General features: G+C 50.2%; 1 protein-coding gene and 1 long non-coding RNA gene across 4 annotated transcripts; one reads left to right on the forward strand and one right to left on the reverse strand.

Moving 5' to 3' along the window:
• Positions 1-26,396: 26,396 nt before the first annotated feature.
• On the reverse strand, positions 26,397-45,145 carry PTBP1 (polypyrimidine tract binding protein 1). Of its 3 annotated transcripts, XM_086946728.1 has the most exons (15): positions 45,031-45,145; positions 43,223-43,253; positions 41,215-41,272; positions 40,509-40,681; positions 40,278-40,424; positions 38,980-39,156; positions 38,783-38,893; positions 38,516-38,687; positions 36,478-36,555; positions 35,931-36,076; positions 33,564-33,597; positions 33,139-33,231; positions 31,534-31,750; positions 31,118-31,195; positions 26,397-28,873 (listed from the first exon to the last, which is right to left on the reverse strand). In XM_086946728.1, the coding sequence occupies exons 1-15, from the start codon at positions 45,036-45,038 to the stop codon at positions 28,741-28,743; spliced, it is 1,656 nt and encodes a 551-aa protein (XP_086802854.1). In that variant the 5' UTR covers positions 45,039-45,145; the 3' UTR covers positions 26,397-28,740. The 3 variants fall into 3 exon arrangements, with proteins under 3 accessions (XP_086802854.1, XP_086802855.1, XP_086802853.1); XM_086946729.1 differs by lacking the exon at positions 43,223-43,253 and having other exon boundaries at positions 45,031-45,079; XM_086946727.1 differs by lacking the exons at positions 43,223-43,253; positions 45,031-45,145 and adding an exon at positions 42,238-42,297.
• Positions 45,146-45,371: 226 nt separating this feature from the next.
• Positions 45,372-104,811, forward strand: LOC147673049 (uncharacterized). The gene is made up of 3 exons (XR_015302594.1): positions 45,372-45,492; positions 49,302-49,404; positions 104,678-104,811. It is a non-coding gene; the product is annotated as an uncharacterized LOC147673049 (long non-coding RNA).
• The last annotated feature ends 38,364 nt before the right edge of the window (positions 104,812-143,175 follow it).

Here is a 143,175-nt window from a genome sequence, read left to right on the forward strand (position 1 = left end):
AACGCCGTCCCCGATCCTACCCTAGATTCGGTTCCGGCGCGGAGCGGCGGCGCTGCTACCCACGTTGTTTGGAGATTTTTACTTCCACGAACCGGCCCCATCCTTTGAACCTGGATACCAAAAAATGGGTGACGAGGGGGATTGGGAGGGGTCTGAGGAACCTCTGGCACGGGAGTGTCAGTCTCAGCAGGACTGGACAGGGGAGCTTAGGACCGCCAGTTGGCTGGACACCTCGCCAGACACTGGTTTTGTCTCCCCTCCCACCGTGGCTTCGGAGGAGGGGCTGCCTACAGTGTGGTGCTGATGCGGGCAGCCAAGGCCTTGGGCCTGGAGCTTTCCATCACGGCCGTGAGGACTAACCTCCTCACTGAGGTCCTTAAACCGTAGTCAAGCTCAGCTGAGCCTCTGCTGCCGGTTAATGAGGCCTTGTCAGACGTTCTTTTGGGCACTTAGTCCAAGCCCACTACAGGTCAGCCTGTAGCTAGGAATATGGCCAGACGTCACCGCCCGGCTCCGGGCGACCCTTGCTTCCTGTCCACCCACCCCACCCCCGAGAGCCTGGTCATCCAGGCCTCCAACTCCCAGACCGCATTCCCGACGGCCCCGCCCGATCGGGAATCCAAGAGGTACGAGCAATACGGTAAGTAAGTATTCTCCTCCCTGAGTTGGCGACTGCGGTCAGTCAACACTGCATGCCTCTTCAGCCGCTACACACACTCTGAAACAATTCTGAAACAATTCTTGTAATTGCGCGAACTTAGCCCAGTGGGCGTCAAGGCGCCTAAGTCAAATGCAGAAGCTAGCACCCTACAAATTCCTATTTTCTCATAGGTAGGCCCTCTTAAAGAAGTAGGTTTTGAGAGCCTTTTTAAAAGACTCGATGGACGGGAGAGTTTTTATTTCAGTGGGAATGGAGTTCCACAGCTGCGGAGCAACCACGGAAAAAGCTCTGGTGCCCCATCTGGCAAGTTTGAAACGTGGAAATACCAGTTGACAGAGTCCCGCAGAGCAGAGGTTTCTTGTGGGGACGTAACGCATAAGAAGAGATCCGATGGCACTAGCAGGGCCATCCTTCAATGCTCTGTGGGTCAGACAGAGAATTTTAAAGGACATTCTGTGCTGCACCGGGAGCCAGTGAAGCTCCTTCCTGGCTGAGGTGGCAGAAGATGCTTTCGGGAGATCCAGAACAAAGCGTGCTGCAGCGTTCTGGAGAATCTGCAGACGATGTATCAGGCCTTTATTGGCTTCCATGTACAGGGAGTTGCAGTAATCCAGCCTTGAACCAACCAGGGTGACTGCAACCTGTTTGCGCGCCTGGGGGGATAGGTACCCACGGATTTTATTGAGTGTCCTGATCACACCCCAGCAGGTGGCCACGGTCCTGTTTACTTGCAGGGACATAGAGAGCGAGGTGTCAAATAGTACTCCAAGATTTCTGGCGGATGGGGAGGGAGTGGGGCAGATGCCAAGAGAAGAAGGCCACCACTCACTCGACCACAGATTTTGGTCCTTCCCAAAGATCAACACCTCCGTTTTTTCGCCGTTTAGTTTGAGGGAGTTTATAGTCATCCAGTCTGCCACATACTGCATGCATACCCTGAAACTAGCGGCAGGTGTACTAACAGAGGTGTGAGCTAGTGATACCATGATCTGGGTATCATCTGCGTAGGATACCACCTCCATCCCCTGAGATTTAACCAGTCTTGCAAGGGGGGCCACATAGATGTTGAACAGGGTCGGACTCAAGGCCGACCCTTGTGGCACCCCACACTGCAATGACTTGGCAGGGGAGAGGTGGTTCCCAAGCATAACTCTCTGTTCCCTTTCGGTCAAAAAGGAGTTTAAGAGGCACTGGGCCGGTCCCGTGACACCAGCTTCCCTCAGCCGGGATGTAAGAATGGCGGGGGACAGGGTGTCAAACGCGGCCGTGAGGTCTAACAGAACCAGAACAGTAGTTTGGCCAGAGTCCACCTTGCGTCGGATGTTGTCGACCACACAGGTAAGGGCGGACTCTGTGCTGTGGTGTTTTCTAAAACCGTGTTGTGTGTTATCCAGGTATTCAGAGGAGTCAAGGAAGGAGGACAGGTGGAAGTTCAAATGTGCCTCAAGCATCTTTGCGGGCGCTGGAAGGAGGGAGATTGGCCTGAAATTTTTCAGCAAGGCCGGATCTAGGGACGGTTTCTTGAGAAGAGGTTTAACAATTGCTTTCTTCCATATAGGGGGGAAAGATCCTTGAGAAATGGCCTTGTTCAGAACCTGAAGCATGGGAGGAAGGAGGCACTCTCTGCATTCTTTCAGTTTTTTAAGCGGTATCGGATCAAGGGGAGAGGCCGATTTGGTCCTGTCCAATAGTAGGTTCAATGATTCAAGGGATAATGATGGAAATGTCGTGAGTAGGCAAGAAGGATCTTTGCCTAGAGAATCAAGACTGGATATGTCAGGTGGAATTTTTTGATCAAGAGCACAACAGTGGGCTTCAAGAGAGACATGTATGTCATGGATTTTGCTATGAAAGAAATCAGAAATATCATTGCAAAGTTGTTGAGAGCTAACTACGGGGTCTGGGAGTTGCAGGGAGCATAGCGAGTCGGCGATTTTAAAAAGCTCCCTAGAAGAGGAAAGAGAGCTGGTCAGATTGGAAAAATATTCCTGTTTCTCAATTATCACTTGCTGTTTGTAGGCCCGCAGAGAAGATTTATGAACCTCTCTGTCATTTAGGTCCCAAGATTTCCTCCATTTTCTCTCGCTGCTCCTACAACCTTGTCTCAGAAGCCTCAGCAGATTGGAAAACCAGGGTGCCGTAGGCTTACGGCGCGCTACATAGCGCAAGGATGAGGGAGCAAGTTGTTCCACTGCGTTGAAAATGGAGTCAGTCAGGTTTTGGGCTGCCTCTGCTGCGTCATTTAGGGCTAAAGAATCAGGAGTGGAGACCAAAGGGGCAAGGGCCTCATCAGAGATATTTCTTAGATTTCTCCTAAGGGTGAAAGGAGAGGTTGCCCGATTAGTAAGACAGGGGACAGGGATGCAGAGTTCGAATGGTACGGCAAACTGATCAGACCAGGCCACCTGTAGCGGAGAGCCGGTGGAAAGCCTGTCATCGTTAGAAAAGAGTCCGTCAAGAATATGTCCTGCCTTGTGAGTAGAACTTTTTACAAGCTGGACGAGGTCACAGGCTTCTAGCGTTTCAACAAGGGCAATTGTATCCTTTGAGTTAGTCTCATCAAGGTGAAAATTAAAATCACCCAAGATGGTAAAGGCAGTTTTTCCAATATAAGGTTCAAGGATGGTCATTAGATCAGAGGGGAAGCTGGCCCTAGTACCGGGGGGTCTATAGATCAGGATCCCAGAAAAGGAGACTGTAGGAGATAGGGAGATGCAGAAATAGAATGATTCTAAGCGAGATGAGGGAATCAATATTGGTTTGGTCGTACAGAGAAAGGAGGATTTCACAAGAATGGCAATGCCACCTCCTCTGCGCAAAGGTCTGTCCTGCCTATATAGAGAGTAGCCGCCAGGAATAGCCATGAGCAGATCATGTCCAGAGGTGTCGGAGGCCCAGGTCTCCGTAATGAACACCCAGTCTGGTTGTCGGCTGTCAACGAAATCGTGGAAGGCGACGTTGTGCTTAATAAGAGAGCGGGCATTAATTAAGAAGCCGAATCTCCGTTGTGGGACAGGCTGTGAGGGCGGAGGGAGGACACTAGGGGCGACAACCCTAGGAAATAAGAAGGAGGCCGAACAGGCCCAACACCTGTGAGAATGCAGGATCCCTTCAGGGGAGAAACGGTGGAAGCAGGGCAGGGATGCGGGTCGGAGAGCAAGGAGGTCAGAATTGGAATATAATCCAGGAGTCTCACCGGGAGAGGAAGGAATAGGAATTGGGTCCAGCCCGTCCAGCAGCCCGTCCTCAGCGCGGACAGGCGCAGACGGGCTGGACTCTGGCGTGACTCCGGCGGGCATCCGGCGCGTCCGCAGCTGCGTCCGCTACGCGGAGAGCCCTGTACCTTTTTTAAGGCAGCTAGAGCGCGAGAGTGCGACCTCACACCCAAGATGGCCGCTATGACACCCTCGCCTCCTCGGGACCCGCTCTCAGCGTCAACACTCAGCTGAGAGCGGCCCAGGTGGTAGAGGCAGGTAGGAGAAGTCGTCAAAGTGCAAATACGCTTTTTAAAATCAAGCGCCGATTAAAAGCAAAGGTCACTCGGGACCCGTTCTAAAATGCTAGTTTCCCTCACTCTCTGTGGGACACGGTTGCCGACGTGCTTCCAGAATGTCTGGCGGAGGTCAGGACTAAACTCACCCAAGCCCTTGCGGAGGGTCGAGATGCAGCACGGTTTTCTATCCGGTGTGGGCAGGATACCACCGACTCACTGGGCAGAGCGATGGCAAAGACGGTGGCGTTTCCTCGCCACGCCTGATTGAGGTCCGCCAACTTTTCGACCGATGTCCAGAACACTCTTATGGACATGTCGTTCGATGGCCGTCACCTTTTTGGCGACAAGGCAGACCATGCGCTTGAGCGCTTTAAGGACTCCAGGGCTACGGCCAAGTCCTTGGGCCTCTCGGCCCGCGCCAGCAAACGGGTGCCTTTCGCTCCTTTCGTGGCCAAGGAAGGGGCGCCCCCACACGTGCTGCCAGCCACGCACGCAGACTAACATCCAACGCGCTGGCAGCCGTTGAAACCGCCGTGGCGACAGTCGTGGACAACGGCAAGGCCAGTCCACACCTTTCCCCACAGCATCCGCCTCTAAAGCCTCATAGTCCATGCTTTCAGGCCCATGTGACGCCTGTGGGGGGGCAGGGTTCGCCATCACCACTTCCACTGGCGCACTGCCACTTCGGACAGGTGGGTGTTGCAAATCCATCGCAATACCACCACGTGTCGCGGGACCACTTGCAACTTCTGTAAGAGGAAGTTATGGCCCTCTTGGTCAAGGGAGCCATGGAGCGTGTTCCTGGGCCAGAAGTAGGGTGTGGTTGTTACTCCCACTACTCTCTGGTACCCAAGAAGGGCAAAGGGGGCCTACGCCCTAGCTTGGACCTACGGAACGTCAACGGCTTCCTCCGGAAAGAGAAGTTCAAGATGCTGACACTGGCTCAGGTGTTAGGTGCCCTGGACCCAGGAGACTGGATGGTAGCGTTGGACTTGCAGGACGCTTATTTCCACATTCCCGTCCTGCCGGCCCACTGGCACTACCTGCGGTTCACAGTAGGCCACGAGCACTTTCAGTTTACAGTTTTCCCCTTCGGCCTTACCAGTGCGCCATGGGTGTTCACGAAGGTGATGGCGGTGGTCGCAGCTCATCTGCGCAGGTTAGGGGTTTCAGTCTTCCCATACCTTGACGACTGGTTGTGGAAGGCGGGCTCGCTCCAGACAACGGCAAACCTCCTGCACCAGCTGGGGTTTTCCATCAATGTGCCGAAGTCCCACCTGTGCCCCTCTCAGAAGCTCCTCTTCATCAGCGCAGTTTCGGGTTTATCCTCCCGAACAGCGGGTTCGGGATATTCAGGCTCTGATTACAACCTTTCAGCCTTTATCCCGGGTCTCGGTCAGGTTGATGCTGCGGCTTCTGGGGCTGATGGCCTCCTGCATCCTTCTGGTGCATCACGTCCGGTGGCGGATGCGGGCTCTGCAGTGGGACCTGAAGTTTCAGTGGGCCCAGCATCAGGGCAACGTGTCTGACCATGTCCTGATCTCGGAGAGCACTGCGAGACAGCTGCAGTGGTGGCTCACAGACCGCGATTGGGTCAGCGGCAGGTCCCTCTCCTTACCCCAACCGAAGCACGTAGTTGTGACGGACGCATCCCTCCTAGGTTGGGGAGGCCACATGGGAGAGGCGGAGATCAGAGGCCTCTGGTCTCCGGCGGAGTCCCGGATCCATATCAACCTTCTGGAGCTGAGGGAGATTCGTCTAGCACTGAAGGCATTCCTCCCATCTGTCCGGGGGAGTGTAGTGCAGGTGTTCACGGACAACACCACCGCCATGTGGTACTGCAACAAACAGGGCGGGTGGGGTCGTGGACCCTCTGCCAGGAGGCTCTGTGGCTCTGGCAGTGGCTGGAACATCAGGGGGTGACCCTGGTGGTTCAACACCTGGCAGGTTCTCTGAACGCCAGGGCGGACGAACTCAGCCGACTGTGCATGATGGATCACGAATGGCGTCTGAACTCGGATGTGGCGCAAGGCCTCTTTCTGCAGTGGGGAGAGCCTTGGTTAGATCTATTCGCCACAGAAGAGAACGCGCAATGTCATCAGTTCTGCGCGTTGGAATTTCCAAGGCGGCACTGGAGTTGCGGTCTGTTGTACGCCTTTCCGCCTATACCACTTCTGCCCAGAGTGCTGAAGAAGATCAAGCGTGACCAGGCCTACGTTATCGCAGCAGTAGGGGACTGTCCTCCACCCGAACCTGTCCAGTCTCCACCGACATGCTTGGAGATTGAGCAGCGGCCCTTGAGGCCATTTGACTTGCCTCCTGAAGTCTGTACAGTGATTCTGGCAGCCAGGCGTCCCTCCACGAAGCCGGTATACGCCTGCAGGTGGAACAGATTTGTGGCATGGTGCACAGCAAAGGCTATCTGCTCCTCTTTGAGGTTCTCCTCTTCCTTCTTTCTCTTGCCCAGCAGGGCTCTGCTCTGGGCACTTTCAAGGGCTACCTTTCTACCCTTTCAGCCTATATAAGGCTGCCTGATCAGCCATCTTTATTCAAGTCCCCAATTGTAAATAGGTTTTTGAAGGGCATCACACACATGTTTCCCCCTGTTCCATTTGTGATGCCTCAGTGGGACTTGAACCTTGTTCTTACCCATCTGATGTGCGCTCCCTTTGAGCCACTTCATAACTGTCCTCTTCGCCTTCTTACTCTGAAGACTGCTTTCCTGGTTGCCATCACCTCTGCCAGGAGAGTGATTGAGCTTCAGGCACTTTCTTCCAAACCTACTTTCCTTTCTGTGCATCCGGACAAAGTTGTGTTGGGGACAAGACCCTCTTTTCTGCCCAAGGTTGTCACAGCCTTCCACATTGGGCAGTCCATCACCTTGCCCACCTTCTTTCCGCCTCCGCATCCCTCAAAGGAGGAAGAGCGGCTCCACCGTCTGGACCCAAAACATGCGCTCTCGTTTTATCTGGATCGCACACGCCAGTTCCGGGTGGATGACCAACTCTTTGTTGGTTACGTGGGTGCTAAGAAGGGACAGGCGGTACACAAGCGGACCATCTCTCGGTGGGTCGTGTTGTGTATCAAGGCATGCTTACTCCTTGGCTTAGTAAGGAACCTCCTGTTGGGCTGAGGGCCCATTCCACTCAGGCCACGGCGGCTACTACTGCCCTGGGTCGAGGAGTCCCCTTGCAGGACATTTGCCAGGCAGCTACGTGGGCCTCGCTGCACACGTTTGCAGGAAACTACTGCCTGGACAGCCAAGTCCAGAGGGATGGCTTCTTCGGCCGTTCCGTCCTCCAGGACTTGCTGGTGTGATTATTGGTTCGCAGACCCACCACCGCGGTTGGTATTGCTGGGGTATCTATTCTAAGGTAAGGAATCTAATACTAACCTGTTTTTCAGATGAACAAGTTACTTACCTTCGGTAACGATATATCTGGAAGAAACAGTAGTTAGTATTAGATTCCTTACCGACCCACCCATCCTCCCCGTTCTGCAAACCGATAGCTAGGGTTAAGGTCATCCCCTTTCAGGGCCCTAGTTTCATGGCACCATTGTTGGTTTTTATCATGGCTCTGTGTTTCTGGCGCAGAAAAGCTGTGTATAAGAACTGAAGTCAGCGCGCGAGGGCGGCGTCCAAGTACTCCGGCGACGTCATCCCGGCGCAAACGACGCAGACGAAAGACACGCAAGGGTACTGCTACGCAAATGTTTCCGGATCCAGTCTGACGCCTGGGGATATTCTAAGGTAAGGAATCTAATACTAACTACTGTTTCTTCCAGATATATCGTTACCGAAGGTAAGTAACTTGTTTGTTCAGGTTACAGTCGAGGATTATGCCCAATGGTGGCAAAGGTCTTGACTGATAGCTTTTTACCCCTTGCTGGGTGGGGGCTACATAGAGGTTCTCGTACATCACCACTTCGACCATGTATAACTCACTCTTGATCCTCTTCATTTGGCTCTGGTATGGACAGGGCCTCAAAGCTCAACTGATCCTCTTGGACCTCTGTGGTGGGTCTTGTCAAGATGTGCAATTTCATTCAAGAGTGGTCAAACCCCTTCCTTTGAAGCAGGGCTACCATTTGGACCCCGAGCATTTGCTTTTTCCACACTACCTTGGGCAATCTTTATGCCTATACACAGAGATCCCCTACTACAGAACAATCTAGTGAATAGTCCCGCTCATGAACGTGGACCCCGGATGAATCTAAAATAATCTCTTAAGTTGTCAAAAAATGCAGACCTGCACAGACACTTAAGAGAGAATTTAAAGACAGATAATGCATCCTATATCCACAGGCTACACTGTCCAGTACTTCAACTAGAAATTCCACCAAAAACCACAAACGGCACAGCCTGTCCAGTTTTTCCTCACAGAGAAAACTTCCCCCCTCTCACAAAAACCTCAGGAATGATAGAGAAGAAGGGGTGGACAGACAAGCCCCATAGGCTGCCATTATGTGGCTCAGACAGGGATACTGTGCCTTTAAGAAAACTTTCCAGAACTCTCTCAGTATCCCAGAATGCACAGCAGGTCCCTTTTACTTTCAGTTCTTTTTTCCGGCTCCTGCTAGCAGGACCCTGGAGCATTGAGCTCTCCCCTTTTTGGGTTTATTGTTGCACTTTTGAGTGTTTAAGAGTTTTCACACTACTTGTTTTGGTGCCCTCTTCTTTTTTCTATCATCTGAGCACTCTATTTTTATCAAATATGCCTGCATTATTTGATAAATGCCCGGAGTGCTCCAGGAAGAAGGCCAAGTCGGATTCACATGAACTGTGTATCCTGTGTCTCCCTTCTTCTCATTAACCTGAGAAGTGTGAGAAGTGTGAGATCTGCCAGTCTTTCTCCTCCAGGACCCTGAGAGACAGAAGGAAGATCAGGCTCCAAGGACTGGAAGAAAGAAGGCTTCAGGGTCAAGGAGGGTCTGCAAAGGCTGGATCTGCCTCCTCTGCACGTGCTAAGTCCTCTGGGGGGCTCCCCAGCGTCAAGAAGGCCAGAAAGCGTCGCCGTTCTCAGTCGATAGCATTGACGACGGCGTCAAGAGGCATGACGGCGGTCTGTTCCCCTTCTCCCCAGGGCTCTGGGTCGAGAAGACGTCGACGCTCGACGTCGCGGGGACTGACAAGACCACCGTCGAGGTCGCCTCCGAAGACATTATCATCTTAGTCGTCGTCATCTTCGACAAGATTCCAGCGGCATCTGCGCTCGCCGTCGAGGCGACACCGCCGTTCGCGTCAACTCGAAGATCAGCGTCGAGAAGGAGATCACCAACGTCGAATCGGAGAAGCCGTTCGACGTCGACAAGACGGTCATCAGCGTTGAGACGGTAAAGCCCGCTGTCGAGGCGTAGGTCGTCGAGAAGATGTTCGTCGACGCCGAGGAGGCGATCAGCGCATAAGAGGAAGATATCTTCCTCCAGGAGGCGTTCTGGAGAAAGGAGTCCTTCCAGGTCATCTGGGGCAAGACGGCGACGTCGTTCACCAACAGGGGGCGCTGCCTCTCGATCGCTTATGCCCAGGAAGAAGAAGACGGAGTCACCGGGCTCGGTGTACTCGCCTCCTAAGCTGAGATTGCCTAGTCCTCCTCCTCCACTGCAGAAGGAACCACCGCCGCGCACTCCTTCCCCTCCTCTTCCTCCACGTGTACCACCACAGTTGCCGCCTCCGGTGCCTCCTCGTACAGCACCACCAAGGCCTCCGAGGTCACCTTCACTGCCACACATTCCAACGCCGCCTAAGGGGGCACCTCGGCCGAGGCCCACGGTCAGGCTGCCGCCGCAGGTTTCAACACCGGCTGCTCCTCAGGCGCCCACGGCCTAGAAGACGCAGATCTCGCTCCGGACAGAGCGGGAGGTCCAGGAGTCGCCGTCGATCATCGACGAGATCCAGACGATGCCATAGAAGGAGTCGGTCTCGGTACAGCACGGGATCGTCCAGTACGAGGGGATATTCTCCGACCTTATCTGAATCCCCGCAGATGAGGGTATCCCCGGTGGACGATGTGGTGTCCTTTCAGGAGGTTTTGCTGAGGGGTGCTGTTAGACCTGTCAGCCCTAGGGTGGTCTTTCCCTATTTTTTTCGCCCTTGCTTGATTTTCCCACCTTCTTCTTTTTGTTGGTCCATAGGTCTCCGGGCACCTTTCCATGGCCAATCCATGTTAAGGTGCAGGTGCTCTCTACTTCAAACATGGCTGCCACTGGCCCCTGCTACTGCAGCGTGGTCTTTTTCCTAGTAGCACCCTAGTTGCCAGGAGCTGGCTGGGACCCCAAACATTGTTGCAATGCCAGCCTGCCATCGCCTGCCCATAGATAGAGTGAGAAGCTCCTGGAACCTTCCAGAAGAAAGGCAGAGCCTATTTTTGCCGCCTTAGAGAGTGGTCACCTGACCTGGGCATATATAAGGAAGGGAGGGAAACTTTTTAGTCAGTTGGGGCATCACTGACCTGGGGGACCCATGCAGGAGATTTAGGCGGTAGGGCCTAGTCAGGGACCTATGCCACTGGGAGTAACAGGGCTGAGGTGCTGCCTCCCAAGTAGAGTGAGGAACCCTGAACTAGCCCACTGATCTGGCCCGGGGGGAGGGGAACCCAGGGACCATCTACAGTGACCTGAGAAACTTAACAAGCCTCCAACTCAACCCCCCCCTTTGTGAGAAACCACCTCCTAAGGGCGCCAGATTAACCAAGCACCGAGAAGACTACCCTCTTGTGTTACCAGGACTGCTGGGGATCGACCAGGTACTGTTCTGTGCCCCTTCTGCGCCCCTCTGTCTCCATCGGGGCTGGCACTGTCCTGCCTCGCCCCCTGGCCTGACTGCCTGCTAAGCGCGTGAACCTGCTAATCCCCCTCCTGGAGCAGCGCTGTATCTGCCTTAATTACCCCCAGCCAAGTGAACTACCCCCGAGGTGCCACACACTCCAAGCGCCATTGTGCCCCTGTGAAGCGCTGACTGAAACTGCCCCCGTAGCGCTGTGAGGACCGAGTGCGCTGCTGCACCCCCTGCCGTAGCCCAGGACGTCCGTGTGGCCGGAGCTGCCCTGTCCGTGTGGTGACTTTCCCCCGGCGGCCCTTGGTGCCAGAAGAGGGCTGCTGCCGTGGTGCTCTCGTGGCCCGATCGTGTGTGTGGTCCTTGCGGTGGCCCCCGGAGCCTTGGGGAGGCCGCCGCGATCGTCGGGGAACCCCGGCCCTGTTGTGTGTCTCGTTGCGGCGGCCCCCGGTGTCAGGAGAGGGCCACCGGGATTCCTGTCAGGCCGCGCTGGGCCTGACAGGCCTTGAAGCCTGCATCCGCCTCACATGACGGGGGCGTGTCAAGCCCCGCCCCCGCCATTGCAGAAATCCAATTGGGCCTCATCTCCACCTCCTCGCCGGCCGCGCTGTGATTGGCGGACGGCGCCCGACACCCCCAGAGCAGGCCTGCTATTGGCTCCCGGCCCGTGAGAGACGCCGAGAAGCCGGAGCTGCACCAGGGCTACCGGGAGGCCCCCAGGAAGAGCGTGGGGCTCCCCGGATGGCCCACATCTCCGCCGGAGGTCTCTAAGGAGAGAAGGAGCCCTCCCCATCTTCAGCAACCCTCGCAAGGGGCCGGTGTGGCCCCCGAAGAACCAAGGTAAAGCCCTGGGGGAGGGCGGAGGACCTGCATAGACATGGGGCTTCCCAGGAGTGAGCCGGAGGCCCCGAATCCGCCTCTCCCCTCGGGGAAAAACTGTTGTTGGGCCCTGTTCGCCCCCTAGACCCCCAAAATCAGGCCAGGGGCCCGCAAAGAGACATTCGGCCCCCTGAGTCCGAGGGAACAGCTACGGTGACCCAAAGCCATGGTTGCCTGGACCGGGTGAAAGGTACCTCATGGCCTAATGATCTAGTGAACTACATTGGTTATCCCTGCTTAATGTCATGACTCACCCGGCCTGATTATATGCTGATTTTTGAATTAAATGTTTCACACGTCATGACCTGTTATCTTCATGTAATGCACTGTTTAACCCTGCTTGAAGAAATGCCTTAGCCTTGCATACAAAGTTACATTCCTGCCTAGTGAGAGGTTGCCGGCTTCCTAATGAAAAGCTGGTACTGCCAGGTTTCCTAAATGCTCTACTAGGCTGCTACTTGATGAAATGTTTATGGAGAAATGCTCTATTGATTATCCAAGTACACCCCTCATTCCTGCGATGAAACGGTTATTGACATGTACTGATGAAATGTTTTACGCAGATGTGGATACCTTTATGGCCGAGATTACCTTGAATGAGATGTCCTAATGAGTTCTGGAAGCCTTGCAAAGTGATCACCTTGATTTTGGTCTTAGATAAAATTAATTGATTTGAATCAGACACTTACTGGTGTGGACTAAGTCATTGTGTGTGCATTTATTGTCTCAGTGGTTGTGTGTGCTGTATAGTCACTTAACACCTGAGCTTTCTGGAGCCTACCTGCTCGTGCTAGGCTACCCCCGGGGAACTGCTGACCCCCGTTCCTACAGGTGCTAACAAGCTGGGCATCACGTTGAAGGTGCCCACGACCTCTGTCATCTTTGAGACTCTTCACAAGAAGCACCTGTATCGGCCTCTATTGCCCTTGGTTCCAGGGTTAGTGGAACCCACATTGGAGCTCTCTCTCACTCCGGCAGTGACGAAGGCAGTCCCCTCGAGCCTGCAGAAGAAGTACAAGGCACCTGATATGGACCCGGCTTTCCTCCGGACGGATTCCATTCCGGATTCTGTAATAGTGACAGCGGCGAGAAAGCAACAAGCCACAACTGCATCGTCAAATGTGCCTCCGGACAAGGAGAGTCACTGGTTGGACTCAGCGGGCAGGAAGGTACGCGGGACGGCCGCTACCTCCATGAAGGCTGCCAGAGCATCAGCATGTTGGGGCGCTATGATCAGGCTCTGTGGGAGTCCCTCCAACAGTTCGCAGACCTCCTCCCTCGGGGGAAGGACTTTATGGAGATCCTGAATGAGGGGTTGCTGGTGTCGAATCAGCGCAGCTGCGGACTCGTCGCTCCTGGCAGCCCATGGTTACTAACAAGAAAAGTATAGACCGCTGCACGAAACACAAAATGAAAGTAAGACAAACAGAACATCGCAGCAACATTAGAAGACGCATTTACATGAACAGTCACAACATCAGCCAAATTAGTTTCCAGATCTTGGAGGTGGTGAGAGCACCCCGCGGTGTGGACCCCGAAAAATATTTGTTGCAACGTGAACTTTACTGGATGCAGACTGTTCTATTCACCAGACGGGTCTCAATGAGAGCCTAGAATACAGTAGTTTTCTTTGAACTGTCCATCTCATTCTACCTTGACTTGTCTTAACCTTTGTCTGTTATTTGTGCGCTCTCTCTCTTCATGACTACACTATTTTCCACACTTTTTTTTCCGCCTTCTTTCCTATGCCGGTCCTTCCTTAAATGTTATTAGTTTGCCTTTAAATTCCATTTTCATCTCACCCACTATCTGCTTCTGTTTTGTATTTCTTCAATCACACTCCAATTTTTATTTCCCCCTCCTTTTTTAGGTCGAGTTTACTCGAACCTAATGTTGTCAACCCAAAAAATTCCTTTCCTAGGATTTTGGACAGTGCACGAGAGTCACGTGACTCCTTGTGGACGAGCATGCCCAGTCCTCCCACTGTCAGCAGCCTTTCTCCAAGGCCGCCAGGCCACAACAAAGGCTTCCCCAGCACTGCCCCGCCCACCAATCACCCTCCCACTGCCAGCAGCATTTCTCCTCAGCCGCCAGGCCACATCAAAGGCTTCCCCAGCGTGCGCTCGGCCGGCCTCTGGTATTTCTCCTCCCCTAATTATTCACTTCATTTTGGCCACCAGGCCGTGACTTACTCGCATTTCTCCTCCCACCAGCCCATCGCAGCCTGCCCAGCCGTCTCTCCCTACCACTTAACCCTGCTTATCCAGTAGTTTTATATATTGCAAACTTGACTCCAAAGTATTGGAGCGCTTTACATGAGCACTACTTACTATACATAAGGACATTCATTTTTTGTAGGCACCTGAAGATCAAGTGATTTGCTCAGCATCACAGGATGTTGAGCACACACCGAGACTCGAACCTGGTTTCCTACCTGCAAAGTCGGCAGCTCTGGCCCTTACACAACATCCTCCGTTAATGTCTTAAATGAGATTACATCCTATAAAAGGACATTCATATTTGAGAGATTTGGCTATGCTTCCCTTTCTTCTTAGCAAGGGTGTAAAACATTGAAAAAGGGTGCACAAACTACAGCCAAGAACTCCGCTTATATATTTTCACTTCTGAACGGCAAAAAAAGTCTGACTATTCTCCCTGCTATAAAGTGAATAAACTTTTCTAGTAGATGGCGTGGACCGTAAAAGAAGCACGCGCCTATTCTAAAAAGTTCACGGTCTAGTGTTTGAAATCACCATTGCGCATGTGCTATTGTGAAGTGTCATTGCGTTCTAAATAGAAATGTGGCTGACGTCATCACGCACAGTAGAACGCATTTTACCCGGGTCCGTTCTACAAGTGAAATTTAATAACCGAGTAGTGATGGTATTTTGAAAACAACGTGAATTGGAGACATAACTCATCGTAATCATGGTATGTACGCTATCTCTGTGACGTTGCGTTTTAAAGCGCAGCGTTGTTTTAAAACCCGCTGAGGTCATGCTCATTTCCACGTGGTGTACGTGCAATGTACACAGAGCGTCGCCACACCTACTCTTGTTTCGCTGCAGTCATGCTTTTCTGAAGCTGTGCTGGTTGCTGCCTCCTAATTCTTCGGAAAAGCTCCAATTTGTATTGTTTGCACCTACTTGCAACTCTATAGTGGTATCGCACGCATTCCTTAAGATTGGGATGTCGTCTGCCGCAACTTCCGTACAACTTTGAGAAAGGATGTGGCACTACGGTCAGAGTTGCTGACTTTGGAAGTCAGGAGACACAGGTTCTAGACTCAGCGTCAGCTCAATGTTCCGTACTTTCGTAAAATCACTTAATCTCAACGTGCCCAAAAGAATTTTTAAAAAAATAACGTCCGTATACTTGGGTAATTTGACTGGTGCTCATGTAACGCGGTCCAATACTTTAGGGTCGAGTTCGCGCAACATAAAAAAAATGCTTTTAAAGCGTGGCATGATAAACCCATTGATGGTGGGCACGAACAGGACTGAAAGAGGGGCGAGTCCTGTAATTTAAAAGAAAAATTGACGACTTTCAGCTGGGTCCATATCAGGCAGGTGTCACATTTGCGAACGTTATAACTATTGTCATTGTAAATGACAAAGCTATTAATTTAGCTATTTTCAAAACCAACACAAATAAAATAATTGTCATTTACAAGACCAATAGCTCAAACTTTCATAATGCGAGACCTATTGCATTGCAAATGCTTGTTCCTGTATCTTTCCTCGTTACATTAATAGATACACGCGTATTCTCTCCTTGCTATATGTCTTTCTTTACCCTTACACTCTACCTTCTTTCCTTTACCAAAACCTGTATTTCTTATGGCAAGCCCACTACTCACTTCATTATTGGTTCAATGTTCCTGTTCACATTCCTTGGTTCACTCTTGATTTTGTGTTTCCGCATGTTAGTACACTTTATCTCATTTATATATATATATGTACCATAATGTTTTATACTGGTTTCATTTACGTCTTTGTTTTACACTGCTTCCCCATTTACGTGTTTATTTCATTTGCACCAGTTTTATTATACCCACTTCCTTTTTTACTTTATCCGACTATTGCTAACACTAATTACGTTGTTGTATACAACTTAGGTTGTATGGTATGTTTCAAATCCGTTCCTGTTTTTTTCTTTTTCTGTTCGTATCGTCTTTATTCACTGTGCACAGTCCTCTTTCCTTTTACATTCATTTAACGTGATACTTCACGCGCCCATGAACACCAATGTACTATTCGGAGGCTTTTTAATCTATAATCCCCCAGGTTGCACTCTAAATTTTAGCACACAATTACTTACACAAATCATGCCTGTCTGCTTGAAGAATAAGAATATCCTCCTTCTTGGAGATTTTAATATACATTTGGACAACAGTAGTAGCTCCCTGACGAATCTACTAGTGGAAGACATGGCTATCCTTCAATTATCTCAGAGAGTCCATCAACCAACTCATATTGCAGGGCATACATTAGATTTGATGTTCTCTAATATTGAATCTATAGACATTGACCCTCTAACACCACTGTTATGGACTGATCATTACTTGATTACCTTTTGTATTAATCTTCCTATCCCCCAGACCAAAAAGCACAATGTTTTTACAGTAAGCACGAGAAACTGGAAATCTTTCACAATTGATAAATTTAGAAATCATTTCTCCCACCCCTCGTGCACAAGCACCAATATCCATGAGGAGATAGATCTCCTTCACAAAAATATCAAAAATGCTCTTGAACATTGTTCGACCACTCAATCTCGTCATGCACCAGGCAACAAAAAATCAGAGAGATGGTACGGACCTGAACTTAAGCTTCTAAAAAGAAATTGTACTTCCTCTGAGCATAAATGGAGATTATCCAAAACCGATGAGACCAAAGATAACTTCAGGAAAGCTCAAACACTCTATCACAGGGCAATCAGAAAGGCGAAAAAGGAATACTTCACACGTAGAATATCTGAGAATAAAAATTCCTCAAAAGAACTTTTTAAAATCGTCAAAGAATTGTGCAACCCAACTAATCTTTCCCTACATCTTACCCCCTCACAGGAAAATTGTAATAAGCTCAATGACTTTTTCTGCGATAAAATTGATACCATCTACGCCTCCTTTCCAAATCACCTGACCGAAATCCATGAACAGGATGTACCAACCGTTGCACATACCAGTTGCCATGGTTTCGGCCCGTTCTCAGAAGAGGAGGTAGAAAAGGTTATGCTTGAGGTCAAGTCGGGTTCTCCACTTGACCCTTGTCCACATCACATTTTTTCCCAATTAACTCCTGTAATATGTCCAGCAGTTACCAGAGCACTCAATCTCTCCCTTAGTTCTGCTGAATTTCCAGATTCATGGAAACAGGCCCTAGTCACCCCTTTAGTAAAGAAGGCTGGAGCAGACGTAAACAATCCGGCCAATTACAGACCAATATCCCAGCTACCTTACTTATCAAAGGTTCTGGAAAAGTTAGTCAACAGAAGTCTGTCCACATTTCTTGAAGCAAATGGCCTGCTGGATGATTCACAGACAGGGTTCCGGACAAACAACAGCACCGAAACTACACTCTTAGCGGTGACAGACAGTATCAGAACCAGGGTAGATCAGGGTAGAACAGTCGCACTGATACTTCTTGATCTATCAGCGGCTTTTGATACTGTACCCCACAACCAACTGTTGAACATCCTGGCAGAGAAAGGAATACTGGGCAAAGCATTGGGATGGCTACAATCGTTCCTAGCGGATCGAACCCAATCAGTACGTTTGGGTGACTACACATCCCCTCCACGACTCATAAAATATGGAGTTCCCCAGGGGGCGTCATTGAGCCCAACTTTGTTTAACGTATTCGTCTCCTCGCTGGCAAACATTGGCAAAAAGTGGGGCGTAGAAATGTGCTCCTATGCTGATGACACTCAGCTGATGGTCACCATTGATGGAAATGATGACTCCAAAACTAGACTGACGAACTGTTTGACCGAATTAGCAACTTGGATGCAGGACCACTGTCTTAGACTAAACGCCGACAAATCCGAAATCTTACTGTTCGGCAGAGGCACACAGGCCTGGGATAACAGCTGGTGGCCAAGTGACTTGGGTTTACCTCCCAACCCCACTGCTAAAGCAAAAAACTTAGGTATAATACTGGATAGGGATTTATCCATGAAATCCCATGTTTCTACAACTTGTGGAAGGAGCTTTGGACTTCTGAAGTTGCTTAGACGTGTCTTCCCCTGGGTGCCAACGGATTGCAGGAAAACCTTAGTCCAGTCACTACTGATGAGTAGGCTGGACTACGGTAATTCTCTGTTTGTAGGTATGGCGGATTATCTCTTTTCTAAATTACAGCTGGTTCAGAATGCCGCTGCCAAAGCCATCTGCAACAAAAGAAAATTTGATTCAGCTAAAAGTTGCATGCGCGAACTTCATTGGCTCCCAATGCGGCAACGAGCCATCTTTAAGCTGTTGTGCATTTCTTATAAGGTACTCCACGGCACAGGCCCCACCATCCTACATGACAGGGTCAGATTTCATAAACCTTCTAGACACCTACGATCTATGACGTTAGGAAGAGCAGTCATCACCCGAGCTCGTACTGTCAGGATGGGAGAGCGGGCCTTCTCTCACATTGCGGCAACAAAGTGGAACGAGCTACCCCCTACAATTAGAACAAATGACTGCTTTGTCTCATTTAAGAAACAACTGAAAACATTCCTCTTCCCCAGGTCAGATCAATAATTTTCAAACAGAGCCGATGCCAAATCACTTGCAATGTTCTTCAGCGCCGTGATGTCCTCTCAGGATGAATGTTTGCGCTTTACAAATAAATAAATACAAATACAAATGCTCTCACTCAGATCTCATTTGTTCCTTGGCTTACTGGAACGCCTCATGTCACGCACACCGGCGTTTCTTCCATGGTAAACATTTCACAGTTTACCCGTATATCAATTTACTGTTCACTTGCTTGATCTTCACCAAATGCTTACGTGTGTATCTAGCACTTATTTACTTTACTCACCGGCACGCCAATCTTTTTAAACATTAATGCTCAAGCACATGGTTTACGTTATCAGCACCCCTTTACACCCACCGTAAGTTTTGAACTGCATGTGTTCACACTTCACCATTAACACACGCGGATCGCCGGTCACGTTCATAACTTGTATCACTGTTTAATTTATTTAAATTCAGTTTGTTTTCTAGACACTTCACGTCTTTTTTCGCTTAACTCAGCATGGCAACTTCGCATGATCTATTTAGCATGCTACCGTGCTTTTTTTTAGTTTCGTATCTGTCCCTCGTTCCTAAAAATAGTTTCCCGCATTTCTTTCTCAGATGGTTTTCCCCTGAAGAGCTCCGTCTCGAAATGAATCAGGATGATTTATTTTAACATCATGCCAATGTTATGTTATGTTAATATTTTTATAGCGCACAGCTGCCCCAGCCAAGTTGCGTCCTGGCGCTTAGACAGGTACTATAACATAACACACAAAGGAAAAAGAAAAGGGGCGGCTACTCGGAAGCGGGGAACAGGAAAGTTTTAATAGCACGCCTGAAGGTGGTCAAATCATTCAGAGCTCGGATGTGCACCGGGAGCGAGTTCCACAACCCTGCTGCAAGCACCCGGAAGGAGCGGCCACCCATTCTGCTAAGTTTAAAACGGGTTTACATGAAAGAAATGCCCCCCCACTACTTATTTAAACTAGCTTTTAGTTATAAGCAACACATCTACTTGAGTTAGAGGTGTTTGGTATATTTATTTGTACCTTAGATTCATCAATTAGTCAAAACGTTCAAAGATTTACATGTCAGACAAAAAACACTACAAATATAACATATACATATACCAGTTTGAACACAATATTACAAATGAAAACGATGAGACAAATCAACAAGTCAACATGTGCATATACTATACACAGCCAAGCATTCACGTCTGTATTCAGACAATTCCATAAAAAATTACAATAGCCAGTAATGAAAAAATGTTATTTGGACAATAATGGACAAAATCACACATGAAAGGAGATATCACGACAAATGAATTGTAATAATCATTACAGAACACTAGTTCCTGGTCGTGTTAATTGTTTTTTATGGATGATTATGATTTCTATCCCCTTTCTTGCCGACGCGTTTCAAACACGATTTGTCTCGTTTTCATTTGTAATATTGTGTTCAAACTGGTATATGTATGTTATATTTGTAGTGTTTTTTGTCTGACATGTAAATCTTTGAACGTTTTGACTAATTGATGAATCTAAGGTACAAATAAATATACCAAACACCTCTAACTCAAGTAGATGTGTTGCTTATAACTAAAAGCTAGTTTAAATAAGTAGTGGGGGGGCATTTCTTTCATGTAAAACTGTATTTCAGGTCCAGCCTTCCCCATTCTAAGGACCGAACTCCTTCATACTAAAAAGTTTAAAACGGGGGCAGACTGCCAGATGAAGAGCCTCTGATCTTAGTGATCTCGGAGGGATGTAGGGAATGAGCAGGTTGGCAAGTGCCGGCGGCGAAGAAAGTTTCATGATTTTAAAGGCCAGACAGAGCACCTTATCATCGTAAACACTGTATTGCACAACCAGTTTGGAATGGTCTACAATTTTTTTTTTCAGACAGAACATATGACATATGATTCTACTTACGGAAAAATTAAATATCTGATATCAGCCAGACTACTCTTGACTAATTGAACTTTCTAACCTCAGCAGCCTGAGTTTCTGCACATAGGAGTGCTCAAGTTTCTCCCCTTACACACGTAAGGCTCCTCAGATTAGCCCATGGTTACTGCCATGGTATCATCCAGAGGCGCCACACGTGGCTAAAATTTACATCTTTAAAGCCCGAAGCCCAGCAGAGGGTGGCCAATCTGCCCTTCTCAAGAGAGACCCTCTTCGGGAAGCACGCCGACGACGACGAGATGGCCCACATGAAGGCAGAGGCCGAGAATTTGACAGCCCTGGGCTTGGAGAAGCCCAGGGAGAAAAGAAAACCTACCCCCCGTTCCAAAGACTGTACGGGGCGCAAGGTAGAGGGCGAGGAGAGCAGTCTGTACAGCAACAGTTCTAGAGGAAGCCCTTCCAGAAACGTGAGCAGGGTAGGGGTGGTCAGCAGTCTGCCACTGCGTCCAAAGGCCCGGCCGGATCTCGGCCCAGAGCAGTTACTTCCGCGTCATCCGTTAACCACTCCGGTGGAGGGGGTGGGGGGGGGGGGGGGGGGGGTGAAGCGTTCAATATTTTCTGGCAGAGTGGAGAAAAATTACTCCGGACAAGTGGGTGCTGAATATTGTTTGCAATGGATAGTCTTCGGTTTACCAGCCCGCCTCCAGCAATTCCACCGGTTTGCTCGCAGTTTCAGCTGCGCAAGCTCCAGGCGGAGGCCAATACCCTGTTAAGGAAACTGTTAAGGAAAAGGGTTATATAAGACGTCCCTCTGTCTCATAGGGGAAGAGATCTGTACTCACAGTTCTTTCTGGTTCGAAGGACAAGAACGAGTTCAAGCCCATTCTGGATTTGCGACAAGCAATCAAGTGGATTCGCAGAGAAATTTTGCATGCTGTCATTGCATCAGATTTACCCTCCGCTGCAACAGGGAGACTGGCTATGTGCTATAGACCTACAGGATGTGTACTTCCATGTGCCCATTGCACAGATACACAGGAAGTTCCTGCGATTCCAAGTCGGCTCCAATCATTATCAATACACAGTACTGCCATTCAGACAGAAGTCTGCGCCCAGGACGTTTTCGAAGTGTATGGCAGTGGTAGCGGCAGACTTTAGGAAGAACAAGGAGTTTGTCTACCCGTACCTGGAAGATTGGTTGATCAAAGCATCCTTCTCGGAAGCTCAAGCGCACTCCCAGAGGACGTGCGTTCTTTTGAACAAACTGGGGTTGCACATCAACATGTCCAAGTCTGTCCCGACTCCAGTCCAGTGCATTCAGTACTTGGGAGCCTGCATCAACATGCTGTCGGCAAGCGTGTCCTTCGGAGGAAAGACGATTATCACTCCTTCGGAAGGCTCAAGCCCTTATGACCGTACCATCTACAACACTGAGAACGGTGTCTTCTCTACTGGGGTCAATGGCCTCCTGTATCTTCCTCACGCCACACGCACAGCTTCACATGAGACAGCTGCAGGAATGTCTGGAGGATCAATGGGACCAGAAAAGAGGCAACTGGGACAACAAGATGACTGTCTCTGCATGCTCTACAGTATCTGAAATGGTGGTGTTCAGCAGAGAATCTCCTCAAAGGGATTCCCTTCCACAAGGACATTCCCTCTCAGACTATCGTGACGGATGCTTCTCTCCACGGCTGGGGGGGCGCATTCCGGACTTACAAATACAAGGAACATGGTCCTAGACAGCGTTCAGGTGTCATATCAATTTCCTGGAACTCAGAGCTGTTCACTTGGCACTGAAGGCTTAACATCCTTCCTTTCAGAACTCTGCTTGTACAGACGACAACACAACCACGATTTATTACCTCACCAAGCAAGGGGGTTCGAGATAACGCACCCGGTCGCAGGCGATCTGGCACTGGCTGCTGGCCAGAGGACTTGCTACCGATCTGCCAGGTGTGCAGAAAGTTCAGGCAGATGCACTGAGCAGACCGATTCAGGAACACCACGAATGGGTCATAGACTAAGTACTAGAAGTCTTCGCAAGGTGGGGACTCCAGACGTAGATCTGTTTGCCACCGCCGAAAACAGCAAATGCCGAAACTTCGCATCCAGGTACTACCAGCAGGGGACACTGGGGAATGCGCTATGGATCAACTGGTCAAACAGCTATCTGTACGCTTTCCCACCCATTCACCGGATTCCGGCTGTGCTCATTAAGCTGTCCCAGTCCAGGGCACGGATGATCCTGATTACCCTGGAATGGCCCAGGCAGTGGTGGTTCACGGACCTGCTTCACCGGTCTCTCCTTCCTCGCATACGCTGCCGTGCCGGCCGGACCTTCTCACGAAGTTCGGGGGCAGATGGTGCACCCCAACCTCTCGTCTTTGAGTTTGGCTCCTGAGATAGTGCAATATGGCCATTTGAATCTTCCTGAAGATTGTATGGACATACTGAAGGAGGCTAAGCATCCTTCCACTAGGACTTCTTATGCTTACAAGTGGAAGAGATTCTGCATTTGGTGCAAGTCCAAGAACTATGATCCAACAACATGCAAGGAAGATGTCATCCGTCTATATTTATTACATTTGGCAGTCTGGCCTTCCGGCCTTCCATTAAGGTTCATCTCGCTGCGGACTGCCTACAGGAAATGCCCTTCACAGACCTCCTTCCAGATCCCTGTGATCAAGGATTTTTTGGAAGGCTTGAAAAAAAAGTGTTCCCTCCTGTCCGGCTTCCTTCGCCTTCATGGGAATTGAATGTGGTGCTGTCCAGATTGATGAAGGAGCCTTTTGAACCTATACATAAGGCTTCGTTGCAGCACCTGTCCTGGAAGGCGGCGTTCCTTGTGGCCATTACATCGGCACACAGGGTGATTGAAATTCAGGCGTTGCCAAGAACCTTATACTGTATTTCATGCTGCAAAGGTTGTTACGCGTACTCACCCTAAATTTCTCCCAAAGGTTCTGATTTCCATGTTAACCAGACCATAACTTTACCTACGTTCCCTGGATGTTAGGAGGGTGTTGACATTGTATCTGGGTAAAACCAAACATATTCGTAGGTCAGACCAATTGTTTATCAATTATGGATCAGTCAGGACCGGTCTTCCTACCTCTAAACAGACCATTTCAAGGTGGATCGTGTACTGTATACAATTGGGTTACCAGAAGGCTAATAAGACCTTAGGGGGTAAACCTAAGACTCATTCCACCAAGAGCAAAGCTGCCACAACAGCTTTGCTACGCAAGGTTCCCATTGCAGAAATCTTCATGGCGGCCACTTGAAGTCGGTCCATACCTTCGCTAAGCATTAATGTCTAGACACTGATGCCAGGACAGATGCTCAGGTTGGGCAGGCTTCGCAGCGAAATCTGTTCACACAATAGTGGTGTTATTTCTCTTATTCTCCACCGCCGCTTGTGTGGGGATGGGCTTGCCATGCTATTCACTAGATTATGACTATACACAGATCCCCTACTACAGAAGGAGTAGTTTGTCCTGTAACTCCAGTTCTGTAGTAGGGGTATCTAGGTTATAGTCATAAGTGCCCGCCCTCCTCCCCGGTGGAAAGATTCATGTAAGGAATGCTACAGGTCTAGCGTGTTACGCCTTCAAAAAGAACTGAAAGTAAAAGGGACCTGCTGTGCATTCTGGGATACTGAGAGTTCTGGAAAGTTCTTAAAGGCACAGTATCTGTCTGAGCCACATAATGGCAGCCTATGGGGCTTGTCTGTCCACCCCTTCTCTATCATTCCTGAGGTTTTTGTGAGGGGGGGGCGTTCTGTGAGGAAAAACTTGACAGGCTGTGCTGTTTTTGGTGGAATTTCTAGTTGAAGTACTGGACAGTGTAGCCTGTGGATATAGGCTGCATTATCGGTCTTTAAATTCTCTCAAGTGTCTGTGCAGGTCTGCAGTTTAACAACTTAGGAGATTTTTGATTGCTCCGGGGTCCACGCTCATGAGCGGGACTATTCACTAGATTATGACTAACAGATACCCCTACTACAGAACTGGAGTTACAGGACAGAAACTACTTTGTCAACTGGGTGGAGTGCTTTTTCTGTGTCAGTGGCTCTCCAGACAGACTAGTTGCTCTCTCGCCTTGACAACTCTGGGGCATGTTGTGGATAAGACCTTAGATGCAACAATCAGTGGCCTTTGGTCAGCACCAGTGTGGTGCTCTTGGATTGTGCTGAACTTCATAGTATGGTGTTCCAACAAAGGCTGCCAGCAGGTTACCTTTTGGCATTTCTTCTATGGATCCTTCAGCACTGTCCTAGACGTGTACCTTTCAGCATCGGTTGAGAAGTCAGATGTCAATCCTCACAAGTTTGGCCTTAATGTTCAGTCTCTGGATAGGCAGATTCCGGAGTCTTCTGTGTACTAGCCATGGCGTATTGTTAGTCTTTGTAGACTCTGTACCTGGGGTGCCTTAGATACAAATGTGGCACAGTCCTTGTAGTAGTTAAACAGAAAAAACTGCAGACTTCATGGGGGTCGCTTTTGGTCTATTTGTGGGTGACCGTTGGAACGACTTGAAAGGGGTATTTTCCATTACTGTCTTTGTTCTCTGGCCATGTGGATCTTTCAGTCAAGGTCTATAGTGTTCTTTCCCATTTTGACTGATCTCCATCATGCTTCCAGACTCGACAGAAAAAAAGAATCTGAAGATGGCATCAACGCACAGGAACTTCCTAGGCACTGTCCTACATCACACATAGAAAGAGTGAACACCAAATGGTGTTGGACAAGTTCCACAAAGAAAAAAGAATCCAGCCACAACCATCAGAAGGTGGAATGCACAGCATGCGATTCCAGAAAAGGATTTATGCTGCACAGGTTTCAACACTGAATTTACTACCTCTTTCAACTCCTTTTAAGACCACTCAGGCTCTTTTTGATGCTCCACTAACCTCTTTTTAAGATTGATTAGGCTCCTGATTGGATGCTCATTTTGAGGCCACTACGTAGACTCCCACCTGGGCTACAAAAAAAAAAACGACTACGATTCAGGATCGAAACACTAGACCGCGAAAAAATGCACAGCAGTGAATCCAGTAAGATTAACGCTGCAAAACCACGGATTTCTTGGATTAGTTTGGAGAATCTGTGCCTGCTTACAATAGAGGTGCAATTTGCTTATCTTCCAAACCAACAACGGAAGGCCAAGTCTCACTCCACAACTTTACTTTAAATCTACTCTAAAGGTTTTTCAAATGCAACTAGACCAATGGTAGGTTAAGCACCCTTCTAATCCTGTTTAATTTAAATCCAAATACAGATTGCCAGGCAATGCAACTAGTCTTGAAATCCCTTAAAAGGCACACAAAAAAAAAGACAACACGTTCCCATACAGCCAGATGTTTGACTACAAGATCAGTCGTAGTAGTCTTCAGCAATAGGATGTTGGACCTCAGTTTGAATCTGAAAGAAACCGGCCAGTAGTTGCACGGCTCCTGGAAACCACCAAAATAGAACGGTCTAATCTGAGGAGGATTTTACACTATTTCCCTAAATGAAAGAATAAGCAGTAAGCAATTTGAATATTCAGGCAAACCCTTCCAAGCTCATGGCAGGGGGTTATTGTATCTTCAGCACTTGTTCCAGCTTTTGTGAAAAGCAAATTGCACATTACTGACCTCATCGGAATGGAGGTCTAAAAACGCATAAGTTTCACTGAGTATACAAACATTTAAACTGCATAATTAGAGGCGAGCAACTGCAAGCAGAGGGAGAGGTTTAGGGTACAGTTCTTGTATTATTGGAATATAAGTCAGTTAAGAAAGCAAAAAAGGAAATGTTAAAGTAACAGCAGGAAAACAAGACCCACAAAGGATAGAAAAACGAAAGTGGAGAATAGAGTTTATTGGAAAGCCCAGAGCAGAGGGGCCAATTTGCCTTCTACAGCGAACAATGAACACTTAACTGCCACAGAAATGTAAAACATTTGTTATAAAATAATTTTTAATTTCAGTTCATTTTGCATTACAAACTTTCCTTGGTACAAACAGAATAGATTTTACTGCTTACACCTCGCGACTGCCCCGTGCTTTCAATTCACAATACTGAACCTGTAATTGCTGTTATCAAAATATACATCTGTTTTTTTTAATAAAAAAACTGGGTTTCGCTGCCCCATCTGACTTTAACAGGTATATAAAAAAAAGTTATAAATATTTACACTCCAATTCTCACATTCTTTTACACACTAACATGGAACCAAAGGAATAAGGCAACACTAGCAGAGATGCTGGTGAGGTGGCATCAGTTTGTCACAACTGCCAACATGATCAGGAGGTACCGGTTAAGTAAACCGATGTTTAACAGCCACCAATAAATAGAACCTGCCTAATGTCATGGGGAGCTTCTCCTTGACCATTCAAAAAACAATTCCATTTATTTGCAACTAAACAGGTATCCTCGGAGGCCAGAGCCAATAAAAATGATGTGCAAGACAAAAGGATTCAGATAGCTGTGGTTTAGATCCCAAACATGCTTAGCATACTGATTAAAGACTGCCTTTTATCAAGCTCAAATTGTTACATGGCTGCACAAGTTCACATGTTCCCAAATGAAGTTTAAAAGGCAGCCCATGCGGCTTACAGCTTGAACTCCCTACGATAAAGCAAGCTGCAACATATAGGTGGACCCAAGTACACCGCCCACTTAAACCAAGAAAAGCTCCACAGACTGGCCTGCAAAGGATTAACTATAAAGCGTTAAGACAAAATAACGAAAAACAGCTTTGGTCCAAAATTCAGAAAAAAATTCTGAATACACAAGTTTGCCATTTCTGCAGCCAACTAAAAATGGAACTCATATGGCAAAGTTACTATCACATACAGGCAAATGACGCAGAGAACACGGAATACGTGTGTACTGTTAACAACCCATTTTATGATGGGCGCCAGTCAAGCAGATATCAAAATAAAGTACAAATCATCACGCTTTAACTAGCGCTTTTTAAAAGCTAAAGCCAAGGCTAAGTGAATGGATGAGGAATGCATAAAGAGATCCTGGACTTCAGCTTAAGACAATAGCAGGTCAGCAAAAACTGCACATCACATCAACCAAGCCTGCACTCACTTTAAAGTTAAGTGCTCCCCCAACATCGGAGAATCAGCTCGGCTAACATTTGTTTTTAGGGACACTTTGCCCACACTGCTACCGTAACAAAGTTATACATATGACTAAGCAAAACGATTAGAACACAGGAACAAAACCTGCGCAAAAATGAAAATCAAGCAAGAGTATATACAAGGTAACAAGAAGATATAGTTCTACCACTTTATCTTACTATAAACGTTGCTTAAAAGAAACATCCTGCATATAAAGATATAGACTTGGTCAAAAGGTAAGACAGGTGACAGCAACTCAAGTATTGCAACCATGGTTAGAAACAGTATGCCACCAAGACAACGTATAATCAGGGAACCATCGGTCTATAAAAATAAAAAATAAACTTAAGTTCTATGCCCCAATTAGCAAGACAAGAGATTGTAGACCAATGAATAAAACACGAAATTTAGACTTCTGAAACAAGTCACAAACGTACTGCTGTGTAGTAGCTCATGTTCAAGGGAAACTTTTTAAACTGATTAACAAGCAATGTTTCCGAAGCTAGAAAAGCAAAGATAGCAACGAAAAAATATGGTACATGGAAAAAAAGTATAACATTTTAAAGAAATTGGGATCCAGCTCACAAACTGCAAAACAAGAAGGCCGATACGTAATTATTCGATATTTTCTTTAACCACTCAGATTATGCAAGTCACTGGTTTGTCTCAACTTTGGTCTGGGGAAACAGTTAAGGCACAGGCTGGAGTAAGGCTTCGAGGAAACACCTTCACCTGGAACCGCTTTCTTCTGGGAGATTGTGCGTTTGATGCAACACATTTGGGATGTTAGGGGGGGGCACAGTCTTGTGTCTTCAGAAGGCTGACATGGGTAAAGAAAGTATAGTAAGGCATCAGGGTGATTTCAGGGCTCAGAAGCCCAGGAATGGATCAAAGCAGTATATCCCACCTTACAGTAGAAACCAATATTTCAATGCACAATCTGGATCTTACTGCTGCAAGGTAGCAAAAGTCGAGATTTTAAAAAACAGATGAACAAATATCTTAAAAAAAATAAAATCTCTGGTCTTTAAGGTCACTTGAGCTGCATTTTAAAGTGGCTTTGTCTTGGTTTTCTGGAATGATGGAAGTTGTTCCCTTGGTTCGAGATCAGTCTGCGACCCGGCACCATGGGGGGGAGTTTTAAGTCCATTTCTTTTTTGGAACGAGTTCACTTAAATTGTAGACTTGGAGAAAGACACGCGCAGGTGATGGCTCTCGCCCAGGTCATGGTTGTGCAGCTCGATCAGCACTTGAATCGCCTCCTCCACGGACCCCATCTGGATCAGTGCCATCTTACGGTCCTTCCTGCAGACAAACCAAGCCACAAAGTGAACATGACAACTCGCCTACTGGAGAAGCAGACATCCGTTTTTGGAACACAGTATGAATGGAAAGGCAAATCTTACACCCTGTAACTCAACATGCAGTGCTTTAGATTTACATGTATTGCATTCCTGTAACCTAGTCTTGAGCAAGGACTGTTGAAAGTCTTTGGTTGTGAGAAAACAAGCCAGACCCCTTCAGCCAAGGTGGTCTACAAATGATTCTGGCATTTACCTGCGGGCCAGGAAATTGATGTGTTTGGACTGCTGACACGCCGCCTGCATGGTCTTGACCGGGATGGCCTGGTGGTTTACATTACTGTTAGGTGGTTCTGACTATCTGAGCCGCCCTGATTTGTCGCTTTTTGAACACCTGATCTGAGCTTTTACAGTGAGAGAGCCTCATAAGCTGGAACTCACCCACAGTGAACTCGGGATAAAAAGGACCATGTGGATTTCACCCGTGCCCGCCTTGTGAGAAGGCTGCAGCCAGGATAAGGGGCACCGGACTTGTTACATGTGTGCACACCTGTGTATGGGATACGCAGGGGAAGACTCATGAGCAGCCCAGGACTGGTACAGATGGAATGGTGCGGCCGTGGTTTTGCAGAGTTGGGTGGTGACATGGAATAGGCTTTATAATGTGGTAGACACATAAGGGAAAGTCTGTGTGCTTCACTGAAGGACCACTCCATTACTCTCCTATAGCAGGGCTCGAAAATTACCCAAAACGACACTAGTCCTGCAGGTCTGGTAGCTTGAAATCTCCTAGACCTAACTGCAACCTACTTGACCGCAGTCTCTGAACGCGGACCAAATATGACAAAATAAGATTTAAAGGCATCTTTATTGCTCATTAAATTTGTGAGCAATAAAAATGCCTTTACATCTCATCTTGTCACATTTGCTCCGTTTCAGAGAGAACAGTTAGTTTGCCTTCCTACTAGCCAGAAAGGGAGAGTAGGCCCTAAAACAGCTTGCCCTCATTAAATTTTGCTTGCATATGCGAGAGGTCGAGTATATTTGAGCCCTTAATAGAGACAAGCCTTTTTGCAGCAGACCAGGAGCAGTTTTTGGTAGGGAGATTTGGATCAGGAGTGATAACCCTCAGTGACTTATGTTGGATGAAGGTGGCCAGTCCAGATCAGACTGAGACTTAATCAGAATGTCAATAGAGTCAATCTTGTGCTGCTGAAGCTCTAGTCTTAGTCTTGCTGCTGACTAAAGATGTGCAGGACATAGTCCACTTGCCTGATCTGCAGCTGTTGTCATCAAGCACAGCTACATCTAACCTTTGACCAAAAAGATTTGCAGGCCTTAAGTGCACTCTTGACCGAGAGAAAGGCATAGGTTCCAAGAGGAGTGTGTATCGGTATGGGGGTACTTCGATTTACACTCCGGACCGGAACAGAGGTCGTACCATCAGCAGGTCATTCTGCAAATGACGTTGAAATGGAGAATAGAACCCTGGCCAGGCGTGGCCTTTAGTCTGCAGAAAAGAGTTGAGACCAGCTACATTAAGGGAGAGCTCTCCGAAGCAACAAACTATGCTCTCGGATGCAACAAGCTACACTATCAAGACAATACAGTTGAGTGGAGAGCTACTAGAGAACCGAAGGGAGCCACAGTGAGTCTGGAAGGGGAGCACAAGAGATTACATCAGAACCAGTCGGTGGAAAACCAACAATGACTATGGCATTGATGACCATGGGCAGTAGTCAAGGGAAGTCAACTTTGTACTCAGAAAACTTCTTGTAATCATCCAACCTTAACAGATGGCGCACTAATGCAAAGCATGTGTACCTACAGAACACGCCTTGAACATGGTCTTTATGCCTGGTCTACTTCACACTTGATGAGCAAATCAAAGTGGAGGTACTTTCGCATTGGAAACCAATTTTCTCCACAGGGTTTCAATCATTTTTGTGAACTCAAGCAGTTAAACCTAAAAATGTAACAACGGTGTCAATTACCCGCCAGGACTGCTACTTGCTGGAGTGGGGGTGGATATTTCCTCAATCTAACAGCAGTCGACAATCCTGAACAGCTGAATTTTTACAGCAAGTTTTAACAAGTTATCCCCCACACAAAAAAATGAATCCTAGTCACTGTCCAGACGAGCAACCTTATCTGGCAGGTTGTCTGGAGGGAGCCAGCCAGCAAGTTTAGCAGAGAAAGCTAACTGGCACATCAATATTTGGCATTATCACATGAAACAATCACTTACTGGAAGAATTTGAATCCTTTTACTACTCCGCCGGTGTTTGAAAAAAGCATCTTTATATCATCTTCTGATACTGCAGGCCTGCAAAGCAAAAGAACGTTTGATTAAAGAGAAGCAGTTAACAACGCATTCCTGAAACAAATCCATAGTCTGCATGAAGTTGAGCGTCTCACTCCTACAATCACAGTAAAGCACCACCTGGCTCACAGGCCATCCCCAGCCCATTCGAAGTCCTTTACACTCACGCTAATGCAGCAGCCGCTTCCATAAAGAGTTCCTGGGTCAGACAGGCTATCGCAACCTTGATTCAGCCTTGCATTCAGTGGCTGATGCACCCACCTCATTCACTTGAGCTTCGAGATTTACCACTAGAGACCTGAGAATCAACAGTAAAGCAGGAGCACAAATTCTTAACTTACGGGATGTTGGAAAGATGAAGGGTTGCAGATGGAGGGAAGATGTTCTGAAAGTTTTTGGAGCCAGGCTTTTTGAAGCGATGGAGAGGCGAGTTGGTGTAGTCCTTGGTCAGGCCTTGGTCCTCTGAGCCCTCACGAGGGAGTTGCACAGTCTGGTGTTTGGACAAGGTGATGCGAATCTGTTTCCCGTTCAGTTTTTGCCCGTTCAGGTGGCTCATGGCTGCAATGGTAAGAGTCACTGGTCAGTCGCCACAAAATCCAGACATTAATGGACAGGTCAAACAAGTTCAGGCCTGAGGGGCACTGCCCTAGCGTGCTTCCCCAGGAAGTGAGTTAGAGTGCTAATGTCACTGGCCTAAACTGTGAGGCCATGTGATAGTTGCTTGGCATACCTCATTGGGCAGCTGGGAGACTGGGGCAAATAGACCCCAACCGTGGTAGTGGTTTCTGCCCCTGGTGTCCAGGGGTCCCGGCTAAACAAAAAGTACTTACCCCGTGGCACAGTTATGCCCTTCAGTGACCAGCTTAAAATAGGTGGCGCATCCATCCTTACAGGATGGACACTCGCTGCAGTTAACTTCAGCGGCTGCTGTCTGGGGAAGCTTCTTTACATAGCAACACTAGTCTTCCAAAATGTGCGAACCCATTTGTAAGAGCTAGACCCCCACCCCTTTTATTTTATGCTACATACACTAGTACCAGTACACAGCCTGAATACCATGCATGCAGCACTTGCTGACTGTACACAGTCCACCGCGCTGGAGGTTAGCGCTAGTTGCTGGGTTTCACAAAACTGCAGAGGACTTGAGGGGTCAATAACTGCCTGCAAGAGGAAATGGGTCTGGCCATAGCACAATTTACACATACGCTAAGGCACTTTTGGTGCAACCCTCCAGGTCAAAGGACAGGTCCTTTTCAGAATCTGATTAGACCATAAATATGAGTCAGGAGTATCCATGGGCAGTGAACTCCGCTCACTGAGTTTTCTGCACTAAGTGTTACACGGAGATCGCAGTCCCCAAAAACTGCTTTGCGTTGCAGAGCTTTTTTCCTTGCTCGCGTTAATAGTCAGGTAGGCAAGCCAGGAAAATAAACCTACGGGCAAGATTTTCTTGTTCGCAACAGTCATGAAGTTGGAGAATGAGTGTGTGGAAAATTAAGATCCTGCTGAGATTTCTAAACGCGGGTGTGTCAGGTTTCTCATGGTGACTGGACGTGTATGCTCGCGACAGCTGGCGTTGAGAAACTGCCTGTTTACATTGAGAACCTGCTTCTAGTAAAAACCTACTCGAGAAGGAAAAGGAAAGCAAGGACTGCTTAGTGCCATCTGCAATGACTGAACAGTGCGGAGAAGTACCCCGCACTGAACAGTGACAGTGAACAGCAGTTTTCTAATTGCACTCCGCCGCTTGCGGAGCTCCGCGTAGTGCGGGTGAGTTTTTTGTTTGCACTTTGCGTAGTTCCGTGTAGTGCAACTCCACCCAGGGTTAGTCAGGATAGCAGGTCCGTTTGCTGTTGGGACACAAAGGAGTGTGGGACTGGGCGCACCACATGGGGCACTGTCCAAGCGTAACAGCAGGTAGTAATGCAGTGACATGAATAACTCACCCAGCTGGGCTTGGTTGCCATCAGCCATTTGAATCAGCGCATTTTCCTTCTTGTTGAAAAGAATCTTCACCCTCTGCACATCACCGTAGACTCCTTAAGACGTGAGGAAGAAGATATGTTGAAACAAGGAGCAGAGCGCTCTACACAGCAAGCCCAACGCTACAACAACTTCAGACTCCCACTCATGATCTCTACCCATCACATTTGGATCAAAGGCGTAGAGCACCAAGTCATACTTTCACAAATCAACTAAATTACATTTTAAACGTGAACTGAGCTACTCAAAACCGCATGCAAAGAAATGACCCATGCTAAAAGCAGGCAACTCCAACACTGAGCATGCAAATGTAAAGAGCAGCAAACGTTACATCCGAATAAAATAACATCACAGAAAACAAAGGTAAAAAGAGTGAATGATAACATACCGAACAGAATAAAGAGGCAGTGGGGTGTAACTCTCTAGAAACAGCAGAGCAAGGCAGCGAAGGGACAGGGAGAGTAAGAGGAGCCGGAGAGGAGAGCAGAGCTTGCAGAAATGGTCCACGAGGAAGGGCAGTCGCCGAGGAGTGACAAGATTGGTTGATGGATGATGATGTTGTCAAGATGGTTAATATTGAAGGACAGGTTGGTTTCCGAAGAGCAGAGGTTTAAAATTTTGGAAGGGGTAAGATTTTAATTGTTTCAAGCGACAACAGGAAGCGGAAGGGCCGTGCAGTCAGTTGGCAAAGAAATTCCGGATCAGGGAAGAAAATAGGGTGAGGGGAATGGGAAGAGAAGAAAAAAGTAGCAAAAACAGTCAGTAAATACAATAGGAAACATGAAGTGTTCTACATTCAATACTTGTACACAGAAGGTTAAAAGGCTGTACCAGCAAGACAAAGAAGCATTACAGGAGAGACAGCAGTGCTGGGGGCGACCATTTGAAGTACAGAGATAGGCACAGTTCAGCAAGACTCCTATTTGGGACCCTGACGAAAATAAACTGGAACTTGCGACAGGGCCATTGCTTAAGGACCGAAATCTGGTTAAAAGTGCCTGGGATTTAGCAGTTCCCACCTCCCCTGAAAGCACCATTTACCAGCAGGCCAGTCTTTATTGCGATTTCAGAGGACAAGCTTTCAGCTCCAACGGTCTACATCCCAGCCCCACGGGAGTCCCCGCCTCAACACCCCTGGGCACAGCCCCACACTGTGCAGCATGGCCAAGCAATGCAGGTCCGAACTGAATATGGGAGCAGAGGAAGCAACCGCCGTCCTTCGCCCCTGATAAATCCCAACTCAGCGGAGTCTGATTTTATGAAGTGCACAGAGTATCAGCCCTGCTAAGGCAGGCATGCCTTGACTTACTGGGGACTAACCACAACACAGTGAGGCTCTCAACTAACAGCTTGCATTTATTTTGTATTCTTACGTTCGTCCAGGTCACACATCTGCATGAAGCAGAAGCTGTTTGCTACATCCGTGTCTCCCAAGCAATGGGGGGGGGGGGCTTGTTCTATCAGAGCTGCTGCTTTTCTGACTGCAATATGGTGCTCAAAAGTAGTCAGACAATATTCAGATTTTATCCAGAGTACATTTTTACAGAGCAAGCAGCTGGGTTCTAGCAGACACAACTACCAGAGTAATCTATATTGCCCACCTCAAATGATCTACTGCCAGTAGATCATAAAATAAATATAAGACTTTGTGGATGAGAGGCAACAAAAAAAGACCCATCACATGTACATATTCAGACTGACTACATAGGTCGTGTCGTTATTCTTGTATTGTTAGGTGTATTTTTGGTATGCACAGGAATGAGATAAGCCAACACGTTTCGCCCAGAGAGGGCTTCTTCAGGGCTGTAATGGCATACAATTTCAAGCATACGTCAGCCACTAGCATTTTAGGAGTAACCACTATTGTTTCCTTTTTCTCTTGATTCTCTATCTACCAATGGAGCTCGTTGTTTCAATTCAATTGCCCATTTTTGTGTAATATCTGTGTTCTTCTGTCTGAAACATACTGACATGCTTAAAATTGTATGCCATTGCAGCCCTGAAGCTAGTCGAAACGCGCTGGTTGATCAAATTCCTGTGCATACCAAAAATACATCTGACAATAAAAGATTGACAAGACCTATATCGTCAGTCTGAATATGTACATGTGATTTGTCTTTTATGTTGCCTCTCATCCACAAAGTCTTTTATCCATGGAGTCTCAAGAAAAAGTAAACCGCCCAAGCACTGAAAGCGTGAACATAAGTTTAGACTGAAACAGCCTCAGTTTGAGAAAATGTGTTAAACTACACAACAATTCAAGGCTTATTGTCAACACGAGAGGAACACCTGGTCACACAATGGTAATTAATGTTGTTGGTTATTGCACTTGACAAATGTAACGCTGATGGTACCGTTGCAGGTATGTAGGAGACTTGCTTTCACCAGCCCCAAAACATCTGGCTGAAGCTACATTTGTTGAATTATGTAGCAGCTCAACCCTTAACAGTAGAGCTGCTGAGCCGAAATCCGGCTCACACAAGTCCGATGAAATAAGACATCGGTGAACAGGACCACAAGCTGCACAAATCCAGCTAGGCTTTGAGCCAAATACAAAATCAGACCACGTGCCGAACTTGGTGACCTGGAAATAAGAGCCCTGAGCCCACTCTGTTTCAGTTCAGCAACACGGGCACATGGAAGTGACAAAAGTTAAACAAATAAATGTTTGAGGCGAGAAGGATGGTAGCTCATACATACAAGGCTCAAAGGGGGAGGGGTGAATGTGGAGGTCAGGGGTGCCGCTGCTACTCACCTCGGCGTTAAGATTGCTGATCAGCAACACGGAGTTGCCAGGCATCCCCATTCCGTGCATGCCCATCCTGCTGGCAGCTGCGGCGGCCGCCGCGGCAGGGATGCCCAGATGAGCCAGCCCGCCGTGGACGCCCTGGACCGAGAGGCCTGCAACAGAAAGAGCAGCTTAGCAAAGCGACCCGAGCCCATCCGCTTCTGGCGCATACACATGTACATCGGGCATTAGATTCTTATGCGGACACCCTGGCCTGGAAGGGAGATGCCTGAGTTTCACCCCTGGCAGAGGCAGCGCAGGAGACTCTTTTCTCGCTGGGTTAGAACCACCTCATCCCCCAGTCAGCCCGAGTGCCCGCTCCCAGGCAAGGGTTAAAACAAACTGTCGAGAAAGGACATGCGGGTGCAGACACCATGCACGTCCGGGCTCTGCCAGATGCGACCGCTAAGGGGTGGGCACTACAAACGCAGCCAGAGTCCGTCCTTCAAGCGACCCACACTCATACTGACAACCTATGTCCAATCTGCGCTCTTAGAAGCAAGATAAACAGTACCTCCAGCTTGTTGAATGGCAAAGGCAGGAGAGAAGCCGGCTCCTGCATAGGGATTGGTAGAAATTAAACCGGGAGCACCTGAAAGAGCAAAGACAATGATGTGAGGCCAGACTCTGGACATACACAAACAATTCTGATCCCCTTTAATCCCCCTCAATCTCACCCTCACCCTTTAAATACCCCCTCACTTCCCACCCCAGTCCCTAAATCACATTTTGGAAAGATATGCCAACCATAACAGCTACCAACATGACGTGCTCAACTGAGATGCAATAGATGTAGCAAACACTAGCCTCTTTAACATCGCTGCTGTGGTTATTTTTCCCCTGTGCTGGAAATTGCCATTTTGCTGGTGTCATGACGAGCTGAGCTCGTCATCAGCACAGCTCAACTGTGCCTCATGACGAGCTGAGCTCGTCATGAGCATGGAAGGGGTTAACAAAGAACCTGGTAATCATTTAACCTCACAAAGTGAGACATGCGCTTGGCTGAAGTGAACCCATCAGAAAAGCTTCCAAACGAGCCCGAGTAGAGCTCCTTGCAGAGGCCTGTGTGCGCTCAAGACAAGGGAAGCGCTTAACATGTAGCCCAGGAAGAGGTCATTGTTCGGGAAAGGGATGGGTTGATGACTGGTTCCAGCCTGAAGGGGGTCGGAAGTTGCCTTCAGTTGTGGACTGTAGCAGGGCTTCTAAACTTGTCTGCACCCTGCAATCAAAGAGCCAGGTCTTGAGGTTCTTCCTGAAGGTGTGGAAGGTGGGGGCGCATCTGATGTGCACTGGGAGCTCATGACAGGCTTTGCCGGGGCGTAGGGGAAAGCTCTACCTCCTGCTTTGATTCTGCAGATGAGGGGGGGGTTCCTCTTTGGAACGTGTAAGGACTCTTTTTGAGGTATTTGGGTCCGATGTGGGGGGATTTGTAGGCGTCGGTGAACAGTTTGAAGGTAACACTTAAACAGGGAGCCAGTGGAGGTCAAATGTGTTGGGTCATGTTCGTGCCGTGGGGTTCAGAGGACTAGTCTGGCTGCGGCGTCCTGGATGGTCTGTAGTTTGTGTAGGAGGGTTCTGTTGATTCCAGCAGAGGGCATTGCCGTAATCCAGTCTGCTGGTTAAGCGTGCGTGACGACTTTCTGCATTCTGGGGTATCTATTTGAAGGGCTTGCGGAGGATCCAGAGGCAGTTGAAGCTGGTGGGTGTGAGGGAGTTTATTTGACAGGTCATAGTGAGGGAGGAGTAGAGTATGATGCGAAGGTTCCGTGTTTGGTCTATGGGGGTGGGCAGACTCCCAATGGCGGAGGGCTATCAGGTCTCGTCCCAGGTGAAGGGTCAGAGGATGAGGACCTCGGTCTCCTGTAAGTTGAGCTTTGGGCAGCTGCTTTTCATACATGTGGCCATGTCTCATTCCTTCCTGGAAACAGTCTGGTGTCTTGGAGAGGGAAATGATGGGCTGGGTGTGGTCAGCGTAAGATACTATGCTGAGCCTGTGTTGGCAGACTATGGAGGCCATGTAGATGCTCAAGAACGTTGAGCTGAGCAATGCCCTTGGGGAACTCCCGCAGTTCATCTGTGTGGGTTCGGAGAGAAAGGATTGGATTCTCGTATCCCAGCATTGTGGAGTCAGTGTGGGTGCAATGTGATTGCATTGAAAGCTTGCGGAGCGGTCTAGGAGGGTCCCTTGTCTAGTAACCGGCGGATGTCAGTGGCAGCGAGGAAGGCAGTCTCAGTGCTGTGGCTGCTACGGTATCCGGACTGGGAGGCTTCTAGGAGTTTTTTTCCGGTGAAGGTGGTCAGCTGGGTGTTTACAAGTCTCACTGTGACTTGTACAGCGAAAGGGAGGAGAGTGGAAGCGGACACTAAGACCCTCACGCTTCATTCAAGCATCGAGCCTATATCTATTTCCATCATCTCCAGGAGGCATGGCAGCATGAAGCAAAGCCTGCCATGCTCCCAGGGTACAGCTGCAGAGGTACAGGTAATCATGCCAACAGTGCCCCCCAGGATAATGCAGGACCCCAGCGCCTCAATGGTCTAGCGAGCCTCACCAAAAGCCGCCATGGTCTGGTCCAGCGAGGGTTGCCCGTCCCCGGAGGGTAGGTCGGGCCGCGTGTAGTCTCTGCTCTTGTCGTTGTTGTACCGGACGTTCAGGCTGGTGAGTTTGGAGAAGTCGATGCGTAGTGTGCAACAAGCGTTGTAGATATTCTGGCCATCCAAGGACTGCGGAGAGAAAAAAGGAGACATGAGCTCTGCTGGTGCGGACGAGCAGACCGGATACAGTGCGCAGCCAGGGCTGGACATGGGCACGCACTCACCAGCTTAGCGTGCTGCGCGCTCGTGGGGTCGGCGTACTGCAGCAGCGCCTGGAACTGATTGTTCTTGGTGAAAGTGATCACCTTCAGCACCGTGCCAAACTTGGAGAAAATCTAAGAGGAATAAAACAAGACTTAGTGGCGCACACAACCATGGGGGGCTCTTCACAAAAGGTTTCATGTCCCGCCCGAGCACGCACCTGATTAAGCACGTCTAGCGTGACCGGGTAGAAGAGGTTCTCCACAATGATCCTCAGCACCGGGCTCTGGCCCGCCATCGCCATCCCGGCGTCCACAGCCGCCGGCGACGCAGAGGCCGACAGAGCGATGTTCCCAGACTGCACAGAGTTCACGGCGTGGAGCGCGGCAAGAGCTCGCTGCAAGGGGAGAAGGGGCGAAAGAGCATTATTTACAGCAGCAGAGCCCCTGTCCACCCCGACACCACCCCTGGAGGACTAGGCACATGCACCCTCTAACCGAGGCTGTTCACCACAAGCAGTGAAATCTACAACTGCACCCCTGAGAGCCTCTTTGAACGCTGCAGCAAGACTCATCACTGGATCAAAAAAACTTGCATATTTCCCCTGAATTAAGATCCCTGAACTGGCTGCCTTTTGAAGCCAGAATACATCTGAAAATTGCCTGCATGACGCACAAAGCTGTACACCTCAACTCACCTGGCTACCTCACTCAGAAACTGACAATATCTGGGGGCTCAAGAACCACTAGAAGCACAAAGAATCTTCGCCTGAAACCTCAGATTCCAGAAGGAAAAAACAAATGCTTTCTCAGGAATGGCACCCAGGATCTGGAACTCACTCCCTCCTGAAACCAGACTTATCTCCTCTGCATTCTTTATAAAGTAGTAAGAGATGTCCCCATGACTAAATTCACCTGAACTTGTACTCTTGATCTATTTGAGGATATACACCTTTCTGCACTATTGTGTCTGATTGTCGATTTGTTTCATTCAATTATTTTGCTACCCCATGTACCCACCCTATTTTGCTTTTCATTTTTTACCTACAAGTATTCTATGCTCAAAAGTCTGATAATCTCTCCCATGTTTATTTTATTTATTTGAAAGTTTTATATAGCGAGGACATGATCCTTGCAGATATCAGAGCGCTTTACAAAGAGAAGTACCTGAGGGAGTAGTTACACAGATAAATCAATAGGTCAAATAGTACAGAATAGGTGGCTACAAAGCCAAACATGTGAATAATAAGACAGTTAATACAAATAATCACAACGGTCAGACAAGTAGTATAGATCAGTGCAGAGTACTAACAGTGTTCGAGATAGTAGTTCAGGTGTATTTACTTGTTTTCCCTACCTCCTGTATTTGTAAAGCGCTCTGATATCTGCAAAGATCTTGTTCGCGCTATATAAAACTTTCAAAATAAATAAAAATAAATAAAACCATGCGAGGCTTGGGCTAAAGAGTAGTCCTGGTGACCAGTTTACAAAGGAGATTGAAGGCCGAGGCACAGCTTACCGCTTGGTTGGGAGAGTTGTCCGTCTTCAGCTCCTTGTGGTTGGAGAACTGGATGAAGATGGGCTGGCTGCGGAGCACGGCGGTGACGGTGGAGTAATAGCTCACCAGGGCGTTGGCAGCCTCCTCGCTGTGCAGCTCCAGGAAAGCCTGCGAGAAAGGAGGACATTGAAGGAGGAGCGCAGACCCCAGCCCCCCCTGCCCGCACATCCCAGAGCCGAGGCGGACACTCACCTGGTTCTTGCCCTTCAGCATCAGCAGGTTGGTGACTTTCCCAAAAGGCAGCCCCAGGGCGATGACTTCGGCCTCCGAGACATCCATGGGGAGCTTGCGCACATGGATCACTCTGGAGGCCACCTGGACAGTCCTGCTGTCGCCTTTGAATTTCTTGCTGTCATTTCCATTAGCTGAAGAAAGAAACACATGTCAACCCTACATGATCACACCAGTGAGCGCTGATGCACAGGCCTTCACTGACCGTTTTCTACATTACGAGCCCTTCCATCCCCCCCCCAACCCAAGCGGTAAACCCCCAAAACAGGATAAATCTGCCAGGAAACTCGTCACCCTAACTTTCAAATTGCTTCTCGGAGGTTTCATAAATTCCTACCAGTTGAAAAGGCAAGTAATTTTGAACAAATACTTCCAATTTCTAAATAGGCTAAATCCCTAACCGTAAAGTCAGGGCGCGTGTACCGCCGATGGAGCACGTCCAAGTTAGCCTCCACGACCCCTTTACTATTTATGGCCAAACTCCACAGCCGTAGTGCTCAAACTACTCCAGAAAGGCGCTTCCCGTGGCCAAACGATCAACATCCCTGCAAACCTGAGGCGCCTCTTTGGGGCTTTACTGCTCTGCCCAAGTCTCATGAATGGTCACTCCTCTAAGCCTGTCCCCATCCTTCTCCAAGTCTCATGGACAAGTGGACGAAACATTTACCTGCACTCATGATAAAGGGTCCGTTGGTTACACAGGAGAAAAGCTCATCAGATCCACGCTGCAAAAGAAAAAGAAGAGATAAGAGCCCCGCATTGTCTCCATACAAGACGCACAACTGGCCAATCCAGTACAAAGTGAAAGTAAAGCACTGGGTCCGCACGCAGGGGTGGGCAGAATCCTGTATCAATTTTCAGAGTTACAAGAAAAACCTGACAGATCCCGGAGTTGCGTGGGCAGCAAATCGACGCTGCTGCTCTCCGCTAATGGTCAAGCCAGGCTGGGCGCCTCCCTGCCCCAGAAAATTGGACTAGGGGACGACAACTGTCACTCACCAACCAACCGTTGGCGAGCCACGCGAGAGAAACCACTGCCACAACAGCTGACAAAACTCCACATTACAAGCGTGAAGAGGAGTGGCACAACCTCCTCCGGCGGAGCATAATGTACTCTCCGCCCCCAAAGAGCAGCTCACAGCTATAACTGCCTTGGATATGTACCATTTGGGGTAAACCAGCAGCTCCCGTAGTTTGCAGCTACCAAGCCGTGCAGAGGCGACCAGCACTGGTCTACAAGAGCCATGCGAGAATAACGTGACAACACCAGAGCGGTTCAAGAATCCTGCTCCAGGTGCTTCAGCACGCAGGCTGCTGTACCTTACATTAAACCCAGTTAAGTTTTCTTGCTAGAGGGCAAAGTGGTTTACCCGAAACCCTGGACTGAGCGAAGCAAAGGACCCTACTTGTAATTTCGGCACTAGCTACTACCCTAGCCCAGAATGGTACCCAGTTGCTAGATAAAGGGACGGAGCCGGCAGTCCGCGCTCTAGGCATAGCTTCAGTTTCTTGTAAATCCAAGACTGGAGGCAGTTCTGATGTGCGGGAATCTCCTCCCAGAACCAAGACACGGTAGATCAGCCGGCGGCTTTGCAAGCGCACAATATCGGCAATCGTAGGTTTCTGGTCATGGTGTGAAGCGAGGGACCCGAGGACCCCGCAGCCAGAGAACATGTTCCAGGCATGTTACCTGAAAAGCTGTGGAATTCGAGGGCCTGGCCAAACGCCACTGCATGCACGGCAGGGAGGTCCCCACCTGTGGCATCCAACATGCGCAGACGAGCAGAGCTGCACAAAGTACACTTGAAAATATGTGACTACAAAGGTGAGAAGCAGGGCAGACCGGCTTTACATAAATAGGCCATATGGACAGGTGCCAAGCAGAAGAGGGTTTCTATGACAAAGAAACGCTTGTCAATGCTACACAAATAATGAGCGGGTACGACAGGCCGCAGGCTGGGTTGCCATGGAGCGGAGAGACTACCTGGACACACGACACGCTTAGATAAGGGGTACTGCCCACCCCCCCCCCCCTCTATGTGAGGGCTCGCCTTCCCAAGGCCGGGTAGGGCTCACTTCCAGTAAAGGGACGCCCCCTGAGCGAGGGCTGACTCGGCCACGGCCGGGGGTCCAAATTCCAAAGACATTGCGTGCGTCGGGGAGGGGTTACCAGGGAGACGGCTGGAGCCGACGAGCTGCATATTTGCCATTCTAAGCCTAACTGTTGCTACGCGCGCAGACTTCCAGTTTCTGTCTACAAACCTAGACCAGTGAAGCTCGCAAGGTTATAGTACAACAACTCGCCGCCATGACATACATGTGCGTTAATCGCGTGGGCCGACCAAAGTTACACCCCTGTCCCACCGAGACTCGCAGTACAAAATGGAGGGCAAGTGCCACATCACATGATCTTTACAATCTAGGCAGGATGGATGCTTAATGCGCTAAGGCCAGTAAACCAAGGTCATAAGCCGTGCAGGCCCAGAGATACCCCCACCCAGCCTTCCATCCTGTAGCCGAACACTGCCAGAGAAAGATAACCGGAGACCTCGTCCCAGATAACCACAAGGACAGCTAGACAGGGGCGTGAAAGTGACCCATGCATGCCATAGACGAGGACTGCAGGGCTGGGACCACCAACATTTACAGCGCGACATGGAGCCAGGGTCACTCACCTTTGATCCAACTGTTATATCCTGGACAATGCTGCAAACAATAGAAAGAAAGACGTTAGCAAGGGCACAGCAGGTACAAACACAGCCACAGCGCATGCAAACTTACCCCAGAACCCATGGCCCTGTATGCCACTTTCGTGAATAGGGGCACAAGCAATTGTGCTCCAAAAGCATCTACTGGATACATGAAACTAACTAGGTCTGGGCAGAGTCAGCGGCAGAATATGACCCCCAACGGGAAGGGGCTCGTCTGTCTAAGAATGAATCGGTCATAGCCTTAGTTCACCCCCGGTGCGAGCCCCCCAGAGAAGGGGCAGCCACGGACAGACAGGCAGAGGTGGGGCCGCAAAATACGGCTTGGTACAATAAACACGGACCCCAAAACGAACACCGAAAAAAGTAGTACCAAACTTCAGGGTAAGGAAGCGCCTCGTGCAAAGCCATCGCCATGACATACAAAACACTTTTTTTCCTCTTGCAACGTATCATTTGCTACCTTTTATCTTGTTTGCTCTTGCTACTTGCAAAATTGCCTCATGTAATGTAAAGTTTGCTCTAGTAATTAGCAATTTTCTCAGGTTCCACTGCTGGTCCTACTGTGTGAAGCGCCCCGACACCTTCCGGTAAAGTCTGCGCTATAGAAAACGCATAAAATAAGTAATCCCCGCTCCTCCGGGGCATCTTAGGTGGACATGCACAAGTGCCGGCTCCAAGTGCCCCCTCCCGGGGTAAAACCCTCAGTGCCCCCACCCGGGGTAAAACCCTCAGACCCGGCCCTCAGTGCCCCCACCCGGGGTAAAACCCTCAGACCCGGCCCTCAGTGCCCCCTCCCAGGGTAAAACCCTCAGACGCGGCCCTCAGTGCCCCCACCCGGGGTAAAACCCTCAGACCCGGCCCTCAGTGCCCCCTCCCAGGGTAAAACCCTCAGACCCGGCCCTCAGTGCCCCCTCCCGGGGTAAAACCCTCGGTGCCAACTCCCAGGGTAAAACCCTCAGACCCGGCCCTCAGTGCCCCCTCCCGGGGTAAAACCCTCGGTGCCAACTCCCAGGGTAAAACCCTCAGACCCGGCCCTCAGTGCCCCCTCCCGGGGTAAAACCCTCAGAACCGGCCCTCAGTGCCCCCTCCCGAGCGGGAGGCCAGGGCAGGAAGTGGCCCAGATGATTGCACAAGGCCGGGATGAGTCCAGGGGGGGGGGTCACAGCAGCACATCCGGAGGGAGTTTGACTTAGGAGGGGGGTGGCTGAGGCCAGCTGTGGGGGCGCCCGGCCCCAGGGATCCGCGTCCACCAGATGCAGAGAAGAGACCCCCGTTCCCATAGCAACCGCAAACTAGACCGGAAGTGACCCCCTCTTCTGGGAGAAGAGCTAAAGTTTACTATACATCCGCCGCGCCCCCCCCCCATTTCAGAAAAAACTGGAGCGAATCCAAACCCCAACAGTTCAAAAGTTAGTTTTTCTACGAGAACCGACCCACACACCACGGGACAAGCCTCTTCCCCCCCTCCCAGCAGGTACGGGGGGGGCATTACCAAAACTCCTCGACACTCCCCTCACGACCACAGAGAACCCCCTCCCGTTCAGACGGAAGCCCACCACCCGCAGCTCTCCGGTGGGGGCGATCTGAACCAAGGAGACAACCAACAGCCCCCCCCCCCCCCCCCCCGCCAACGGCCGGAGCGGAAGCTGGGCCCCGCTCCGTCACCTGAGGTACGGAGCCTGCGAGCACCCGGTCCCCGCCGCCCCCTCCTCGGAGGTGAGGCGCGCGGCACCCAAAGCCCCCTCCCCGCCCCCGCGGGGGCCCCCACTCACCCGTCCATTGCACATGGAGGTCCGCCGGGGCAGCTGAGCAGGCGCAGGAATAGCGGGAAGCGCCGGCGGCCGGGGCGTAATATAGACTCACAAAATGGCCGCCGCCGGGGCGGGGCCAACCGCCCACCCGGCTGCGGCGCTCATTGGACCATTCGGCGACCTACGCAGCGCGTATTGGCTGACGGACAACGGCGCCTCCTCCCATTGGACGACCCGTTCACGACGCTCCGCCTTCCCGCCGGACGGGACGGGGCGTGGCGTGCAACAAGTTTCCGCAGTAAGACAAAATGGCGCCCGCTCGGAATGGGAGGGGCGCGCGACGTGTCGTAGGTAAAAAAATGAAAAAAATTGAAACGAAAACAACACAGAATAAACGAAAAATGAACGATTCGGAAGAAAACCTGAGAGAAACATCAAATAAAACGCGAGAAGACGGGTCACTCTGGCCGTTGCTTGAAAGGGGTGAGGAAGAGGCTCCAAAGTTTAGTGACTTTCATAGACACAGAAGAAATACTACAGACCCTCCCCCTGCAGAGCAAGAACATTCATTATTCAAAATGCAGAGGTTCTGGCTTCATTTAAATACCTAGAAACACACAAGGTGCATAAAATTGTGTAAAACCAAGAGCATTCCTATGTATGTGAAGAGGCAGGGCCTCTGGAATTAGGAAATGACTATTGCAACATAGCAGCAATGGAAGCATACATCCAGCAGCACAATGACCTTCCCACAACTGTAGTTTATAATTAATGTAGGTAATGGTCAGGAAAGATATATAGAGTGTGCTACCTCAAGCATCACCCCTGCTGCAAAGAGCTGCAGCACAAGTTACTACTTGTGTAACAATATATCTGTAAGAGACATTAGTTAGTGATAGATTCCTTACCTCAGAATATCCCCAGGCGTCAGACTGGATCCGGAAAATTTTGCGTAGCAATACCCCTGCGCGCCGGCAGGCGTCGTCCGCGGCCCCGTGTCGGTCGTCGGCGTCGTTAGCACCAGAATGACGTCGTCGGAGTACTTAGACGCCGCCCATGCTCGCTGACGTCCGTTCTTTTTTCCGCGCCAGCTAGCGCAGATCCGGAGAAGCTCTACCCCTTAGTCTTTTTTGACTAAACTTTTTGATCATTTCTTTACTCGAGTCTTCGACTCCAACGGTGCCGGTAGGGATGCCCGGGTTAAAACCCTGTTCCAAGTGCGACCGACTGATGTCGGTTACCGACCCCCATCACCGGTGCCTCAAGTGTTTGGGCCTCGACCACGACGACCGCACCTGCTCCGACTGCCGGCTCCTGACGTCTAAAGCTAGGCGGGAGCGACTGGAACTTCGGCAGTCGGCCTTGCGCCGCTCCAGGTCACACAGGAGGTTGAGGGACCGGTCGCGGGGTCGGAGCCCTCGCAGCTCCGGGAGTTGACATCGGTCGTCAGGATTCCAGTCCTCAGGTAAGAGGCATGAGAGGTCGGAGAGACATCATCGTTCCTCCGACCCACCCGCGATGCGGCCGGGGTTTCGGGTGACACCACCCACCCAAGGTACACTGCAAGCAGAGACTTGCACAATACCCAGTGAGTGTCTGGAGCAGGAAACACGTTACAACAAATCCAATCAAAACCTAACATGATGGCTTGGAAGACTTATTTATTGACACCAATAACAGGGTTTTAAAACCTAGCAAACCTCATTTGAAATGTTTTAAAACTATGCAAATGTTGTCAATAAATCAGTCTTGCCACCAAATTAGCTTTTGATTGGATTTATGGTAACTTGGTTCATGCTCCAAACACTCATTGTCCACTGGAATTATGTGGCAAGAAAAGGCAAATGATAAGGCCGAACGTTGCACATTTTGTCACAGTATTAATAATTTTGTCATTTCTTTACTTTATCACTGGGCAAACGTTTCAGATCATTCGCACCAGTTTAACATCCAATTAGACTAATAACTGAGTGCCTTTCACTAGCCAACAACACAAGACGCTATGATTTAAGCAGCATATAATCAATTTCAGCTAAAAATCTGCAGATTATGTAGGAGTTGAAGCATTATGTGGCAAATGCGGCAAATCCATAATTAGGAGAAATATGCCACTGCCACAAAATTACATAATTCCAGTGGTCCTGTGAATAGGTGAGTGTTTAGAAAAAAAATGTGGAGATTTAATTTTAATCATATTAAGTTGCAGTGGATGATTTTGATGGTTAACTAGAACAATTTTAAACCAACCTGAAATAATCAATATACATACTTTTCAATGCACATTGCACAACACAATCTGTCTGAGAAAAAAATATCATTGCACGGAATAGTAAAAAAAAATGTGAGTTCCTCTGTTGTTTTTCACTATTCTGATGTAAAATGTTGACTTATACATAAAAGTGTCCAAACTCCTTCTGATGCTGCATCACTCCATACAAATATTGTGTAATATGTATATAAATTGTTCATGCCTTACAACACTGTTATTCCTGTTTGGAGACATTATGAAAGGTACAGTGGTGGTAAATAAGAAATGGAAAAATATACCACATGCGCGGGTTAGGACTCCAAGCGCATCAGGGCCATAACTATTTTGTTTTGCCTTATGGAGCTTTATATCTGAAAAATGCAAAAGCAGGTCAACCGGGCACAGTGCCATGATGGTCCACAGGCCATGACTCTTGTGCCAAAAGTGTGCCTAACAGCACATCCGGACCGCACTTTGCGGATGGATAAACATTTGAGAAGGTTGAAGAAGAAGATGCATTCTCAACACATTTTACAAACTGGTGGCTTAACTAAGGGCCTTTAGGTTCTGTGGAGATGGTGCAGCAATGATGAATCATTTCGATTAGGCCTTCTTCATAGCTGATCCCACGCCCTGGAGCGGTGGAGAAAGAGCCGCTGAATGCTTTTCCAAATGACTTTAAGACTGCCGGAGGTTGCACCTCACCGGTTGCAGTACTTTATGTTAAGAGGTGTTTGGTTAGTTCACCATATGCCAATAACTCAGGTTTTTAGTTCTGTTTGAGGCTTGCAGTTTTTCCATGGGGGGCGGGGCGGGGGGGTTAAGAAAAACTAAAGGTGCTAGTAAACGTGACTTTCTGCTGACTTGTACAAGGAAAAAGTCACAAAGTATGCATCAGTAGCTCAGACAAGGTTCAACAAGCCAGGTGCATCTCAGTTACATTGTGGAAACTTAAAAAGCCATGCATAATTTATGCTGGTATTGCATAACCTATGCAAAGTGGCATTTGAGGAAATGTGAAGCGAAGGGTGCCACACAATCTACTCATGAATGAAATATGAGTATGTGTGACGGAGTATGAATTCAGAGGTTGCAGCTATGAAAACAAACATTGGCAAAGTCAATGGGTCTGGCTTTAATTTGTGAAAGTATGTAAACAGTATTTGTACATGCCTGTGTTGACTATTAAAGTGGGGCATGTGGGATTTCTATTGCTTGTTTATCAGATATATGAAAAGTTAAAGCAAGCATCATGTGAGTCCTGACTAACACATTATCCTGCTGCAGTGACAAAAGAGAACAATAAAAGAATGCTTTCTGTATACAGTGAATACTTGGTCTAAATATTTTATTGGATGATGATTCAGTGTAAATTTGAGATGTAAATAGCCCCTCGTGCATTGCAGTGCAGGCTCTTCGATGGAGGTGGGATGACCCACCATACAGGTAGCAGCTTGAGGCGCAAAGTGAAATACTTCTCTGTGTGGAGCCAAGTCAAACACTGTGTGTTTTAGAGAAATGCCAACACTAGGGCATGCAGACAGCTGCGTCACCAAGCCAGAGTTTGGGGACTTAGAGCGTACATTTCGAGAAGGCAGAGAAAAAGGTTAGTGTCGTTTAGGTGCATTCACAAAACAAACAAAAAAATATCTATGCTTTTCATGTAAAATTAAACATGCCCATAAACTGATAATCCTACCTCCAAATATTGTAATTAATCATTCATCTATTGTTAGCAGAAGCATGCCTAATGGGGTGTGGGGGTGAGCATATGACATCATTAAACACAGGGCGTGGGGGGGCGTCCTATAACACTATTAAACATATTCCCTCATTTCTCTCGTAACAATGAGAAAACACTTCAATAATGCACTTCCCTGCTAATATGTTTCTATACTGTGTCAAACGCATTCTAACATCATCTCTTTGTATTGATTTTATCTAAAAGTAGTATGGCCCACCAATACCACCATTGTTTCACGCCACAAGCTGTGCCTGGTAGCTTGAAGGAAATGTTGATGTCTTTTTCTCTATTTCCCACCAGGAATTCTATCAGTGTGTGGATTAATCTCCTAACATATGTGTTTTGGCCACAATGACCTTCCTCAGGGATGTCGGACGCTACTAGGCAAAGGCTACATTGCACAGTATGTATCACTTCTTCATGACAATATGCACACATTTATAATCTCAATACAGTTTTCTTTGTATCCTGAAGTGAGGGGCACATGCAAGTAACCTGTGGAGGAAATTGGTGGTGTTGGGGATCCCCGCGCACTTGCTTAGGTTGATATTCACTTTGCACCCTTCGACTTGGTCCCCGAGTCTGATGGGAGGGAACCAGGGTCTCTTGAGTAAACTAGACACCAACGGTGGTCTGAAGCAGGGGTTCTTACTTGCACCTCTTCTTTTCTCCCTCTACATACATGATCTATCTTGAAGAGTCGGACAGTGTAAGGGGGATCCCCACAAATTTAGAGTAATGAGTAGTGGATGTTTATTCTATGCTGACCAGGTTATAGTGCTGGATTTAACTCCAATAGGGCTACAGAGGCGTTTCTCCAAGTTGTGTAATTATGCTAATGAGCATTAAAAAAAAATATCTTTAGGAGTAAAGTCATGGTTTTTAAGTCGAGGGGATGTAGAGTTAGGAAGGGTTTGCACTGGTTCCTGGGGAATGACAACTTGGAAGTGGTGAAGCTGTGTCCGTACCTGGGTAGAATGTTTTCTAGTAATTGCCTAAATAAGGATAACCTTGGTCCGTGTAGAAGTAAGTCTTTATCTCAAGCCTCTGCCATTAGTAGACTGTACAAGAGTTGTGGGCAAAGGCATTTTTGCCCATGTATTGGCGCTTTATAAGATTAAGATTTCGCCTTCATTGAGCTATGCCTGTGAGGGAATGTGTAATCTAAACTCATTGGCCGCTCCATCAGTTCTCCGGCTTTAATTTTGGCTGCCCTCCGCGAATGTGTTTGCTATGGCTTTTGTTTTAAGGCGGGGGAATAATCTAGTGAACGGTAAACCAGGGTCCATTAGAGCTGAATTAAAACATGAAATATTTTGTTGTCTGAAGGGAAAAGTGCCCTCATTTTAAATTATATGAAAGCTCTGGACATGTTTACAATTGGTCAGAGTGGGATGTCTCCCCCCCCCCCCCCGAAGCTCACCTAAAAAACCTCATTAAAAAATCAATCTATGAAGTAAGCCAGAAAAGGAACATCGCTTTGTGTGCTCAGTATGCTCGGAATTAAATAATATTGCATAGTAGCATTTCTAAAAAAAAACACAACCCTATGTACTATGGAGCTTTTCCCATGGTGGGTGTAGAACTGTTTTGTTACTAACGTTGAATCTGCTTCCATTCCGATTTATCACTGGATCTCGGGAAAAATTACCAAAGGAGGAGAGCCTTTGTGACCTCTTTTGGAACTAGGTTCAAGATTTAGATCATGTGCTTTTCGTATGTCTTTATCTTCATTTATTGCGCCTTCAATTGCTAAGACCAATGTTTTTAGAGCACAAAATAACCACAGTAGTGGAGGCCCGGAAATGTTTATTTGTACCACCATCAGAAATAGCTTGTGCAAATGTTTATACACCTACATTTTTTTGGCCTATTTTCTAGAATCATCTGAATTTTTTTAAACCTATAGTACTTGCATTCACACATGAATTTGTGGAATTTGGTATTTTAGGTTTCAAATATATTATCACAGCATTTATGGTATTAATTGTCTGTTTACAATGATGGATGTAATGAGCAAATGAGAAGTACTGTATCAGTGTTGCACTTCCATCACTGGACTGTTGTATTTATTAAGCCGGCCAAGTTCTATGCTCTTTAATTGATTTTTTGTGTATTTGTGCTTTTTTCCTGTTTGAGGGTTTTAGAGTATAGTTGTATGCTGATTGTTTTTTATCTTGCACTCCAGAGATTCATGTTGTGTATATCTTATGTATTCTTCTATTTTTTTAAACGTTTTATTGTTATTTATGTTGAACTCTTTGAGTTCCAAATCATAATAAATAAAATCTTGGAATCTTGGGCAACTTTTTATCCCGTGAAGCTGAGGCCAGGTTTCTTCAGTTACAAAGTGCTGCTGTATTATGCGTTCTCTCTAGCTCGGCACCACTTACCTCTTCGATGTAGATAACGCTGCTGTGTTGCTTGGATAGCACCGGCTCCCTTGCTACGGTGCGATGTGACTCGTCTCATGGAGCGGAAGGTGTCTTTTTACCTTTCCACATCCCAAGTTGATGGCTACTTTTTGGTTTTTTTAAGTAACACCCAGGAGCCTCTGAGTGATTACTTAGACTCAGGCCACTAGGCACATTAATATTGCATAGTTTTGCCATGCCATATAAAATAGTTAAATAAAAACAATGTGAACAATTATTTTAAAAAATGTAAAAATGGCAGAACTACAAATGAGTTTTGACTGTCTGTGTTTGGAGAAGAGGAAGGGCAGAGGCAACAACGTTTTTCCAACACCCTTGTGAATTGAGTCCCATGTACCTTCATCTCACCTCATGCTCCTTCGCGTTTAGCTATAGAGGTTGAAGCTGTGGGTGTATCACGTTAAGAAAACATTATATTTGTAAACAATTTAGTTCAAACTGAAAGATATTTTAAATGTATGTTGAATTCATATAGGGTAATAATGCTCCATGTACTGCAGAGGGGGGTGAACATATTGGCGCATGGCCCCCCCTTCCAACTTTACACTTCTGTTATTCCATCAGTACTAGGGAAAAGGCCACTCATGAGCAACCCAAACTGTGTTTTACTTCACCTCTTTCCTCTTCCACCAAAACCATTTTTTCAAGCTAAAGCTTACTGAGTTCCATTTGAGTTTTAGAAGAATCTAAAACCATTTTTTTCCAGAAAAGCACCTACTGTCCTTCAGCAGGAGCCCTCCCTCTCCTACAACAAATGCCTGTCTGACTTTCTGAAAGATCCATAAAGATTTGGCCTCTTTACGTGTAGTGGATATTACTACAGTCACCTAGCGGTGGGCACTGTTTCAGAAGACCTCTTTATGTTCCACATAGTATAGATTTGGACAGATTACTCTTCACGCCATCTTCCTCTCTGTGAGTTACTGCTTCCAGGTTGGGCCGGCCAACGATCCACCAGGTTGGGCTGGTCGATGATCCACCAGGTCGGGCCGGCTGATGATTCACCAGGTTGGGCTGGCCGACGATCCACCAGGTTGGTCCGGCCGACGATCCACCAGGTTGGTCCAGCCGACGATCCACCAGGTTGGGCCGGCCGACGATCCACCAGGTTGGGCCGGCCGACGATCCACCAGGTTGGGCCGGCCGACGATCCGATTGATGAATTGATATCACAACAAACACAAGTCATTTCAGGTAAGTAACACAAGGCAGCCACCCTCCCCCTCGGTCAAGCATCTTGGGCGGTGAGATAATTTCAGGACCCACCTTGGGGTCTTTGATTCCCCTCTCTGCACACTGCCACACAAGACCTGTTTGAAATCACTTCCATTTTGGAGTTTGGAGTTTCCAGGTCATGGCTGCTCTTGCCAGTGATTTCCTAGCGGTGGAGACTGCCGCTGGCCCAGTTGCCTTCTAAGAAGTTAGCGCACTTGTCTCGATTTCCACTCCCTTCGTCCAAAGATTGCACGCCACCAAAGGTGTGTGAGAAGTCTCCGTTGCTCAGCACGGCTCGTTTGCGATTACTGGTTCGACAGGTTTCGGCTTATTCTCACCAATGCTTCCTCCTGGGATGAATAGGTCAGCTCATGAAATCTCATGGTGTTTTTTTTCTGAAGCAGAGACTGTTTGGCCTCTAGGGAAATTAGGCGAGATGTCACTGTCTCCTCCGGTACCTACCTGAAGCCCTCACCTATCATGTCATTAACTCTTTCACAACCTTCCAGAAGCTCTGGCCTGTCAGGACCAGCATAGCTCTAGTTCTCTCTCTGATGTTAAGTGGCGTCTGCCCTACTCTCGCCCTTTCTTGATAAACAGCCAACAAACCCTCCTTTAAAGCTGTGGACGTGCTTCGATTGTACATTAATACAAGACCTCTGAGTTTCCAGCAAAACTCATTATTTTAAAGTCAGATTTCTAACCCATAACAGGAAAATCTCGCATTTTTATTGTTCTTCCTTTTAGCGTATGAAACTCACTGGCACGCAAATGCTCAGAATGTATTGTCAGCGGGAAATGACCTAATTATGTTTACTTTACGCCACATTACCTAAGGCATAAAGATGATTTTTTTTTACTACTTAGGCTTCATTTATTTTTTGAATTTGTAGAAATAAGGTACAAAGGACAGGCCAATCTATGCATCATCTTTATGAATAATAGTCCATGGTCTTTTCTTTGCTGCATATTGTCAGGCAGTTAAGGTGCCACTTAAATTATGCAACAACGAGAATTCTGGGATGGTCTCGGTTCATGCGCAGAGCGCCCATAATTTAAGGCATCAGTAATGCACGAGCAACCCTTTACGTTGTTTACGCAAAAATAACATTCCAACCAATCCTGAAAGGGACTTCACCAAAGTTTATTCCACGTAAAATATTTTCAACATAGGACTGGTAAAATAAGACATGTCTACCTGTAATAAATTATAGCACAACTCTCTAGGCATGTTGTGATGTTGTTCTCTTTGTCAGGGAAAAGAGCCAAGAAGCAAGAGAAGTCAATCTAGGGCCTCAGTAGCTTCAGCCAGTGTGCATAGTACTCAGAAATAAGTTGACATATTTACATGTCTATTTTATAAATAGTCAAATATAAAATTGTTGTTTCACAGCTTAAAATACATTTTTCTTTATACATCCAGAGTTAAAATGCTTTGTTAAGAGATTTTGGGTGTTGAGAAACACCTTGCAAAAAGTGGTCACAATTAGCACACATCTTGTGTCCTATTAGATTGCCCCAGTTGCAGGGGTTGCAGAACGAGCTGCACTGCCTGTGAGTTTTCCACCATGGTACAAGCTCTTAATACAGTGGACTATACTTCACCCCTTAGACTTAGAGTAAAGCATATCCATTGGAAGTGAGTCGCCCCCTTGGAACGCAAGTGCACGTCTCAGTGACACTAGGGCAAGTATTGCTTTTCAGAGTACAATGCTTGAAAACCGGATGTAAGTTTCATTTTGCACTGCGCCAGGACACTTTCGAGTATCTGTGAGCAATATAAATTAAATTAACTTAACAAAACATAACATTCTTTGGAGTTCAGAGTGGGATATTCTCAGTGAAATGCAGGCCTTTCAGCCAAGTGTCACTCATTGGGTGTGAGCCTCACTCTTTGTAAAACAGTGTCACACATTTGAGCGCAGTCTCACCCATGGCCTCCTCAAAGACCCTACTGAAATTAACCTATTGAACATTATGTATCTGTTAAAAGTCCAAGTTAAGGCCCAAGTCCCACAAATCCCACCCCTTGGGACCCTGACCCTTGATATTTCTGTATGAGTGGGTATATCGCAAGATCGCAGCATTTTTGTATTGTGCTCACTGACCCATGTTTTTGCTCCTCGCTGGCCTGCTTACACGTAAACGTCCTCTTCTAATTATGAAAACACAGCTCAGATAGTGCTTTAATTGGGCAGGCACAGCCAGGTATTGAATACCTGCACATCTTTGATTTAAAAGGCAGAGTACCTGCACTTCTCGGCAGAGCCACATTACTCTTAATGGGAGAGTACCGGCACTTCTATGTAGTACAGAGGGACTCTACTACAGTGAGTACTTTCAGTTTCCGCAGAAGCACAATACTTTTAGCTGGAGGGTACCTGCACTTCTCAGCTAAGGCACAGTGCTTTTAATGGGAGAGTACCGGCACTTCTGTGTGGTAGGCAGGGGCTCTGCTAGAGTGAGTACCAGCCCTTCTGTGTAGTAGGCAGGGGCCCTGCTAGAGTGAGTACCAGTCCTTCTGTGTAGTAGGCCGGGGCTCTGCTAGAGTGAGCACCAGCCCTTCGGTGTAGTAGGCAGGGACTCTGCTAGAGTGAGTACCTGCCCTTCGGTGTAGTAGGCCGGGGCTCTCCCCCCCGCTCACCCCCCAGGGAGCCCTCACTCCCTCCGTTCATGTGAGCCGTAACCCGAGCAGCGCCCTGCGTGGGGGTCTGGTGTCGCAGCGCTGCCCCGGGGTGCGGGTGGGGCCCCGAATGAGCCTCATCAATAAATGAGGTGCCGCTCCGGTTACTGTGATGGGACAATAGGTGGGCCGCGCCCTGCCCCCACCCACAGGGCTTCCAAGCACACCACCACCCACCTTTACCTAGAGCCCCGGGGTGCAGCCGGCCCCTCTGCTGTCCCTGTGCGCGCCTGTGAGGCCAGAACCGGCATGGAGGGGGGCTTACCCCCTTCTGTGTACATGCCTAGTGTGTTTCTACCTTCTGTGTACATGCCTAGTGCGCTTCTACCTTTTCTGTACATGCCTAGTGTGTTTCTACCTTTTCTGTACATGCCTAGTGTGGAGAAGTGTGGCCCAGGGGTTAGAGGCGGCAGACCCGGAAGCTGATATTGGCCCTGGACCAGGGTTCAATTCTCCGCCTCGGCGGGTCTTGGGCTCAAAAATTCCACGGACTCGATAATTCTCGCTCCGGTGCCTTCTCGACTCACGGGTTCACACTCTGCGACTCTGGGCAATAGCTTGCTTAATCTCCACAACGGCCCCTCGCGGCGGGAGGCCTGGCTTTCACCTTGTGGATACCCTGCCGGGGTTATCTCACAGGGGAATACCAGGACGGGTTCCCTAAGCAAGCGCTTAGATACCGACCTCGGTCAGTGTTTTGCGCTATATAAATACATTTACATCTAGTGCGTTTCTACCTTTTGTGTGCATGCCTAGTGAGTTTCTACCTTCTGTGTACATGCCTAGTGCGTTTCTCCCTTTTGTGTACATGCCTAGTGCGTTTCTACCTTCTGTGTACATGCCTAGTGCGTTTCTACCTTCTGTGTACATGCCTAGTGCGTTTCTATCGTTTCTGTACATGCCTAGTGTGTTTCTACCTTTTGTGTACATGCCTACGCGTTTCTACCTTTTGTGTACATGCCTAGTGCGTTTCTACCTTCTGTGTACATGCCTAGTATGTTTCTACCTTCTGTGTACATGCCTAGTGCGTTTCATGCCTAGTGCGTTTCTACCTTCTGTGTACATGCCTAGTGTGTTTCTACCTTTTCTGTACATGCCTAGTGCGTTTCTACCTTTTCTGTACATGCCTAGTGCGTTTCTACCTTTTCTGTACATGCCTAGTGCGTTTCTACCTTTTCTGTACATGCCTAGTGCGTTTCTACCTTTTCTGTACATGCCTAGTGCGTTTCTACCTTTTGTTTGCATGCCTTGTGCGTTTCTACCTTTTCTGTACATGCCTAGTGCGTTTCTACCTTTTGTTTGCATGCCTTGTGCGTTTCTACCTTTTCTGTACATGCCTAGTGCGTTTCTACCTTTTGTTTGCATGCCTTGTGCGTTTCTACCTTTTCTGTACATGCCTAGTGCGTTTCTACCTTTTGTTTGCATGCCTTGTGCGTTTCTACCTTTTCTGTACATGCCTAGTGCGTTTCTACCTTTTGTTTGCATGCCTTGTGCGTTTCTACCTTTTCTGTACATGCCTAGTGCGTTTCTACCTTTTGTGTGCATGCCTAGTGCGTTTCTACCTTTTCTGTACATGCCTAGTGCGTTTCTCCCTTTTGTGTACATGCCTAGTGCGTTTCTACCTTCTGTGTACATGCCTAGTGCGTTTCTACCTTCTGTGTACATGCCTAGTGCGTTTCTACCTTCTGTGTACATGCCTAGTGCGTTTCATGCCTAGTGCGTTTCTACCTTCTGTGTACATGCCTAGTGTGTTTCTACCTTTTCTGTACATGCCTAGTGCGTTTCTACCTTTTCTGTACATGCCTAGTGCGTTTCTACCTTTTCTGTACATGCCTAGTGCGTTTCTACCTTTTCTGTACATGCCTAGTGCGTTTCTACCTTTTCTGTACATGCCTAGTGCGTTTCTACCTTTTGTTTGCATGCCTAGTGCGTTTCTACCTTTTCTGTACATGCCTAGTGCGTTTCTACCTTTTGTTTGCATGCCTTGTGCGTTTCTACCTTTTCTGTACATGCCTAGTGCGTTTCTACCTTTTGTTTGCATGCCTTGTGCGTTTCTACCTTTTCTGTACATGCCTAGTGCGTTTCTACCTTTTGTGTGCATGCCTAGTGCGTTTCTACCTTTTCTGTACATGCCTAGTGCGTTTCTACCTTTTGTGTGCATGCCTAGTGCGTTTCTACCTTTTCTGTACATGCCTAGTGCGTTTCTACCTTTTGTATGCATGCCTAGTGCGTTTCTACCTTTTCTGTACATGCCTAGTGCGTTTCTACCTTTTGTTTGCATGCCTTGTGCGTTTCTACCTTTTCTGTACATGCCTAGTGCGTTTCTACCTTTTGTTTACATGCCTAGTGCATTTCTGTATCGAGTTACTGCTCGGGAGTTATCATAATGTCTCAGTTCTCTGCCCCTCCCCATGGCTCGTGATCCTGTAATGACGCCTGGTTTGGGCCAGTCTCCTCTCCATGTTATTCCTCGGTGTTGTATTCATGCCTTTCTTCTTCTCGGCCTCGGTGTTAGGATCCAGGCGGGGGGCGCCGCTCCCCTGAGGTGCCCCCACCTTGAAGGTGCATCTCCCGTCCGTCACCACCCCCCCCCCCTCCTAATCCCCCGGTGCCCTGCTCTGTGATGTCTGATCCCGCACGCAGACAGAAGCCCCTTTCACCCCCAGGCCTGCGGGGGCCTGCCGGGCGGGCGGGGATCCCCGCATACCTGAGCGCACTTCAAAAGCTGAAAGGCCTGTTCTGATCTGGCAGCCTTATTACAGTGTGGGGGCAGGGGAGGGGGGGGGGGCGGCTACCACCCCACCTCTCAGCAGACAGGGGGAGGGGCTGAATGCAGGTAGGCAAGATAACGTTTGCCCAACTCTAGACAAGCAGCTCCCTCCGCCCCCTGTCAGTCACCCCAACTCTAGGCAAGGACCTCCACCCCCTGTCAGTCACCCCAACTCTAGGCAAGGACCTCCGCCCCCTGTCAGTCACCACAACTCTAGGCAAGGACCTCCGCCCCCTGTCAGTCACCCCAACTCTAGGCAAGGACCTCCACCCCCTGTCAGTCACCCCAACTCTAGACAAGGACCTCCACCCCCTGTCAGTCACCCCAACTCTAGACAAGGACCTCCACCCCCTGTCAGTCACCCCAACTCTAGACAAGGACCTCCACCCCCTGTCAGTCACCCCAACTCCTCCGCCCCCTGTCAGTCACCCCAACTCTAGGCAAGGATCTCCACCCCCTGTCAGTCACCCCAACTCTAGGCAAGGACCTCCACCCCCTGTCAGTCACCCCAACTCTAGGCAAGGACCTCCACCCCCTGTCAGTCACCCCAACTCTAGGCAAGGACCTCCACCCCCTGTCAGTCACCTTAACTCTAGACAAGGACCTCCACCCCCTGTCAGTCACCCCAACTCTAGGCAAGGACCTCCACCCCCTGTCAGTCACCCCAACTCTAGGCAAGGACCTCCCCCCCCCTGTCAGTCACCCCAACTCTAGGCAAGGACCTCCACCCCCTGTCAGTCACCCCAACTCCTCCGCCCCCTGTCAGTCACCCCAACTCTAGGCAAGGACCTCCACCCCCTGTCAGTCACCCCAATTCTAGGCAAGGACCTCCACACCCTGTCAGTCACCCCAACTCTAGGCAAGGACCTCCGCCCCCTGTCAGTCACCCCAACTCTAGGCAAGGACCTCCTCCCCCTGTCAGTCACCCCAACTCCTCGGCCCCCTGTCAGTCACCCCAACTCTAGGCAAGGACCTCCACCCCCTGTCAGTCACCCCAACTCTAGGCAAGGACCTCCAACCCCTGTCAGTCACCCCAACTCTAGGCAAGGACCTCCACCCCCTGTCAGTCACCCCGCTCTAGGCAAGGACCTCCGCCCCCTGTCAGTCACCCCAACTCTAGGCAAGGACCTCCACCCCCTGTCAGTCACCCCGCTCTAGGCAAGGACCTCCGCCCCCTGTCAGTCACCCCAACTCTAGGCAAGGACCTCCACCCCCTGTCAGTCACCACAACTCTAGACAAGGACCTCCACCCCCTGTCAGTCACCCCAACTCTAGACAAGAACCTCCACCCCCTGTCAGTCACCCCGCTCTAGGCAAGGACCTCCGCCCCCTGTCAGTCACCCCAACTCTAGGCAAGGACCTCCACCCCCTGTTAGTCACCACAACTCTAGACAAGGACCTCCACCCCCTGTCAGTCACCCCAACTCTAGACAAGAACCTCCACCCCCTGTCAGTCACCCCAACTCCTCCGCCCCCTGTCAGTCACCCCAACTCTAGACAAGGTCCTCCACTCCCTGTCAGTCACACTACCGTCCCAGTTAAAAGTTAAAGGCCAGAAAAACAATTGCAAAACTAATGTAAAATTACACCACACTTACGAACGGACACCACACCGTGAATCTTTATCAAGTATGAACTTTATCAAGGTAAAAGTAGGGAGCAATACACAGCGATCGAGGGATCGCGAAAGTCTCGTAGCACGGGAACGGGGAAGCGGGAGAGTCTTAGAGGGCCAGCTGGCACGCCACGCACCCTGCGCACACTTCTCAATCCTCGAACTGGGGGGTATGGGGACTGGCGATGGAACTTGCTGTCCTGCTCACTTCTGGTTCAAGGTGGTTGTGAGGGTAGCGTCGATGGTCCAGCCGGACCAGAGAGTTCTTCAAGCCGCGACGAGGTCAGGGCTTGGTCAGGAGTACTTTGTCGTTCTCGTAGGCAGGTGGAGCCGCAACAGCGTCAGCAGGGCTCTGGATGGTAATAAGGGTCTCTCGTTTCCAAGAGTGGGCCGCGACAAGGTCAGCAGGGCTCCGATGGTTCAGGTCTTGTTCTTCGAGAGTAAGCCGCGTCAGCGTCAGCAGGGCTCCGATGGTTCTGTTCCGCAGGGCTCGGTGGTCAGAGTTTGTTCTTCTCAAGGTCAGCCGCGATCAGATCAGCAGGGCTTTCTTGTCCAAGATACAACTGCCGGCTAGATGGATGGCAGGCTGTTTTATAGTCCAGGAGCTCTTTGATGTCTGGACCCTCAGGTGCAGGAGGCCGGAGGACCGAGGGCCAGGCGCCTGATTGTCTGGGCGGCTGTGTCTTTGATGCTTTTGGACCATGCGTCCAGGGAATCCCAGACGCTCATCAAGGCCTGGAGCCAGCTCGCTAGGAGGCCCAAGGTGCAATCGAAACCAGCCCCCAGGGATAGTTCAGAGGTGCGAGGGGAACCAGTTCCTCGGAAGGGGGCCGGAGGTGTGATGGAAGTCTTGGTTTCGGGTACTTGGTGAGTCGTTCACCCCACGGGCTGGTGTGGGCGCGCCGGACGCGCACGCTTAGCTGTAGCCAGGAGCGGCCCGGGGCTGCCGAAAAGGAAGAAGGCGGCTGGCCGGCCGGGGTGGCCAAACATGGAGTCTGATGGTTACGTGCACAGGTGCAGGTACGCGGTCTGGAGATCGCCTCAGGTCCGGTGTAGGGGTGTCATATACAGTTCTGGGTGGACGGGAATCAGTCCCACCCGTAGTTCTGGGGTTGCGGAGATCAGCGAGAACCACGCCACGAGGCCGGGTCCAACATGCGTCCCCTCCAGCTGAAAGACGAGGAGAACTACCCATCCTCTTGGGGGTTCTCTTCGCTGAGGCGGAAGAAGCGGGACAGGCCATCGGCGTTGGCGTGGTCGGCACCAGGCCTGTGTTCCACAGTAAAATCCATCCCTTGGAGGGAGATGGACCAGCGTAGCAGTTTAGGGTTCTCTCCTCTCATCTGCATGAGCCACCGGAGAGGACGGTGGTCGGTCTGGACCAGGAAGTGGGTACCGAACAGGTAGGGTCTCAGCTTCTTCAAGGCCCAGACTACGACGAAGGCCTCTCGCTCGATGGTGCTCCATCTCTGCTCCCGGGGTAGTAGCCTCCGGCTGATAAATGCCACTGGATGATCAATCCCCTGGTCGTCCACCTGGGAGAGCACGGCGCCGATGCCATGTTAAGAGGCGTCGGTCTGGACCACAAACTCTCTGGAGCAGTCAGGGGCCTGTAGAACTGGAGCGGTGCACATGGCCTGTTTCAATTCCTCGAATGCCTTCTGACAGGCGGGGGTCCAACTAACCTTCTTGGGGTTGGCCTTGGCTGTCAACTCTGTGAGGGGGCCTACAATACTCCTGTACCCCTTGACGAATCTACGGTAGTACCCTGTGAGTCCTAGGAAGGCCCGCACCTCTGTCTGGGTCGTGGGGGTCTCCCAGGCAGTGATGGCGTCTATCTTGGGGTGGAGGGGGGCTACGAGGCCGCTTCCGACCTGGTGTCCAAGGTATACCACGGAGCTTTGTCCTATTTGGCACTTTCTAGCCTTAATGGTGAGCCCGGCTCGACGCAGGGCGTCCAACACCTCCCAGAGGTGGTGCAGGTGCTCGGGCCAGTGAGCACTGAACACTGCAATGTCATCGAGATACGCTGCGCTGAAACTTTCCAACCCGGCCAGGACCTGATTGACCAGTCGCTGGAAGGTGGCGGGGCGTCTTTCATGCCGAAGGGCATCACTCTGAAGTGGAAATGGCCATCCGGAGTGGAGAAAGCAGACCTTTCTTGGGCCCTCTCCGTGAGGCCGATCTGCTAGTAGCCACTGGTGAGATCGAAGGTACTGAGGTACTGAGCCGATCCTAGGCGGTCAATCAGTACGTCGGCTCGAGGGATGGAGTGTGCGTCGGTTCGGGTGACTGCGTTGAGTCCGCAGTAGTCTATGCAGAACCTCAGCTCAGGAACGGTGCCGGGGGCGGCCGCCTTCGGAACCAGGACCACGGGGCTAACCAATGGGCTGTCGGAGGCTTCCTCCACTCCTAGGTCCAACATCTTGTCGACCTCACCCTAGATGCAAGCTCGAACTCGGTCAGGGACTGGGTAGGCTCTGTGCCGTACCGGAGGGCTGTCCCCGGTGTCCACGTCGTGGACGCACCAACTGGTGACGCCGGGGGTGAGGGCGAAGAGGTCTGAGAATTGTCCCAGCAAGTGGCGACATTCTTCACGCTGCACGGGGGTGAGGGAGGGGGAGAGACTCACTCCCTCTACGGAGCCATCTTGATCCTTTGCACACAGGAGATCTGGTAGAGGGTCCGTTTCCTCTTCCTCTCCGTCGTCGGTGGCAAGGAGTAACCCCAACTCAGACCGCACAAAATGGGGTTTGAGCCGGTTCACGTGTAAGACTTTCAGGGCGTTCCTGGCTGATTTCGTATCAACGAGGTAGGTGACCTGGCTCTTGCGCTCTATCACCTTAAAGGGTCCAGTCCACTTGTCCTGCAAGGCACAAGGTTCCACTGGGGACATGACCCAAACCTGTTGGCCTGGTTGAAACTCGACCAGAGTGGCATTCTGGTCGTACCAGCATTTCCTCTCCTCTTGGCTGGCCTCCAGGTTGGCCTCGGCCAGCTCTCGAAATTTCTGCGTCTGGTTTCTGAGGGCCAGGACGTAGGAGAACACCTCGGGGGGTGTGCTCGGGGGGGCTGTCTCCCAGCCTTCCTTGACCAGGCTGAGGGGACCCCGGACGGGGTGCCCATAGAGCAGCTCGAAAGGGCTGAACCCCAAGGATTTCTGGGGAACCTCTCGGTAGGCGAACAGGAGGCAGGGCAGGAGGACGTCCCACTTGCGTCGCAAGGGCTCCTCATGACCCATGATCATCCCTTTCAGGGTGCGGTTGAACCGCTCAACCAGGCCGTTACCCTGGGGATGGTAGGGGGTGGTGAACCGGTACGACACCCCACACTGTTGCCAAAGGGACTTCATGTACCGGGAGATAAAGTTGGTTCCTTGGTCGCTCACCACTTCCCGGGGGAATCCCACCCGGGAGAAGATCCCCATGAGGGTCCGGCCCACGACCGGGGCCGTCAAGGTCCGGAGGGGGATGGCTTCAGGGTATCGGGTGGCGTGATCGACCAGAAACAAAATGAACCGGTGACCTAAGGAGGTCCGGGGGTCCAGAGGTCCGACGATGTCGATCCCCACCCTCTCGAAGGGGGTACTGACAACTGGAAAGGGCTGGAGGGGAGCCTTGCGTCACATATGTGCCTATCTTGCCGCTAGCCTGACACGTGGGGCAGGACTTACAGTGGTGTTCTACATCGACCCGCATGCGGGGCCAGTAGAAATGGGTCACTAGCCGTTGGAATGTTTTATCTTGGCCCAGATGTCCCGCCAGGGGCACATCGTGGGCCAGGTTGAGGAGGAGGCCGCGGAAACGTAGGGGTACCACCAGCACGCGGGCTGACCCTAGTTCGGCGGTCTTCTGTTCACTGTAAAGTAGGCCGTTTTCCCAGTAAAGGTAATGGGAGCCGGACTGGTCTCCAGCGGCCTGGGCTGCGGCCTGTTGCCGGAGCCCCTCAAGGGCAGGGCAGGAGGTCTGCTCTCGGCAGAACTCCTCTCGGGACGGTCCTCCTTCTTGGCGCCACTGGGCCAACTCGGGGATATCTGCTAAGGTGGGGACTGGCTTGACGGCGGGTCCGAGGGGACCTTTGTCGGATTCGCTTCCTTCGATGGGGGGCTGGTCGAGGACCGTGGGGGGCTCGTTTCCCTCGGGAACATCAGGGGCTGCACTGGGGAACTCGGGCTCCTCGTTTCCGGGATTGGACATTCTGGCGGTCATGGCGCGGGTGCTCACACAGGCCCATTGGGGTAGACCCAACATTTCTAAATGGGTCCTTCTCTCTACCTCTTTCCACTGGGAACTCTCTAAGTCATTCCCCAGGAGGCAGTCTACAGGCATGTCTGTGCGGGCCGCTACCCGTAGATCACCTGAAACTCCCTCCCACTCAAACGGGACCTGGGCTATCCGGCAGGTGCGGACGCAATTATCAGCTGCTATCACTCTACAGGAGGTGTGGGGGATGATCATGGGCTCGGGGACTAGCGTGTATCTAACAGACGTGATGCTGGCTCCCGTGTCCCTGAGGGCTCCTATGCTGCGCCCGTTAACCTTAACTGTCTGGCGATATTTTTCTGTGTTGTCGGGCAGGTAATCTCCTGGGATCATCTCGCTATTCCCCAGGGAGGCCAAGACCATGGCTGCGGGTTACCACTCCCCCTGTTCCTCTATCTCTTCCTCTTCTAGGGCCACTGAGGATATCTGTCTGGTGGAGGGGCCAGTGGGCGTGGATTTCGGGGTCATGGGACATCGAGGATCACCGGCATAGTGCCCGGGTTGCTGACACTTGTAACATGTGGAGCTGGGGCGGAGCCCCGGTGGTCCTGCACTCGGGGCGGCTCTCGTCGCGGGAGGAGAGCGTGGGGCCTGGTTTCTGGGGGGACTACGCTGGGGCCCTGACTGGGATCCTTGTTGTTTGCCTCGACCTCCCCCACCTCGCTGGCGGGAAGATCCTTGGTCGTTCCGGGGGGAGTCTCCCCCGGGCCCCCTCTGGACCCGGGTGGCCACCCAGCGATCGGCTTCCACAGCCAGTTTCCGTGGGTTGGCGAGCTTGCTGTCCAGGAGATGCTGTCTTAGTTCCACAAAGCAATTGGCGGACAGGTGCCCGTAAGCGACTAGGTCGACTAGGCCTTCGAAGGTGGTCACATTGCTGCCCTTGATCCACCCATCGAGGGCCCGGGTGTAGTAGTTCACATAGTCTACCCAGGTAGTGCCAGGAATCTTTTTGCACTCCCTAAACCGCTGGCGATACATTTCCGGCGTGAGGCCGTAGCGGAATAGGAGCGCGTCTTTCATGTGGGAGTAGGCGTTCATGTGTGCGGTCGGTAGGTCCAGCAGGGTCTCTCTTCCCTCGCTGAGGAAGCGGCTCCACAGGCCGCCCCCCCAGTCCTTCTCGGGGACCCGGTGGGCGGACATGGCAACCTTGTAGGCCTTGAACCACTGCTGAATGTCGTCTCCTTTGTAAAACTCTTTTACGACGTCTTTGGGGATGTGTACCTTCGTTTCTTTGGGGACCACCTGCTCTCCAAGTCCCGGTGATCCGGTTGTTTCTGCTCTGGCTTTCAATTCGAGTTCTTTGAGGCTGCGCTCGTGTTCGAGCTGAAGTTTCCGACCTTCATGCTCCCTCTGGAGCTTCTTCTCCTCTAGCTCTCCCTGGAGCCGCAACTGCTCAACCGCCAACTTCTTTTCTGCAAGTTTGAGTTCCCCCTCCAATTTGAGGCGCGCCAGTTCGATCTCATGGCTTCGGTCACGTTCTCGGTCGGCCATCTCTTCCGATGACCGATCTCTCCCGGTTGCTGGGCTCCGGGTCGGTTGCTGGATTCTCTCACTGGCCGGTGTACCGGGTTCGGTCTGTGGTCTCCCTCCCTCGTCTTCGGTCGGGGGAAGAGGTGCTCCGGACTCTACCCAAGCGGTTAGCGCTTTCTGGAAATCTTCCTTAGTACTTAGTCTGGTACTCGGGATACTCAGTTCTCTGCAGAACTGCTTTAGCTCTCTATGGGTGTAGCCTTCCAAGAGGTCTTTGTCGAATGTTGTCTTCACACCAGATTCTGTAGTCGTTATTGTTGTTCTTCCTTTCTCGTGCGTTTGCTGCGTGTGGGTTCAGGTAGTGTGTCAGTGGTACGATCTTTTAGACGTAGGTTCGTATTGCGTCGCTGCCACCAATGTTGGAAGGCGGTGACCCCAGGGGTCAAGATGACTCTCCTAACCACCCGGGATCTCCTCTCCCACAATTACTGCTGAGTCTTATCACAGGGGAGTCCCCGCCGGGGAGGACTGATCGTACACACTGTCGATACACCACACTTACGAACGGACACCACACCGTGAATCTTTATCAAGTATGAACTTTATCAAGGTAAAAGTAGGGAGCAATACACAGCGATCGAGGGATCGTGAAAGTCTCGTAGCACTGGAACGGGGAAGCGGGACAGTCTTAGAGGGCCAGCTGGCACGCCACGCACCCTGCGCACAGTTCTCAATCCTCGAACTGGGGGGTACGGGGACTGGCGATGGAACTTGCTGTTCTACTCACTTCTGGTTCAAGGTGGTCGTGAGGGTAGCGTCGATGGTCCAGCCGGATCAGAGAGTTCTTCAAGCCGCGACGAGGTCAGCAGGGCTTGGTCAGGAGTACTTAGTCGTACTCGTAGGCAGGTGGAGCCGCGACAGCGTCAGCAGGGATCTGGATGGTAATAAGGGTCTCTCGTTTCCAAGAGTGGGCCGCGACAATGTCAGCAGGGCTCCGATGGTTCAGGTCTTGTTCTTCGAGAGTGAGCCGCGACAGCGTCAGCAGGGCTCCGATGGTTCTGTTCCGTAGATTCGAGGATGAGCCGCGACGACGTCAGCAGGGCTCGGTGGTCAGAGTTTGTTCTCCTCAAGGTCAGCCGCGATCAGATCAGCAGGGCTTTCTTGTCCAAGATACAACTGCCGGCTAGATGGATGGCAGGCTGTCTTAATGTCCAGGAGCTCTTTGATGTCCGGACCCTCAGGGGCAGGAGGCCGGAGGTCCGAGGGCCAGGCGCCTGATTGTCTGGGCGGCTGTGTCTTTGATGCTTTTGGACCATGCGTCCACGGAATCCCAGACGCTCATCAAGGCCTGGAGCCAGCTCACTAGGAGGCCCAAGGTGCAATCGAAACCAGCCCCCAGGGATAGTTCAGAGGTGCGAGGGGAACCAGTTCCTCGGAAGGGGGCCGGAGGTGTGATGGAAGTCTTGGTTTCGGGTACTTGGTGAGTCGTTCACCCCCCGGGCGGGTGTGGGCGCGCCGGACGCGCACGCTTGGCTGTAGCCAGGAGTGGCCTGGGGCTGCCGAAAGGGAAGAAGGCGGCCGGCCGGCCGGGGTGGCCAAACATGAAGTCTGATGGTTACGTGCACGGGTGCAGGTACGCGGTCTGGAGATCGTCTCAGGTCCGGTGCAGGGGTGTCATATACAGTTCTGGGTGGACGGGAATCAGTCCCACCCGTAGTTCTGAGGTTGCGGAGATCAGCGAGAACCACGCCACGAGGCCGGGTCCAACACTGACCTACTTCTGTAAATTCTTGTGAATTCATGAAAGCCGTAAATCTGCACTAATGCAAGGACTTAGACCATGGGGGCACTTTTGTTAAAGAATTGGGCCCCAATTTAGGCCTTGCACTAACCAAAATATTTTGGTTTTATTCAAATTCTATCTTTCCATCTCTATGTACTGTCTGGCTTCACTGTGACAGACAGGTCTGTTCTCTTTCACAAGGAGCATATCAGCACACTAAGAAGTTGTGTTCAGTGTCAGGAAATGTGCTAATATGTGTTTTTTTTTTTAAATCAAAAAATGTTTTGCTTTTTCCAATGTTTGTTATAACGATGAGGGCGCAGTGTCTCCCACAACAATAACGTTTTTCAAAAACCATGTCAAGACACACATTGACAGAAACCAAAAGGATGACCAGCACTGACATACCTAGTGGTTTTGCCAATGTTTGTTTCTTTTTCGTGTTTCCTATAATTTTGTTGAAACTAGTTTAGATTAATTTCCATTAGGAATATTTTTGGGAAATACTGGCATGCACCAACGCATTTTACTAAATGATGCCTCCAAGAAATGACAGTAGTTTAGCAAAACCTTTTTTCCTAGTAGCATTTTTTTAATGAACATTTTATTTTGAAAGCAAAGAATCATCAATCTTGCTTTCAAGCTTCTGGAAATATTTGCATCTAATCAGAGAGCATTCTGGGAGCATTATATGTAGCCTCATATTCTTAAACTTTGCAGACCTGTACACAGTTTTATACCGGAACTACTGTCAATAGTGCAGTCTGAATTTACAGTTTCTTAGTTCACACATCCTAATAATAAAAGCTTCCTATTAATGAACCATCAATACAAGTTCGAACAGCATCAACATATGGGCACAAATATTACCTTAACTGCTAGCCATGCCTTTCCCTGTGGTACTGTAACCTGTCAGCCAAAGGGATTGTGCTTCAGGGCTTGGGCCTACTTGTCCCAAGGACAAAATAAACATGAAAACGAACAATAGTCGATCTATAGGAATCCCACACTCCTCATTCATTCTTTGGGTCTTTTGAGGGGGTCCCTGCAAAGTGCCTGGTGCAGAGTCTGGGTTGGAGCTCAGCACGTCTGGGGTCAGCAGACCAGACTGTGGCACTGACTGGCCTCAGCTGTCTGTGCACCTCAAGGGACCAGGGCTACTACCAACTACTTTATGAGACGAATTCTTACTTTTTGACCATGGCCTTGTGGATCATAGGAGCTCGGCGAGATGCAGGCGAGACTTGACCTATCGCTCCAGTTGAGATCTTAGACCGATGATCGAACAAATTCCATCGTCTCTTTTGGGACCAGAAGGAGCCCGACCACAAACTTTATCATCCAGGACAGTCACTGACCCTGGAGACTGCTGCCCTTGGCACCCCCACCCTCTCCCTGTCCTGCTTCCAGGCCCTCCTAGTAAGGAGATTAGTAAGAAGGCGTAATTCACCCCAAACCACAGTCTTTGACAGACCCATGCGGATGAAGGGCCAGTTGATGACTGCAGGTTTGAAATATTCTGGCAAAGGATTCAAAACCAGGCTGGCGTAGTGTGCCTGTCACTGCAGAAGTGAGACAACAAAAAGCCTTGAATGTGTGTGAATCTGGTTCAGGGGTCTCTGCACTGTACATAAAGTCGAGCAGGTGAGGGGACCTAGACATCTGCAGAAGCGAACATCCTACTGCACGCCTAGTAGACCCAGCACTCGGCTTCTGCACCCCCTAAGCACCCAAAAAGCTCTCAGATGGTTGAAACAGACTGGAGGCGGGTCATGAGAGGGCAGGACACAGACAGAGTTGTGAAGTCACCAGGCCCAGTGCTCAAAGCTGCAGCAAACTACTGGTGCTCAGGAAAAGCCTGGGATCCATCCCGCTGCGGCTCGCCTCCCTCCAGCCAGATTGAAAGGTCTGCGAATATACAGTAGCATTAGATGTGCCTTCTTTTCTTCTACAGCCCCCTGTTGTGCTTTAAAGCAGTGTGAGGGTGATATAGGAGCTAATGTCCGCAATCACCGTGACACACCATTACATCTGCTCCGAACCCTTGCCTTTTGGAAGGATCCCCAATACATTCCGCCATCCAGGATTGTGAAGGAATCGGCTTCCACCCAATCAGAGGCCTTGTGCCACATTCCAATCGCTCTCAGGAGTCGTGTATTGTACTCAATGATTGGAAGGCCAATGTGGCGACACCCATGTTAAAAAACACACAACGGTTACCAAGGACTTGAATAATGTTGTCCAGTCCCCTCCGTCCTTTGGGCGTTGGCATTGTTTTCGAGGGCTGTCACGCGCCACTACAGGTCCAGTGTTTGCAGAAGAGAAAGTCTTTTGTCGTCCTTTCGAGGCGCTTTGAGGCCAGTAGAGCTCGGGGTGAGTGGTGCTTTCATTACAGGGTGACCTCAGGGGAGAAGCTGATGGAGGCGGTGTCCGGACAGTGATCTCCTGTGATCTGTTGTCAGCCTTCAACACCATCGACCAAGGCCTCCTTACCAGACTGATCACGGTCTACTAGGGCTGGGCGGAATTTGCGTAGTCACGCTACGCAAAGCTCTGCGAATCTGCCAAAAATCTCCACGAGCACGCAGAAATTCCACTTGCTTGTTCCGCCCGTTTGCGCTGCTTTTTTCCTGTTCGCGAACGCTGTTTGCGTGCTTGGGGGAAATATCTCACGAACATGCATTTTGAAAGCGGGGCAAGCAAAAAACTCTGCGAAGACGCGGTTAGCGGAATTTTTGGCAATTCTGTGTTCTCCGCGGAATGCGAAATTACCCAAATTCCGCAAGCGGAAGGAATTTACCGCCCTGGCCTAGTAAGGAGCCATGGTTCAGATGTCTACCTGACCGCTCAGAATGTATGATCGTCCGCCTTACCATGTAAAGCTCTGGATCCATCAGTGAGGCGGTCCCGGGGGATCCGCTCTCGACACGTTTCTGTTACATAAATTCATGATTCCTTAATGTGACTACTTCGCACAGCGGGTCGGGCTCAACCTGTAGGCACCGATACCCTACTCGTGTGTACACTGGTAAGCATGCCTCCAGGTGTAGTCAGTGGAAGCTAGCGAGGCACTGCACATCTGTCCAGCTGTGTGCCCATTATCAGGTGTGGGATCTCAGTACACCTTTTAAAGGTAAACCCTGCGAAAACAGGCGCTCTTTGTCCAACGCCGTCTGTGTTGGTTAAACACCTTGTCTCCTTCGTAAAGATAAGACCTGAACCCTCAACAAAGAGGCAGCGGCTGTCTCCGGCGTCTGTCTTTACCATGAGGACAGACCTCCTGTGAAGACCCCGCTTCTGTGAGCAGGTCTGGCCACCTCGCCTTGGTCACAGCAACGCCCTAGAAGTGAGCGCCCAGCCTGCCTGCCCCAGCCCAACGAGCTGCTGCGTCACCTATAGCCTGGCTACGTCATGGCGGCCAATCTGGCCACTTGGATCTTAACCTGCAGTGAGCGAGCTTTACATGTGATGGGATACTCTTTAGCGCCAAGAAGCCTCAGCTTGTGTGCGCTGTAAAAATGCAGCGCTCGTGGATCGCTCCTCTGGAGCGGCGTGGACGTCATTGAGGGCTTGGCGTGCCACGCCAGAGTTCCAAGTTGCTTTAAGCTGCTGGTTGGACCCCTGGGTGGCTTGTATTTTTCCTCTTTGGGCATTGGCTTTCTACCAGCCTCCAATAGGTACTGGCGGCATTCGGGCCACGGTGTCTGCTTCGGGGTCTGCTTGCACTGGGGGCTGTGCATCCAGCTGCAGACAGCTGTGGATGGAGGGCTGGGAGGAGTGACAAAGAGAGGTCCCTTCAAGACCAGAGCCACTCACGAGACCAAGCCAGACACATTGAACTGATAAATGTTGTTCAAGTTCTCGTTCAAACTCCCGCCGCCCCGTCACATCGACCTGCTGCAATAAACTAGAAGAAATCCATATTTCTGTTTTGCTCTCTAAAAAATCTAAATCTTAATTTCTATATGTCCATCGCCCACCAGACCAGTCGAAGCATCGTCTGTTCCAGAAACGGCCAGAAGTTTTATTGATGTCTCCTGCTCGTGTTTGTGGGGAGTAACCCGTGGGCCGACCTCTAAAATCCCGTCCAAAGTTTCTAGAAGTCTCCTTTTGAGCTTCACCCACCATTCGGGTGTATTTTTTCGGCATACATTGTTTGGTTTTCAGCTGGACCCTTCTTCACCACTTTATCCCAGAATTGTCTTACATCTTCTTACAATAAGCTGTTTGTTCCTCATATCCATGTTTTAAGCGGTGGGGTCTTTTATACTTGCATGAAGGGCATTTTCTCAGTTCTGGGTTGTGCTGTGACTTTTGATAGAAATAGCCCTGCTATGGAATCTCTGTATCTTGAGACCTGAGTTGATCTTCCCTCGCCTCACCCTCGGGTGTAAGAGGCTGTAAGCCGCCCCTCTCTTCCTGGTGGTAAACTGGCTCCACCGGCTGACGCAGTCGCCCCTCCTTGACCCCAGTGCCTGGAGGACGCGCCCACTCTTCTGGTCTGACCACTCCCATGACCCCATGACAGGCGTCATGAAGAAAGACTCACAACCGTAAATTGCCAAGCTGCCCGGGGCCACTGAAGGGGGCCATCTAAGAGGGAGGCCACCCTTAATGCCACAGGATGGCACAGACCCCAAGGTGCGGTCTAGTGTCTGGGACCTGGAGGGTCCCCAGAACAGGTCAGCGATAGACTTTGCAACGCTGAAAGGGATGCTGGATTGGGTTGATAGGACCACTCACTCCGTTTTTGAAGCAGCTCTCTTTTCTGCAACTTTTACTCTGGCTTTCTTTGGTTCATTTAGGATGGGGGAGCTAGTGGCGAGATCCACACAGGACACATCAGGAGTAGCCTTGTGCAGACGGGATGCTGTCCTGACAGGCGAGGTCCTGACTCTAAGGTTGAGGAGATCTAAAACGGACCAGAAAGGGGCAGGAAAAGTTATATTGTTAAACAGGTTGGATGTTGCCAAGTACTGCCCTGTGCGCCTAGTTGTGAGATACCTGGCGCTATGCCCCACTGGCGAGGGTTACCTCCTGATGCATGCGGATGGGACACCTTTGACCAAATACAGTGCATAATGGAGGTATATTTGGAATTCTCTGGCACCAAGGTCCAGGGCAAGCGATTTTGCAGCCACTCCTTTAGAATAGGGGCGGCAACCGCGACTTTCCAGGCAGGCTTACCAGTGGAACACATAAAACAAGTGGGGCGCTGGGAGTCAAGTTGCTACAAGAAATACATATGTCTTAGGCACTGAAGAGTACTGGCTGTCTCACGCACTAAAGAGTACTGGCTGCCTCAGGCACTGAAGAGTACCGGCTGCCTCAGGCACTGAAGAGTACCGGCTGCCTCAGGCACTGAAGAGTACCGGCTGCCTCAGGCACTGAAGAGTACCGGCTGCCTCAGGCACTAAAGAGTACCAGTTGTCTCCAGCACTGAAGAGTACCGGCTGTCTCTGGCACTGAAGAGTACCGGCTGCCTCTGGCACTGAAGAGTACCGGCTGTCTCTGGCACTAAAGAGTACCGGCTGCCTCAGGCACTAAAGAGTACCAGTTGTCTCCGGCACTGAAGAGTACCGGCTGCCTCAGGCACTGAAGAGTACCGGCTGCCTCAGGCACTGAAGAGCACTGGCTGTCTCTGGCACTGAAGAGTACTGGCTGCCTCAGGCACTGAAGAGTACCGGCTGCCTCAGGCACTAAAGCGTACCAGTTGTCTCCGGCACTGAAGAGTACCGGCTGCCTCAGGCACTGAAGAGTACCGGCTGCCTCAGGCACTGAAGAGTACTGGCTGTCTCTGGCACTGAAGAGTACTGGCTGCCTCAGGCACTGAAGAGTACCGGCTGCCTCAGGCACTAAAGAGTACTGGCTGTGTCAGGCACTGAAGAGTACCGGCTGTCTCTGGCACTAAAGAGTACCGGCTGCCTCAGGCACTAAAGAGTACCAGTTGTCTTCGGCACTGAAGAGTACCGGCTGCCTCAGGCACTGAAGAGTACCGGCTGCCTCAGGCACTGAAGAGTACCGGCTGCCTCAGGCACTGAAGAGTACTGGCTGCCTCAGGCACTGAAGAGTACCGGCTGCCTCAGGCACTAAAGAGTACCGGCTGCCTCAGGCACTGAAGAGTACCGGCTGTCTCTGGCACTGAAGAGTACCGGCTGTCTTAGGCACTGAAGAGTACCGGCTGCCTCAGGCACTGAAGAGTACTGGCTGTCTCTGGCACTGAAGAGTACTGGCTGCCTCAGGCACTGAAGAGTACCGCCTGTCTCAGGCACTAAAGAGTACCGGCTGTCTCTGGCACTGAAGAGTACCGGCTGCCTCAGGCACTGAAGAGTACCGGCTGCCTCAGGCACTGAAGAGTACTGGCTGCCTCAGGCACTGAAGAGTACCGGCTGCCTCAGGCACTGATTGAAGAGTACCGGCTGTCTCTGGCACTGAAGAGTACCGGCTGTCTCTGGCACTGAAGAGTACCGGCTGTCTCACGCACTGAAGAGTACCGGCTATCTCACGCACTAAAGAGTTCCGGCTGCCTCAGACACTGAAGAGTACCGGCTGTCTCTGGCACTGAAGAGTACCGGCTGCCTCAGACACTGAAGAGTACCGGCTGCCTCAGACACTGAAGAGTACCGGCTGCCTCAGGCACTGAAGAGTACCGGCTGCCTCAGGCACTGAAGAGTACCGGCTGTCTCAGACATTGAAGAGTACCGGCTGCCTCAGACACTGAAGAGTACCGGCTGCCTCAGACACTGAAGAGTACCGGCTGTCTCTGGCACTGAAGAGTACCGGCTGCCTCAGACACTGAAGAGTACCGGCTGCCTCAGACACTGAAGAGTACCGGCTGCCTCAGACACTGAAGAGTACCGGCTGCCTCAGACACTGAAGAGTACCGGCTGCCTCAGACACTGAAGAGTACCGGCTGCCTCAGACACTGAAGAGTACCGGCTGCCTCAGACACTAAAGAGTACTGGCTGCCTCAGGCACTGAAGAGTACCGGCTGTCTCAGACACTGAAGAGTACCGGCTGCCTCAGACACTGAAGAGTACCGGCTGCCTCAGGCACTGAAGAGTACCGGCTGCCTCAGGCACTGAAGAGTACCGGCTGCCTCAGGCACTGAAGAGTACCGGCTGTCTCTGGCACTGAAGAGTACCGGCTGTCTCTGGCACTGAAGAGTACCGGCTGTCTTAGGCACTAAAGAGTACCGGCTGCCTCAGACACTAAAGAGTACCGGCTGTCTCGCGCACTAAAGAGTACCGGCTGTCTCAGGCACTGAAGAGTACCGGCTGTCTCTGGCACTGAAGAGTACCGGCTGCCTCAGGCACTGAAGAGTACCGGCTGCCTCAGGCACTGAAGAGTACTGGCTGTTTCTGGCACTGAAGAGTACTGGCTGCCTCAGGCACTGAAGAGTACCGGCTGCCTCAGGCACTAAAGAGTACCGGCTGCCTCAGGCACTAAAGAGTACCGTCTGTCTTAGGCACTGAAGAGTACTAGCTGTCTCAGGCACTGAAGAGTACCGGCTGCCTCAGGTACTGAAGAGTACCGGCTGTCTTAGGCACTGAAGAGTACCGGCTGCCTCAGGCACTGAAGAGTACCGGCTGCCTCAGGCTCTGAAGAGTACCGGCTGCCTCAGGCACTAAAGAGTACCGGCTGTCTCTGGCACTGAAGAGTACCGGCTGTCTCTGGCACTGAAGAGTACCGGCTGTCTCTGGCACTGAAGAGTACCGGCTGTCTCTGGCACTGAAGAGTACAGGCTGTCTCTGGCACTGAAGAGTACTGGCTGTCTCTGGCACTGAAGAGTACCGGCTGTCTCTGGCACTGAAGAGTACCGGCTGTCTTAGGCACTGAAGAGTACTGGCTGTCTCAGGCACTGAAGAGTACCGGCTGTCTCAGGCACTGAAGAGTACCGGCTGTCTCCGGCACTGAAGAGTACCGGCTGTCTCAGACACTAAAGAGTACTGGCTGCCTCAGACACTAAAGAGTACCGGCTGCCTCAGGCACTGAAGAGTACCGGCTGCCTCAGGCACTGAAGAGTACGGGCTGTCTCTGGCACTGAAGAGTACCGGCTGTCTCTGGCACTGAAGAGTACCGGCTGTCTCTATCACTGAAGAGTACCGGCTGTCTCTGGCACTGAAGAGTACCGGCTGTCTTAGGCACTGAAGAGTACCGGCTGTCTCAGGCACTGAAGAGTACCGGCTGTCTCTGGCACTGAAGAGTACCGGCTGTCTTAGGCACTGAAGAGTACTGGCTGTCTCACGCACTAAAGAGTACCGGCTGCCTCAGACACTAAAGAGTACTGGCTGTCTCTGGCACTGAAGAGTACCGGCTGTCTCTGGCACTGAAGAGTACCGGCTGTCTCTGGCACTGAAGAGTACCGGCTGTCTTAGGCACTGAAGAGTACCGGCTGTCTCACGCACTAAAGAGTACCGGCTGCCTCAGACACTAAAGAGTACTGGCTGTCTCAAGCACTAAAGAGTACTGGCTGTCTCAGGCACTGAAGAGTACCGGCTGTCTTAGGCACTGAAGAGTACCGGCTGCCTCAGGCACTGAAGAGTACCGGCTGTCTCTGGCACTGAAGAGTACCGGCTGTCTCTGGCACTGAAGAGTACCGGCTGTCTCTGGCACTGAAGAGTACCGGCTGTCTTAGGCACTGAAGAGTACTGGCTGTCTCACGCACTAAAGAGTACCGGCTGCCTCAGACACTAAAGAGTACTGGCTGCCTCAGGCACTGAAGAGTACTGGCTGTCTCACGCACTAAAGAGTACTGGCTGCCTCAGGCACTGAAGAGTACCGGCTGTCTCAGACACTAAAGAGTATTGGCTGTCTCAGACACTGAAGAGTACCGGCTGTCTTAGGCACTGAAGAGTACTGGCTGTCTCACGCACTAAAGAGTACCGGCTGCCTCAGGCACTGAAGAGTACCGGCTGTCTCTGGCACTGGAGTACCGGCTGTCTTAGGCACTGAAGAGTACTGGCTGTCTCACGCACTAAAGAGTACTGGCTGTCTCAGGCACTGAAGAGTACCGGCTGTCTCTGGCACTGAAGAGTACCGGCTGTCTTAGGCACTGAAGAGTACCGACTGTCTCTGGCACTGAAGAGTACCGGCTGTCTTAGGCACTGAAGAGTACCGGCTGTCTCACGCACTAAAGAGTACCGGCTGCCTCAGACACTAAAGAGTACTGGCTGCCTCAGGCACTGAAGAGTACCAGTTGTCTCCGGCACTGAAGAGTACCGGCTGCCTCAGGCACTGAAGAGTACCGGCTGTCTCACGCACTAAAGAGTACCGGCTGCCTCAGGCACTGAAGAGTACCGCTGTCTTAGGCACTGAAGAGTACTGGCTGTCTCACGCACTAAAGAGTACTGGCTGCCTCAGGCACTGAAGAGTACCGGCTGCCTCAGGCACTAAAGAGTACCGGCTGCCTCAGGCACTGAAGAGTACCGGCTGTCTCTGGCACTGAAGAGTACCGGCTGTCTTAGGCACTGAAGAGTACTGGCTGTCTCAGGCACTGAAGAGTACCGGCTGTCTCTGGCACTGAAGAGTACCGGCTGTCTTAGGCACTGAAGAGTACCGGCTGTCTCACGCACTAAAGAGTACCGACTGCCTCAGACACTAAAGAGTACTGGCTGCCTCAGGCACTGAAGAGTACCGGCTGTCTCTGGCACTGAAGAGTACCGGCTGTCTCATCCACTGAAGAGTACCGGCTGCCTCAGACACTAAGGAGTACTGGCTGTCTCAGGCACTGAAGAGTACCGGCTGTCTCTGGCACTGAAGAGTACCGGCTGTCTTAGGCACTGAAGAGTACTGGCTGTCTCAGGCACTGAAGAGTACCGGCTGTCTCTGGCACTGAAGAGTAACGGCTGTCTTAGGCACTGAAGAGTACCCGCTGTCTCACGCACTAAAGAGTACCGGCTGCCTCAGACACTAAAGAGTACTGGCTGTCTCTGGCACTGAAGAGTACCGGCTGTCTCTGGCACTAAAGAGTACCGGCTGTCTCAGGCACTGAAGAGTACCGGCTGCTCAGACACTAAAGAGTACTGGCTGTCTCAGGCACTGAAGAGTACCGGCTGTCTCTGGCACTGAAGAGTACCGGCTACCTCAGGCACTGAAGAGTACCGGCTGTCTCTGGCACTGAAGAGTACCGGCTGTCTCTGGCACTGAAGAGTACCGGCTGTCTTAGGCACTGAAGAGTACTGGCTGTCTCATGCACTAAAGAGTACTGGCTGTCTCAGGCACTGAAGAGTACTGGCTGTCTTAGGCACTGAAGAGTACCGGCTGCCTCAGGCACTGAAGAGTACCGGCTGTCTCTGGCACTGAAGAGTACCGGCTGTCTTAGGCACTGAAGAGTACTGGCTGCCTCAGGCACTGAAGAGTACCGGCTGTCTCTGGCACTGAAGAGTACCGGCTGTCTTAGGCACTGAAGAGTGTATCGGCTGCCTCAGGCACTGAAGAGTACCGGCTGCCTCAGACACTAAAGAGTACTGGCTGCCTCAGGCACTGAAGAGCACTGGCTGCCTCAGGCACTGAAGAGTACTGGCTACCTCAGGCACTGAAGAGTACCGGCTGCCTCAGGCACTAAAGAGTACCGGCTGCCTCAGGCACTGAAGAGTACCGGCTGTCTCTGGCACTGAAGAGTACCGGCTGCCTCAGACACTAAAGAGTACTGGCTGCCTCAGGCACTGAAGAGTACCGGCTGCCTCAGGCACTAAAGAGTACCGGCTGCCTCAGGCACTGAAGAGTACCGGCTGTCTCTGGCACTGAAGAGTACCGGCTGTCTCACGCACTAAAGAGTACCGGCTGCCTCAGACACTAAAGAGTACTGGCTGCCTCAGGCACTGAAGAGTACCGGCTGCCTCAGGCACAAAAGAGTACCGGCTGCCTCAGACACTAAAGAGTACTGGCTGCCTCAGGCACTGAAGAGTACTGGCTGTCTCACGCACTAAAGAGTACCGGCTGTCTCTGGCACTGAAGAGTACCGGCTGTCTTAGGCACTGAAGAGTACCGGCTGTCTCACGCACTAAAGAGTACCGGCTGCCTCGGACACTAAAGAGTACTGGCTGCCTCAGGCACTGAAGAGTACTGGCTGTCTCACGCACTAAAGAGTACCGGCTATCTCTGGCACTGAAGAGTACCGGCTGTCTTAGGCACTGAAGAGTACTGGCTGTCTTAGGCACTGAAGAGTACCGGCTGCCTCAGGCACTGAAGAGTACTGGCTGTCTCACGCACTAAAGAGAACCGGCTGTCTCAGGCACTGAAGAGTACTGGCTGTCTCAGACACTAAAGAGTACCGGCTGTCTCAGACACTAAAGAGTACCGGCTGCCTCAGGCACTGAAGAGTACCGGCTGTCTCTGGCACTGAAGAGTACCGGCTGTCTTAGGCACTGAAGAGTACTGGCTGTCTCACGCACTAAAGAGTACCGGCTGTCTCAGGCACTGAAGAGTACCGGCTGTCTTAGGCACTGAAGAGTACCGGCTGTCTTAGGCACTGAAGAGTACTGGCTGTCTCAGGCACTGAAGAGTACTGGCTGTCTCAGGCACTGAAGAGTACTGGCTGTCTCAGGCACTGAAGAGTACTGGCTGTCTCAGGCACTGAAGAGTACCGGCTGTCTCTGGCACTGAAGAGTACCGGCTGTCTTAGGCACTGAAGAGTACTGGCTGCCTCAGGCACTGAAGAGTACCGGCTGTCTCTTGCACTGAAGAGTACCGGCTGTCTCTGGCACTGAAGAGTACCGGCTGTCTCTGGCACTGAAGAGTACCGGCTGTCTCACGCACTAAAGAGTACCGGCTGCCTCAGGCACTGAAGAGTACCGGCTGTCTCCGGCACTGAAGAGTACCGGCTGTCTTAGGCACTGAAGAGTACTGGCTGTCTCACGCACTAAAGAGTACTGGCTGTCTCAGGCACTGAAGAGTACCGGCTGTCTCTGGCACTGAAGAGTACCGGCTGTCTTAGGCACTGAAGAGTACTGGCTGTCTCAGGCACTGAAGAGTACCGGCTGTCTTAGGCACTGAAGAGTACCGGCTGTCTTAGGCACTGAAGAGTACCGGCTGTCTCACGCACTAAAGAGTACCGGCTGCCTCAGACACTAAAGAGTACTGGCTGCCTCAGGCACTGAAGAGTACCGGCTGTCTCTGGCACTGAAGAGTACCGGCTGTCTTAGGCACTGAAGAGTACCGGCTGCCTCAGGCACTGAAGAGTACCGGCTGTCTCTGGCACTGAAGAGTACCGGCTGTCTTAGGCACTGAAGAGTACCGGCTGTCTTAGGCACTGAAGAGTACTGGCTGTCTCACGCACTAAAGAGTACTGGCTGTCTCAGGCACTGAAGAGTACCTGCTGTCTTAGGCACTGAAGAGTACCGGCTGTCTCTGGCACTGAAGAGTACCGGCTGTCTCTGGCACTGAAGAGTACCGGCTGTCTCAGGCACTAAAGAGTACCGGCTGTCTCAGGCACTGAAGAGTACCGGCTGTCTCTGGCACTGAAGAGTACCGGCTGTCTCAGACACTGAAGAGTTCCAGCTGTCTCTAGCACTAAAGAGTACCGGCTGTCTCAGGCACTAAAGAGTACCGGCTGCCTCAGGCACTGAAGAGTACCGGCTGTCTCTGGCACTGAAGAGTACCGGCTGCCTCAGGCACTGAAGAGTACCGGCTGCCTCAGGCACTGAAGAGTACCGGCTGTCTCTAGCACTAAAGAGTACCGGCTGTCTCAGGCACTAAAGAGTACTGGCTGCCTCAGGCACTGAAGAGTACTGGCTGTCTCTGGCACTGAAGAGTACCGGCTGCCTCAGGCACTGAAGAGTACCGGCTGCCTCAGGCACTGAAGAGTACTGGCTGTCTCTGGCACTGAAGAGTACCGGCTGCCTCAGGCACTGAAGAGTACTGGCTGCCTCAGGCACTGAAGAGTACCGGCTGTCTCTGGCACTGAAGAGTACCGGCTGTCTTAGGCACTGAAGAGTACCGGCTGCCTCAGGCACTGAAGAGTACCGGCTGTCTCTGGCACTGAAGAGTACCGGCTGTCTTAGGCACTGAAGAGTACTGGCTGTCTCACGCACTAAAGAGTACTGGCTGTCTCAGGCACTGAAGAGTACCTGCTGTCTTAGGCACTGAAGAGTACCGGCTGTCTCTGGCACTGAAGAGTACCGGCTGTCTCTGGCACTGAAGAGTACCGGCTGTCTCAGGCACTAAAGAGTACCGGCTGTCTCAGGCACTGAAGAGTACCGGCTGTCTCTGGCACTGAAGAGTACCGGCTGTCTCAGACACTAAAGAGTTCCAGCTGTCTCTAGCACTAAAGAGTACCGGCTGTCTCAGGCACTAAAGAGTACCGGCTGCCTCAGGCACTGAAGAGTACCGGCTGTCTCTGGCACTGAAGAGTACCGGCTGCCTCAGGCACTGAAGAGTACCGGCTGCCTCAGGCACTGAAGAGTACCGGCTGTCTCTAGCACTAAAGAGTACCGGCTGTCTAAGGCACTAAAGAGTACTGGCTGCCTCAGGCACTGAAGAGTACTGGCTGTCTCTGGCACTGAAGAGTACCGGCTGCCTCAGGCACTGAAGAGTACCGGCTGCCTCAGGCACTGAAGAGTACTGGCTGCCTCAGGCACTGAAGAGTACTGGCTGTCTCACGCACTAAAGAGAACCGGCTGTCTCAGGCACTGAAGAGTACTGGCTGTCTCAGACACTAAAGAGTACCGGCTGTCTCAGACACTAAAGAGTACCGGCTGCCTCAGGCACTGAAGAGTACCGGCTGTCTCTGGCACTGAAGAGTACCGGCTGTCTTAGGCACTGAAGAGTACTGGCTGTCTCACGCACTAAAGAGTACCGGCTGTCTCAGGCACTGAAGAGTACCGGCTGTCTTAGGCACTGAAGAGTACCGGCTGTCTTAGGCACTGAAGAGTACTGGCTGTCTCAGGCACTGAAGAGTACTGGCTGTCTCAGGCACTGAAGAGTACTGGCTGTCTCAGGCACTGAAGAGTACCGGCTGTCTCTGGCACTGAAGAGTACCGGCTGTCTTAGGCACTGAAGAGTACTGGCTGCCTCAGGCACTGAAGAGTACCGGCTGTCTCTGGCACTGAAGAGTACCGGCTGTCTCTGGCACTGAAGAGTACCGGCTGTCTCTGGCACTGAAGAGTACCGGCTGTCTCACGCACTAAAGAGTACCGGCTGCCTCAGGCACTGAAGAGTACCGGCTGTCTCCGGCACTGAGGAGTACCGGCTGTCTTAGGCACTGAAGAGTACTGGCTGTCTCACGCACTAAAGAGTACTGGCTGTCTCAGGCACTGAAGAGTACCGGCTGTCTCTGGCACTGAAGAGTACCGGCTGTCTTAGGCACTGAAGAGTACTGGCTGTCTCAGGCACTGAAGAGTACCGGCTGTCTTAGGCACTGAAGAGTACCGGCTGTCTTAGGCACTGAAGAGTACCGGCTGTCTCACGCACTAAAGAGTACCGGCTGCCTCAGACACTAAAGAGTACTGGCTGCCTCAGGCACTGAAGAGTACCGGCTGTCTCTGGCACTGAAGAGTACCGGCTGTCTTAGGCACTGAAGAGTACCGGCTGCCTCAGGCACTGAAGAGTACCGGCTGTCTCTGGCACTGGAGAATACCGGCTGTCTTAGGCACTGAAGAGTACTGGCTGTCTCACGCACTAAAGAGTACTGGCTGTCTCAGGCACTGAAGAGTACCGGCTGTCTCTGGCACTGAAGAGTACCGGCTGTCTCAGACACTAAAGAGTTCCAGCTGTCTCTAGCACTAAAGAGTACCGGCTGTCTCAGGCACTAAAGAGTACCGGCTGCCTCAGGCACTGAAGAGTACCGGCTGTCTCAGGCACTGAAGAGTACCGGCTGTCTCTGGCACTGAAGAGTACCGGCTGCCTCAGGCACTGAAGAGTACCGGCTGCCTCAGGCACTGAAGAGTACCGGCTGTCTCTAGCACTAAAGAGTACCGGCTGTCTCAGGCACTAAAGAGTACTGGCTGCCTCAGGCACTGAAGAGTACTGGCTGTCTCTGGCACTGAAGAGTACCGGCTGCCTCAGGCACTGAAGAGTACCGGCTGCCTCAGGCACTGAAGAGTACTGGCTGTCTCTGGCACTGAAGAGTACCGGCTGCCTCAGGCACTGAAGAGTACTGGCTGCCTCAGGCACTAAAGAGAACCGGCTGTCTTAGGCACTGAAGAGTACCGGCTGCCTCAGGCACTGAAGAGTACCGGCTGTCTCTGGCACTGAAGAGTACCGGCTGTCTTAGGCACTGAAGAGTACTGGCTGCCTCAGGCACTGAAGAGTACCGGCTGCCTCAGGCACTGAAGAGTACCGGCTGCCTCAGGCACTGAAGAGTACCGGCTGTCTCTGGCACTGAAGAGTACCGGCTGTCTTAGGCACTGAAGAGTACTGGCTGTCTCACGCACTTAAGAGTACTGGCTGTCTCAGGCACTGAAGAGTACCGGCTGTCTCTGGCACTGAAGAGTACCGGCTGTCTTAGGCACTGAAGAGTACTGGCTACCTCAGGCACTGAAGAGTACCGGCTGTCTCTGGCACTGAAGAGTACCGGCTGTCTTAGGCACTGAAGAGTACCGGCTGTCTCACGCACTAAAGAGTACCGGCTGCCTCAGACACTAAAGAGTACTGGCTGCCTCAGGCACTGAAGAGTACTGGCTGTCTCACGCACTAAAGAGTACTGGCTGCCTCAGGCACTGAAGAGTACCGGCTGTCTCAGACACTAAAGAGTACTGGCTGTCTCAGACACTGAAGAGTACCGGCTGTCTTAGGCACTGAAGAGTACTGGCTGTCTCACGCACTGAAGAGTACCGGCTGCCTCAGGCACTGAAGAGTACCGGCTGTCTCTGGCACTGGAGTACCGGCTGTCTTAGGCACTGAAGAGTACTGGCTGTCTCACGCACTAAAGAGTACTGGCTGTCTCAGGCACTGAAGAGTACCGGCTGTCTCTGGCACTGAAGAGTACCGGCTGTCTTAGGCACTGAAGAGTACTGGCTGTCTCTGGCACTGAAGAGTACCGGCTGTCTCTGGCACTGAAGAGTACCGGCTGTCTTAGGCACTGAAGAGTACCGGCTGTCTCACGCACTAAAGAGTACCGGCTGCCTCAGACACTAAAGAGTACTGGCTGCCTCAGGCACTGAAGAGTACCGGCTGTCTCTGGCACTGAAGAGTACCGGCTGTCTTAGGCACTGAAGAGTACCGGCTGTCTCTGGCACTGAAGAGTACCGGCTGTCTTAGGCACTGAAGAGTACCGGCTGTCTCTGGCACTGAAGAGTACCAGTTGTCTCCGGCACTGAAGAGTACCGGCTGCCTCAGGCACTGAAGAGTACCGGCTGTCTCACGCACTAAAGAGTACCGGCTGCCTCAGGCACTGAAGAGTACCGCTGTCTCTGGCACTGAAGAGTACTGGCTGTCTCACGCACTAAAGAGTACTGGCTGCCTCAGGCACTAAAGAGTACCGGCTGCCTCAGGCACTGAAGAGTACCGGCTGTCTCTGGCACTGAAGAGTACCGGCTGTCTTAGGCACTGAAGAGTACTGGCTGTCTCACGCACTAAAGAGTACTGGCTGTCTCAGGCACTGAAGAGTACCGGCTGTCTTAGGCACTGAAGAGTACCGGCTGTCTCTGGCACTGAAGAGTACCGGCTGTCTCTGGCACTGAAGAGTACCGGCTGTCTCAGGCACTGAAGACTACCGGCTGCCTCAGGCACTGAAGAGTACCGGCTGCCTCAGGCACTGAAGAGTACCGGCTGTCTCACGCACTAAAGAGTACCGGCTGCCTCAGGCACTGAAGAGTACCGCTGTCTCTGGCACTGAAGAGTACTGGCTGTCTCACGCACTAAAGAGTACTGGCTGCCTCAGGCACTAAAGAGTACCGGCTGCCTCAGGCACTGAAGAGTACCGGCTGTCTCTGGCACTGAAGAGTACCGGCTGTCTTAGGCACTGAAGAGTACTGGCTGTCTCACGCACTAAAGAGTACTGGCTGTCTCAGGCACTGAAGAGTACTGGCTGTCTCAGGCACTGAAGAGTACTGGCTGCCTCAGGCACTGAAGAGTACTGGCTGTCTCACGCACTAAAGAGTACTGGCTGCCTCAGGCACTGAAGAGTACCGGCTGTCTCAGACACTAAAGAGTACTGGCTGTCTCAGACACTGAAGAGTACCGGCTGTCTTAGGCACCGAAGAGTACTGGCTGTCTCACGCACTAAAGAGTACCGGCTGCCTCAGGCACTGAAGAGTACCGGCTGTCTCTGGCACTGGAGTACCGGCTGTCTTAGGCACTGAAGAGTACTGGCTGTCTCACGCACTAAAGAGTACTGGCTGTCTCAGGCACTGAAGAGTACCGGCTGTCTCTGGCACTGAAGAGTACCGGCTGTCTTAGGCACTGAAGAGTACTGGCTGTCTCTGGCACTGAAGAGTACCGGCTGTCTCTGGCACTGAAGAGTACCGGCTGTCTTAGGCACTGAAGAGTACCGGCTGTCTCACGCACTAAAGAGTACCGGCTGCCTCAGACACTAAAGAGTACTGGCTGCCTCAGGCACTGATGAGTACCGGCTGTCTCTGGCACTGAAGAGTACCGGCTGTCTTAGGCACTGAAGAGTACCGGCTGTCTTAGGCACTGAAGAGTACCGGCTGTCTCTGGCACTGAAGAGTACCAGTTGTCTCCGGCACTGAAGAGTACCGGCTGCCTCAGGCACTGAAGAGTACCGGCTGTCTCACGCACTAAAGAGTACCGGCTGTCTCTGGCACTGAAGAGTACCGGCTGTCTTAGGCACTGAAGAGTACCGGCTGTCTCACGCACTAAAGAGTACCGGCTGCCTCAGACACTAAAGAGTACCGGCTGCCTCAGGCACTGAAGAGTACCGGCTGTCTCTGGCACTGAAGAGTACCGGCTGTCTTAGGCACTGAAGAGTACCGGCTGTCTCTGGCACTGAAGAGTACCAGTTGTCTCACGCACTAAAGAGTACCGGCTGCCTCAGGCACTGAAGAGTACCGCTGTCTTAGGCACTGAATAGTACTGGCTGTCTCACGCACTAAAGAGTACTGGCTGCCTCAGGCACTGAAGAGTACCGGCTGTCTCTGGCACTGAAGAGTACCGGCTGTCTCTGGCACTGAAGAGTACCGGCTGTCTTAGGCACTGAAGAGTACTGGCTGTCTCACGCACTAAAGAGTACTGGCTGTCTCAGGCACTGAAGAGTACTGGCTGTCTCAGGCACTGAAGAGTACCGGCTGTCTCAGGCACTGAAGACTACCGGCTGTCTCTTGCACTGAAGAGTACCGGCTGTCTCTGGCACTGAAGAGTACCGGCTGTCTCAGGCACTGAAGACTACCGGCTGTCTCAGGCACTGAAGAGTACCGGCTGTCTCTGGCACTGAAGAGTACCGGCTGTCTCAGACACTAAAGAGTACCGGCTGTCTCTAGCACTAAAGAGTACCGGCTGTCTCAGGCACTAAAGAGTACCGGCTGCCTCAGGCACTGAAGAGTACTGGCTGTCTCTGGCACTGAAGAGTACCGGCTGCCTCAGGCACTGAAGAGTACTGGCTGCCTCAGGCACTGAAGAGTACCGGCTGTCACTGGCACTGAAGAGTACTGGCTGCCTCAGGCACTGAAGAGTACCGGCTGCCTCAGGCACTAAAGAGTACCGGCTGCCTCAGGCACTGAAGAGTACCGGCTGCCTCAGGCACTGAAGTGTACCGGCTGTCTCTGGCACTGAAGAGTACCGGCTGTCTTAGGCACTGAAGAGTACTGGCTGTCTCACGCACTAAAGAGTACTGGCTGTCTCAGGCACTGAAGAGTACCGGCTGTCTCTGGCACTGAAGAGTACCAGCTGTCTTAGGCACTGAAGAGTACTGGCTGCCTCAGGCACTGAAGAGTACCGGCTTTCTCTGGCACTGAAGAGTACCGGCTGTCTCTGGCACTGAAGAGTACCGGCTGTCTTAGGCACTGAAGAGTCCCGGCTGTCTCACGCACTAAAGAGTACTGGCTGCCTCAGGCACTGAAGAGTACCGGCTGTCTCTGGCACTGAAGAGTACCGGCTGTCTTAGGCACTGAAGAGTCCCGGCTGTCTCACGCACTAAAGAGTACTGGCTGCCTCAGGCACTGAAGAGTACCGGCTGTCTCTGGCACTGAAGAGTACCGGCTGCCTCAGACACTGAAGAGTACCGGCTGCCTCAGACACTAAAGAGTACCGGCTGTCTCAGACACTGAAGAGTACCGGCTGTCTCTGGCACTGAAGAGTACCGGCTGTCTTAGGCACTGAAGAGTACTGGCTGTCTCACACACTAAAGAGTACTGGCTGTCTCAGACTCTGAAGAGTACCGGCTGTCTCAGACACTAAAGAGTACCGGCTGTCTCTGGCACTGAAGAGTACCGGCTGTCTCAGACACTGAAGAGTACCGGCTGTCTCAGACACTGAAGAGTACCGGCTGCCTCAGGCACTGAAGAGTACCGGCTGTCTCTGGCACTGAAGAGTACCGGCTGTCTCTGGCACTGAAGAGTACCGGCTGTCTTAGGCACTGAAGAGTACTGGCTGTCTCACGCACTAAAGAGTACTGGCTGTCTCAGACTCTGAAGAGTACCGGCTGTCTCTGGCACTGAAGAGTACCGGCTGCCTCAGACACTGAAGAGTACCGGCTGCCTCAGGCACTGAAGAGTACCGGCTGTCTCTGGCACTGAAGAGTACCGGCTGTCTTAGGCACTGAAGAGTACCGGCTGCCTCAGGCACTGAAGAGTACTGGCTGTCTCAGGCACTGAAGAGTACCGGCTGTCTCAGACACTGAAGAGTACCGGCTGCCTCAGACACTGAAGAGTACCGGCTGTCTCTGGCACTGAAGAGTACTGGCTGTCTTAGGCACTGAAGAGTACTGGCTGTCTCAGGCACTGAAAAGTACCGGCTGCCTCAGACACTAAAGAGTACCGGCTGTCTCAGACACTGAAGAGTACCGGCTGTCTCTGGCACTGAAGAGTACCGGCTGTCTTAGGCACTGAAGAGTACTGGCTGTCTCAGGCACTGAAGAGTACCGGCTGTCTTAGGCACTGAAGAGTACCGGCTGTCTTAGGCACTGAAGTGTACTGGCTGTCTCAGGCACTGAAGAGTACCGGCTGTCTCTGGCACTGAAGAGTACCGGCTGTCTCTGGCACTGAAGAGTACCGGCTGTCTCTGGCACTGAAGAGTACCGGCTGTCTCTAGCACTGAAGAGTACTGGCTGTCTCAGACACTAAAGAGTACCGGCTGTCTCAGACACTGAAGAGTACCGGCTGTCTCTGGCACTGAAGAGTACTGGCTGTCTCAGGCACTGAAGAGTACCGGCTGCCTCAGACACTAAAGAGTACCGGCTGTCTTAGGCACTGAAGAGTACCGGCTGTCTTAGGCACTGAAGAGTACTGGCTGTCTCAGGCACTGAAGAGTCCCGGCTGCCTCAGACACTAAAGAGTACCGGCTGTCTCAGACACTGAAGAGTACCGGCTGTCTCTGGCACTGAAGAGTACCGGCTGTCTTAGGCACTGAAGAGTACTGGCTGTCTCACGCACTAAAGAGTACTGGCTGTCTCAGACTCTGAAGAGTACCGGCTGTCTCAGACACTAAAGAGTACCGGCTGTCTCTGGCACTGAAGAGTACCGGCTGTCTCAGACACTGAAGAGTACCGGCTGCCTCAGGCACTGAAGAGTACCGGCTGTCTCTGGCACTGAAGAGTACCGGCTGTCTCAGACTCTGAAGAGTACCGGCTGTCTCAGACACTAAAGAGTACCGGCTGTCTCTGGCACTGAAGAATACCGGCTGCCTCAGGCACTGAAGAGTACCGGCTGCCTCAGGCACTGAAGAGTACCGGCTGTCTCTGGCACTGAAGAGTACCGGCTGTCTTAGGCACTGAAGAGTACTGGCTGTCTCACGCACTAAAGAGTACTGGCTGTCTCAGACTCTGAAGAGTACCGGCTGTCTCTGGCACTGAAGAGTACCGGCTGCCTCAGACACTGAAAGAGTACCGGCTGCCTCAGGCACTGAAGAGTACCGGCTGCCTCAGGCACTGAAGAGTACCGGCTGTCTCTGGCACTGAAGAGTACCGGCTGTCTCTGGCACTGAAGAGTACCGGCTGTCTCAGGCACTAAAGAGTACCGGCTGTCTCAGGCACTGAAGAGTACCGGCTGTCTCTGGCACTGAAGAGTACCGGCTGTCTCAGACACTGAAGAGTTCCAGCTGTCTCTAGCACTAAAGAGTACCGGCTGTCTCAGGCACTAAAGAGTACCGGCTGCCTCAGGCACTGAAGAGTACCGGCTGTCTCTGGCACTGAAGAGTACCGGCTGCCTCAGGCACTGAAGAGTACCGGCTGCCTCAGGCACTGAAGAGTACCGGCTGTCTCTAGCACTAAAGAGTACCGGCTGTCTCAGGCACTAAAGAGTACTGGCTGCCTCAGGCACTGAAGAGTACTGGCTGTCTCTGGCACTGAAGAGTACCGGCTGCCTCAGGCACTGAAGAGTACCGGCTGCCTCAGGCACTGAAGAGTACTGGCTGTCTCTGGCACTGAAGAGTACCGGCTGCCTCAGGCACTGAAGAGTACTGGCTGCCTCAGGCACTGAAGAGTACCGGCTGTCTCTGGCACTGAAGAGTACCGGCTGTCTTAGGCACTGAAGAGTACCGGCTGCCTCAGGCACTGAAGAGTACCGGCTGTCTCTGGCACTGAAGAGTACCGGCTGTCTTAGGCACTGAAGAGTACTGGCTGTCTCACGCACTAAAGAGTACTGGCTGTCTCAGGCACTGAAGAGTACCTGCTGTCTTAGGCACTGAAGAGTACCGGCTGTCTCTGGCACTGAAGAGTACCGGCTGTCTCTGGCACTGAAGAGTACCGGCTGTCTCAGGCACTAAAGAGTACCGGCTGTCTCAGGCACTGAAGAGTACCGGCTGTCTCTGGCACTGAAGAGTACCGGCTGTCTCAGACACTAAAGAGTTCCAGCTGTCTCTAGCACTAAAGAGTACCGGCTGTCTCAGGCACTAAAGAGTACCGGCTGCCTCAGGCACTGAAGAGTACCGGCTGTCTCTGGCACTGAAGAGTACCGGCTGCCTCAGGCACTGAAGAGTACCGGCTGCCTCAGGCACTGAAGAGTACCGGCTGTCTCTAGCACTAAAGAGTACCGGCTGTCTAAGGCACTAAAGAGTACTGGCTGCCTCAGGCACTGAAGAGTACTGGCTGTCTCTGGCACTGAAGAGTACCGGCTGCCTCAGGCACTGAAGAGTACCGGCTGCCTCAGGCACTGAAGAGTACTGGCTGCCTCAGGCACTGAAGAGTACTGGCTGTCTCACGCACTAAAGAGAACCGGCTGTCTCAGGCACTGAAGAGTACTGGCTGTCTCAGACACTAAAGAGTACCGGCTGTCTCAGACACTAAAGAGTACCGGCTGCCTCAGGCACTGAAGAGTACCGGCTGTCTCTGGCACTGAAGAGTACCGGCTGTCTTAGGCACTGAAGAGTACTGGCTGTCTCACGCACTAAAGAGTACCGGCTGTCTCAGGCACTGAAGAGTACCGGCTGTCTTAGGCACTGAAGAGTACCGGCTGTCTTAGGCACTGAAGAGTACTGGCTGTCTCAGGCACTGAAGAGTACTGGCTGTCTCAGGCACTGAAGAGTACTGGCTGTCTCAGGCACTGAAGAGTACCGGCTGTCTCTGGCACTGAAGAGTACCGGCTGTCTTAGGCACTGAAGAGTACTGGCTGCCTCAGGCACTGAAGAGTACCGGCTGTCTCTGGCACTGAAGAGTACCGGCTGTCTCTGGCACTGAAGAGTACCGGCTGTCTCTGGCACTGAAGAGTACCGGCTGTCTCACGCACTAAAGAGTACCGGCTGCCTCAGGCACTGAAGAGTACCGGCTGTCTCCGGCACTGAGGAGTACCGGCTGTCTTAGGCACTGAAGAGTACTGGCTGTCTCACGCACTAAAGAGTACTGGCTGTCTCAGGCACTGAAGAGTACCGGCTGTCTCTGGCACTGAAGAGTACCGGCTGTCTTAGGCACTGAAGAGTACTGGCTGTCTCAGGCACTGAAGAGTACCGGCTGTCTTAGGCACTGAAGAGTACCGGCTGTCTTAGGCACTGAAGAGTACCGGCTGTCTCACGCACTAAAGAGTACCGGCTGCCTCAGACACTAAAGAGTACTGGCTGCCTCAGGCACTGAAGAGTACCGGCTGTCTCTGGCACTGAAGAGTACCGGCTGTCTTAGGCACTGAAGAGTACCGGCTGCCTCAGGCACTGAAGAGTACCGGCTGTCTCTGGCACTGGAGAATACCGGCTGTCTTAGGCACTGAAGAGTACTGGCTGTCTCACGCACTAAAGAGTAGTGGCTGTCTCAGGCACTGAAGAGTACCGGCTGTCTCTGGCACTGAAGAGTACCGGCTGTCTCAGACACTAAAGAGTTCCAGCTGTCTCTAGCACTAAAGAGTACCGGCTGTCTCAGGCACTAAAGAGTACCGGCTGCCTCAGGCACTGAAGAGTACCGGCTGTCTCAGGCACTGAAGAGTACCGGCTGTCTCTGGCACTGAAGAGTACCGGCTGCCTCAGGCACTGAAGAGTACCGGCTGCCTCAGGCACTGAAGAGTACCGGCTGTCTCTAGCACTAAAGAGTACCGGCTGTCTCAGGCACTAAAGAGTACTGGCTGCCTCAGGCACTGAAGAGTACTGGCTGTCTCTGGCACTGAAGAGTACCGGCTGCCTCAGGCACTGAAGAGTACCGGCTGCCTCAGGCACTGAAGAGTACTGGCTGTCTCTGGCACTGAAGAGTACCGGCTGCCTCAGGCACTGAAGAGTACTGGCTGCCTCAGGCACTAAAGAGAACCGGCTGTCTTAGGCACTGAAGAGTACCGGCTGCCTCAGGCACTGAAGAGTACCGGCTGTCTCTGGCACTGAAGAGTACCGGCTGTCTTAGGCACTGAAGAGTACTGGCTGCCTCAGGCACTGAAGAGTACCGGCTGCCTCAGGCACTGAAGAGTACCGGCTGCCTCAGGCACTGAAGAGTACCGGCTGTCTCTGGCACTGAAGAGTACCGGCTGTCTTAGGCACTGAAGAGTACTGGCTGTCTCACGCACTTAAGAGTACTGGCTGTCTCAGGCACTGAAGAGTACCGGCTGTCTCTGGCACTGAAGAGTACCGGCTGTCTTAGGCACTGAAGAGTACTGGCTACCTCAGGCACTGAAGAGTACCGGCTGTCTCTGGCACTGAAGAGTACCGGCTGTCTTAGGCACTGAAGAGTACCGGCTGTCTCACGCACTAAAGAGTACCGGCTGCCTCAGACACTAAAGAGTACTGGCTGCCTCAGGCACTGAAGAGTACTGGCTGTCTCACGCACTAAAGAGTACTGGCTGCCTCAGGCACTGAAGAGTACCGGCTGTCTCAGACACTAAAGAGTACTGGCTGTCTCAGACACTGAAGAGTACCGGCTGTCTTAGGCACTGAAGAGTACTGGCTGTCTCACGCACTGAAGAGTACCGGCTGCCTCAGGCACTGAAGAGTACCGGCTGTCTCTGGCACTGGAGTACCGGCTGTCTTAGGCACTGAAGAGTACTGGCTGTCTCACGCACTAAAGAGTACTGGCTGTCTCAGGCACTGAAGAGTACCGGCTGTCTCTGGCACTGAAGAGTACCGGCTGTCTTAGGCACTGAAGAGTACTGGCTGTCTCTGGCACTGAAGAGTACCGGCTGTCTCTGGCACTGAAGAGTACCGGCTGTCTTAGGCACTGAAGAGTACCGGCTGTCTCACGCACTAAAGAGTACCGGCTGCCTCAGACACTAAAGAGTACTGGCTGCCTCAGGCACTGAAGAGTACCGGCTGTCTCTGGCACTGAAGAGTACCGGCTGTCTTAGGCACTGAAGAGTACCGGCTGTCTCTGGCACTGAAGAGTACCGGCTGTCTTAGGCACTGAAGAGTACCGGCTGTCTCTGGCACTGAAGAGTACCAGTTGTCTCCGGCACTGAAGAGTACCGGCTGCCTCAGGCACTGAAGAGTACCGGCTGTCTCACGCACTAAAGAGTACCGGCTGCCTCAGGCACTGAAGAGTACCGCTGTCTCTGGCACTGAAGAGTACTGGCTGTCTCACGCACTAAAGAGTACTGGCTGCCTCAGGCACTAAAGAGTACCGGCTGCCTCAGGCACTGAAGAGTACCGGCTGTCTCTGGCACTGAAGAGTACCGGCTGTCTTAGGCACTGAAGAGTACTGGCTGTCTCACGCACTAAAGAGTACTGGCTGTCTCAGGCACTGAAGAGTACCGGCTGTCTTAGGCACTGAAGAGTACCGGCTGTCTCTGGCACTGAAGAGTACCGGCTGTCTCTGGCACTGAAGAGTACCGGCTGTCTCAGGCACTGAAGACTACCGGCTGCCTCAGGCACTGAAGAGTACCGGCTGCCTCAGGCACTGAAGAGTACCGGCTGTCTCACGCACTAAAGAGTACCGGCTGCCTCAGGCACTGAAGAGTACCGCTGTCTCTGGCACTGAAGAGTACTGGCTGTCTCACGCACTAAAGAGTACTGGCTGCCTCAGGCACTAAAGAGTACCGGCTGCCTCAGGCACTGAAGAGTACCGGCTGTCTCTGGCACTGAAGAGTACCGGCTGTCTTAGGCACTGAAGAGTACTGGCTGTCTCACGCACTAAAGAGTACTGGCTGTCTCAGGCACTGAAGAGTACTGGCTGTCTCAGGCACTGAAGAGTACTGGCTGCCTCAGGCACTGAAGAGTACTGGCTGTCTCACGCACTAAAGAGTACTGGCTGCCTCAGGCACTGAAGAGTACCGGCTGTCTCAGACACTAAAGAGTACTGGCTGTCTCAGACACTGAAGAGTACCGGCTGTCTTAGGCACCGAAGAGTACTGGCTGTCTCACGCACTAAAGAGTACCGGCTGCCTCAGGCACTGAAGAGTACCGGCTGTCTCTGGCACTGGAGTACCGGCTGTCTTAGGCACTGAAGAGTACTGGCTGTCTCACGCACTAAAGAGTACTGGCTGTCTCAGGCACTGAAGAGTACCGGCTGTCTCTGGCACTGAAGAGTACCGGCTGTCTTAGGCACTGAAGAGTACTGGCTGTCTCTGGCACTGAAGAGTACCGGCTGTCTCTGGCACTGAAGAGTACCGGCTGTCTTAGGCACTGAAGAGTACCGGCTGTCTCACGCACTAAAGAGTACCGGCTGCCTCAGACACTAAAGAGTACTGGCTGCCTCAGGCACTGATGAGTACCGGCTGTCTCTGGCACTGAAGAGTACCGGCTGTCTTAGGCACTGAAGAGTACCGGCTGTCTTAGGCACTGAAGAGTACCGGCTGTCTCTGGCACTGAAGAGTACCAGTTGTCTCCGGCACTGAAGAGTACCGGCTGCCTCAGGCACTGAAGAGTACCGGCTGTCTCACGCACTAAAGAGTACCGGCTGTCTCTGGCACTGAAGAGTACCGGCTGTCTTAGGCACTGAAGAGTACCGGCTGTCTCACGCACTAAAGAGTACCGGCTGCCTCAGACACTAAAGAGTACCGGCTGCCTCAGGCACTGAAGAGTACCGGCTGTCTCTGGCACTGAAGAGTACCGGCTGTCTTAGGCACTGAAGAGTACCGGCTGTCTCTGGCACTGAAGAGTACCAGTTGTCTCACGCACTAAAGAGTACCGGCTGCCTCAGGCACTGAAGAGTACCGCTGTCTTAGGCACTGAATAGTACTGGCTGTCTCACGCACTAAAGAGTACTGGCTGCCTCAGGCACTGAAGAGTACCGGCTGTCTCTGGCACTGAAGAGTACCGGCTGTCTCTGGCACTGAAGAGTACCGGCTGTCTTAGGCACTGAAGAGTACTGGCTGTCTCACGCACTAAAGAGTACTGGCTGTCTCAGGCACTGAAGAGTACTGGCTGTCTCAGGCACTGAAGAGTACCGGCTGTCTCAGGCACTGAAGACTACCGGCTGTCTCTTGCACTGAAGAGTACCGGCTGTCTCTGGCACTGAAGAGTACCGGCTGTCTCAGGCACTGAAGACTACCGGCTGTCTCAGGCACTGAAGAGTACCGGCTGTCTCTGGCACTGAAGAGTACCGGCTGTCTCAGACACTAAAGAGTACCGGCTGTCTCTAGCACTAAAGAGTACCGGCTGTCTCAGGCACTAAAGAGTACCGGCTGCCTCAGGCACTGAAGAGTACTGGCTGTCTCTGGCACTGAAGAGTACCGGCTGCCTCAGGCACTGAAGAGTACTGGCTGCCTCAGGCACTGAAGAGTACCGGCTGTCACTGGCACTGAAGAGTACTGGCTGCCTCAGGCACTGAAGAGTACCGGCTGCCTCAGGCACTAAAGAGTACCGGCTGCCTCAGGCACTGAAGAGTACCGGCTGCCTCAGGCACTGAAGTGTACCGGCTGTCTCTGGCACTGAAGAGTACCGGCTGTCTTAGGCACTGAAGAGTACTGGCTGTCTCACGCACTAAAGAGTACTGGCTGTCTCAGGCACTGAAGAGTACCGGCTGTCTCTGGCACTGAAGAGTACCAGCTGTCTTAGGCACTGAAGAGTACTGGCTGCCTCAGGCACTGAAGAGTACCGGCTTTCTCTGGCACTGAAGAGTACCGGCTGTCTCTGGCACTGAAGAGTACCGGCTGTCTTAGGCACTGAAGAGTCCCGGCTGTCTCACGCACTAAAGAGTACTGGCTGCCTCAGGCACTGAAGAGTACCGGCTGTCTCTGGCACTGAAGAGTACCGGCTGTCTTAGGCACTGAAGAGTCCCGGCTGTCTCACGCACTAAAGAGTACTGGCTGCCTCAGGCACTGAAGAGTACCGGCTGTCTCTGGCACTGAAGAGTACCGGCTGCCTCAGACACTGAAGAGTACCGGCTGCCTCAGACACTAAAGAGTACCGGCTGTCTCAGACACTGAAGAGTACCGGCTGTCTCTGGCACTGAAGAGTACCGGCTGTCTTAGGCACTGAAGAGTACTGGCTGTCTCACACACTAAAGAGTACTGGCTGTCTCAGACTCTGAAGAGTACCGGCTGTCTCAGACACTAAAGAGTACCGGCTGTCTCTGGCACTGAAGAGTACCGGCTGTCTCAGACACTGAAGAGTACCGGCTGTCTCAGACACTGAAGAGTACCGGCTGCCTCAGGCACTGAAGAGTACCGGCTGTCTCTGGCACTGAAGAGTACCGGCTGTCTCTGGCACTGAAGAGTACCGGCTGTCTTAGGCACTGAAGAGTACTGGCTGTCTCACGCACTAAAGAGTACTGGCTGTCTCAGACTCTGAAGAGTACCGGCTGTCTCTGGCACTGAAGAGTACCGGCTGCCTCAGACACTGAAGAGTACCGGCTGCCTCAGGCACTGAAGAGTACCGGCTGTCTCTGGCACTGAAGAGTACCGGCTGTCTTAGGCACTGAAGAGTACCGGCTGCCTCAGGCACTGAAGAGTACTGGCTGTCTCAGGCACTGAAGAGTACCGGCTGTCTCAGACACTGAAGAGTACTGGCTGCCTCAGACACTGAAGAGTACCGGCTGTCTCTGGCACTGAAGAGTACTGGCTGTCTTAGGCACTGAAGAGTACTGGCTGTCTCAGGCACTGAAAAGTACCGGCTGCCTCAGACACTAAAGAGTACCGGCTGTCTCAGACACTGAAGAGTACCGGCTGTCTCTGGCACTGAAGAGTACCGGCTGTCTTAGGCACTGAAGAGTACTGGCTGTCTCAGGCACTGAAGAGTACCGGCTGTCTTAGGCACTGAAGAGTACCGGCTGTCTTAGGCACTGAAGAGTACTGGCTGTCTCAGGCACTGAAGAGTACCGGCTGTCTCTGGCACTGAAGAGTACCGGCTGTCTCTGGCACTGAAGAGTACCGGCTGTCTCTGGCACTGAAGAGTACCGGCTGTCTCTAGCACTGAAGAGTACTGGCTGTCTCAGACACTAAAGAGTACCGGCTGTCTCAGACACTGAAGAGTACCGGCTGTCTCTGGCACTGAAGAGTACTGGCTGTCTCAGGCACTGAAGAGTACCGGCTGCCTCAGACACTAAAGAGTACCGGCTGTCTTAGGCACTGAAGAGTACCGGCTGTCTTAGGCACTGAAGAGTACTGGCTGTCTCAGGCACTGAAGAGTCCCGGCTGCCTCAGACACTAAAGAGTACCGGCTGTCTCAGACACTGAAGAGTACCGGCTGTCTCTGGCACTGAAGAGTACCGGCTGTCTTAGGCACTGAAGAGTACTGGCTGTCTCACGCACTAAAGAGTACTGGCTGTCTCAGACTCTGAAGAGTACCGGCTGTCTCAGACACTAAAGAGTACCGGCTGTCTCTGGCACTGAAGAGTACCGGCTGTCTCAGACACTGAAGAGTACCGGCTGCCTCAGGCACTGAAGAGTACCGGCTGTCTCTGGCACTGAAGAGTACCGGCTGTCTCAGACTCTGAAGAGTACCGGCTGTCTCAGACACTAAAGAGTACCGGCTGTCTCTGGCACTGAAGAATACCGGCTGCCTCAGGCACTGAAGAGTACCGGCTGCCTCAGGCACTGAAGAGTACCGGCTGTCTCTGGCACTGAAGAGTACCGGCTGTCTTAGGCACTGAAGAGTACTGGCTGTCTCACGCACTAAAGAGTACTGGCTGTCTCAGACTCTGAAGAGTACCGGCTGTCTCTGGCACTGAAGAGTACCGGCTGCCTCAGACACTGAAAGAGTACCGGCTGCCTCAGGCACTGAAGAGTACCGGCTGCCTCAGGCACTGAAGAGTACCGGCTGTCTCTGGCACTGAAGAGTACCGGCTGTCTTAGGCATTGAAGAGTACTGGCTGTCTCACGCACTAAAGAGTACTGGCTGTCTCAGGCACTGAAGAGTACCGGCTGTCTCTGGCACTGAAGAGTACCGGCTGTCTTAGGCACTGAAGAGTACCGGCTGTCTCAGGCACTGAAGAGTACCGGCTGTCTCAGGCACTGAAGATTACCGGCTGTCTCAGGCACTGAAGAGTACCGGCTGTCTCAGGCACTGAAGAGTACCGGCTGTCTCAGGCACTGAAGAGTACCGGCTGTCTCAGGCACTGAAGAGTACCGGCTGTCTCAGGCACTGAAGAGTACCGGCTGTCTCAGACACTGAAGAGTACCGGCTGTCTCAGGCACTGAAGAGTACCGGCTGTCTCTGGCACGGAAGAGTACCGGCTGCCTCAGACACTGAAGAGTACTGGCTGCCTCAGGCACTGAAGAGTACCGGCTGTCTCAGGCACTAAGTGTCTACCTGGACCAGAGGTAGCCTCGGGTGAGGCAGGCATACCGCACGTTATTTGACTACCCTATGAATATGCCATGACGCCTGACGGGCGGATAAAAGATACACCGCATCGACTAAATCAGGCTGTCTATGAGGGTTTTTAAAGACTAACCGAAGGTTTAGTAGACACCAGTGTCCATTCCCTTTTGATTTCTGAGTATGTCATATTCCATCAGTTCTTGCCTTCATGTGCCATCATATGTTTCGCAATTGCATAGCTGGTATTTTTGTTTTGTGTGGCTCTTATATGCTCTAAAATTAGTTTTTTCAATGGGCATATTGTGCTGCTTATATATCTTTTGCCACAAAAACACTCACTCAAATAGACTACATATATTGAGTCATAGGTCATTTTTCGTTGATGCTGAATACTTTTCCTCGAGGATCACTAACGGTTTTCATGTTCTTGCCAATTTTGCGCGCTTTGCAGTTGCCACTCTTACTAAAGCCTTTTTGTTGATTGTGCAACCAGCTCTTAGATGTTTTCGTCGTAAAGTGGCTCTTTACCAAAGTGTCTGCCAAAGATGGTGCTTTCCTAAAAGTTATTTTAGGCTTCGTTCCCAATTTCTCACCAGTATCAGGATCCTTCCTTAACCCCTTCCACGCTGATGACGAGCTGGGCTCGTCATGGCGTAGCCTCCTCATACGCTGATGACGAGCCCAGCTCGTCACGTAACATGCGATTTAAAAAATCTCAGCGTGCGAGCGGAATTCCGCTTGCACGCATGAGGTTAACACGTTCCAATATTTGTTCAAACTCTTTTGGATTATGTGACTCTCCTCGCTGTACCTAGTATCATCCTGTTAACTTAATCATTCTCATCAGTATCCTTCTTTTTTTTGTTCACAAGAGTCTGGGCCTTAGTCAAAGATCTCACTTTGGCTTCACCACGTTTGATATCACAAAGTTTGTATCCCCTCTGTAGGAATCTCCTCTTATAGACGGAACTACCAGTCCCATGATCCTTTGCATTTTTGCATACTCACCTGAGGAAAATAATCAGAGGGGATATATTGATGAGTTGATGTTGCTTGGACTTTGTACGTTCTGCCTTTGAGAAATGAATACACGTCAAAACGCATATGGCTCTGTTTTGCTTAATCTGTGCGACCTTCGAAGCAGCCGATTGCAAATAAATTCTGTTAGTGAAGAGTGCATTTCAACTGGCGGCAATCCGTGTTTTATATATATATATATATATATAAAACATCAGTGATGTCATCAGTGATGTCACTGACCATGTCATGAATGATGTAATATGTGACATGATCAGCAGTGGATTGCGGGTGCGCGATATATAGTTAGTGCAACTAACTATATATGCGAATTTCAATGGTTTTGTGTGAGTAAAATAAGGTTTTGTAAATGCTAATTCCTAACTATATATGGTCTATAACCTATGTTTTTTTCAGTGAATTTTCAAGGTTTTGTAAATGCTAATTCCTAACTATATATGGTCTATAACCTATGGTTTTTTCAGTGAATTTCAATGGTTTTTTAATAGCAAAATATCAAAAGCTGTAAAATGTATTCTTCTTTTAAAGGAAAAATATATTTTATATGTATTTAATATAATTTTTTCATGTATATAAATTTTTTGAGGGAACGAATTTATCAACTATCATTCTGAAGAAGAGTGTGGGGAAAAAAAAACAAAGAGGAGGACTAAGAGGAAAGAACAATCAGTTCAAAAATACAATTGCTTTAAAGCATGAGTGCTTTTCCACACATTTACATTTAAATAACCCATATTAGAACATGCAAAATATCTACAGAGGAGACGGTGTACATTGAATTTTAGACTCTTCATTGGTACCTACATGTTGGTACTTACATCACCCACACAACACAACAGCTCTATTCAGAGCTACCCTACCTCAAAGCACTCTAAAATATTATTTTACTATTTCTCTTGGTTTTCCCCTTGTTACGCTTTCTGGAACGCTACCCGGTGCGCGGACCGGGCGCTAACCGTGCGAAAATTTGAAAAAAAAGGTTGGTTTTTTTTACATATATGGGCCTCCTCAGCCACCCTCAGAAAACCTAGGGGGTCAGGATATGTCTCCTGTGCCCCCTTATACCCATTCCCAACATTGTTTATCCTCCATCTTGTGACTAAATTCGTCCGAAACACAAGATGGCGGACTCCCGTTACGCTACCGGTGAGCTACCCGGTTCGCGTACCGGGTAGTGCTTCCACCGCGAAAAATCGGAAAAAAATGTCTTTTATTTTTTTGCCCCGCGGGGCCCTTTAATAGCCCCCACATCAATCCTAGGGGGTCAGGAGGGGTCTACCTTGCCCCCTTTCATTCATTTCCCCCTTCGTTTATTTCCACCTCTTGTCTCTCGATCCTACCGAGAGACAAGATGGCGGCCGCTCCGGACTGTTTAGAATGTTGACAGTCACCGGAGAGCCAATCCGCTTCTCCTAGCGAAGTTCCGTTACGCGTCTGGTACGCGAAGCGGGGCGCTAACCGGGACGCTGTCACAGATATATATATTTTTTTGAACGTTAATTTCTCAAAATCCACTGGAGCACATATCTTGAGACCTAGCAAAGGCACATCGGGCAAACAGTCCCTACAATTTTGCCAAGTTTTGTGGAAATCCATTCAGCCTTTCGAGCTAAAAGTGAGTCCAACCGCCCTATGGAAAACTCAATGTTAAAAAACACGTTTTGGGACCCCCCTTTTTTCTCGGCCCCGCTTGACGAAACCCCCCCAAACTTTCAGGGGACACTTAGAAACAAAATGTGCCATTTTCCTGAAAATTTCAGCCAATTCCGTCCATCAACGCCAAAGTTATTCAACATAGAATTTTCAGAAATCCCTATTCAAAAAAATCCTAACTATATATACCTACTGGCGACCGCCAGTAGGTAATATATATATATATATATATATATATATATATATATATATATATAACATTTCTATGGAAAAATGAAACCCCTCATTTTGTTCCTTTTCAAATTAAATGTATTAAGTGTTACCACTTTATTCCAATCAAGATGACTTCAGGTGTGCCATACTTTTGTCATAAGTAAGACTGTTAGCGTCCTAGTTGTTCTTTAGAACACTCTGGGACAGTCTGTCATTGGGCTACAGTTGGGCTACATCTGGCTGATATTTGGGCTACATTTGTTTTTTTTGTCTCTGGTGGCCATCTTTGGGCTACATTGGGCTACATTTGGGCTCTAACATATATATAGCCCAATGTAGCCAAATATATATTTTTCAAAGTTAATTTTCGTAAAAACCACTGGAGCATATATCTTGAGACATAGCAAAGGCACATCGACTTACCAGTCCCTACAATTTTGCCAAGTTTTGTGGAAATCCATTCAGCCGTTCGAGCTAAAAGTGAGTCCAACCGCCCTATGGAAAACTCAATGTTAAAAACACGTTTTGGGACCCCCCTTTTTTCTCGGCCCCCGCTTGACGAAACCCCCCCAAACTTGAGGGGACGCTCAGAAACGAAATGTGGCATTTTCCTGAAAATTTCAGCCAATTCCGTCCATCAACGCCAAAGTTATTCAACATAGAATTTTCAGAAATCCCTATTCAAAAAAATCCTAACTATATATACCTACTGGCGACCGCCAGTAGGTAATATATATATATGCTTCATAGGTACTGCCTTCCAATGGCCGCTCTCTGACGTGGCGGGTGCTGCAACTCGCGAAAAACGGTTTTGCGATTTCTGTTTAGTTATCCAACAAGGAACATTGAGCACTCTGGTGTTGATTTAAACACATTTTATTTTGTGATACCACAGCCCATAACTGACCGACGCGATTTGGCCTTTCCCGCCTTTGTCAATGTCAGCGTCTTCCATTTATTTTTACCTCTCCAGGTACAGTATTACAGTTTTGGATTGGTAAAATACCATCCAAGCCAACCTGAAATGAATAAAAGCAACCTCTGACACATATTTTGCTCTCATTAGAGCTCTTCAGAGAGGTATAGCTTTGTTTAGACACAAGGGAGTACCCAGTATAAGTCAAAACAATAACCTTTCAGGCATATAGTGACGCATAAATTATGCAAAAAAAGAAGCAGAGAACTCTGGGTAGTTCTCAAGCTTGGGTGGAAAGCAGCTCTAAGATAGAGCACTCTAAACACCAGCAACACTCTAAATTTGTTCACCTCAAATATCTGCTTTTCTATCAAAGTCTTACAAATGCCAGATTAAAAACAGAGAAATTTGAAAACCTGGAATCCGAAACAGTCACATGGTTTCAGATCTGGTCAACAAAGGATAAGCAGTTTGACAATGGATTTCTGGATTTGTTAAAACACACAGATTTATTTCCATCAGACCAGCAAGCAGTTCTCATTGCTCCCACATTACCAGTGACCACTTGCACAGTGGAAAGGTCTTTCAGCACATTGAGAAGGGTTTGTGCATGATGAGCATGCACCAATCAAAAATTGAAGAAAACAATCAACAGCTGATTGAAAAAGTAATTGATAAATTTGCACAAGACTACAGACGTGTACAGTTCCTTCTTCGAGATCACTAACCAGTGAACAAAAACTGTAAAAAACGACCTATTGAAAAATGTGATTGTTAAATTTCCGCTAGAGTGTAGATGTTTGCAGTGCTTAACCTGCAACAGTTATCCATTTAAAGTTTATATGTTTGATTTTCTGAGTTGGATGAAAACAATTGTTATTTTATTTAAGTTAATCTATTTAATTTGATTTATTTTGATATATTTAAGTTAATACATATCCAAAATAAATACAGTTGTCTTATGTTTTAATTTTCATTTGTTTGTGCACATTAACACCAATTGCAGATTCTACATGTTCTTTTTATAATTCAGTCATAGTGCCTTGATCATGTGTGTATGAATAATGCGGTGCATTCAACAGCGGTGACATAAAACCCGATTAGAATTTGCTACTCGGACAATGGCAGCTTGATCCTTCTCTTAAGCTTTTGCATCATGTTTCTCAGCCCTTCGCATGCCCACGCCTTTTCAACTTTGGCCTGGAGAAGCTCCTGCCAGCAGCTCTGCTTTTTTCTTGCCAACTGCTAGAAGGTGTGATATCTACCAAAGGCCACGAAAGAAAGAGATGGCTGTGGCAAAACAAACCTATGGTGTAAGGGAACATATGTGGCCTGCTTCCTGCACCCTATGGCTCCTCCTGCGCCCCAGTGTTTCTTGTGCCCCACCAGGCACACACCATGTCGACGATGGCTGATGTTAAAAGCAAAGGCTGTCTCAGACACTAAAGAGTACCTACCAGCTGTCTCTGGCGTCCCACTTGAGACTGCAGCAAAGGCTGTCTCAGACACTAAAGAGGCTGTCTCATGCACCCCGCTGAAGACTTTGCAGAATGAGATGTCCCAGACTCTAAAGAGTACCGGCTGTCTCAGGCATCAGTGGGGAGGCATCCGCTGCTTCTGTACTGGCTGTCCCCTCCACCTAACAGGAGCTACTGCCAGTGCGGGTTGTTTTCGACACCGAAGTGGAGACATCCAAGTAAAGACTGTCTCGATCTTGTTGTGGGTGGTGCAGACACTCTGTTGGAATCCCCCCCCCGCCCCACTTACTAGCTAAAATACTAATGGGGTAAAACTCCCTAAACCTATACTGGATGTTTCTCTCATCTCTGGGAGACATCCTACATCTCTGGCTGCCCAGGTACCCCAGTGGAGACAGGGTCCAGTACTGGCTGCCAAGATACCCCAGTGGAGACAGAGTCTAGTACTGGCTGCCAAGATACCCCAGTGGAGACAGAGTCTAGTACTGGCTGCCAAGATACCCCAGTGGAGACAGGGTCCAGTACTGGCTGCCCAGACACCCCAGTGGAGACAGAGTCCAGTACTGGCTGCCAAGATACCCCAGTGGAGACAGAGTCTAGTACTGGCTGCCAAGATACCCCAGTGGAGACAGGGTCCAGTACTGGCTGCCCAGACACCCCAGTGGAGACAGAGTCCAGTACTGGCTGCCCAGACACCCCAATGGAGACAGAGTGCAGTAAGTCCAGTACTCGCTGCCCAGACACCCCAGTGGAGACAGGGTCCAGTACTCGCTGCCAAAATACCCCAGTGGAGACAGTGTCCAGTACTCGCTGCCCAGACACCCCAGTGGAGACCGGGTCCAGTACTCGCCGCCAAGATACCCCAGTGGAGACCGTGTCCAGTACTGACTGCCCAGACACCCCAGTGGAGACAGCGTCCAGTAGTAGCAGCCCAGACACCCCAGTGGAGACAGCGTCCAATGCGGACTGTGCCAGACAGTAATGTGGAGATATTCCCCACTTGAGATTTGGCTATTTCGAACACATCTGGTGAGACACATCTGCCCGAATAGTGGCTGTTGCAGGCCTCGCAGCTACACCCTAGTACTGGCCGCCTTTGACAGCCAGGGCTGGGTGTCTCAGCTAACCCTGGAAAGACAGCCTTCACCTCCTGGATATCCTAAACAGCACCCCCTTCCCCTGGACATAGCCTCTCGTACCCCAATACTGCCTGCGGCTGACTCTCCAAAGGACACAGCCTACTTCTGACTGTCTTGAAACCTCTTGTGAATTATCACAAGAGGAACATTGCCTACCCCAGGAAACCCTAGACAGCCCTTAGTACTAGCTGTCTCATGCATCCCTAGCGAGAGGACACCAGTCTCCAGTACTGGCTGTCACTGGAGAGACCCCTGCCCCATTACAGGGTGAATTTACCTGCTGGCCAAGCCCTGTGTCCAGCTCTGGCTATCTTGGACACCCTTAGGTTGACTTCTGCAAGTACTGACCGCGTCTAAATCTCTGACGGAGACAGCCCATCGCTGACTGACTTGAGCACCCCCAAGAAACATACCCACGGGTCCTCGGTGCTGCACCCTTCCGGATGCCGTGGTATCTTCTTCTTCGGGCTCTGCCCTTTGCTGTCTTCTTTTTTAGCTGCTTTTGCTTGTTTCAGCGCCAAGAAAGCCTTTCACACCATGGGATATATTTAGACTCCCTACTGGACATTTCCTGGTTCAGAAACAATCGTTGCTTTTTTTAGCAGTAACTGATAAAGCGCAAAGGAACATGAAGAATGTGAAACATAGAAAAGAGACCCTGCATTTAATACAATAAAAACTAAGGCTGACTGTGGGAAAGAAACATATTTTATATAAAAAAGTCATATTTTATCATTCTACGGCAACATGTACAGAACATTTTGCAACAGGTTGTGTGTAAGCATGGCTGTAAAATAGACAGTATAGCTGTCAATCTGTCCTTTTGCGCATTTTAATATTGTTTGTCTTCCAGACCCTCAAGTTAAAGGTGCTGCTGTCAAGGGGTTAACAGTCATAACCAAATGGACCCAGCAAGGATTTGAGAGGCCGGTTCATCAACCCATGAATCCTTGCAGTCATCATCTACACTGTAAGTCCTGCTTACTTTCCCCCTAAAATCCAACTTCAAAACCAAAACAGTGTAAAAAAGGAAAACCCTCTGCACTTTGATGCACCAAGGAACTCTGCAATTGCAAAACGTCTCTCCAAAAGCAAGAAATAAATCCACAAACTACTACCTCCCGAGAGCTTAATTCACTTGAAAGCGCTCCACGAATCACGTAAAAGTAGGACTAATCTGAAAGACTGCTCAGTAAATGATCTGAAAGATCTTCCTATCTTGTCAGACAAAGCTCCCTAAATCACCTGAAAGACATCCCCAAATCTGCTAAAAGCTCTTCAGAGCTAATTTGAAAAGTCTTCAATTATTTGAAAAAATCTTCCTAACTTGCCCTAAAGAGCTCACTCACTTATGTGAAAGATTTCCCAGCTCATCAGAAAGTTCTGCAAGACTCGTTTGAAAACCCTTTATATCTCACATGAAAGACCTCACTAACCAGGCCTCTCACACACCTGAAAGACCTCACTAACATGGCAGAAAGACCTCTCTAACTTTATCTGAAAGAACTTTGTGACTTTCCAAATTCTTCTAAGAAATCTCTGGAGCTCATCTGAAAGATCCCTCACTTCTTCTCTCTCTAAGCTTTTCAAAGTTCATCTAAAAGATCTTTTTGCTTCGTCTGAAAGATCTCCCCACCTCAAATGCTTTGGAGTTTATCAGAAAGGTGTCAGAAAGTCATTGGAAAGATTTTCCAACTCACCTGAAATGTCTCTAAATTTCATCTTAAAGGTGTCTTTAGCTCCTTTAAGAAGCTCTCTGAAAGAGCTCCCTAACTCATCTAAAAGATTGCCATGACTTGGCTGAAATATCCCCAAAGCTCATCTGAAAGCTAACCATAAGTCGTCTGAGAATTCTTTCTAACTCACTTGCAGTATTCCCCGACGTCCTCTCAAAATGCTCCCTAATTTGACTGAAAGAGTTGTGTGACCTATTTTGAAAATTTTCCAAAGGCCTCTGAACAATCTCCGAAGCGAATCTGAAATAGCTCCCTACTTATCGGGCAGATTTCCAAAGCTCAACTAAAAGATATCTCCGCCTCGACTGAAAGATCCCGCCATGTCACCTTAAAAACCTCTAAAGCTCTTTTGAAAGTTCTCTGAACCTCATCAAGAAAGGTCCCAGAAAATAACCTGAAAGATCTCAGAGGCTCATCAGGAAGATTTCAGAAGCTCATTTGAAAGCTCTCCTTTGTGCATCTAAAAAATCTCCATAATTCTCCTGAAAGACATCCTGGCTGATTCTAAATGACTCCCTAATTTTTATAAAAGAGTTCCCTAACTTGCAACCTGGCAGACCTCCCTAACCCACATGCAGAAGTTCCTAAACTCATCAGAAAGGTCTCTAAAGATCATCTGTAATCTATCCTTATTTAATCTGAAACATCACCCTAATTATCTGAAAGACTTCAGAATACTACAGATTTCCCAGATCATCTGAAAGATCCCTGAAGTTCATCAGAAACATCTCGTTAACTCATCTGGGAAGTCCTCTGAAACATGTCTCCAACTAAAAGATTATTGCTTCTGATATTGAACAATTAAAAAAAGAACCTGTGCTCCCAGGGTCATTCGTTCTTTTGCCTTTCAGAATCAAACTCCCGCTTTGGCAGTTTCTTTCTGAAAAACAAAAAAATTGCGGTACGCTGTTTTATTTAAATTTGGGGGAACCTAAGCTGGTGTGTCTGCAGAAATATTTTACCGACAATCTATCAGACATATGTTCATTAGTCAAAATAGCTTAGACTATTCACCTTATTTGTGGCGGACATTCTAACCTAAGTTTTACCTCCAGTGAAAGCCTTGTGTTCATGCACAAGAACCCCAGGAAATGACATCCCAGCCTTTGAGAGAAGCCTTTGTGTGTCAGAAACGTTTCTTTCTTGTTTTCCAGCAACAAAAAACTTTATTGAGCAGTGTTAGAAATGGCGGTCTCTAGTTGGCAGTGGCATGCACCCTGTCCAAGTAGGGATCCTTATTCTAGCCAGGGTAAGGGAGTTACACACCCGAGATAACCCCTACTCACCCCCTTGGAAGCTTGGCACGAGATGTCAGGCTTATCTCAGAGACAATGTGTAAAGCTTTTGTACATAAACACACAGTAACGCTGTGAAAACGTAACAAATGGACACCACAACAGTTTAGGAAAATAACCAATCTTTATCTGAATAAAACAAGACCAAAACCAACAAAAATCCAAGATACACAAGTAAAGTTATCACCATGGCAAGAATAAACCAAGAATACAGTTCCTTGAAGTCATAAGCGCCAGCTGGGGCTATCGCGTCGGCGTGAACCAAACATATCTAACAGTTCAGTGATGTGGCCTAAGGAAGACCCTCAAAACAGTTCCTTTTTCAAATGAAGAGGCCTCGGGGACCTTGCAAAGAGATCCAAAGATGAGGCATCGCCGGCGTCAGTTCCGGAAGTCGGTGGGACCTTGGCATTATACATGTTGCCGATCAATCCCTGTGATGTCAAAATCAGGAGCTCTGGTGTCGGCAGGCTCCAGGGCTGTAATGTTGTTGCGCTCCTCATGAGCGGTGACCACGGCTTCGATGCAGACAGCGGCGCAACGTCGAGCCATTAGCAGTGTCATTGGCTGCGATGTGAGACGGGGCGAAGCATCCTGCTCTTCACAAGTGGTGCCCTCAGCCACGGCGCAGGCAGCAGTGTTGCTGGATGAAATCAGAGTTGATGGTGCTGTCGTCGGCAAACCAGGACCTGCAATGTGAGACAGGATGATGCATCGTGCTCTTCACAAGCGGTTCCTTCAGTCAGGTTGCCGGCAGCGGTGTTGATGACGGTGTGAAGCATTGTCGTCTGTGAGGTCAGGGCTGCGATGTCACGGTCGGGTCGTCATGCCTCTCATGAGTGGTGACCATGGCTTTGGTGCAGGCAGCGGCGTCAGGGTTACTTTTCTTGGAATTATAGCACAACCACTCAATTCCAAGGCCCCATGACTGGTTTTGGCTTCACTTGGCAATGCAGGACTCACAGCAGAAGAGTCCCAGTGCTGGCAAGAAGATGTGAATGCAGTCTTTGATATCCCTGAGACTTCCAAAAGGAGGCAAGCACACACAAGCCCTTGCAGAACCTAGGCAAGCAGGATTAAGAAAGTAAAGTCCAGTCCCTTCACTGCCCAAGACAGAAGCAGCAAGCAGTAGGCCAGAACAACACAGCAACAGGCAGAGCGGCAGTTCCCCTCCTGCACCTGCACCTTCTCCAGCTTCTTTTTGGCAGAATCTCCTCTTACTCCAGAAGTGTTCTGAAGTTATGGTGTCACAGCTCCAGTACTTATACCAGTTTCTGCCTTTGAAGTTGGCAAACTTCAAAGGAAAGTGTAGTGCACAAGATCCTGCCTTTCCCTGACCTGGCTCCAGACACACTTCAGGGGTTAGAGACAGCTGTGCGTGAAGACAGGCACTGCCCGATTCAGGTGTCACTGGCAACTCCTCCCACCACTCTAGCTCAGGAAGACCCATCAGCCTAGTGATGGCCCATCAGGATATGCAGGGCACACCTCGGCTCCCTTTATGTGACTGTCTAGAGTGAATGCACAAACAGTCCAACTGTCAGCCTAAACCAGACGTGGATTCCACAGACAGGCAGAGGCACACAATGGTAAAGCAAGAAAATGACCACTTTCAAAAAGTACGAACACGTGGGCACCACATTACGATCCCCTTCAAGCTGCAGAGCCGAAATTGTTTCCACATGGCACGTTTTATTGACGACCAAATGCATTTCGGGATGAATCCCTTCCTCAGGGGTATGTCTATAATACAAAAAGATTAATCACCTACTGTTTTAATGATCATGTTTGTAATGGATTGAGCATACTCTGCGCGCTCATGTAATGCAATGTTATTTACTTTTTGTACACTCGTATATTACATTCCTGTTCATGTCTGTTGTTACTTTCATGAATAAACATCACCCTCTATTTAATACCCATATTTACTCAACCAACTCGTGCTTTCTCAATGAATCTAAACATCAGATGCTATCCAAGAAATTCGCAGCACATCTTTAACTATTTCAGCGTACTGTTCATTTTTACGTATTGACTCTTTGTTTAGCAGGCTTACCATGACATGTATCGATCTGTCTCTGAATGAACCACTCATCAACGGCTCCATTTTCGTTTCGCCTTGTTACCCTCCATTCCGCATTGCACACCGCTAAAATGCTCCTGATTACTCCACCAGAAAGAACGGTTTCACTATTACTGGCTTCTGCTTCCCTTTATTAACTAAACTCACCTCAGGTGAACTGTCACGTGCTGCCCAGCATGCGCTATACTGACGCCGATCAACCCAAAAAGTATGTAAAATTGTTATGCTTCTGCCAATATGTTAAACTGCGATACCCATAATGCATCAATGTTAAGGTCACCGAAACGCGTACTGACACTTCACTGCTATGTTGGTATTCTACATCATAAAATATACGTATTTCATACAGCAATCTTGAAAACCAAGAATTGACTAATGCACATTGATTAAATTACACACATGCATTATGTTCAGAAAATAATCTTTGTGGAAAAGTCTGTGTTTAAATCAAGTTCTGTTGCATGATTGTATTTATGCATGACAGGGACCCAGCACTCCTGCCCAGTCTTTCGATGGTAGTGTCCTCTTGTCTTGAACCTGTTTGTCTAGTCACTTCTGTTTTGGGGTGCAATCTCACAGTTTGGACAGCGAAGTCTTTCAATAACAAATACGGGGTGGTGGGATGCACACCTTCACTTTGATAGCTCCATTTACTGTATATCTCACCATCAACGTACTCTAGAGTACGTTGATGAAGAGATATACAGAAAATGGAGCTATCAAAGTGAAGGTGTGCATCCCACCACCCCTTATTTGTCACTTTTAAAAAGTGTCATTTGCAAACACACAATTTAAAAACTAACTTCACTAAAATATGTATTTTTAAATTGTGAGTACAGGGAACCAAAACTCCAAATCTCTATCACTTCCCAGTTGGAAGTTACACTTGTAAGAGGTTACAAGGTAGCTTCAATAATAACCTATGGGAGAGATAGTCCTTGCAATAATGAAAATGAAATTGACAGTATTTCACAATCAGGACATGTAAAACACGCCAGTACTTGTCCTACATTTCACATGCACTGCACACTGGCCATGGGCCTACATTAGGGGTGCCTTACAGGTAGAAAAGGATGTTTGGGCCTGGCAAGTGAGTGGCAGGCCTAAGACATGTTTGCAGGACTACCTATGTGAATGGCAAAATCAGTGCTGCAGGCCCACTGGTAGCATTTGATTTACAGGCCCTGAGCACACCTGGTGCACTTTACTAGGGACTTATTAGTAAATCAAATAAGCCAGGGATAAACCAATCACCAATACAATTTAGACAGAGAGCATATGCACTTTAGCACTGATCAGCAGTGGTAAAGTGCCCAGAGTCCTATAGCCAACAAAAACAGGTCAGAAAAAATAGGAGGAAAAGGCAAAAAGTTTGGGGATAACCCTTGAAAAAGGGAAAGGTGAGTGTCTGAAACGTTTCAACACTCTGTCCATCATCTCCTTGTGTTTGCTTTGGTCGCCCTAACTTGGCAGGGATGCCCAGACGTGGGTCCCTTGCTCACTTTTGCACTGGATTCAAGCTAGCCTGGCTGATGAGTGCTATTAGCCTGTAACCGGTCCTAGGATGCTTGTTTCTGGTCCAGGGAAGACATGGCTTGGCAGTTCGGGCGGGACTGTTCCGATGAGGCACAGGGTCAAGACTGATTTGCATAAAGCTGGGTCTGAACTGGGGTGGCGAAGTGAGCTAAAAGCGATGATGGGTTCAACCCAGATCTGTGACTGTGGGGAGTGTCTGAAAAGTTTCAGCGCTCCATCCATCATCTCCTTGTGTTTCCATGTCCCAACAAGCAGGCATATTAAATATGGCACCCGCTCATCAGTGTTTCAGTGACATTCTGATCCGGGAAACAGATTTTCGTAATTGTTGAGTACAGTAGTTTAGCATTAACTCATTGGAGTGTGATACGCAGTGCCTCGTCTGGGGTAGTGAGTGCTATATAAATACAGTTAGAATCAGTTCTTTTATGTCACCTCCGTTCCTTTGGAACCTAGCTGGATTGGATTTTCTTAGGCGAAATGCTGGGCATAGGTGAAAGCACCGTGAAGCTCTGTGGCCGACAGAAACCCAGGACTTGGTGTGTCTGCAGATTTATAAATCAAAGGTCGGATGGATTATCAGCAGGGTGTGTAGACATGCCACACCCCTTGTGCTCCAGCCTCACAGGGCTGCTTCTGGCAGTGTTTCCCTTCCTTCTCTCCACTTTGGTCTCTTCGTCCCTCCGTGCTCTCCCACCCCTCCACAAAGAATGCACCCATCACCTTGTGCTTACAGAGTTGTGTGTACCTTATGTGTTCGTTTCACCTGCTGGTATATAAGGTCACTTTCTGGGGCCTGAACAATCCCAGAGGTGTCACTTTCTTTCATCCTTTGATGATGTTGACATCACTGGCTGAACTTTGACCCACGCTCAGCCCCTCAGCAGCCTCCTGTAAGTTCTATAGGGGGAAGCAGTGGGTAATAAATTGGGCTCTTAAAGGTGTGTTTACTTTTATTTCTCTGGCACTGCTGATGTGACTCCTCAAGCACCCTCCAAGGGCAATGCCAGGGGCACCGGTGGGCACCCAGGGGTAGGTCTGTCTGTATTCCAGTTGCTCAATTAATCTAACTTCCGGTTTGTACATCTGCAGAGTTCCTGTACAAAGTCCCTACTTTGCCTCAGCAAACAGTGCTCGAGCCTCTCTGCACGGGCTCCCCGTTGACGCAAGGATAACATTCAAAACACTGTGCCTGGCACATAGAGGGCTTAACGCCAAAGGCCCCGCCATGATAAGGGCCCTCTTGACCCCCTACTCCCGTAGTAGGGCTTTAAGATCCCCCATGGGTCGATTCTTGAAGGTCCCTACAATTCACAAGGCCAGGTGGGGTGGTCGGCGCTTTTCATATCTCATCTCCAAACTTTGGAACACACTCCCTGTACAATTAAGATACCTAAGCAACGAATCACGGTTCAGAAAAAGACTAAAATCACGGCTATATCCACAGTAACAGCCCCCTGCGTTTCTCCAATTGTCCCAAAGCAACTCTATGTCTTAGCCAGCTCTGGGAAGCCTTCGGGTAGCCATGCGCTTTAGAAACCCACAGAGCATAACCGCGAGGTCCCGGGTTTTTTCGGCTCTGATTGGCAGCGGCGAGTGTTTCCAGAGAGTCTGAGGACTTCCATCTTTTGAGAATCCCCTAGATCTGTGGGTTTGCAGCAGAAGCGGCCTCTTCTCTCCCCAGGTCTCCTGGCCTCCTCCTTGGCGGCCGCCCTTCTCTTTGCGACCCTTCCCGCGCTGCTCCTGGCCGGAGCCAGGGTGCTGCTATTTCTGGAATTTCCTCTTCCTGCCTCCCGTCTCGTCCCCGGGCTCACTTCCTGTTTGGCTGTAGACTGGACGTCAGAGTTTGCTTGTTTGACCCACCCATCCGAAAAAACAAATGCACTCAGGGGGGGCAGCCACTGTCTCAGACCAAAGACCTCGACACGAGTCACGTACAGTGAGCAGGGCCGGACTGACCGTAGCAGGCGCTGGGTGTTTTCCCAATGGGCGGAAGGGTGGGGGTCGGTTTTTGGCCCATGAGGGTCCTTGTTTTGTTACTGAGGGCCAGTTTTGAAGCAGTGCTGCAATATCGCCCCCTGTAACAAAAGTGGTGTAAATGACGGCCGGGGGTTCTCAGTATGCCCCCCCGCCCCCTTCCCCTTCCCCGCGGGGTGCCGGTTGAGAGGAGCTGCCAGGGCTGGCTTCCCTTCCCAGTCCGGCCGTACAGTGAGTGTGCCCACCCCTGGGTGGAGCCGGCTTTGAGGGCCGCCTTCAGCGTGGACTCGTGTTTCGTGGTGTGGGTGGCCTGTGTACTTTTCATTCTCCTGCTGCTTCCTTTTGTTCTGTCTCCTTTACATCTTTCATGGAGGTTGTTTTGGTGCTGCTGTGTAACCCTGTTCTATTTCCTTCATATCCTGGCTACAGGGTTTGTTTTTTTCACTGCAGCGTCCTATCCTGGATATAGGTTGTTTTTTTCACTGCATCGTCCCCCTTTTCTGCTTCTTAGATCTCTTTGTTGGGACAAGTGGGTGGTTGCTTGTTGCATTGTTTTCTTCATTTTACTCCTTCTCTTGATCAAGCAGTTACCTTTGTCGCTCATTTGTTTTCTCTTATCTCTTTTCTCTGTCTCTTTCACAAGACAGTGGTTGTGTTGAGTTTTTCCTCCTTCGTTTGCTCTTCCTCATGTGTGTTGGCCCTGTTAAGTACCTCGCTTCTGTCTCTTCTAGTTTTGGTGGGCGCTTGGTTTAGTTGCCCTGCTGTGGCACTTGGTTCTGCCTTTTCCACCTTCTTGTTGGGTTGTTACTTCTTTTGTTGCACATTGTGTTGCTGTGTTGTCTCCTCTGCCGTTTTGATGGGTTAAGCAGTGTTGTTGACTTTTTTAGGCCGTGGTGTAGCTCGCTCTCTGGCCACCTGTGGCGGTCCCTGAATTTGCCACCTTGCGGAAAACCCATGGAGGAGTGGGGGGGGGGGTGCTTCCTTTTGCCGCCCTGAGACGGCAGGTAAGAGCGGGGGAGGCCACCGCCCCCAAAACTCATGCAGCCCAGGTTGGACCCCCTACCCACGCCAATGTTCGTATGTTTTCCCTACGGACAGCGCTAGCGCTCTATTGTTGAAGACCTATTGTTTCCTTTACCATAATGGATAGAGTGGGCTTTGCGTCAGTCCCTTGCTCGTGATTGGACAGCTTTTTTTTTTTTACTAATAACACCATAGCTACTGCATATTCAGGCTATGTTATATTCGGGCGTATGGCCGTCGGCCTTCTGCATTTGCAATGGTCCCAGCGCTCTTTTATTGGCTGATGACCAATACGCATGCGCTTAGGTGAAATGATAGGACTGTCAGCCCCCTAAATCCGGGATGTCCCTCCATCCTATATACTCGGCCTTTATAGTACCTGCTCTAGCTGAAGTACTTCCAATGATTGGATAGCTCTGTTGCCTGTCTAAGTTGCATGCTCCTGATTGGTTATTTTTCCTCCCTGCTCTTGTTTGTGTCCCGCCCCCAGCGGTTGACTTCTTTGCTGCAGGTTTAAGCAGATGCCATGTATCCTTCCACGGCTGATGCCCAGAAACTATTTTTGCTTGTCTTTCAGCAGGCCCTGGGAACGCATTCGTTCCTCCTCTGTTTCTCTTTCTCCTCATCTGCTCGCCATCACCCACCCGCCACTGGTGGTCTGTGTCTTGCCCACCCCTGCCCGAGCCTTGCTTCAGTGTTTGATTTTAAATAGTTGTGCGAGGGCCCGGCGGCGGCACACAAGGGTCCCTCCTTTGTCCTTCTCCTTTCGGGAGCTCCGTTCTCTTTTGTGCACCTCTTATATCCGATACCTGGGTTTGTTTGTGGCCCTGTTCTAAGATACCACAACATACCGTGTGTGTTTGTAACGCACACTTTCATCCCTGGTCAACAGATGTTCAATGTTGTCCATCTCATTGTATCGTCCTCGGAAGGATGAAATGCTGAGAGGGTCCTTTGGGATGCATTATTAGCTCGCTGAGGCACCAGGCGCGGCTCTGCCTGTGGTTTTGATGCTGTTTTGAGTCATTCCATTCTGCTGATTCACTTCATCACGTGACTGGTGGTTTTGTGTGTTCTTGTCTTTAGGCTCACTTCCTCGCCTGCCTCAGCATTGGCTTTATGCTCAGAATGAAGGATGGTGGAGGTGAGGGGTGGAGGGGGGCTGGCATGTAGCAGGGCTGTTTTGAAGTGGGGGTGCTGAGGAAGGCTTCTGTTCTTACCTGGCCGTCTTCTCTCCTATGGGAACTGGTTAAAGAGACCAGTGTGAAGTGTCTGACTCTACCAGAGGTCTGTGGCTTTCAGTGTGTGAATGCACACGCGTGTGCAAGAGTTTTACCATCTATGTTAATCCTCTGTGTGTTTGCACACACAGCCTTCGGTGGCACTTCGTAAGCAGGATAAGCTAGAGAATGGCCTGTAACTTGTGAGTGTCAGTGTGTGTGTGTGTGTATATATATATATATATATATATATATATATATATATCAATTATCAATGCCACTATTTCGACACATCCAAGATCGAAGCAGGCTCAGACTCCTTCAAGACTCTTTTCAGTGATATTTTATTGATTTTTATCGTACTTTCTTCATATTGTGCATAATGCATAGTCAATGACGTGTTTCAACCTTTCGTGCATGGCCTTGATCGCATGACCCGCTGCAATTAATGGCGTCGTACATGCCGCGATACATGAACATGAGCAACAGACTACCCTTGCATTGTGTTACATTCAATCTATAATATATATCTCATTATTAAAGATTGTAATGCAAATTTTGAACATTCATTTAATAATTCCCAAAACATATTCTCAGCATATACATGTCATGTAATCTTAACAGGTATGACTCTGTCGCAAGTTTCAATACGATTTCACCCTAATAAAGTGCTCGGTGCTTGTAGTGTGCAAATATACATAAAAAGGCGCATTGTTCGAGAGGATTTAGCAGCCATGTATTGCAATCCATATCTAGGTATCTGTAAACCGTATCCATTCTAACCATATGTTTAAAAAAAAACAATTCAAAAAGTCACGCTTTGGTTATCCTGTCATCACACTAACTATCCTTACTGCACCAATGCCGTTGCCATAAATTCTTGTTCCCTTTAGCCAATATTTCTTCTTTAATAAAGTGCTAGTGCTTATTCATAAAGTGTCCTGAGGAACTTGCCAACTTAAGTGTGTGTGACTGCATTATAAGTGTAGTCCAGTCACAGCATGTATGACCAGCCCTGGCCGACTGGGTGATCCAATATTTGTGCGCTAATGCATTAAATCATCCTGTCGTATGTGAGGCCCATGTGAAAAATAAAGTGCAAATACTGATTATAAAGTGGCCCGCGCATAGCTCGTGGTTAGTTATATGACATGTTCTCAGGTTATTATGACGGCTCATGGTTGTGCCAAAGTCTATAGACTGGAATTGGAGCTCCGCATTTCTAAAGTGACTAGTGCAAAGACGGTAATGTATACAAGGAAACTTAAATATCTCATTGGTAATCATTGTAACAAATGTCATCCTTATGTTGTTTCTTCGTTGTCTGTTCTCAAAATCTTCAAGTTTCCACAAAACATCTGATGTAGTTTTTTCTTGATCCTGCTTGAAGTCCTGCCATTTATTAACTTCATCCTACAAATTACCAGTTCTTTCCTCCACCTCAGGGACTCTTCCCACTAGATCTGTGTATAGTTTATTAACCTTTCTAAGGGAACCTTGTGTCTTCTTACTCTCCTTTCTCGCGCTTCGACTCTCCAGTCTAGCCTCCACCTGTATCTGCTTCAACATTGAATACATCATTTCAAACAAGTGAATCTTGACCTTGACCTTGAGTCTGTCTCTGTGACTGATCTTGAATTGGGACAGAGCCCGCTGCCTCTTGATACAGTTGAGATGTCGCGAAGTAGTCCAATCCAGTCTTTTTACAACCTGTACTTGTAAGGGACTTGCACCGCTTTTAGATCTACTCCGTCGCTTTCTCACAAGGCTCTTTGGAGAGGGGTTTATGAACTGTATCTTCCCTCACATCTGAGCTGTCTGAAATATCAGAGTCTAATCCAGAAGCAAGTGATTCAGATTCTATATCTGTACCTTTGAGGCATTAGTGGACTGTGAACCTGTTTCAGTCCCACCCACAGCCCCTTCCTCCTCATCGCCACCCTCATTAAGCGAATAGAAACATTCATCGCTAGGTGAACCGGGATTTAGGCCAGAGTTTAGAGTAGTACCCGCTGGGTTAAAATCAGAATCTAGTACAGTCTTATCAATCTGAGACACCGTTAATACGGACATTATCTCCCCGTCTCCATCTTGCTCCTCTATACCCACGGCATCTAATGTATAGATTATGTCCCCAGTATTAACTTGTGTTATTGCTCCTACTTCCTTATCGTGTTCTTGTGTCAGTTCCACATTACACTGGCCCTCCCCCTGTTTCTGCGTTACCTGTGGTGTTTGTGTTGTTTGAAATGCCTCCGAGGTCGCCGGAATCTGAGAGGCAGCAGGTACGCTATCAGAGCCCTGAATCTCATTCCTTGGTACCGCGTATACCCTCTCTGATTGCTCTGCATCGTTCCGCACAGCCTGAAGCGAAGCCTGCCCTGACCTCTGCTCAGACTGCTCCATCTGCTGAATCTGCAGGGTCTGTCCTGGCCGATGCTCCGTCTCTGATCCCGCCCCCTGTGCGCCCGTAGTCGTCGTACCTGAGTGTTCCGTGGCTCCGTTAGTGAGTGTCCCGTTTACCTCCTGCAATATCGTTGGGGAGTGAAGCCCAGAGGCCGATAGAAGCGGGGTCTGGGTGATCTCTTTACCCGCCGATTCATCTGATTTGGTGTTTACCGTAGCCTTGGCGTTCGAGCGTGTTGCTGCTGCCGCCACCATAGCAGGGGAGAACGCCTCTAGCACTGTAGGCTGTCTTAGCCCTGCCTGTTGAGACGTCTTAGTACCAGTATTGTTTCTCCTGTTTGCAATAATTTTATCCTTTAGTTTTTCCTTTTTTTCTTCAGATGTTTTGTGGAAACTTGAAGATTTTGAGAACAGACGACGAAGAAACAACATAAGACTACTGGGTGTGGCAGAAGGGAAGGAGGGGCAGGACGTGAGGGCATATGTAATTGAATTACTCAGAGGTGCATTGCCGGATATAAGAGGCTGGAATTGGGAAAGCGAAATACAGTGTGCGCATAGGTTGCCATTTGTACAGAGTAAGGGTAATATGACTATCAAGCCTAGAGCAATACTCATATATGTTGGAAATTACCTATTAAGTGAAGAAATTATGGCAAAGGCAAAACCTCAGGCTAAATGTCGATACAAAGATGTGGAATGTTTTGCTAGGCCTGACTACTGCCACACAACAGTTGAGAGGAGATGGAGGATGAGGGAATTAATAACTCCATTCCAAAAAATAGGATGTGAGGCATATTTAATGTTTCCCAGTAGGCTGAAGGTAGTCAGAAACGGGCAATTCAAAGTTTTCTACTCTGAGATCAAGGCCCAAGAATATCTGGTATGGCTGAAAGAAAATAGAGCTCAGGATGGCACGGTGGCTTTGATTTCTCATGGAAGTCGGAAGACTTAATAAATGAGTTCAAAAGATGTTTATAAACTAATTCAGCTAACAATCTGAGGGTAAAACAAGAAGAAGAAGAGGGAGAAGATGGGTGTAGGGGGGTGGGGGTGACAGAGAAAATAAGGGAGAGTGGTGTGTCTGGGTGCTTTTTTTTTAAAGGTGGAGGGGTAGGGAGTTGAGCTGAGAGAGCGCGGCACTCCTGGGGGGTCACAGTTGCCACATATAGGTCTCATGGACCTATTTGCCAGTAGGGGGGTGGGATCGTCGGGGGGGTTTTCAGGGGAGGGGGTGGGGACATACGGGGGGTAAGGGGCACAGCATGAAAGAATTCTACACAAAAAAGCAAAGAAACCAAAAGATAATAAACAATAAGCAATTGTGGAGGCTATATATTTGAGTTGAAATGGTCTAAATGGACTGGGCAGGTATTTGACGTTTTTTAATGGCTGTACGAATAATGTCATGGAATGTATGTGGCCTGATAGGCAGAAGAGACAGAAGGTCTCTCTTTTGTTAAAAAATACGAGAGTTGATTTCTTACTTTTACAAGAAACGCATATTATGGCATCTGAAATACATCTCTTGGAACAATTGGGCTTCTCAGTCCTAGCCTTCTCAAGACAAGGCTCTAGGAATAGGGGGGTGGCAATACTATCAAGGCGAAGGGGCACCACTACTAGGAAGAAACTGGAGGATGCTTGGGGGAGATGGGCTCTGGTAGAATGTATGGTTGGGGATGAATGGATAACTTTAGGCTCTATCTATGGCTCTACAGGGGATGACCCTGAAATTTTTGAATTTCTAGATGTGGAGCTGGCTACCTGGGCACCTTGCATTATACTTGGAGGGGACTTTAACATTAATGGTGCTGGGGGACTGGGACTAGGGGTAGGACCTCATATATTGTATCAAGGAAGGAAGAGAAGAGTTTTTCGAGCAATCTGCTCTATGACTAGGAATAATGCCTTAATAGATCTTTGGGACACCCTAAAACTGCAAGAGAAGGGATATACATACTATTCCGCCCTGCACAGGGTGAGTGTAAGATTAGATTATTTTTTGGTCTCGAGTAACTGTTCATCTAAATTTCAGATTCAGAGGATGCCACGCCTACTGTCCGATCACAACCCTCTAATCTTAAACTTTGCTGTGACATCGATCCCTAGGGGGGTACACGGTGGACATTTGAGAGAGCGCTCTTGGAGGATGAGGTATATATTCAACACATGATGCAATGGATTGAGGGATAAGTGGTAATAAATAGGGGCAGCGTATCAGAGGGTATGGTATGGGATAGTTTTAAGGCAGGGGTAAGAGGGGAGACTCTCAGTTATAGTGTCAACAAACGGAAACAGGAGCAACAGAGAAATCGGGTATTAAAAACAGAAATGCTCTTTGCTGAGGAGGAGCTAAATGAATGTATAGTAGCAGGCAAGTCACTGGAGGCTTCACTTACTAAATTAGCAAAGATAAGGATGGAGGCAGAGGAAGATATAGCAACCAAGGCAGCAAAAATATATGTGGCAAATAGAGAGAAATGCTATGAAGCTAGTGAAAGGGTGGGACGAACGCTAGCAGTACGAGCAAGGCAAAAAACAGTGATAGGAGAGATAAGGGCGATTAAGGATAGCTCTGGGAATGTGGTAACAGATACGCAGGAGATCAGAGAAGTTTTTAGACAGTTTTATATGAAATTATACGAAGAGCAGCAAGGAAAGGATCTCGGGGAAATTGCACTTTACTTAGAGAATATTCCAAGAGTGATGTTAGAAGATGAAGAACGACAGAGATTAGATACTCCATTAGATTCTCAGGAGATCGAAGCGGCTCTTATGAGTCTTCCTTCTGGAAAGGCAGCAGGACCGGATCAAATACCAATAGAGTTTTTCAAGGTATTCTGGAAAGTACTGGGAAAGGACATGGTGAAGACCATGCAACAGGCACAGACAGGGGTGTCTGTACCAGGCTCTTGGTCAGGCGCAGAAATTGTGGTTATATTAAAGAAAGGGAAACCACCAAAAGATCCCGGATCTTATAGACCTATCACACTCATGAATGCCGATACAAAAGGTTTATTCAAAGGCATTAGCAATAAGATTTGCAAGTGTGATAACACCACTAGTCACCAGCAATCAGCATGGATTCATACCAGGGTGTGGAACGACCCATCATACCCGGAAGCTTATTACCTTATTTGACACCATGGAACCACGGGGGACCCGATGGCGGCGCTGTTTTTAGATGCCGAGAAGGCTTTTGATGGGGTCCCCTGGGACTATCTATGGTGTGTTTTAACAAGGGTGGTGTTGGACCTGGGCTTACCAGACCTCATAGGGTAGCTTGGCACAAAGTAGGAAGGTCAAACCCAACGGCAAAACAATGTTAAGCTTGCGTCGCACCCTTGCAGTAACACAGCGTCCATCCACTCAAAAATGACACTACACCAGTTTGTAGAAGAATACGGATACCTTTTATAAATGAATACTTTTAGTTACCTTGTTTCATCTGTCATCAATGGTTTGAACACATCACGCATTTATATTTCTGATTATCTGCATTGATAAAGAAAACGTAACAATTCATTCAGTTCGAACACCTTGTTAATATAGGCGAAGATGAATTCAATAATTCACTCAATATTCTAAATTTCTGGCAGTATTGTGGTAGATCAGATAACTTAGAAGGAAGAAAATATTCTGCATCAAGTAAAAGAAGTAAGTTTATGCACCACCCCAGTCTAGGGACTATTTTACAAATTCCTGTTTACATTAACATTAGAGTATGCGAGGACCCAGCAACTCCCCGAACTATTTTCCACTAGTAAACTCGAATGAAGCATCAATTTCTCACAGTTTCATGTATCGATTCTGATAACCTGAATGGCTCTGGTTTCTGCTTAACCTCGGTAAAGAGCCCGCAGTAGCTCAAAATATGGCAGGACTTAGGGATTAGTTTGACAGTCCCATCATCTCAAGCTCCCCTAGATCTATACGATAGCTTTAGACGTGGTTCCAGTAAGCAGTCCAACTTTTAGGCCCAGCAGCGTGTTCGTTGTTTACATGTCCCGCTCCAGCCCCCAGATCCCTGCTTACTTGTGGGTTGAAGTTGGGTTTCAGAATTCAGACGATAACGGCAAACGTCAAACTTGCTGTAATTTCTGACAAATATTTCAGACCCCCAGAGCTGTGAGGCACCTCCACCCTTCCGCTCTGCTCAGGGCCGGAGGAACCCCCACAACCAGCGTGTATCGGTGAGTCGGTTGTCTGTTCGGCTTCACGCCATCGTCGTTCTGCTTCTCCCCGTCGTTGCCGGGTAACTCACTGGGACTGCGCAGGACAGAACACTACAGCGCAACGCCGCCCCTTCTGAGGAGAAGGTCGATCCTCTTTCAGGCCTGCGCGGAACAAAGTACACTACCGGGCGGCTCGCCTACCTGGCGCTGAAGTTCCTCCCCTCACTTGACCTGCGCAGGGCAAAGAACACTGCCCACAGCCACACTACCGCTGCAGGGCTCTCCTCAGTACGGCGGTGGTCAATCAATCAATCAATCAAAGACATTTATAGAGCGCGCTACATACCCGTGGGGTCTCAAGGCGCTGGGGGGGGGGGGGTGCCGCTACTGCTCGAACAGCCAGGTCTTCAGCTTCTTCCTGAAGGAGAGGTGGTCTTGGGTCAGGCGCAGGTCGGTCGGGAGGGAGTTCCAGGTCTTGGCGGCCAGGTAGGAGAAGGACCTTCCTCCTGTAGTTGCTCTTCGGATGCGGGGGACGTCGGCGAGGGCGTGGTTGGCTGATCGGAGGAGGCGTTTGGGAGCGTAGAAGTTGACTCGGCTGTTGAGGTAGCTCGGGCCTTGGTCGTGTAGGGCTTTGTGTGCGTGGGTGAGGAGGCGGAAGGTGATTCTTTTGTTGACGGGGAGCCAGTGGAGGTCTCTCAGATGTCCGGAGATGTGGCTGGTTCGTGGGATGTCGAGGATGAGTCTGGCTGAGGCGTTCTGGATCCGCTGGAGTCTCTTTTGGAGCTTGGCGGTGGTACCGGCGTAGAGGGCGTTGCCGTAGTCCAGTCGGCTGGTGACGAGGGCCTGGGTGACGGTCTTCCTGGTCTCGGTGGGGATCCACCAGAAGATCTTCCGTAGCATGCGGAGGATGTTGAAGCATGTCGATGAGACGTTGTTGACTTGCCTGGTCATGGAGAGGGAGGAGTCCAGGATGAAGCCCAGGTTGCGTGCATGGTCTGTCGGTTTGGGTGCGGTGCCCAGGGCGGGAGGCCACCAGGAGTCGTCCCAGGCGGAGGGTGAGGAGCCCAGGATGAGGACCTCCGTCTTGTCCGAGTTCAGTTTCAGGCGGCTGGTCGTCATCCACTCGGCTACCTCTTTCATCCCTTCGTGCAGGTTGGCTCTGGCGGCGGCGGGGTCGTTGGTCAGGGAAAGGATCAGCTGGGTGTCGTCGGCGTAGGAGATTATGTTGAGGTTGTGCTGGCGTGCGATGGCCGCGAGGGGGCTCATGTAGACGTTGAAGAGGGTGGGGCTCAGCGTGGATCCTTGAGGGACGCCGCAAATGACTTCGGTGGCCTCTGACTTGTACGGTGATAGACGGACTCTCTGTGTTCTTCCGTCGAGGAAGGAGATGATCCATTCCAGTGCCTTGTCCTGGATTCCGATATTGCTGAGGCGTTGTACTAGGGTGCGGTGGCAGACAGTGTCGAAAGCCGCGGAGAGGTCTAGGAGGATGAGGGCCGCTGTTTCTCCGTTGTCCATCAGGGCTCGGATGTCATCGGTGGCGGCGATGAGGGCGGTCTCGGTGCTGTGATTGGCTCGGAAGCCGGACTGTGAGGGGTCGAGGGATCCATTCGTCTCGAGGAAGGCGGCCATCTGCTTGTTGACGGTCTTCTCGATGACTTTGGCTGGAAACGGGAGGAGCGAGATGGGGCGGTAGTTCTTGAGTTCGGTGGGGTCCGCTGTGGGTTTCTTGAGAAGAGCGCTGAGTTCGGCGTGCTTCCAGCTCTCAGGGAAGGTGGCGGTGTCGAAGGATGTGTTGATGATGTCTCGCAGGTGGGGTGCGATGACAGCGTCAGCCTTGTTGAAGATGTGGTGAGGGCAGGGGTCGGTCGGTGATCCGGAGTGGATGGAGTTCATCGTGCGGATGGTGTCTTCGGTGCTGACCGGGGTCCAGGCGTGGAGGGTGGTGGTGGGTGGTGGTTGTTCGGTCTTGGTGTTCGTTGGTTGGTTGTTGAAGCTGTTGTGTATATCCGCGATCTTGTTGTGGAAGTATGAGGCGAGGGAGTTGCAGAGGTCTTGCGATGGGGTGATGTCGTTGTTTCCTGCGCTGGGGTTGGAGAGCTCTTTCACGATGTTGAAGAGTTCCTTGCAGTTGTGTGCGTTGTTGTCCAGCCGGTCCTTGAAAGCAGTTTTCTTGGCGGCGCGGATCAGCTGGTGGTGCTTCCGGGTGGCCAGCTTGAAGGTGGTCCTGTTGTCTGGTGTAGGATCCCTTCTCCAGACTTTCTCGAGGGCTCGGCAGTTCTTCTTGGAGCTCTTGAGTTCGTCGGTGAACCACGGGGCTTTCTTGCTGCCGGATCTGCTGGGCGGGGTTCTCAGCGGGGCGAGTTCGTCTGCGCAGTTGCTGATCCACCTCGTGAGGTTGTCGGCGGCCTGGCTGGGGTTCGCTGAGCTGGCGGGAGGGTGCTGGCTCAGGGAAGCGGCGAGCTGGTCTGCTGTGATCTTGTTCCAGCTTCTGCGGGCGGCCTGATGCTGGTGGTGGTGGGTCGTCGTTCTCTTGAAGGTGAAGTGGACGCAGCTGTGGTCCGTCCATTGAAGCTCTGTGGCGTGGCTGAAGTCGATGTCTGTGCTGGAGGAGAAGACTGCTTCGAGTGTGTGTCCGGCGAGGTGGGTGGACACCAGCTGCTTGAGTCCAAGGTTGGCGAGGTTGTCGAGCAGGGTGCTGGTGTTGCGGTCGTTGTTGTTCTCCAGGTGGAAGTTGAGGTCCCCCAGGAGGATGTAGTCAGCGGAGGGGAGGGCGTGCGGGCTGACGAAGTCGGCGATGTCCTCGCTGAATTGGGTGCGTGGTCCCGGAGGTCGGTAGATCAGGGTGCCTCTGAGGGTGGTCTTCGGGTCGGTGTGAATCTGGAAATGCAGATGTTCGGCGGTGGGCAGGGTGTTGTCGGTGCTGGTCGTGAGGCGGATGGTGTTCCTGTGGATGATGGCGATGCCTCCTCCCATCTGGTTGGCGTTGCGGTCCCTCCGGACGATCTTGTAGCCCTCTGGGATAGCGATGGCGATGTCGGGAGCTGAAGAGGCGTTCATCCAGGTCTCCGTGAGGAAGGCAACGTCAGGGGCTGTGGCGTCTAGGAGGGTCCATCTGACAGCTTTCCCCCTTCTTTTTTGCAGCAATTGCGGAGCTTCACAGGCGGAGGCCCCAACTCGTGGACATAGCGCTCCACCTCTCTCCACAGCCAAGCCCCAATGGAACTGTTCCCCGGGCTCTACGCCTGTCTACCCCAGCACACAAGCTTTTGGGCAAGTAAGTGTTGTTTACCACCATTCATATGCTCTGTCAATTCAGATGTCACTGGTTAGGAAGGGAGGGTCAACTCTCCTCAAGTGGTGACGCCTGAACTGGGTTCAGGAGATGATTTGCCAAGGTGGGGAAAGATCTATAGGCAGGGGGGTAACAACAGCAGGAAGAAGGCTACCCCTAAGAGAACTCAATCTCCCACAGCGCCCAATCCCTCTAACACTACAGCCTGTCCTCCAACCAGCCCAACTGTGTCTCTAAATGGCCACCCAGGTTCTGGCCTTATATACCTTTGGTCCAAGTTACCAGAATGGGCCAGAAGGTTCTAGATCTCCCATACAAGTCTATGGCCAGTCCCTGAGGTAATCCACTGTGGCAGTTACTAGCCACCATTTTGTAAAACTAAACTTGCCCTTGGAAAAGGAGGGATTTCTTAGGCCTAAGAGGAACCATGGGGTCAAGGAGTACCTAACCCCCAGGTCAACACCTACAAACCCAGTGGACATAAAAATGAAAAGAATTGAGAGGCAAAAAGGGACAAAAATAAATAAATAATTAGGAGGGACTACCCAAAGGGCAGACAGGTCTAACAGGTGGGATTTAGGGAGTGTTTTGTTAACGCAATAAGAACACTTTATAGGGATCCGGAAGCAGCTGTCAGGGTAAATTTAGGATTAACTAGGGCGATTCAAATTAAGAGGGGAACAAGGCAGGGGTGCCCGTGCTCCCCCCGTTGTTTGCTATGTATTTGGATCCTTTGATTCGGAGGATGGAAAGTAATGAAGACATCGCTCCATTGATTACGCATAGGGGGCTCTGTCTGTGTGTGTGTGCGTGGCTCTGTCTGTGTGTGTGTGCGCATGGCTCTGTCTGTGTGTGTGCACGTGGCTCTGTCTGTCTGTGTGGGGCTCTGTCTGTGTGTGGCTCTGTCTGTGTGTGTGTGTGCGTGGCTCTGTCTGTGTGTGTGTGCGTGACACTGTCTGTGTGTGTGTGCGCGGCTCTGTGTCCGCGAATACTCTCTACTACTCTCTAATGCTCACCTATTGCCATTGTAAATGACAATACTGTAGGAGAGTAGGGTCTGCAATCCTATGATCACCCAGATTTTTTGCTTTTGTTTCACTGGTTTACGACTTTCTCTGGCTGTGGGCCTGCCAATCAGACCAACAGCCTAGCTGTTCTCTCACTAAATTGACGTGTGTACCTTAGGTGCATTATCCAATTGGTACTGGGCCACCTTATCAGACCCTGTAACTCAGGGCATAGGTGTATCCAGGGCCTACCAGGGGCTGAAGCATGTATTATGCCACCCCTGGATGGCCATCTAAATCTGACACAACTGGCTGCACGACAGCTGGGGCAAGGTGGTGTAATCACCCTTTGCTTTAGATATAGTATACCTATATCTAACCCTAAAATGGACACACAGATTCCTATCAGTCACTCCTATGGAAGGCCTTGACAATCCTGAAGGCAGAGTGCTTGGAATCGTGTGAAATGGTGCTCTGGCATGAGCTGAGCCCGTTTGCAGCTTGCGGAACCAAGTCCTAATAGCTGTTCCATGATAACGCATACCATATACTCTTAAGTGCATTATAATCCTCGCGGTTAAATGCTATCTCTGGTATTGCTTTATCAAAACATGTCGAGTAAGGTGTCATACGAATTGGAATACTAACCCCTCGCCAATTCTGGCGACGGGGTTAGCATTCCACCCTTCTAGAGGGACACGACATGTATGTAACTGTGAACCCCGGTTAAGGTTAACTGAAGCCTCAGCTCCACAAAATGGATGCTGCCACCACAGACACGAGTCTGACCTCCTGCTGCTGGGAGTCCTTCCAGCAAGGAGAGCTTGGACAAAGGGTTTCCTGTCAGGGGCGGTGCTAGCACCATCCCAGACAGGGTTTTGTGTATCCTGGGTAGGCAGGGCTTTACAGGAAGGTGACTGCTGAGTGGCACCCCGGTGCTCACTACGCATCTGCCGGCTAGAACCAGTTCCAGGGGCACACCAGCCCCTGGCCTGGGGAAAGTCCGGCATGGGAGAGGGGTGTAACCACCCCCTTCCTGGTCCCACCCCTAGGGCAGGACCTAGTCGCGTACCCACCCCTTTCTTTAGGATAAAGGCAGGAGCGGGGACCCTTCCAAAATTAGATCATCTTTGGAATCAAGACACGACTTTCTACGAAAGGACTTCAAGATTTCTTCTTCAAGATTCTCCCTTGTGACTAAGGAGTAGTCACCCTGCATCCGCAGGCACCATCTCAAGAACACTGCGGTCTGCTGCAAGTCCTTCCTCCGGAATCCGACTGCCCAGCTCGACGAGAACCAGCTTCCCTGGCACCTCTGACCTCTACCCACCTCTACAGCTAAGCTGAGAACCGTGGGTGCGACGAGACCTCGAGGGACCGGCCATCTTCAAGACTGCATGACTTCTTTCCAGCACGACCGCCGAGGGCTCCTCTGGTGGGTGAGTGCTTTGGGGTCCGAGAAGCCCCGACCCTGAGCAGCTCCAGCACCGAAGTTCAGCCTCCCAGCATCTCCACGATCTGCGTGGGGCCCTTCTGCTTTTTGCTGCTCACCGCGTTGTTTGGCTACTAGCCCGCTGGCTTGTGGCCTTCCTAACGACGCCCGACGACATCACTGCTGCTGGTCTGGTTGCTCCAGACTGGCCCTTGCTCCCTTCCAAAAGAGGAGCACCCCGGACCCTCCTGGTCCACTCCAGACGCCATTTTGAGTCCACCGCGTGGGCTTGAATTTGCCAAGACTTGTTGCCCCAATCCTGGGTCCAGCGACGTCGACAGCTTCATCCATCGTGGGACAGCTCGCTCCTCCATCCTGGTCGCCGACAACGCCTCCTGGTCCGTGAGATCTGCAGAGCACAGCGTCGCCCACTCACCTTGTCGAGGTGACTACCATCCGGTGCCCTCCTGGTGCCACCTGACTACTGGCTAGTAGTCACGAACTTGGTCCCCTCTGCTTTCAGGTGTCATCCATCTTCGATCCAGGCTTGGATCACCCGAACAATCTTCACTGGTCGCCTGCCAGCAACTTCTTTTCTTCAGGCTCCTGGTTCGTCTACAAGGATTCCCGACGTCTTTTGAGACCTATGCAGCTGCAGCCCCTGGGCTAGGTAACTTCGGCATTTCGGTGCCCCAGCATAGCCTCACTATCTAAGGGTCAGGATCCACTGTCGTTTTCTTCCTACCAGGTCGGGCTCGCCCGAGAACACTAACTTTGTCCTTACTAGCCTCCATAGACTTTGTCCCGCATCCCGTGTGAGAGTGCACACTCTGCACACGAGTCCCCTAGGCCTCCTACTAGTAATCTGAAGGTTCAGTAACGTAGTCCTAGCGATTCCAAAGCCTATTAGTCCAGTACTTACCTGCTAGTAATTTCGCATTCCACTTCCATAGTATATGGTTTTCCGTGCCCCTCGGGCATTTGTGTAAATTGTGCTAACTTAAGTATTTTCGTAAGAGTTCTGTTTTGTGCTTAGTACCCTGTCCTCATAAAGAGTACAGGGCTGTTGTGATTCTAATAAATACATTGTTTATTTTCATAACACTTGTGTGGCGTCCTTTCACTTGGTATTCAAGGGGTATATGTGATGGTATAACAGCTGGCTTAACACGCCCTCTAGAGTTTAGCCCGAAGACTGCTCGTATCCACGCTACTAGGATAGCTGGTCTATAAGGTTGACTTACAACCAATCATCAATAAGGGTTGTTGGACTGATACATAGTGTTCACTAGAATAGTGAGCACTGCATATCAGGCCACCTTCTCACAAATACCATTTATTTATGTTTTTTTTTTAATGAAAAAAAATGTCATGAGCAATGCCAATAGCTCTACCTTTAATAATGCAGAGACCATTGCATAGTAAATGTGTGTTGTTAAAATTCATTTCATGCTATAAACTGTATCATTAATTTTGCACATTTTCATTGAGGAAACAATTCTCACTGTCTTCCATGGCAAAGGCTGGGCTCGCTCACTTTTCTCTGATATTTAATACCATTCAAAAAGCAAAGCATTTTATTTTCCTGGCTACTGTTTTGGTTGTTCTAGATCATGCCAATTTGCCAAATTTCGACCTCTAAGCTCCGAGCAAGGGTCAGTAAACGAGGCCGGCAATTTAGGAAACTCAATATGGCGGTACCTCCACCCCCCCCCCCCCCCTCCCCCTTCTGCGCATGCCCATAATCGCACTACATTCTTGTTGGGAAGAACATCATGAGAAAAAAAACGCTGAAAGGGCCTGACACTGCGAGAGAGGGATAGAGGGGCAGAGATGGAGGAATGGGGGCAGAAAAACAGAGCAGATGAGATGTCGGGAGGGCCAGACACTGGTAGGGAGAGAGGGTAGAGTGGGCCAGTGGTAGATGTGAAGGGATAGGAGAGAGGGAGAGAAGGAGAGAAAGATAAAGAAAGACAGACAGAGAGAGAGGCGCCATGGGAGGCCGCGAGTGCCAGACACTGGTAGGGTGAGGGGTAGATTGGGACAGGATAGATACTGATGGAAAGGGATAGGAGGGAGGGAGGGAGATAGAGAGGGGGGAGAGAGAGACACACACCATGGGAGGCCGAGGGTAGCAGACACTGGTAGGGTGAGAGGGTAGACAGACAGGGATAGAGGTTGATAGACAGGGAGAAAGAGAGACCATGGGAGGGGGCGAGGGGAGCATAGGCGCATTGAATGACTATACAGGGACAGCGCTTAGAGTAGAGAGCACCATGCAGGTGGGATGCCGAGTGCGCAGCCCCCCTCACACTGCCCCACCTTCTCTCTGCAGCGGCTCTTCCTCCCGGCTCCCGCTGCCCTCCGACGCCACGGACACCCCGACAGTGCGGAAAGAGAGCAGGTGTCACAGTCAGCCCTCTCCCCGCCCCTCCCGCGGCAGGCCCTGCCCTTCCCGGCACCGGCAGGCAGCGCCTGGAGAGCGGCACGGCAAGGGCGAGGCGCTGGACCAGGACGTAGGTGCACAGACGCGCGCTGCAGGGCACCTACGGGCTGGGCACAATGGCAGCTTTGTTTGCCATTACATGGGTCACGTTCATTTGTAAGCTGGGGAGATGCAGCGATTTGCCCAGAATCACGGGATGTTGAGCCGACGCCGACACTCGAACCTGGGTTCGCAGTTCCAAAGTCGGCATCTCTGGCCCTGGCGCCTCCATCAAGTGTGCACTGCAGCCACATTGCAGGATCCCCTCATAGGGCAGAGCCGTGTGGACCCCAGCACCAGAGTACCCGGATGTAACAGAGATACCCTCTCCTGGGAACGACCCCACCTCGGATCTAATAAACCAAAGAGCTGCGGCAAACACAGCAACGCAAGAAGGAAATGTAAAGATGTTATTTCATAATAATATTTTCTACTCACTGCCAAAAACAAGCAGTGGGAACAATAGACGCCCCAAGCTCGTGCTCACAAAAACAAAATGGCGGCCGCAAAAGTCCGAACATTTTTGGATTCGGGGGCGTGTTTTGCCGTTCTTTATGACGGGTCATGTCACAGTCTAAAGAACGCAAAAAAACACGCCCCCGAATCCGAAAGAGACGGGGCTTTATTGGAGGGACGCCTGTCTCCTCCAATGGCTGGCCTCCGTTTAGGAAGCCAGCCAATGGAGGAGAGAGGAGGAGAGAGGCGGGTTCAAGCCCCCATACTCCAAATCATTAAATCTCCTCCCGGAGACTGCGCAAGCGCAGCCTTCGGTCCTCGACCTAAAAATATATACACACAGGGCCACAAAGATGATACGTGTTGATCAAATAACTGCTGATATCGACCTGTGTCGTCATCAAACGTATTAGCTGTTGCCCACATTCTGATATTAATAACAGATCTGATTATAATATGTATATATATATATATATATATATATATATATATATATATGAAAGCTCCAGTGTTAAAACACTTGCAGCACTCACGGGGTTCCTTTGTCCATTTATTTCAGTGAGGACGCGTTTCGGCGGTTTGCCTCATCAGCTCGCATGTGGAAATAAAACAGCGTGCTTGTGGCAGTACTTGAACTGACACGTGGCTTTTCATTGGGCGCAACATATGGAAGGGAGGAGGGGATTGGCTGATGTTGTACCACTTGGATTTCTCCGCCTTCGTTGTTTTAATCAGGACACACTCGGGAAAGTTCAATGTTATTCTTTCATCTTGTGCCGGTATGGCGCCCCCAAAGTGTCCGTTATCTTTCCTCCCTTTGCCACAGTCCTTTCAAGAGTGCCTTGTTGGTAGTTCCGTTGAACTTTGTGGAGGAGCCCCCTCGTCGAACCCTGGGCTCTATGGCATCCGGCGTGGGGATCGGTATATGCCCGGTACCCACCAGCATATATCTGGCGACTATATCGACGCCGATGCCTCAGGTGCCCAGTGGTGGTGCAGAACGCCAATATAAATCTCGCTCCAAGTTCCACCTCGGCGCATCCAGCACTCTTGCCGACGGGTGCCGTCAAGAATGGAAGTGGGTCCATTCAAAACATGAAAGCTCCAGTGTTAAAACACTTGCAGCACTCACGGGGTTCCTTTGTCCATTTATTTCAGCGAGGACGCATTTCGGCGGTTTGCCTCATCAGCTCGCATGTGGAAATAAAACAGCGTGTTTGTGGCAGTACTTGAACTGACAAGTGGCTTTTCATTGGGCGCAACATATGGAAGGGAGGAGGGGATTGGCTGATGTTGTACCACTGGGATTTCTCCGCCTTCGTTGTTTTAATCAGGACACACTCGGGAAAGTTCAATGTTATTCTTTCATCTTGTGCCGGTATGGCGCCCCCAAAGTGTCCGTTATCTTTCCTCCCTTCGCCACAGTCCTTTCAAGAGTGCCTTGTTGGTAGTTCCGTTGAACTTTGTGGAGGAGCCCCCTCGTCGAACCCTGGGCTCTATGGCATCCGGCGTGGGGATCGGTATATGCCCGGTTCCCACCAGCATATATCTGGCGACTATATCGACGCCGATGCCTCAGGTGCCCAGTGGTGGTGCAGAACGCCAATATAAAAGGCGGAGAAATCCCAGTGGTACAACATCAGCCAATCCCCTCCTCCCTTCCATATGTTGCGCCCAATGAAAAGCCACGTGTCAGTTCAAGAACTGCCACAAACACGCTGTTTTATTTCCACATGCGAGCTGATGAGGCAAACCGCCGAAACGCGTCCTCGCTGAAATAAATGGACAAAGGAACCCCGTGAGTGCTGCAAGTGTTTTAACACTGGAGCTTTCATGTTTTGAATGGACCCACTTCCATTCTTGACGGCACCCGTCGGCAAGAGTGCTGGATGCGCCGAGGTGGAACTTGGAACGAGATATATATATATATATTTTTTTATTTTTTTTATTTTATGGGAGACATGATTTGATGTTGGATTCACACTCCTGGGCCTCCTGGAAGTAGCTTGTGTTTTTGATGCCTTCCACCTCTGGTGACTCCTCCCTTGTTGTTGTTGTGGGTGTTGATTCGTTCCTAGTCGTTGCCGCTGCTGTTGTTCAGCCGGGTGGATAGTTTTGTGACTCGAGAGGTACTCTTTTGTCTTGAACCGTCGTTGTTTTGGCTGCAGTGAGGGCTTGTTTTCACGGATGTGTTTGAAGGAGGCACTTGTTGGCTCAGGCAGGCGGGGCTTGCTCTTGACTCTGTTGGTTTTGGCTGCGAGCGTGGCTTTCCCTGCTTCCAGTTCCAGTGAGAGAGCAGGGGACGTGTCTGTGATTGTTGTGTGGTGCGTGAGCTCCTGCTCTCAAGCTATAGAGACGCCTGGCTTTAAATCAAAGTTGAGTGCATTGAAGTGAGAGATTCATGCTGAAAGGTAGGTTTCTTTGACCTCTGCCCCCCCCCCTGACGTCACAGCACCTACGACTGGTGGTACCTGTACCATGAACTCTCTTTCTTACTCACACCATCACTCTCTTCAGCTTGGGAGGGGGCGATATGAAGAGGACCCCCCACGGGCCCTCCCCATATGTTGCGTGTGAGGCGCATCCTTTAGTGTAGCACCTGTGTGCAAGAGAGGTGGTAGTTTTGTAGCGCCCTGGCCTGAGGGGCTCGAGGCGCTGAACGTATCGGTGCTCTTGCCCGAGTTGAGCCATTATTGCCCTTTCCTGTGCGCCCCCCTCCCCAAGACAGGGTTGTCTGTGGTCCTCTGTCACTGCCCAGGACTCTCGACCTTGGCCATTTCCGGTTTAGTGACGTCATTTGCGCGTGCGCCCAGGGGCTATGGTCGTATTTGAGAGGTCGCCGCCCTCCCTCGGTGCCCCCCCATTCAGATGCGGGCTCCCCCCCCCCCCCCCCGCTTGTCTCAATCCTTGCCACATGCCTGGAATTCCTGAGCCAGAGGACGATCATTCATTTACCAAACAACCCCCTCCCGGGGCAGAGCTCAGCACCCACTTCCTGTCCGAGCCCGAGGGAGGGGTGGGCATGGGGGTCTGAAGAAAGAGAGGTCCTCCTGGGGCCCTGGAGCCTGTGAGGGCCCCTAGGGAGATATGGAGGGTCTGAAAACTGTGGGGTCCTGTGGGCCCTGGAGCCTGTGAGGGCCCCTAGGGAGATATGGAGGGTCTGAAGAGAGAGGGGTCCTGAGGTCCCTGGAGCCTGTGAGGGCCCCTAGGGAGATATGGAGGGTCTGAATACTGTGGGGTCCTGTGGGCCCTGGAGCCTGTGAGGGCCCCTAGGGAGATATGAAGGGTCTGAATACTGTGGGGTCCTGTGGGCCCTGGAGCCTGTGAGGGCCCCTAGGGAGGTATGGAGGGTCTGAATACTGTGGGGTCCTGTGGGCCCTGGAGCCTGTGAGGGCCCCTAGGGAGATATGAAGGGTCTGAATACTGTGGGGCCCTGTGGGCCCTGGAGCCTGAGAGGGCCCCTAGGGAGATATGGAGGGTCTGAATACTGTGGGGTCCTGTGGGCCCTGGAGCCTGTGAGGGCCCCTAGGGAGATATGGAGGGTCTGAATACTGTGGGGTCCTGTGGGCCCTGGAGCCTGTGAGGGCCCCTAGGGAGATATGGAGGGTCTGAATACTGTGGGGTCCTGTGGCCCTGGAGCCTGTGAGGGCCCCTAGGGAGATATGGAGGGTCTGACTGTGGGGTCCTGCGGGCCCTGGAGCCTCTGAGGGCACCTAGGGAGATATGGAGGGTCTGAAGAGAGAGGGGTCCTGAGGTCCCTGGAGCCTGTGAGGGCCCCAGGGAAGGAGCGATGGAGAGTCTGTGAAAAAAGGGGTGCTGAGGTCCCTGGAGCCTGTGAGGGCCCCTAGGGAGATATGGAGGGTCTAAATACTGCCGGTCCTGTGGGCCCTGGAGCCTGTGAGGGCCCCTAGGGAGGAAGACATGGAGAGTCTGTGGAAAGTGGGGTCCTGAGGTCCCTGGAGCCTGTGAGGGCCCCTAGGGAGATATGGAGGGTCTAAATACTGCCGGGTCCCTTGGACCCTGGAGCCTGTGAGGGCCCCTAGGGAGGGAGACATGGAGAGTCTTTGGAAAGTGGGTCCTGAGGTCCCTGGAGCCTGTGAGGGCCCCTAGGGAGATATGAAGGGTCTGAATACTGTGGGGTCCTGTGGGCCCTGGAGCCTGTGAGGGCCCCTAGGGAGATATGGAGGGTCTGAATACTGTGGGGTCCTGTGGGCCATGGATCCTGTGAGGGCCCTTAGGGAGATATGGAGGGTCTGAATACTGTGGGGTCCTGTGGGCCCTGGAGCCTGTGAGGGCCCCTAGGGAGGGAGACATGGAACGTCTGTGGAAAGAGGGATCCTGAGGTCCCTGGAGCCTGTGAGGGCCCTTAGGGAGATATGCAGGGTCTGAATACTGTGGGGTCCTGCGGGCCCTGGAGCCTGTGAGTGCCCCTAGGGAGGGAGACATGGAGAGTCTGTGGAAAGTGGGGTCCTGTGGGCCCTGGAGCCTGTGAGGGCCCCAGGGAGGGAGCGATGGAGAGTCTGTGGAAAGAGGGGTCCTGAGGTCCCTGAAGCCTGTGAGGGTCCCTAGGGAGATATGGGGGTCTAAATACTGCCGGGTCCTGTGGGCCCTGGAGCCTGTGAGGGCCGCTAGGGAGGGAGACATGGAGAGCCTGTGGAAAGTGGGGCCCTGAGGTCCCTGGAGCCTGTGAGGGCCCCTAGGGAGATATGGAGGGTCTGAATACTGTGGGGTCCTGTGGGCCCTGGAGCCTCTGAGGGCCCCTAGGGAGATATGGAGGGTCTGAATACTGTGGGGTCCTGTGGGCCCTGGATCCTGTGAGGGCCCCTAGGGAGGGAAACATCGAGAGTCTGTGGAAAGAGGGGTCCTGAGGTCCCTGGAGCCTGTGAGGGCCCCTAGGGAGATATGGAGGGTCTGAATACTGTGGGGTCCTGCGGGCCCTGGAGCCTGTCAGGGCCCCTAGGGAGGGAAACATGGAGAGTCTGTGGAAAGTGGGGTCCTGCTGGCCCTGGATCCTGTGAGGGCCCCAGGAAGAAAGCGATTGAGAGTCTGTGGAAAGTGGGGTCCTGCGGTCCCTGGAGCCTGTGAGGGCCCCTAGGGAGATATGGAGGATCTGAATACTGTGGGGCCCTGTGGGCCCTGGATCCTGTGAGGGCCCCTAGGGAGGGAGACATCGAGAGTCTGTGGAAAGAGGGGCCCTGAGGTCCCTGGAGCCTGTGAGGGCCCCTAGGGAGATATGGAGGGTCTGAATACTGTGGGGTCCTGCGGGCCCTGGAGCCTGTCAGGGCCCCTAGGGAGGGAAATATGGAGAGTCTGTGGAAAGTGGGGTCCTGCGGTCCTTGGAGCCTGTGAGGGCCCCTAGGGAGATATGGAGGGTCTGAATACTGTGGGGTCCTGCGGGCCATGGAGCCTGTGAGGGCCCCCAGGGAGATTTGGAGGGTCTGAATACTGTGGGGTCCTGCGGGCCCTGGAGCCTGTGAGGGCCCCTAGGGAGGGAGACATGGAGAGTCTGTGGAAAGAGGGGTCCTGAGGTTCCTGGAGCCTGTGAGGGCCCCAGGGAGAAAGCGATTGAGAGTCTGTGGAAAGTGGGATCCTGCGGTCCTTGGAGCCTGTGAGGGCCCCTAGGGAGATATGGAGGATCTCAATACTGTGGGGTCCTGCGGGCCCTGGAGCCTGTGAGGGCCCCTAGGGAGGGAGACATGGAGAGTCTGTGGAAAGAGGAGCATTAATACCCATGAGGGCTCCTGAGGTAGAGGCATGGAGGGTCTGAAGAGAGAGGGGTCCTGAGGGCCCTGGAACCTGTGAAGGTTCCTCAAAGGGAGACATGGAGGATCTGAGGAAAGAGGGGTAATGGTTAGATATTGGATGTCCCATGAACTCATGCACAGCTGACACAGATGATCTATATTATAAGCCCGTTGGTAGGAGGATATTGCCCTATACACCATAAAATTGATAGCTGTTGGACTTTACGCCATTTGCAACCATATATTTATGGAAATACAAGGATTCATACATACGTCTCCCACTATTAAACTAGAAATCTGAGTCCCCGCTGGGACGCTGTCTCTGCAGAAACAGGGCTTCTTTCGTTGATTGTACACCACTTGAAAATATTTTAGATTACATATCATCCTCAGAAGATGTGCTGCACATTTCTGTCAGCAATCCTTTGGCCATCTCATTGTTTATCCCCTGGGTGCTGTATGACTTTTGTGGGTATCTGGAAAGGTCCTGAAGAAGGTGGTCGTACTACTCTTCGCATGTCACTGAAACGTGCGTCGACCTAATGTTCAGACCCTGTTGAACATATGCCTCATACTTGGTCGTGGAGTTTCTGCAATCTGTAGTCTCCCCTTTTTAGGTTTTGCGTGGCGAAAGCTGCGCACTGCGCAGCTTTTTCGCGCAGGCAAAAACCTAATGAGTATAGTATGGGGCTTGGAATCCGCCCCCGTCTTCCATTGGCTAGCTCCATAAATGGAGGCTAGCCATTGGAAGACACGTTTGTCCGTCAATGCAGGACCAGATTCGGGGGCGTTCCCGAGAATTTTTGGCTTTTGGCTACGTCACGCTACGTCAGCCGAAAGCCAATTCTCGGGAACGCCCCTGAATCTGGTCCGGCATTGCCGGCAACTGCCTTCTGTTACTAGATCCCTTGTTTTAATGAGAGTTGTGCTTGTCTTTTTTTAAAGACCTGGCAACTAGACAGCTACATCGAAAATCAGCCTCAGCCACAAACAAATATAATTTAAATTCTATAATTAAAAATGAGCCACAAAGAAAACAATAAAAAACGAACCAGTGGCAGCAAGGATCGAACCAAGAAAGCCTCGAAGATTGGGCAGAAGCGTTGTTCTTGAACTCACAGCGATATAACAGCGACCACTGTAAAACTGATTTGTCCTTGAGCATGGCACTCAATTTAGCACATATAAATGATAAAATCCGCATTCTAGTTTTTTGTCAGAACTCTGTGGGCGTGACCAACCGCCCACTGATGTACAAGCATGTTAATTGTTTCTAGAGATTTCTGAAAGCAACTAAGGCAGGAGCACGACAGAGAGCGCAGAAACTGAAAAGGGACACTCTGCATTGTTTACGTGGTGGCCCTCTTAGAAAGACTGTGTTCTCTTTCACAACCTACGCTGTCAGGGAGAAAATACCGAATTAATTCAGTTGTATCTCGCTCATAATTTTAAAGGGAAGTTGCGAGGACCAAATTAGGTTGATTAAAGGGAAATTTTTAAATTCTAAGAACAAAAAGTAATGACATTTGAAAATGGTTCGTAGTGAAAATAATAAATCACGGCCCTTTTGATTGTTGCCTGAAGGAAACACGGTCATGTTATCGACAAAGAGTGGTGTCTTTCTGTTAATTCCATGTTGAAAACGTATTTTTTTTACAAAAACGTTTAATATAATACTTCGTGTTTTAATGTTTTTTTTTAAATTTATTTAACACATTTCTAGGTTTGTTTGGCGTTGGGCTTGTTTGGTAGACCACTCACTTGTTTTGGGCCTCTTTCCTCTGCGGATTGTGCGTGTTTTTTACTTCAGACGTAACAACTAGAGCCCCGGGAGGAGAAGGAGGGGGGTGGGAGCCGCCATCGCCACCGCGAGTCTGTGTTGAAAAAAAAGAAAATAATGTGACAGTCCCCAGCCTTCGGGCCTCGGAGGACGGTACCAAAAAAAGAGCATTTCCGTATATTTTTTTCTAATCTGTATCCCCCGGAGTGCGGGCGGCCACCGCGGCCATGGCTTTTGAGAGCCTGTTCTCCAGCCCCCCCAACCCCGCGCTAGACAAGCGCAGCCACTAGCTTTATCTTTCGCAAATGACAGAGGTCGGGGAGGACGAAAGGTCGAGTAACATTCTTCTATCCGCTTGTAATGTGTGTGGGGACCGAGGGGGAGGGTAGAGGGAGATCCCCCATGTTTATGACTTCAAACGCAGCATTCACGTGAAAAAAAGATGAACGCCCCGACCTTTTGTAATCCTGTAGTTTGAGGGTGGGGGTCTATAAGTATAAATGTGTGTATCAGTTTATTCTGTAACAGTAAGATTGCATGCATGAAGGGTGCCACAAAAAACCCTCATCGGAAATCACTGGTCAAACGCAGACGTCCTTTCATTAATCCATCATCCCTTTCCCATGGCCTACTTAAGAAAGATCTCGCTGTACGGTGACAGTGTTGCTAAATGAGCACCGAATAGGAAAACTTTAGGAAATGAAGTTATTTCGGTGTAGTGAAATAATATTTCACTGGGCATATATGCCTGTAAGGTATGTTAATTAGACCTTACGTTACAACCCCCGCCCCTCAGTTCTGCTTATTTTTATAATGGGGGTATTCAAATTATCTAACTACTTTCGTTGTTGACATCTTCACCCCACAAAGCAAAAACGTAAATAAAAAATATTATTCGTACATATTAACTGTAATGTATTTACATTTTTAAGTGGATCAAAAGTTAATTTCAAAACATCGTTTAGTTTTAACACATCTACACCTTCACATCAGTTATGTTTGTATTTATGTTTTAGAACTTCTGTGGTGTGAACCAAGCTAACAAGTGATTGAATGGTGTAAATAGCCCAGTACTCACATAAAACCCTCTTTAGTTTGATGGCCCGTGTGTGGGGGGGGGGCTCGCAGTGTGTGGGGGGGCTCTGTGTGGGTGTGTGTTGGGGGGCTCTCTGTAGGTGTTTGTGGGTGTCATTTGCGAAAGATAAAGCTAGTGGCATTGCAAATGACAATGCCATTTATTTATGTTAAAATAAAAACATATATAAAAATAATGTCAAGAGCATTGCCAATAGCTCAAACTTTAACAAAGGCAAAACCATTGCATTGTAAATGCTTGTTCCCTGATGCGTTCTGTGTGAATGATGTATGAGTCTGACTGTGTTTGAATGAGTTTTGTATTTTGTCTTTTTGGCATTTAGTTGTGTTGTTCTCCGGGGGGGGTCCTTGTCAGACAGTATGTTGTATGTACTTTGGAGTTCTTTGTGGAAATACTGCTGTCTTTTATTGAAATATATATACACAAAAAGTTTTAAAAGTGAAACAGAAAAGAAAATGAATTGTAATGAAATATATAAAGAAATTAAATAAATAATGATGATAAAATCAACTATCTTAGTTTTAATGAAATGATTTAACTGGTTGTTGAGCCCATGTCGAATTTAGTTTCAGTGATATAAGAAATATAGGCCTTGAGGGAGCGTTCTCATTGGACATTTGTCTTTTCCCCTCTTCTTCCTGGCCTTAAATTAACTTTTCCTCAGAGGGGGTCCCCACTTTTGCAGCAACAAAGCAATCTTCACAATCCTCATCAACAAGATCCTTAAGTTTAATTTCCTCTTGTCCATCACTACCCACTGGAAAGCGAGACAGAAAATCTGCCCTAAAATTCTTGCCCCCGAAATGTGTTTAAAACATTGAACTGATATTGTAACAGTCTAGTAACCATTCTAAAAATCCTGGGTATACAGCACCTACTCATGTTATCACCTAGAATATTCACATGAGGTTTGCGGTCAGTGAGGAGCAAAAAATGTCTGCCCCCAAACATAGGGGTGGAACTTCTCTCTGGCCCAACAACAAGCCAAGAGCTCTTTTTCAATACCTGAATATTGATGTTCGGCTGCTCTCTGGACTCTTGAGGCAAAACCAATGGTTTGCTCAACACCATCCACAATTTGAGTCAACATTGCCCCCAAACCATCCTGGCTGGCATGAACAGTGATGCAGCAACTATGAGCTCAATCAAAAGGTTTGAGTGCTTTACAATCACTAAGCAAAGACTTGACAAGATCCAAAGCATCATTACCCCATACAAACGGCACACCCTTTTTAAGAAAAGCACTTATGGGGCGAACAATGGTTGCAAAATCAGGGATAAACCTGGAATAATATTCACAAAGTCTTAATAAAGATTTAACACCAGTCTTGTCACACGGTGGAGGAGCCTTGATGATAGCTTCCAGTTACCTTAGTTTAGGACTCACACCTTCCCGAGACACAACATGTCCCAGGTATTCAAACTTACAACAAGCAAACTCACATTTCTCAGATTTGAGGACAACACCATGCTCTCTAAATAAAGACAGAACTTTGTGAAGCGTAACATCATGTGATTTAGTGTCTTCCCCGAAAACCAGAGCATCATCCTGAAAGACCAGGACAGAATTTAAGTCTTTCAGAATGTTGTTCATGACCCTCTGAAAAACAGAGGCCACGGACGCTAACCCAAAACGCATGCGACAGTACAGAAAAGTGCCCAAAGGGGACACGAAGGCAGTGAGATGCTTAGATTCAGAATGGAGCTCAACCCGATGGTATGCACAAGCAAGGTCAAGCTTTGAAAAGTACTTGGCACCCTGGTGGGTAAGGGATGTGAGTCAATCCATATTTCCTTATTAATGGATCTCAAATCGACATAGACCCTAAGTTGGCCATTTTTCTTGCAGGCCACAACCAATGGAGAGAGACACAAAGAAGACTCAGCAGGTTTAATGACTCTCTTTGCACTCAAATCTTTGAGCTCTTTTTCTAGGTCAGACCTAACACTAAAGGGTACCCCTATGAGTTTATGCTTGACAGGTGAGGCACCATCCTTCACAAAAATTTTGTGCTTGAAACCCTTGATTTTGCCCATTTGTTCCCCAAAGACAGAGGGAAATTTGGCTTTCCAAGTGTGTTTGATAGTGTCACTACATTCCACCACCAACACTTGTTCAAGTGTCATTTGTCTTAATATCATACCAAACAAACCTTGGTGAAACTAGCCAAGAATGTTTAAATCTTTGACTGCAACGTAGATCTTTCCCCTAATGTGTCTTTCTTTGAACATCATGTCTTCCTCGAAAAATCCAAGTAGATCGATCTTGCATCTTTCATAGGACCCAGGAGATCAATCGGAAGGAAACAAGATTATGGATTCACCCCAAGTTTCTTCAAACAACTCCTTAGTTCTCATGGTGATAAGAGCACCAGAGGCAACAAGCAAAGGAGGAACTTTTGTCCCAACAGCAATGTCAACTATGGGATCGACACATGTGGGAGGATCACCCTCAATGGATTTTGATAGGGAATTGACATGGTCATTCTGGATAAAATCATGCTCTTCCCTAATCACAGAAATGACTTCAGAGTCGCTCTCGCAATCAGATTCAACAACACACCCAACCGGTTTCTTGGAGTTGTTTCTTTTGAGACAGACCTTGATGAAAGGCCCAACCTTCTTGCAATAATTGCATGTTACAGTAAAAGCAGGACATCTACTATTCTTAGAATGTGGGGGGTTACCGCACCCAGGGCCGAAATTAGGATTGATACTATTAGGTTTTACTACTTTGAGGGAACTCTTAGTACTGAAATTCTTCATTTTAGTATGCAATTTACTAGTGTTGACTACGTTAACATTTTCATTAACCTTGTCGTTACTTCTGTCTACAAGCTCCTTCAATGATACCATAGATATTTCAATGCTCTTAGCAGTTTTGATCATTTCATCTAACGTAGGATCACTTAAACGTAAAAGTTTTTGTCTAATGTTTTTGTCTTTGCAATGACAAACAAATTAATCTCATAAGAGCTGATCAGTAACATTTTCAAATTTGCAGACAGCTTCCAAACTTCTCAAAACAGAAATGTTAGAGTTTCTCAAAACAGAAATGTAAGAGTCCGCGTCTTCATCATCTGTTTGCTTTCTCTTGAAGAATTATGTCTTAGAACCATAAGACTTGGGGGCATATGCATCAACATTCGGTAATACATGTCGGTAACAGCGAAAAATAAGGAATCGCTATTAAGGACATGCAAACCGCGATGCATCAAACTATTCGGTAAAAAATACCGATTCGGTAAAAATCGCTATTAAATAGCGAAAGTACGCCTGCAAGAGTAACAAATACTGAGTTAGCTAATACCGAATCGGTATTAGTGAATCCGGTATTTGCGACTTCGGTAATAGCGAAAACGGGAAAATTATGCGACGCTTCGGAAGCAGGCCGATGACATCACAACCAGGAAGTAGGACAGCCACGCTGCATTCTGTGGTCGGAGTAGCACAGAGGAGGAGGCAGAGCACAGGAGCTGAGTACCCAGACAGAACCAGTAGCAACCAGGACAAGGCAAGCAGGACAAGATGGAGAAGGAGGTTCCCCCAGCAGGGAAAGGACACACACCGAAAGCGAAAACGCAAGTTTTCTGATAAGGAGCTGGAAATCCTAATAGAGTGTGTGAATAGCAACAATGACCGACTGTTTGGGAAGTTGTCGCTGAAGGTGCCAGAGGCAGAAAAATGAAAGATGTAGGAAACAGGGAGGGAGCACACTCCTGACCTCTTAACCGGGTCGCCCCTTCACATTGTGGTCAATGCAGTCCATACACCTCAGGATAAAATTCATGGGTATAACACCAAGTTGGTGCAAACAGGTGCTAGTATCTGTTGTCTCTAGACGCGAGACATGGCTCGCGTTTCTGGATAGTATCCGTCATCAGTAGAGATAAATCCGGGGTGGTTAAGAGGCTGCAAACAATCCAGGCTTCGTGCCTCTCGGGCGCGGAGGTGCATCGCCTATAGCTCGTCAGCTAAGGAGGCTCGAGGAAGCCCCAGAAACAGGAAACAGGGAGGGAGCACACTCCTGACCTCTTAACCGGGTCGCCCCTTCGCATTGTGGTCAATGCAGTCCATACACCTCAGGATAAAATTCATGGGTATAACACCAAGTTGGTGCAAGCAGGTGCTAGTATCTGTTGTCTCTAGACGCTAGACATGGCTCGCGTTTCTGGATAGTATCCGTCATCAGTAGAGATAAATCCGGGGTGGTTAAGAGGCTGCAAACAATCCAGGCTTCGTTGCCTCTCGGGCGCGGAGGTGCATCGCCTATAGCTCGTCAGCTAAGGAGACTCGAGGAAGCCCCAGAAACAGGAAACAGGGAGGGAGCACACTCCTGACCTCTTAACCGGGTCGCCCCTTCGCATTGTGGTCAATGCAGTCCATACACCTCAGGATAAAATTCATGGGTATAACACCAAGTTGGTGCAAGCAGGTGCTAGTATCTGTTGTCTCTAGACGCGAGACATGGCTCGCGTTTCTGGATAGTATCCGTCATCAGTAGAGATAAATCCGGGGTGGTTAAGAGGCTGCAAACAATCCAGGCTTCGTTGCGTCTCGGGCGCGGAGGTGCATCGCCTATAGCTCGTCAGCTAAGGAGGC

The sequence above is a fragment of the Lissotriton vulgaris genome, chromosome 12 (assembly GCF_964263255.1).
Source record: "Lissotriton vulgaris chromosome 12, aLisVul1.2, whole genome shotgun sequence".
NCBI classification, from domain to species: Eukaryota; Metazoa; Chordata; class Amphibia; order Caudata; family Salamandridae; genus Lissotriton; species Lissotriton vulgaris.

What these genes read in the sequence shown, in the direction of transcription:
- PTBP1 (XM_086946727.1), bottom strand. Translation starts at nt 42,282, where the DNA reads ATGCAGTGGCGTTTGGCCAGGCCCTCGAATTCCACAGCTTTTCAG. An exon ending in CGAATTCCACAGCTTTTCAG is followed by an intron (nt 41,273 to 42,237) that starts GTAACATGCCTG and finishes TTTCTTTTGCAG; the next exon opens with CGTGGATCTGATGAGCTTTT. An exon ending in ACAACTCTCCCAACCAAGCG is followed by an intron (nt 39,157 to 40,277) that starts GTAAGCTGTGCC and finishes CTCCCCTTGCAG; the next exon opens with CGAGCTCTTGCCGCGCTCCA.